Raw genomic sequence first — 141,709 nt, forward strand, 5'->3', positions numbered from 1 at the left:
TTATGGTGAGTGAAGCTAGAGTATAGACCTGTATTTTGCACATTTCAATTCAAGTTTAATTTAGCTAGTAAAAAAATGGCATCATTTATAAAAAAGTGGTCTAAGTTACCCCATTTTACGGTATATGGGTTTTTAAGCCCCAAGCGTCGCCAGGTAATTTTAAGATGCGTTGCCGGGTAATTTTTAATGAAAAGCCTTTACGCTGAGTAATGAAAAACTATTTACAAGCCACAATCTTATTTAAAAATTTGCATGCATGTGTTATCCCAAATAACTAATTTTACCCTAAAAACAGTCCGATTGTACAGCAAGTGTCAACTGAACATGTGACAATGCAGTCTGACTGTTCTAATGTGACCGCAACTACATAATCGGAGAGAGTCAGTTGCGTTGGAAGCAAAAGCACGTGTTTGAATTGCGTTCCGTCAAATAACCGGTTAATTTTGCAACTTAATTTTGTACACCACTTGAAGTTAAAGTTATAAAATCATTGTGTATTCCACCATAAATTCATTTTATTTTCATTAGAAAAACCCAACTGGCTTTCTCCCACAAAGGTTTGCCAGTCCTTTTTTTTCTTTTTTTTTTCTTTTATTTTCTTCCTTTCTTCTACTTTTGTTATTATTTATCTATTTGTTATTTCTTTTTCCTCTCTTTTCATTGTTGTTATACTTAATTGCATTTAAAAGAACTGCATCTAGAGGCCTAGATGCTTCCTGCTATGGCAGATGAAGCAAGGCTGGCCTCTTCATCCATTAACTTGAGCAGTTCCTGTGATGCCGGACATCAGTCTGCATGCCTCAGGGATTCTTTTACAAATATTCCTTCTGACATTGATCTTGCCAGCAATGATAAAGTGACAGTTGCAGGCTGCAAAAAGCGAGCACGTGAAGGTGATATCATAGGGACAGCCAATGATGGTGAGGATGTTGAAGCACTTAACTTGGCTAAAAAAATTGCCTCCGAGTACCCCAAAGAAAGTGGCATGATAGAGACAACAGATCAGATTAATATGTTTATTGACAGTGAGCAATCTTTTGATGAGACAGCAGATCATACAAGCGTGGAATTTGGGGCAAGACGTCATAAACGCGTCACTCCAGCAATGAATGCCACGCTCATGAGCCAGGGAAGAGGCTGCACTATTCTTATTAAACCAATTGGCCCTAACTCAGCTACTTTTCTACAAAACCCTGTGAACCTTGCTCAAGGTATTAGAGGTTCAGCTTTTGGAAAATTTACAAATATTAAGGTGCGCACCAACCCTAGAAGAAACCTAGCAGCTATTGAGTTTGATGCAATTTCCCCAGCTGACATGAACCATCTATTGCAAGTTTCCAAAATAGGAAANTGTGATAATGCAGTCTGACCGCTCTAATGTGACCGCAACTACGTAATCGTAAGCTTGATGTTTACATTTTTTTGGTGGGAACTCATTGCAACTGATTTCCATACAAGCTTCACTGCGACCTGATCCATCCAACATATCGGAAGCCTTCCTTTTTTTTAAATAGTTGGCCGAAGACTGACAAATATATTAAATGCAAGAATTTCAATCTAAATGTGTTGGCAAGATCTTCTGAAGGCGTAAATTTTGCTACTGAAGCGTTGCCAAAGATCTTGCAATATTCATCCACTCTCTGCACAGTGACAGTGGGAGGAAAGTAGGTACCGGTATCTACTCTCTTAGTGAACCGTAACTGGATTTTTGAGCTATGGTTTTATGGATTTGCTATCCATGATTCCATTTCTTTGAGGTTTGAGCCTAAAATTCCATATTTTGGCAAGTGGCAATGAAAAGCCATTTACAAGCTGTGAACTGATTTGCCAATGCCTGTGCACAAAATTAAATAAATTATTTACCCTGTTCCAAAATTTCACTTTTCACACTTTCTTCAGGGATTTTTTAGTGGCAGGGTATGTATGATTTGTTAACTTGCTTTATGCTACATCCCGTTAGATAGGATAATTTATAACTTTATGCCACTATTTTAGTTTTGCAATATTTCAATTAGTTTAGTTGCTACAACAGTTCTATGAAAAGACAGAAATGTCAGAGCTTCAGAGGAGTGAGGACTGGCCTCACTGCCTCTGGCACCTCAGTGTCCTGATTTAACCTGCCTAAATAAATGGCCTACAGTACTTATACATATAGGACTCAAAGACAAACTTTAGGGAAAGTCTGAAAAACTCTGCTTTGCCACTATGTTTGGAACAGGGTTGGAATTTTGGAAAAGTCATATTTTTTCTGAAATAGTGCTTAATATGGCAAATTGGACCATAGCAGTTAGCAGTACTTTTTCAAGATATCTCTTTTCTCAGGGATTTTTCAGAGGTAGGGTATCTGCAGTATATTCCGACATCATGGGTAATTCTGACACTTCTCAACTTTTTTCCTTTTTATTAAGCTTAGTCTTAGTTCCACGCATTCATTGTTGGTTGAAATAGTGACGTCATACTCTTGCGCACCATACTATTGCCAAAACACTAGGTCTGGACCGTCTGGCGGGAAAATGTTGAGATCCAATTTCATCCAATGAGAGACAGTGCGCGTCACCCAGTGAGAACATCGAAAAATGTGTCAAAGTTGATAGTTGACCTTGCTCTACGTCTACCAAATAGTAATAAACTGTTTGTGTAGATAGAATATTATGGTTTGCGACTTTTAAATAAGTCTGTGAATATATTAGGAATCCTTGAAGTACCTATACTTGTATTTGCTGATTTTAAGTTGTAAATCAATTAATAGATGATTAAGTTAAGAGATGGTTTTATATATAGACATATAAAAACTAATTCTGACACAGCTTGGAATTAGACACACACAGCTCCTTCCAAGCTGTATGCAAAAATTAAAATTTTCTTAATTATAAGCTTAATAGCTCTTAATTAAAAGCCTAAATAAGTAGTGTTCAATATTCAATGGTGTTCTAATTCCAAGCTGTGTTGTATTCCAATACAGCTCACACAGCAATCAGAATTTAAACACAAGAGTGTCGGAATTACAAATTAGTAGAGTTTGAAGCGCAGCCGGAATTAGTCTCACAAAATGCCGAATTTAGTCACACAGTGTTGCATTGTGTCTGAATATATGGATTTGGTAGGTTAGCATTCTAAAGGCTTTTAAATAAATATGGCAACATTTTGTGACATTTCATTGTTGCTGGCGTGTAGTGCGGTGTTTGGAGAGTGACGTAAAGCAAACAGAACTCGAGTTGCACGTACGGTGATTTTTTTATAGCCATTCATTTTTTGCTACGTCCTTAAAGTGTTGGAATATACCACGTTTACCCTAGTAAATATATGATTTCTTAACTCCCTTTATGCTATATAGATAAGAAAAATGTTGAATTTTTTGATACTTATTTTAGCTTTGCAATAATTAAATTAATGTTGCTAGTTGCTACTATAACATTTTTACGCTGTTGTCACTGGTAGAGCCTAGAGGACTGTCTCAGTTTACCCGCCCGTCCGTTATTACCCCATTTGATGTTACTTTACAATTTATATAAGTATCAATAATTTTTTTAAATATTATAATGTAACAAAATCCTAACCTGTTCTAGAGCAATATATGTGTGCTGCAGCGTGCATCCTGTGAATGAATATTCCCCTTCATTGCCACTTACCATCTGAGGAACAATGTTGGACATTGACAGCCAGTTTGCCATGTTTGTATGCTAATTAGGAAAGTTACCATGCGGACTGGTGGTGTAAAGCGTGGTGTGCGCATCATTGTGGTCGTAGTTGTGCTAAGCATTGCATGGATTCAGCTGGCATTACCTTCTCTGCCTCATGATCCTCCTGCTACTGCTGATCATGAATCATTAGAGCCTGACCCCAGTCTCAAGGGATTTCTGCACATGCCTCTGCATGTGCTCATGCAAAAGGTTTGTTGAGTGCCATCTTCTATTGGTCTTTGTTTTGATTTCATATAACTTGTGATTAAATGGCATCCAGTAAGAGTCAATATATATCTAGATTCCCCATTGCACATGGATATATTTGAAATTATAATTGTTCATACACTTAAATAATTTCTCATTACAAACTCAAATATTTTCAACACATTTTTTTAGCTGTCATCTGTGCCTGAAGTGTCAACCACTATATCGCTGCCTGCAGACAAGATATGGGAGATCTGGGAGCATATCACAGAATTTGCTGGGTCTGAAAGCATTCAAAATGTAGAGGTTTTTGGTCCTGTTCAGCCCAACACTGTTGTCATTGTCATTCAGGTGAGTGGTGATGCACTTCTCTGGGGCCAGATTATCAAAACTTTAACTTTTTATACTTGGGCACAAAAGATATGTGTTTTGCTTAAGTACACCTTAATATCCAAGTAGCTATTATCAAACTTGGTTGCACATCAGCCAATCAGAAGCTCGCTTACATCCATTGTTTGTATCATGTGTCATATAACGCCACACTTCTGTTTCCAGTTAGTTTAGTTAACATTTTTAGCTTTTTTAAAGAATCCTAGATGCCTTTACTCTAAAAAAATCAATGACAAATGCCATTTCAAGATTGAAAAACAGGTATTATTGATTAATATATACCTATTATATATCCATTTATATCTACTATCAATTATAGATTAATATTTATAATCTATTCATTGTTTAGCTCCACTAATTACTCATTTTCTATTGACATGTACAGAGAAAAAATTTATGAGATGCATTACTAATATAATTCCTCAGATGTAGGAAAAATATTTTTCTAAATAAAAATTAGAAGATTTACATTGAAATGATACCAGAGTCTATACATTAGTAAAATACTACAGTCTAGACACTAGTAACTAAATGATTACCAATTGCTTGGCCCATTCGAAATTTGTATGTAACTACCTTTATGACACCTCTAAGCAGGTGTAGTTACATACAACTTCTTGTACATAGCTTCCCGCGCAAATGTTTCTATAATAACACCACTAGAGTTACGTCTTCACAGCAGTACCGTACCTAGTTACGCAGCATGTAAGTCACTACATATGTGTACTTGGTGATGTTTTGATTATCTGGCCCCAGGTCTTCAATTTGCAAAGGTGCTAGTTTCATATTTTACTTTTGACAAGCATTTTTTTTTGTTTTTGAAGATCACATTTGTTTATGGTTCTGTAATTAAATAGTGGTGTTTGATAAGCATAATGGGAAATTAGGACAAGTTTTTGAAGCATTAACTAATGCAATAAAAAAGTTGTCATCAATGTTCCCAACATTAGATTGCTTTAATGCTCTCTGACTGAAGGATATGCAGAAGTGTATCTTACTAACTTGATTTCATTGCTATTAATTCAATTGACATCATTCATGTTCAGCTTCAAATGTTTTTATCTACAGGTGCACAATCGCCTGAACTACTTGCGTCATCTGATTGTGTCCTTAGCAGAGGTGCGGGGTATTGACTCGGTGCTCCTCATTTTCTCACATGACTTCTATGATGAAGCCATCAATCAGCTGATAATGAACATTGACTTCTGTATGGTGAGTTTTGTGTGATGACTCATGTGATCATCCATCATTATTGACCTCATTTGTGGTGAATCTTGTAATAATTATGGTATTGAGATCTCGGAAATATTTTTTTGCTTTGTAACAACTGTTTCCTCAAGATGTTATTTCTGCACCACTATGTCCTGGAGAAATAGGTAGATACCTACACTTTGTGGCCCACGTATGTACCACTTCAAGGTCAATGTGTTAAATAACCAATATATTTGCTCATGAACCAAGGTCCTGTTGTCACTTGAACTTTAATTGCGTCACTTTAGCTTAAAATTTTAACTTTCAATTAATGAAATTTCTATATTTTATTTTTTTTCTGTAAGGTATTGCAAGTGTTCTACCCTCACACACTGCAGCTCCATCCTACCAGCTTCCCTGGGCACTCACCAGGCGACTGCCCTCGTGACACCGACCGCAAGATGTAAAGCTTCCTCTTAAGTTTATTGTGATAAATTTAATTACACACATCAACAAAACCTAGCATGCAATATAATTCAGGGTAGAATGGAAAATTTCTGACAGTCAAATGAGGTTGAAAATAATACTAGTCAGGTATATATCAGATCAATACAATGAATCAGAGTATATGCTGCAATTTCATTAGATGGCCACTAAAATTAACCTATTTTCATTGCTTTTTAATTCATTGTTGATTTGCAATTTGAGCGATTGTTACGTCATGAGTTCATTATTGAAGATTTAAATGCCAAATCTCATTCGGGCTCTCTGCACAATACTATGTTGCAAGAAGATAGAAATTTTGTCTTGCTAACAAGTTTTGTTATTTTGCAGCTTTGAATGAAATGCTTGTGCCCAGAACTTTCTCACTCGTTAGTTAAATAAATATAGAAACTAACTGTGAGAAATTATCAACTTGTACTGTTTTTGGATTACTTCAATAATGAACATCATGCAGGAGTAATTTGTCTCTGCAGCTTCTTCTTAGTCAAGCCCAGGAAGAAATACCTTGTAAATTTATTTTGTGATATAAATTCTTGGTCTTCACCCATGGTTTGACTTGAATTATTACTCTCAATTGCATTTTATCACAACTGCGTTTAGATATTATAAAACTGAAACTTCTTGAATGACACAATGTGGTGTGTTTCCAAATAATTTTCTTACTATGCACTTTTCAGAGCAAAAGAGTTGCAGTGTCGGGGCAACCCAGACCTGTACGGCCACTACCGAGAGCCACGCTACACGCAAACCAAGAACCACTGGTGGTGGAAAGCTAATAAGTCAGTCTATAATCTAGCTCAGACGTTCCTTTGTTTGCCTTTAATAAGTCAGTCTAAAATCTAGCTCAGACGATTCTTTGTTTGCCTTTTTAGCGCATTTTCTCATTTATGGAAAAAATGCCATATTGTGCTCATCATGTCCGTCCGTCTGTCTGTCCGTCTGTCTGTCCGTCTGTGACTTAGTTTTTGTCAACGAGAAAATGCGCGCTCTGTCACTCACTGCAGTGAGTACTGAGTTATATTTTTTTAATAGCTATTGTCACTTAACGTTTTACATGAATATGGTCATATCTCATCCATTTTTTAGCAGTTAATCCAGTGGTGCTTTAATCCATGTATTATTGCAGAGTATTTGATGCGGTTTTGACGCCACTCAACCACTCCGGCTTGGTGCTGTTCTTAGAAGAAGATCATTACGTGAGCGAGGACCTGCTGCACATGCTGACGCTGCTCTCGGCCGCCCTGCCTCACGCTTGTCCTCACTGCAGTCTCCTCACGCTGGGCAATTACCTGAAGAACTACAACTGGCCTGGCGATGCTAAGAAGGTGAGCTCACTTATGCTCACCCCGGTCGACCTACATACATTTTTATTCATGCCCTACCTTGGATATTTATGCATGTTTTTTGGTTTTAATTTATATGCCGGCTGCTAACAGCCTACACTAGGAAATTTGCTTGAAAAGTTGAACAAGTATTGCATGTGTTTGGCTGCCTTGTGTTACTTATCAATACATGTCGGTAAACATATGAATCAAGGCTCGATTGAGTTTTCAGAAGTTAATGCTGATGCTTCTGGAACGCACATGTTTGTTTATGAGGTGTAATAATATCTAAATCATAAGTTGCATCTGTTTAAATCATCAAGTTTTTGTGCATTTTCTTGTGAGCTCAGGTGGAAGTTTCGCCCTGGCTGTCGTCTAAGCACAACATGGGGTTTGCATTCAACCGCACCACCTGGCAGAAAATAAAGGTAAGACTCAATTTTTGTCCCTTTCGTCTCTTTTCTGGCTTTTCAATTGCTTGAAAGTTTACGGACATTAGGATTACTCATTATTTGTGTCTTAGTGAAGTGACATCGCAACATGCTAATCTCTCTTTAACTAAATCTTGAAGTCCTGGGATGCCTGGTCAAATTATTGGAAAACTTAGTGGGTATTTCTGCCTTTTTATCATGACTTAAGTCTACCGTTATGCCTGAGCTTCGGTTACTGTTTTCTATCGTGGCTTTTACTTGCTGATCTGGACCTGTGCCCAACCCGTGCTGCTGCCTTATTCTGTTGCTTTCCTGTCTTTACAACTCCTCATAGTCCTCCACCCCTCATCCTGTAATTGATTGCATACCCATTACTATTTCCCTCCTCACCTCCCTTATCCCGTGCTGCCTCTCCTTTCTATTGCTTCCCTTTCCAATCATCCACATCTTCTAATAAACTTCACCTTCCATCCTGAATTGAATTGCATATCCTCTACCATTACTCCTGCACCTTGCCCACCCCGCGCTGGCATCTCCTTATATTGCTTTCCTCACCATTCTTTCACTCTTCTAATATACCTCCTATCCATCCTTAATGTCATAGCATCTGCTCAACCAAATACCCCACATCTTGCCCACCCAGTGCTGGCATCTGCTTATATTGCTTTTCTTACCATTCTTTCACTCTTCTAATATACCTCCTATCCATCCTTAATGTCATAGCATCTGCTCAACCAATTCCCCCACATCTTGCCCACCCCGTGCTGGCATCTGCTTATATTGCTTTTCTTACCAGTCATTCGCGTTATTAATATACCTCCACCTTGCGTCCTGTACTTCATCACATATCTAATACACCTGCACCTTCCCTGTCCCGCGGCTCGCAAATCCTTGTTTCCCCTTCAACGCTGCACGTGTCGTCGCTGTCGTGTTGGTGCCTCGTACACAGGCGTGCGGCGTGGGCTTCTGCACGCACGACGACTACAACTGGGACTGGTCGCTACAGCACGTGAGCAACACGTGTCTCCAGCAACGTCTGCACACCATGGTACTCAGGGCCCCCAGGGTCTTCCATATAGGAGAATGGTGAGGCCATCCTCGCCTGGCCCCCACGTTCCGACTCCTTTATGTTATTTACACTTCATCTTGGTCCCGACTTTAATTGGAGGCATTTTTTTCATTTCGCAGCGTTTTATTGCATATTTTTCCTAATGTCTTCTGAGCCACCATTAAATTTCCTTTTCATCAGCTGAGGGACTCTGCTCTGCTTCTTAATTTTGTTATCCTTAAAGTCACGCCGGGTTTTACGGCTGGTTAACCTGAATTTTATTTGTATTGTGCAATAGCGTCTTTGTGTGTTCTGGCTGACTGCTTATTTTTATATTTTTATTATTTTGCACTACTTAATTCTCCCAAATGTTTATTTTCCTTGTCCAACTATGATGATTGTACTCATTTCCCACGGGAATCGTCTTTATTTGATTTAATTTATTTTTAACTGTATGATTATTAACTTCCATGATGCTTTTGATCCTTCATTGAGATTTACTCTATATTTAGTAAGATTTTCTGTTTTCTTACATGTTATTTCGATAACAAATTACGCATGGACAATCCTTTTATTGGTTTTTAATTACAACGTGATTCATTAGTTTAAATTTACAGGTATGTTTCGCATGTAGCATCACACACGAGTGTATGATCATAGTCAGTGAAAGAGCAGGCTGTCTCTCGCATATTTGGGGGGTGAGATTTGTTTCGTTATTTCGATCATCATCTCCGTTGTTTCTCCATCACATTTTAAATCGATTTACAATGTTGTAATGGTTTACTGAATATGTTGGTTCACTAAATTGCAGTGGCGTGCATCATAAGAAGAAGGACTGCAGCAGCAAGCTGGTGCTGAACAAAGTGTACCGCACTCTGCAGAGCGGACGACGAGCTTTGTTCCCTCTTAAGCTCATCATCATGCAGGCGCCACCTAAAAAGGTCCCGTATTACTAATATTTGTTTCAAATATTCATGTTTCTGCAAAACTTGCAATAGAGTAAACGTTAATAAATTCCTTCTCGCACACAAGCTCGATTACAATAACAATATGCTTGTGCAGCAATTGATTGATGTTTCAACAAGTTACCATAGTTATAGTATTAAAAAGACAGAAATGTACGAATCTAGGGCACTGTTTTCATTATCACGAAGAAAATAAGAACAATCATGGAATCTTTAATGTTGAAACTATGCATCAATCAGCAAAAATTCTAAGAGAATTTGTTTTTATTCTCCTAAATGCGCCTCAGAAACAATTTCAATCATCAATGCAAAAGTTAAAAAGCAACGGGCAAGAGTTGTTTCTACATGATTAAACTATAATTAATTCACGATCAAGGCAATGAAGTGACATTAATGCTTGAAATTAATAAAGTTGTAACTCGATCATATAACGTGGTGATGTATTACATTTGTAGATAAAAAAGCACAAAGGGAACGGCGGGTGGGGCGACCACCGAGACCAGGAGCTGTGCAAGGCGTTCCTGACGTCGACGGGGCTGTTCAGCCCTCTGGTGCAGGAACCTAGTCCTCCTGAGCGGCCCGCGCCCCGTAACCGCACCCTGGGAGCTCCTATCCACCGCACCAATAGCACCTCTCAGCGACCTCCAAAAGACAACGTCTTCCCTGATATTCTCCCCAGGACCGGAAAATCATCGCGAGACAAGAACCCACACTTGAGCGAAGGTGGCGGCTTTAAGGAGAAACCTGCAATTTACCAACACGGGAAAGCTGCTCGGTCATCATCTCGGGATAAGCCTTACTTAGCTGAGGTATAAATATCATTGCCGGTATTTTAGACGTCATTAAAATTTCGTGCTTCAGGTCACGATAATCTTAACTTCTGGTTGGAATGTTGAATGTGTCTGAGTACCTATAGTAGTTATAGTGTTTTTTGCAGACGTATAAGACCCGAGTTTTGATTCTATCTCTAATTCGAAACCAAAAGTGACCACTTGTTTATATATACTCGTAGATACTATGTGTTGATAAGATTACCAATTTCAGCGAGGATTTGTTGCACGAGTGTCGAGCGTGATGCGGCAGCCGCAGGTCATCACCGTGTCGTATGACGGCTCTACCGACGACGGCTCTGACGTTGCAGCTGCTGTGCCTCACTACCTCGACCCACGACATCCCCTGAACCCGAGTCACCACAGGCACGACCCCCTAGATCCCGCATCCCTGTCGCTTCAGAGTCTGAGCCACGAGGCCTCAGCGCCTGGAATGCCTTTGGTGCAGCAAGTTCACAGCATCGCACTAAACCTGCACCATCCTGCGATCGGGTCTGAATCTGAGCTTCTGCGTCGTGGTCACCCGATCGCTGCCAAAGAGGTCGACGACAGCGATCAAGTCATCACGTACGAGGAAGGCCGAGATCTTCGTATGCACAGGCGCAGCATATCTTGATAGTCTATTTTGCCATATTTTCCTCTCACTGTTTTGCCATGCTTCTTTGGAAATAGATTTGCCGAATAACACGCTTCACATATGCATGGACAAAACTCATTTTCATTTTCTATTATTATTAGTCGTTTTTATCCGTTCTCATTCTTTCTCCTGTCTTTTTATTCTTCACTTGATATTAAACTTATGTGTGACGTGCCCTCGAAGTTCGCTTGAACCAGGCGCCACGATAACTGCTTCGTTGAATAATAATAATGAGAATTTTTGATATTTCCTGAATATGTAGTAAATTCATTACTCGAGATTTAATTTTATTTCTTTTGTTCTCGTGTTTTATGTCTTTCATTCGAAATCTTAGATCTAAAAGACACTTAAAATTTTTAATTCCTCTTGATGGTTGCGCCGCAAATTATATCCAGATCCTTGCACTAAAGTTCTGGTAATTTCGCCAGATCGATTTTTCTCTTCATATCTCGCTGCAGGAATATTATTTTCTGCATAAAAACTAGGTTGAAGCTTGCTATAGTCGCAGCTGCATTTTATTTTTTTACTCAGTGACTTGTACATCTGATCTTGTTGCTTACGTGATGAAGGACCGTCTCATTTCATGTTTATTCTAATTTCTTTGTACAATAATTAATTGCGTCATTTCTCATTAATTTAGGTAATTTGACTTTTTCTAGTCCTGCGCATGTTTTTTACATGGGTTTTGCATCCACTCTAACCAGTTTTTGATTGAATATTTTGGTGTCGTTATATTAGTTTGTATTTTTACACGTGTGTACCTGTTAACTTTTAATCGTCTCTGACTCTCTGTACATCTGTAGCCATTAATGTGGGCAGCTGTGTGTAAAAAGCACCATTACAATTCCTTCAAAGCGTGATGGAGCGTACCTCTTATTAAAATGTAAGTGTGTTTCTCCCTATTATGAATTAAAGTGTTTAACCATTGATCAGACGGATACTCGAGCCGTTGTAAATGCTAGGTAATGCCTCGTAAGTAGAGTTACTTTCTGTAAATAGAGGACAAATTGCGTTTCTTTACCGTGGCATGGTTTGTTTTTTCAAATCTTTTGTCTCTTTCGGCTATGAAAAATGAGTCTGCTATCCACGTATGTATTTTTTCCTCTATATTTAACGTCTTATTCAAGATACATGGTTAGGTTCTAGTTCGAATTTCATGTATAAGCAGTATTAGACACTGAACTCAGATTATAATTTTAGTTCAATATAGTTCTAAGTTGTTATCAGTATTACTAAAGCAACGCAGGCTTTCTTGTGCGCACTTCAGTTACAGATATCCATGTTCGTCTAGCCCAATACGAACAACGGGCAAGAATGATGCTGAAACATTCGCTGTGGTACGAGTTTACTCGGCTGCGGTAATACCTCGTTAATCATGTGTATATTTGTCAAAGTTTGCGAGTGTGTGTTTGAAGCCTGGCTCCATAAATATTCAAGGGCTGTTCAACGTGTGGCCACGATACTCGTGGCTATTGCTTGGACTTAAAATTTTATCCTTAGTGGTAGAAAAAATGATTGGGAGAAATTATAGGATTAAATTTCAAATTTGATTTTGCAGTTTGCAGAGTCGAACGGGAGTAATATATTCTACGTTAAATATGTGTTTGAAGAGGTCTTTATATCATAAGAATACATAAGCTTTATTATTAATTAGATTATGGGTTACGGAAAGGACGGGACTTGAATAACAGGATTAAGAAATTATCAACCCGGGGTAAAGGTTAGCTTAACTGCTAAGAACTTTTTAAACGTAAGAACTTTTCTAATGAATTATGTAGCAAGTACACCATAAGAAATATATCTTAAACGTGGTGCTTTACTTGTTATCCTGCCAACGGTGCTTCTGTCATTTACACTAAGACCCAATGAAGTGATGATCCAATGTTTTTCTGGGCGCGAATTTTTCATGTTGAGTGACAAAGTCACTAAAAAAATGACTCGACATTTCTGGACAACCCTTGCTGTCAGGTGATGAACTGCCCACAATTTTCTTATGAAGTGTTTGCCCAAATATATTGCTTGCGATTCATAAAATAAGACCTTCATGAATTGGCAAACTGTGTAAAATTCGTTCACACAATGAAAATGTCTCCTCTGGTTAAGGACCAAAATTCAGACCAATATCGACCCCTAGTTCCCGTGGTTAAATTCGGGAGGTCATTATGTTAATTGGGGTCGGAAGAGGACCGTTTAGAGAAAATGATTGGCAGGGTGAATGAATGAATGAAAATGGCAGGGTGGCCCAGTGGTGTGGCAGGGTGGCCCAGTGGTTACAGTTCCGAGTACCAAGATTGACGCACTAGAGAGGCGCGGGTTCCATCCCAATCCCAGCTCTGTGCGCCAGTTTCTGGTCAGAATCGGCAAGGAGGGCGGGTGGTTAAGCACAGCAGAATTGTAGCAGTGAGTTGCGAGTTCGAGACCTCAAAATGCTGTGAATGTTCTGCGATGTTAAGAATCGGCGACAAGCCTACGGCCTAATAAACGCTGAAACCGCTATTATTATTATGAGAAAAATCGATTACATGTTATTTTGAATTTGACACGTGGGCACTGAGAGTCTTTGTATCAAATTTTAAATTTGGTAAATTTTAATCTTTAGTATGAGATTGGAATCAATTGCGTAGAATACAGTCATTACAGGGCACGCACTGGAGACATTTTTTTTACCTATTTTACATTTTTTGCACAGAGCGGGATATATCTTTAACCTTTCAGCCTCTCAGCATGCTCCTCTAGCAAAAGATTCATCACATAAACGTAGTAGAGCAGCGAAATGCCATACAGAATACCTGCTCTTCATAAATTTATTTGTTCATAAATTACAATAAATATCAACAGAAACTACGTAGCTAACTTTTGTAAGCACGATTTTTGAAATCAGGATTTTATACGAATTTCCCGCCGATGAGAGTCAGAAGAGTCAAGTTTGAGATACTTTTAAAATAACCCGTGTGAAACAGCTGTTTGTAAAATCCCGCAACGTCACGATTGGACAGACACAATTCGTTATATGAATGGTGTTTATTCACAAAAAAATTTTCGAGTTCTAAAGATAACCGCAGTGTTTTAATAGGAAAATAAATCGAAAAAAAACTGATGCTTTCATACGAGTCAAATCGAACTTTTTGACAGCTGTGCTGGCATCCGTGATCCGTCATTCTGATTCTGCCTGCCGACACAGCGACTGACACTCATGACTTCAGTATCAATGAGGCATGAGTGGAGTAGGGTTGTGTAAGATAGGAGTCTAGAGCTCAGAAATGTGGTCCCGTGAATATATTTAAGATGTCATATACGGAATTATACGTCAAGGTAACCTTTTAATAGTTGGAACGTATATTATGATCCTGTTTTTTGTCTTAAGTCTAAGCTTCTGTAAGGCTGTAAGAAAATTAGACTCGTTTCAGAAAAAAGTCAGCATGAAAAATCTGACTGAAGCAATCGGTGAAATGCTGATGATTCGCCTGGACTCTGAATTACCCTAAACTCCTATGCACATAATGTTTGCTGCTTAGCAGTGGCACTGCTATTTCTTTGTTGATAATTAGGTCAAAATTATTTCACCTGAAATTCTCTATAACCGTTTGACGATGTGACATGTTCAATCAACTTCAAGCAGAAGCAGGCTCTCAAATCTCAACTGACAACTGTCAACTTGAACTGACTGACTGACTCAAACTGTCTGTCTCAACCAAACTTAGAGATAGAAATAGCAGTAAAGTTGATTACTTGAGAAGTTTAGTTGATTACTTCTAATTGTAAATTCGCCATTACCTTAAAAAAAGGCTTTTATTATTATAATAAAAATTTTTTTGATGTCAATTGTCAATAGGCTACAATAACATTAGGCTAATTTGATTAAACTGTATGCTAAATTGTAATATGCTTGGATTGCAGATTGAAGATACTAACCTTGAACATGTTAGGTTCTAAAAAACTTTTTAGGCATTGAAAACTAAACATTACAATGATATGATATGACCAATATTAGAAATGTTTTCTATAATTTTGATAGGTAGTAATTTCAAATTTCCCTTTACCTATAACCTATGTACTATTATTGTGTGGAAAAGGTCTACTCTATTGTTAATACCAGTTAAGCCACTAACTTTTTCTCAGCATTTATGTTGCTGCCCTTGCAAAAAATTATCTATCTTGTTAAAAAACTTGGCTTTTTAGCTATTATGTAGCAATCTAGAAAACAAATGGCAATTACTCAATTAGGAACAGTATTTTTTGGTTTCATTATTGTGATTGTTCATTAATGCCTGGATAAAAGTGTTTAATGAACTAATCACTATCACTACCCTTAGTTGGTTAACTTGGTTTATATGGGTTAAACTTTCATTAATGTCATATTTTGGCTTTTTGGATGGGCTAGGCACCACACCTACACACCTGTGACCTGGTCACTTCCTAACAAACTTATCTAAGGTTGTCTCAAGTACATTTTTAACATGCTGAAAGTGCCGAGTTTCTAATGTGCCCAATTTGCCTCAATTTTATGTATATAGACCCAGGTTTGCACTACGAACAAGAGTCATTCAGCAGAGCAAATTTTTATAAGATCTGACAGTTTGTAAGGTGCATACAGTACATTTTTGGTGACTATGGTATATAAGGCCAAGCTAGTATTGGGCAGAATCCCTGATTCTGATTGTTTTTATTTGATTTGTATACCTACCTATATGAGACTTAAAAGAATAGACTGATTTGATTCTAATAGTTCTAATGGTCAAAAGTCTTTCAGGATCCAGCAGTCAATTTATGAAAACTTGTGAGAAATTCTTAAACTAAATAAACTTGTGAGAAAACTAAATTGTTTCTGAGTAGACTGATAATGAATTTATTTTAATCAATTAATACGTTCTATCTAACCCCTAGGAAATCCTTGGACTTTTATTTTATATTTGTTCACTCTCATAACAAATTTATAATCTGAATTATTCTTCCATAAGTATTTCCAGCCCCTCCATTTATCTTGCCTTTAATTCATGTGTTATGATGATGAACTTTCTTCTCAGCCAATTCTTGTGCTGATGTGATTCAGGAAAGGCCCAATTGTTTTTATGATCGACACTAAATTGTCTGACGGGAAAACTTTGTAAGAAGGCGGTTTGAGGCTCTTGTGTAGAGCTATTTGTAATATCGTCCTAAGGATGAACTCACACGAATGCCGATTTCTGAAACTCGTTTACAGCGTCGTGCGTTATTGCTAATTCCAATTATATTGAGCTGACAGCGTTTCAGATTTACTTTGTTCTCAATGCATAGCAACGCATCGTACTCTGCCAGGTGTTCCTGCATGCAGTGGATGTACCACTTTGGCATGGGGCCTGCATGGGACTGTAGTTGTAATGTAGGCTGCATGCGTTATCGCCGTTGTTTGGTATGAGTCAGGGTAACGTGACTAGCGTTATGTTGCCAGCTGCAGCGTGAGTCATGACGTCTGGTCTGTTGATACCAACACGCTTATGAATAACACAACTCTAACATCGTCGTATTATATCATACTGATATTTTATTACGACGAAAGGTTTGCTCCTGCGCGTATCGACACAAATAATAATTTATAAATTGGCAGTTCAAGGAGATAGTATTGTAAATTATATTCCAACCGGGATTGGGTTGAAATTTAATTAATGAAATTTAATTAGCTTCATGTTATAATTTTGTGCCAGTGGCGTTGCCTCTTGAACATGTTCCGAGATGGCAGCAAGTTTTGCCACATAATTGCATGTCAACTGAGTGTTGACTTTTGCGTGCCACTTGCAACAAATAATATCTCGCGTGATTGGGCGCCAGACGCTGCTCGTCTGCCCGACCTCGGCGCTCTGAACTACTTTCTTTTGTTGGGCAACTCGGTTGCTGCTCACCTTTTTCGGCGAAAATCTTGCACATCTCAACCGTGCTGTTAATGCCGTTTGTTACCATTCTTGGTCTTTAAATGGTAATGCACGCCAAGTGTAAAAGAAGCCTAGATTTTTAGGGCCAATTTGTTAAAAGAAGAAGCGTGAGTTTGCCAAAACCTCTGAAGCTGCAGACGTGTTGTTCCGGAGCACGATGCGTGCACGGGTGACTCGGTCTGGTGGAATGACCGCCGTTACTCGAGCAATGCAGCTCCGTTGTTGCGCAATTCTGCGTGCTTGGACTGGAGATTTTTCTCACTTGCATGGTCATTTGCTGTGCGAATAGATTTACATCATGAAGTGGCACTGGTTCTTTAAAAATTTTCGTGCCGTTGGTCGCTGTGCGGGTTTGTGTCGAACTAATATACTTGAATGAATGTGATTTATCCGAAAACAATTGTTTGTTGAACACTGTTACCAATGCAGAATTTGTTCATAAGTCACAATCTTTGCACTAAAAGGATGACTGCATTGTTCGGCGTGAGGCTCGCTCATCAACACACGCTATTTAATCTAATTTTAACGGAATCGCCATTGATGACACTATATGCACGGTATCAACGCCGTGTATAATCGTTGATTATTGCCGCGTTAGGTGTCCCCAATACGATAATGACGGCAACGTGATTGTGCATATCTGTGTTTGGGGGTCATTCCGTGACCGGTATTACAGTACGACTTCCAGTTTTGTGAGCGTTAAGTCGACGTATTGATGCTCGTCTCAGTCAATGGCTCAGTGGTTATCCAATTCGCTATGACCGACTTGGGTCACGGCAATAAATTATTTAAGCCTGCCTCTGATAAAAATCTTTCAATTTATCCTAATTCCTTGTCGAAAATTCCGTTAGATATATCATCCAGCTCTTGCAATTTCTAAAATAAGTTATGCCCGACATTTTTACAATTGAATATTCAATACATAACCTAACTTTGACAGATATATTTCTATGCTTTAACTTGTCTCCGCATATCAATGCCAGGCAAGTGTCGCTACCTGTGAAATTTATCTGCTATTTTGATAATAACATATTATTGATGATATATTAAAGGCCCGCATTGTTGATGCCACACCAGGGCTCATCTGCAAGTACCTCAGTTTGATGGCTTTGTATTCCAGCAACGGAAGAAGCTTTCTCTTCTTTCGCTGCTGCTGAGCGCCATGTCTTGGTAGAGCCTGTAATTAAGAGGGCAGAAACTTATTCTTTGTCTCGAGGCTGTAAGAGAAGTCTATTCATTGGTGTTTCTTTTACGAGGTTTTGGCTCTATAGAATCCGTTCAAATTCAAAAAATTCGCTCGATTACTGCGCTGGTATTTTTATATAGATTTTTGGATGAAATAGAAAATGAGAGTAATGTTATCTGTCCACGCAAGAGAAAGTTTTTGTCAATATTCTTTAATGCAGCCTATTTTTGTTATGCTTACTACGGATTGCCCAAGTTCGTTTTATGTTTCCCAATATTACTTCTTTTACTGTTTGAAATTGCTGGCAGTACGATGTCCTGTGAATTAAGAATATTTTACCAATCTAAATCGTGTCTTCAACACGCGTGTTCACCCGCGAGCCCTAGTTCCTGCGCACCTCTGCTATGGCAACAGTTTCCGGTGGAGCTAAAAACCTCTCTATTCGTCACTGCGGGCGGCGCTTTATACCAGCGATCGAACATATACAGCTGTTGGAGGTGCTTCATGCGGTGCCGCCACCATCATGTCCGTTATGTGTATGACTCGCGGCCGGTATAATAGCTACGCTCCAACACGTGTAGTTGTCTTCCGCACGCTGAGAATACGATATTTTGTACTGATAGTAATATCCTTTAAATCTATACGGACTAGGTTATCGATGATACGTCTTTCTGTTAGGACAAAGTGGGTCAAAATGACCTCATGAGCCCAAAAAGTGCATCACTATTTTGTCAAACCATCATTCATTTCAATGAGCGTTGGGAGAGTCGGACCGGCTTCATGAGGCGTTCTAAGACTTTTTTGGTGTTTTGAATCTGTACTGTTGAATGTTTTGAATTGCAACGCATGAAGCCGTAAAGAGCGGTCAGGTGAAACCCTTAATTAAAAGCTTATTTTTGTCACAGAATATTGATTGATACAAATTGATGCATTGATATAAATTACTGTTCCTAGTCTCGTTATGGTGTAATTGAAAACTTTTTGAAGTGTTATTTAAAAATTTATTGCCCGTTGTTTGCGCAAATAGAGATGAATGTTTCAATTCGAAATTATATTTGTGGCAGCACATGATGTATTTTTTATTTCAAATCAGACTATAAACCTCGCATTCGATACCTAAATAGTTCCCATGGAAATATTGTATCATTAATACAAAATTTCTAAGTAACAATTAAAAGCCCATGTTTTTATATTTCAGTAGAAAATACGCCATTTTTCACAAGAAGAAATTATTCACAGAATAGGCATATGCGTGTTAGTCTAAGCGCTGATAGAGCAACTGATAAAGCTCTCCTGCATCTCTTGTCTTCTTATTTATTGACGACCATCCACGTGGCTCTTGTATCATGCACAATATCTGAACTCATGTAGCTACCATTTTTATTGGGGCCTCTATTCCAATAAAATTATATTTCACTTATTTTTAGCACATTCGTTGTGTTCGTTTACAATCAAGCTATGGTAATTCTTTAAATAGGTTATATTGCATTAGTGTTCGCTGCGTGCGGCATTCTAATTTCCTCACCACAGCTGAGTCCTGCCTCTATCAAGTGTTGCTATGTTAAATGTCTATTGTTTGGGCCTCCCGAGGTTAGATTTATTACCTATTTATACTTCATTCATAGTAGCTGCTGGCCAACAATTCTGATGGCGTCGTGCATGCATCTTAATTTGTGATAGTTTCCTCTGAATACAAACCTCGCATCTCCATACACATGGCTAAGGCATAGTGCTTAGTGTATGCTGTTGTTTTATTATTTCTGATTCGGAAATTCATGGTTTGTTAAATTTAATTCGCGTGTTTCATTCAGTTGATTTGTCATTGGTAAACTTTATGGGGGGTTCATTTCAAATGTTTTTAGAATAATTGGTAGTTGATTGGAGCAGTGGGCAACTAGCAAATTTGATTTTAAAGCAATCATTTGATGTACTGAAGAACATGAAAATGTGCGAGTTAAGCTTCACTATGATTTAATGCATTCAGTATGACTGCGGTAGTATGAACAGGTGCGTTCATACGCTGTGTCCAGCTGCAGCCTCACCGATGACGTCGTGGGTGTCAACTGAGGTCAGGAACTCGCTTGTGTCTGCAGTGAAGGGAAACTCAGGCAGTCAGAGCTTGGAAACGCCTCTGCTGAACTGTGATATCCATCCGCTCAGAGAAATTAGTGGGACAGTGTCCTAATGTTGCTAAGACTAAGTCGGTTCCATGACAGCCTCATGCAGATGTCATCTAGGTCATGTCCTAATGGTCATGTGCAGTCATGAATATGTCCTAGTATTGCTAGGTTATCGTCATATTATCATCTTAGTATCAGATCATGTGCAGTCATGTCTTAGGTCATGTGCAGATTCCGATGTCCTAATAGCGATGCACTTTTTGCTAATTTTCGGGTCATCAAGACTCGGTTTAACCCGGCAGAAGGGCGTATCAGTGCTACGTGCAAAAAGTGAGTCACCATTTGGAAAACATGACCCATTAATTTTTCTTCACAAATGGATGTTGAGTAGCATTGAAGGCGTTCATTTCCGTTCAATACTAGTTTTAGTCGTTACCTCTGATTATTTAGTGACTAAATAAATTCCCGAACAAAATGAGAAGCGATTCAGGCGTAATTTTACGTTTATGAGATCAATTGATTCGCTAACAGTGACTTTGAATTATTCATTCGTTTCTATCTTTAAGTTCCCAATCCTCGGCGATTGGCGTTTGATCGGCTACTCTCATAATCACGTTCTATCTATCTTAACCAGTACCTCTAATCTAAGAGGAGACATTTCATCTATCAGCGCAATATGACGCCGCTATTGACAACAGTTTTTACAGCTGAATCGCAAGCGGGTTTCGCATTAGTCCAGTCATACCAATACGCTTTCATCATTTCTTGCATAATTTGGCTGACCCTCTCGCGTGGTATTTCTGGTTATTTTTTGTTCTTGATGAGCTTATCGATGTTTCAATTTTTGCTGTTGATGAAAAATTTGCTCAACTTAGTTTTGATTTCCGGGAATGACATGATTATGGTTCCAAGTTCCATTTGAGGTCTAGTTTCATTAGAAAATGAGAATATATAATGTGTTATTATTTCAATAATCTTGTACGCAATATATCCACGACTTGTGTAATGGTACTCCTCGCTGCAATATACGTCAGTCCTGGGCATGGCAGTTCGAGTTGAGCGAGTGGTTTAGCTGCCTCAGACTAGCGTGGCTGGTGAAGCATGACAGTCGTTGGTCATCATTTGAGCACGCAGTTATATTTACGAAGGTTTCTGTTACCTCCGCACCTTCCACATGCGGATAGACGTGAATTACGCACTAGACGTGAATGATATTTTGAAGGCTATTCTCTACTCGTTCCAAAATTGAAATGCGAAAGTAATATGTGATCATTGTGACGTGTATTCAGAGCTGGGCAGCGCTACTTTGAAATGTAGCGGCGCTACCGCTACCGCTACATGCTCTAAATGTAGCGGGCGCTACCGCTACACCCACTTGATTGTAGCGGGCGCTACCGCTACAGCTACAGTAAAATGTAGCGCCGCTACATTAGCCGCTACAATACTAAGGCTAGTACAATATACTTGTACTAGCCTTAGTAGGTGAGCCGACTGACATAGACACTGTCACTGATGGCTCCTCGTCCTCTGACAATTGCAATTCTGCATCTTCATGTTCTAATACTACTTCATCATCTTTATCCCTGGACGCACAACGACCGGCCTTAGTAATATATTTATTCATTTTAAGTACATACGAAAATACTAATTATTTGGCATACATAGATAGTCTAGAAACCGTTTTCAAATCCAGTGGTAAAACCTGGCAGTTGCCACCCCCTAAGTTCCTAACACACCGGGAAACGCACACGAACGGCGACACAAAAACACCTTACAAGCGCTGTCAGCCAAGTGAAGTTAGGTGGCTGATGTCCGTGATGTGGTCGTGGACATGTGGTGGCAGCTGGCACGGAACAAGAACAAGTGGTAACTGGTAACAACTTAACAAGTAACAACTAACATGTTGACACTAGCAACAGCCTGAGATTGACAACATTGCACCGAAATCTTTCGTACAGTTTTATTCTGTAATTTATATTATGTATGTATCATACTGGTTTTTAAATAATATTTAATACTATTAAGTAAAATCTAAAGGCTTTATCTATAAATGTAGCGGTAGCGTTGTAGCGGCAAAGCCTCGTACCGCTACTTAAATATGTAGCGGGCGCTACCGCTACATTGCCTTAGATGTAGCGCCGCTACCGCTATCGCTGCTGAAAATGTAGCGGCCGCTACATGTAGCGCGCTACTGCTCACCTCTGCGTGTATTTAATATATTGAAAAATATAAATACCTAACGAATTTAATTGAATGGACTTGTTCAGGTCTTAGTTCGCATCAATGAAACAAGGCGCCGACGCCTATATATTTCATATTTATTTATTTACATTTTAGAAATATTTTTATTCGACGAGTGACCACGAGTGCCAATAAAGTAAACACATCGCACTCAGTTGACATTCACTAATGTTAATCATTCATCTTCACGCATGATAATCTATTCATATTCTTAATCAATGGTTGGGCTGCCAATGAAATTCAAATAAATGTATAGATTATTACACTGTACTGCTGTATTCCCTGACACTTTCTCTTGCCGAGCGTGCGGTTTTCTCTCCAGCGCTGCGGAGTGCCCGCGCCACCTCATCGAAAGTGACAGTGCTGCTAGACGGCGCATGCGCCGCGATAGCATCAGCAGCATGGGCATGCATTACAGCTCCTCTCTGTCTGCATGCCGCGCAACTCACTTCGAATACTTTCTTTCTCTTGCTTGAATCGTGCGCTTAAATGAAGGACTGAGCAGTGTCTTAATTACAGGATGGTTAGGTTCTTGTGTGGTGCTCGGAAGTCCGCTCCTATGAGAACTGCGGATTAAAAAACGATCTGTTTTGCGCATTGCGAGTTCTCGCCAAGCAGCTCACTTAAGCGTGGAACTGGAATATTGTTTGTATTCTTGTCTTTATTTCTCGCTGGCAAAATACCGTTTGTTATTAATATTATTAATAATATTATGTTTTTAAGGCTAGTCTAGCTAATACAAGTTTATCTCTTTAGTGTTCATGTCTTGCACTCACCGCAGAGTGCAATAGATGGATGCGCGTGCTTGTGGTGGTCGACGAGGGATTACGCGTTTGCTTTGGACTCATTTGCTTTTTTTTTATGTTATTTATTTATACTGGTTATGAATTAATCTCAATAGCTTTTCGATATCCTTTTGCGTGTAAAAAAATTTCTGCGTTCAACTAAATTTCAAGCGACATGCCCATGAAAGAGATCCTATTAAAAAGGGTATCTAATCAATTGGATTCGTCGTTAGCGGCGAACACGTCTTTTATGTGAGAAAATCCGGTAATATTTCTATAACACGCAATATAATACGGCTTGCCCGAGTTTAATTGAATAACTATTTGATGTACCTAATATATACTGTATATAAGCACTTTATAATGTATGCACTTTGTGTGTTGTTAATTTCTGACTTGAAATTAACTCTTTGCATATTGTCGAAGGGCAGTGCGCACTTTAGATCAAATTCGAAATTTCTCCTGCCCCTCTATTATTGATTATTTATTTATTTTAGCTCCAACAACACGAGATTTCGTTTATTAACGACTCCTCAAATTTGTCCCTAAATTAATGCAGTTTTTCACTTGATGCACTCAATTCAACTATGGAATTGATGAGTCCATTAATTGAAGCGTGCGTACATGTGTGTGTTCAGGGCGCGTCGGTATGGCTGCCCGACGACGACGCGGTGTGGGTGTGTGGCGTCCTAGAGGCAGACTGTCCGCCCCTGCCGGCCACCATCTCCATCGCCGTCCACACTCAGGTCTGTTCCTTAGAGATTCTTGTATATTTATTTTTAATCGTTATTTATCACCGCCCCTGCCGGCCACCATCTCCATCGCCGTCCACACGCAGGTCTGTTCCATAGGGATTCTTGTATATTTATTTTTATTTGTTATTTATTCATTTTTTTAATATTTGGTAGGTACCGAAGCATTAACTTCTGTCCAACGTTACCAAAATTTATTTAACTTGTTCGCAAGAGAAGTCGAAGTATTTAGTAGTACCGAAGCTTGAACTGACTATGTTACCAATACCTATCCATACAACAGCTTTGATATAATTTTGTCCAGAAATCTTCATTAATTTTCAAATGAACCTCAAATTTACGGGCATATAACACTTGTTTGAGGTACATACGTGTCAAGATTTAACTTTGCACCTTTGAATGATATTTTTAGCTGTAACTCGAGGACCTTACATAACATGAGTAATTACAGCCGCAATAAGTCGCTTAACCATGCTACAGTCTGCGCAGTAACAATAAGTAATAAGAGCAGCAATCAGACGCCCAGCAATGCAGCAGTATCTGCATCAACGCTAATTAATAACATGCATTTAATTAACCTGTCCGCATTGCATAATAACTCTTCCCTGAACACAGAGTCGTACTGTGGTGGTGACGACAGAAGACGACTTGCCACCTCTCCGCAATCCCGATATCTTGGAGGGTCAAAACGACCTAACTTCCCTCAGCTACCTGCACGAACCTGCCGTGCTTCACAACCTGCAAGTCCGTTTCGCCAACAAGTCTACCATTTATACCTACTGCGGTGAGTACTTCATTTCAGTCTAAATAATATACCAAGTGCATTGAGTGGTTAAATGCTGAGCTATATAACCTGCGTTGTCATGCTTCACTGTAGTTCTTCTCTTTACATTTTAGTCTAAATAATATACCAAGTGCGTTTAGTGGTTAAATGCCGAGCTATATAACCTGCGTTGTCATACTTCACTGTAGTTCTTCTCTTTACATTTCAGTCTAAATAATATACGAAGTCCGTTGAGTGGTTAAATGCCGTGCTACATAACGTGCGTTGTCATACTTCACCGTAGTTCTTCTCTTTACATTTCCATTGTCTTTCTTCTGTGCCGCAACATGAATCTTAATGATGGTTACTGTGCGTGCAGGCATCGTGCTGGTGGCCATCAACCCATACCAGGACTGTCCCATCTACGGCCCTGACTACATCCACGCCTACCGCGGCCAGAACATGGGCGAGCTCGACCCTCACATCTTCGCCGTCGCCGAGGAGGCCTATACTAAAATGGAGCGGTGCGCCTCCTCTGTTGTTGAGATACATGACATAACATAACAAAGTGATCTCGGCGCTGAAGTGTAGGCCTGATGGGGCCTGTCGCCGATTCTTTTCCTTTCGTGCCTTGTTCACAGAAGATCTAAAATCGTGTCATTTGACCGGATCTTTTTAGATTGACCGGATCTTTTTAGATTGACCGGATACTGTCGTATTGCTGCTCTTATTGTTGATTGATCATGCACAGACTGTTGCTTAATCGTTTTTTAACGGACTTAGTATTTTAGAAACTCTGGATTATAGGTACTTATAAACATTTAAAACTCTCTCCCCATTAGGATTAATGTTAGATTGAATTTCACAAAATTTTTACCTATCACTTTGTTGCACAATACGCTTAATGCTATCTTTCAGTACTACTCTCCACATGCGTTGACTTTGGCTGAGTATCTAAATTGTTTTCACTTGTTGCACACGTAACTTGATGTTATATTTCATTACAACATTTCACATTAATGCATTATGCATTACTACATTCCACATTAGGGGTCTCTTGTAAAAGTGAGACCGGGGAACCACAACAACAACATTCCACATTACTACATTTCACATTACTAAGTTTCACATTACTACATTCCACATTACTTCATTTCACATTACTACATTCCACATTACTACATTTCACATAACGCATTACTACATTAAGCATTACTGCATTAGGCATTTTTACATTGCACATTTGGCATGCGTTGTCTCTATCTGAGTAGGCATTTGTTGTGGCGTGCAGGGAGAACAGGAACCAGAGCATCATCGTGTCGGGCGAGTCCGGTGCGGGCAAGACGGTGTCCGCCAAATACGCCATGCGATATTTTGCCAGCGTCGGGGGCTCTTCCGACGAGACTCAAGTCGAGAAAAAAATCCTTGCTTCTAATCCTATCATGGAGGTAACAATTGACTGTGTGGTTCCTTAATTGGAGATTATATTCTGGATATGCTTAATGCATATAACGTAAAACTTTTACTCTTGTTGTACCCTGTACTGGCTTGAATTTAATGTTTTTGATCAGAGCTTCTCGAGTTTCCATTACGTTTGCGCTATCTTACCATAAAGGCAACACTACCTATCATTAGAATTATTAAATGAAAGATTAATGAATAATAATTTTAATAAGGTTTCTTAATGAATGATGAATTGAATAATGAATATTAACGAATGAGTGAATAATACCATTATTTGAATTAATAGTAAAATATACCATAATTTTGCAGGCAATAGGTAACGCCAAGACGACCCGTAACGACAACAGCTCGCGTTTCGGCAAGTACATCGAGCTGCACTTCAGCAGCGCGTACAGCATTGTTGGTGCTAGTATGAGGACCTACCTGCTGGAGAAGTCGCGTGTGGTCTTCCAGGTGAGTCTTAATTAAGGTATGAATACTTGTCTAATCTTGCGAACGGCAACCAGCCATGTTCGTGTGCCAGAAGGAAAGCATTTACAGTTTTTATATATATATTCGTTTTAATGACTCAAGGTTGAAGCGAATGAATTGAATATCTCTGCAAATTTGTGCTCTTTATTTATGTAATAGAAAGATATTAATTGCGAATATTCGTTTTGCTCCGTTGATATTCTCGTCTTTCATTCTGTGATGTTATTCATGATTGTTGATCCTTGGTTTTTTATCTCAGTAGTCAAAACTTCACTCATGACATCGTCGTTATTGCATAGAAATCTTTAAGAGTCAGTCGTTCATTTGCCTATAGTTGTATTGATCTAATGGTTGTTGTTCTGTCCAGGCTCCCGGCGAGAGGAACTACCACATCTTCTACCAGATGTGTTCATCTGCGAATGACCCCAGATTGGCTGGGCTCAAGTTGGGTTAGTTTATCATAAGTTTCAATTGAGTTCAATTCCTTGCCAAGATTTCGTGGCTCAGCCGCTCTACTCCTCATGGTTGTTAACTCAGCAAATGGCTGTTATTATTTCAAATAGATAGAACTGACAGCTTAACAGTCGCCAGAATATGTGTACAGGATATGTGTACATAGTATTCTTGTTGATTAATTTCAGATAAATCTTCAACTTATGTAGCGTTTTTTTTAAGTGTCTTGTGTAGATTACCAATTACTAAATAACCAGGTATTCTCTCTGATAGTAACAACTTGATATTCTAATTATACTCAATAACTATCGCAGTGATACTGCATGCAACATATTTTTTCGGGCAAGCATCTCTCTTGGATGCACCACGACTAGCAGACTGGGGTCGTACTATTAAAAACTCGTTTAATTACCCGCAACGGTTGATTTCTTGTCTATGTTTGCTTGGTTTGGCTTGAGATGTCATCAGAGATTGCCTTACTCTTACTAAGGTACAAACTCGAAGCTATTTTTGATAGTACTGCCCCTGAACTCAACTGTTGCAATATAGATCGTCTCCTCTCAACAGGTGTCAGTTTCATCTCATCTTCATGTGGGACTCTTCAAGGCTCTTGGTTAGACCCGATTGTTTCTTGTCTTAATAATAACTAAATTTCAATCCCATGATTAACCGTCGTGTTTGAGGCAGCCTTTTTAGGCTATTCCGCAGTTGCCTGCCTTAGCACTAACTTTTTCGAATTTTTTTAAATGTTCGTGGCTTACCAAGTTCTGCCTGTGTTGAAAGCTCAGCATGGACATCTTGTTCATCGCTGTGACTTTCGAAGCATGCAAATAATTTTTAAAATGTTACCTACTGGACTAATCTTCCCTATTGGATGATAAAATTTAATTTTCTGGGATTATACCGAAAAATACCTCGGTCTTGGAATTTATCTCATTAGTATGTACCAGTTTCGGTGAATTCCCTTGATGAACAAGCGCACTTCACAACTAGTATTTCCAGCCTGGAACTCTCTCTTAAAAGTTAAATTCGCTCCAATAATAACATTTAGGTAAATCAGTTAATACAATAGTCATACATCATCCTCAGTCCCTTCATTAACACGTCAATTTGCCATCACCTAACCCTGTAAGTGGCTTGGGCGTTTGCCCTGCACTAACTAACAACTAACCAAGTTCGCCGTGATGCCTCTAGGAGACCCTGGCCTCTTCGTGTATCTCCGTCATGGCGACGTCGGCTCCTGCGTGCGCCAGGCTCGCCCTCGTCTAGGTCTGCCTGCCTGTTTTGTGTGTGGCATATTTCTGTGTGTGGCTTTGTTTTGTGTGTGGCTTTGTTCTGTGTTCGGCTTTGTTCTGTGTGCGGCTTTTTCTGCTGTCTATGAAGTTCTGTGTGGCTAAGTTCTGCCTGCCAGTTCTGCATGTGGCTTCATCGCGCGATGCCGAGCGAGATTAGTTTGCTTCAGCTCATTATTTTCGTGCATGGGTTTCGTTCACTTGTAACTTTGAGCACGTTTCTATTGTGTAGATTGCTACTTATGTTGTTGTATGTCATTTTTTCTGTGTTGTGCTTAGTGTTCTTTAAAAAGTTATCCTGTCTTCATCTTTGTATGATACCGTTGCATATCTCGTTGTATTGTGTACTGCTTCTGTGTAAAGCTTGCTTGTATATTTTCTATATCGTTGCTGTAACTCCGTTATTTGTTGGCTTACTAAGTGGTTCATTTCTCTGCTTGCTACGTTATTCTGTCTTTTACTCATCATGTATTTACAACGTTGTTCTGTATTGCCACATTTTCGTAGCTGTAAAATACTCAAGTGGCGATTTCCCATAAAATCTCTGTGGTGCACTCAAAGTGTAAAAAAAGGGTGTCTTCAAAATTTACGTGCACTGTTTTTATTTGGTCTGTCACAATGTATTTTATTCAATTTACCCTGACACTACAATGCAATATCTGACCCTGTGTTATGTCGCCAGCTTCTCAAGACTCGTTCAGCTACCTGAACCAGGGCGACAGCGCCAACATCACAGGCGTGGACGACGCCGCGGACTTCCAGGAGACGTGTAAGGCGCTCGCGCTGCTGGGGCTGCAAGACGAGGCGCTGCGACCAGTCTTTACTGTGCTCGCTGCCATCCTGCATCTCGGCAACGTGGAACTCGTCAAGACATCGGCTGACTCCTGCGCCGTGCCTGTGAGTCGTAGAGCTCTTCATGAATAAATGATACGGTCTGTTCGAAAGAAAACGGTGAGAAACAGTCAGATCGGTGTTTTAGTGGCCGGTTGTCTGGGGAATTAAAACTTTACCTTTTTTGAAAAGCTAACATATGAAACAGGAAACATCCTGGTCGAATTTCACGAGACGACGGCTGCTTAAACGCCGGTCCAACCGTTTTTTCCACAAATTTTTCGAATAAAGTCTACGGCGCTGTTTTTGGTTTACCGGCTTATTATTGTTCTACAATATTTACATTTATCTCTGGTTTTGTAATGAGAGAAAGTTTATTATCCTGTTTAGAAGTCGGGAAGGAATAATCTGCGCTGGTTTTGGCCTTAACTCATCATATCACTGAGACAAAGATTTAATTGTAGAAATTCCCCTTGGATCTTAACTCTTGAGGAATATTTGCCCCATTCATAACACCATGCTCATTGTGTCGTATCTGACATTAAATGCTTGATCAATAATGAATGTGTTGCGTGGTTTTCCGCCATTTAAATAAGAATTATGTGTACATTAGTATCACCGTTACCCGGCACAGGTAGACGACATGGCGCTGCCCGTGGTGTGCTCCCTGCTGAAGGTGTCGGAGGAGGAGCTCAGGAAGTGGTTGTGTCACCGCAAGATTGTCTCTGGCGGGGAGGTCTTCATAAAACCCATCACTGCTGAGCAGGTCAGGCATCTCTTTGCTAAATGTTCTAGGTAATATCCTTCCATACTGTCTAGTAATTATGATTGCACTTCACTTAAATTATGATTGCACTTCACTTGCCTTGCGCAATTTGTACTTGTAAATGTTGCCAAACAAGGTCCACGTCCGACTATTGCATACTGATTTCCTAGAGTTAAGTTACTTGCTGTATTTTCTGTTGCATTCCATTTGAACGGGGCGTCATTTGGGAAAAGTTAGCATTCATCTATTTGAATTTGGACTACTAAGCTTTTATTGTTCTATTCAAATAAATGTGATGTTTCTGCAGGCAACGTTTTACCGCGACGCATTGGCGAAGCATATCTACGCGCAGGTGTTTGCTTGGATCGTCAAGCAGATCAACAAATGTTTCAGTTCCTCCCACACACCATTCAGGTTAGTTCAATGTCCAGTGTCTCCTAATTAATCATTTTTTTTTGAAAGATCAAGACTAGATGATAAATGAATTTTGTTAAAGAATATCTCAAATACCTACGTCGAGAGGCTTTTTTAGACATGAATATTATATTAATATTGTAATATTAGTTTCGAAAATTAGGCCAGTTCATGCCTATCGCCGCCTGTAGACATTGCAGAATTTTCACAACTGCGGGTCTCGATCTCGCAACTTACTCCGCCACAAGGTTATCTAAATTCTAAACCATTCGGCCAGGTGTGGAAATGGTGTGGAAATTCTAATTCTTTGGTTTCGTTCCGCACGCTTCTCTTTGTCAAATCCTTCAAAGAATATGTTGTCGTCAAGTGATAGAAGAAGTAAACGTTTCTGGGAATGTACGGTTTATAACATATAACGCGTCGTTCAGGATGCATCTTAAGAGATCAATAATTAGTTTTATCTATGCTTCTTTAACAGATTCATCGGAGTGCTTGACATCTATGGATTCGAGACCTTCGAGATAAACAGCTTTGAACAATTCTGCATCAACTACGCTAATGAGAAACTTCAACAGCAATTCAACCAGGTCTGTATTTTAATATTTTCACGCCCGATTATTAATTGTAAGCTTGCATGGTGTGATCATTTCACGTTTTTCAAAATTAATTCCTTAGTTTTCTCCGCCCCGAACATTACTACCAAGAAATTTGTCGATATAACATGAAATATAAAGGAAATAAAAAAGCGTTAATAGAAAGTCAATAAATCCACTGTTTTGCAACATGCTTTACGTTGTGCAGCACGTGTTCAAGTTGGAGCAGGAGGAGTACGTCAAGGAGCAGATAGAGTGGGAGTTCATCAACTTCTATGACAATCAACCCTGCATAAACCTCATCGAGTCTAAGCTGGGCATACTAGACCTGCTCGATGAGGAGTGTCGGGTCAGTCAATTATTAATTTATTATCTTTAATTATTATGTTATCTATTATGTTTAGTTAATTATAATTGATTTACAGTCTTATATGAATTATTTCTTCTCCATTTTGTTAGGATTTATAATATTGGTTTTTGTATACATGAATATTTTTTATGATGGTGATACCTTTTATAATCCTCTAGATGAAACTTAATCATTTACCGGACTAATTGTTCAACTACATGGTAATGTTGCTTAACTCTATGGTTGCTTTGCTCAGATGCCACGAGGATCAGACCAGTCGTGGGTTGAGAAGCTCTACGACAAATGTAAAGCAGCGGAGCACTTCAGCAAACCCCGGCTGTCGCGCACTGCGTTCATTATCCACCACTTCGCCGACGAGGTCATCTACGAGAGCTGCGGCTTCCTCGAGAAGAACAGAGACCACGTGTCCGAGGACCATATCGCCACCATTAAGTCCAGCAGAGTGAGTACAGTGATGTCTGAATAAGGGAAACTCTTACGAATTCCTTCTAGAAAACTGTGTCCATTAAGAGGATGCATCAAGGCGCTCAGCCACGGTAGTCGCCTAAGGCGTTTCTTAGCTAGGTATATATTCGACAGACAACTCCCTGATAAATGCGATATCATTAGAATGATATTCCTTTAAAAGGTGCGTTATGTCGAAAATTAGATACTGTAGATAATGTACGGTGCAACTGTGCAGGGGAAACGAGTCTAAATAAATTCAAAGAATGTTTGGCCATATATAATCTGTTAGCTACGATGCACTTCATTGCTTTCAATTACCCAACAATCACTGCAAAAATAATATGAAATATTAATGTAAATAAATACGCTTGAATGCCGCCAACGACCATGTAATGTATGTTGCGCAGATCACATTCGTAAGTCAACTGTTCAACGAGGCGACGGCTAAACCTGCGGGCGGTGCTAAGCTTAAGATCGTCCCCGGCAAGCCAAGCGCGACTACGAGCAGCAAGACCGCCAAGCAGTCCGTTGGCTCTCAGTTTCGCAACTCGTTAGCGCTGCTCATGGAGACGCTCAACTCGACGACCCCTCACTACGTGCGCTGCATTAAACCCAACGACGACAAGGAGGCGTTCACCTTCGACCCTAAGCGGGCCATACAACAGCTGCGGGCCTGTGGAGTCCTCGAGACCGTCAGGATCAGTGCTGCTGGATATCCCTCCAGGTCATCTGAAATTTGCTGATCTCACATATTCCTTCTAGTTAACGATTCTCACTCGGAAAACACATTTTTTTCCAGTCGTAAATCCTATTTTTCAAGTCGGTAATTGACAGAATTTCATTTCAAAATTAGTTTATGCGTTATTTTCAATTAAAAAAAAAACGCTTTCAGTTCGTTATTTCATGTAATTGTGTGTATATTCTTGCATGAGATTATTAAAATTCAACTAAGCAAGTCGCCGGCATCACATCTTAGAGTACATGGAATGACTAACGCTCGCCGCCGCTCTTGCAGGTGGACGTACCAGGAGTTCTTCACGCGGTACAGAGTCTTGTGCCATAGTCGCCACATTCAGCGCTCAGACATGCGCGCTACATGTCATAAAATTGTCGAAACTATTATCAGCGTAAGATATTGTTTGAAACTATCAGCGTAGGTATTGCAAGATATTGTTACCTGTACAGTGCAAGTCGTACACGTGTTACTTCTGTTCTTGACCTTTAATTGGTCCTTCAGTTTCTTCTATGAACAGTGATATTAGGCATATAAGTTACTCTTGCTATTCCTTATCGTTTTTGAAAATAAATCAATAGCTGTTACTTGAACTTCAAATCTCCATGATTTCCTATTCTCATTTATTTTCTTATGCAGGACGACGACAAGTTTAAGTTTGGACGCAGCAAGATCTTCTTCAGAGCCGGTCAGGTGGCGTACATGGAGAAGCAGCGCTCCGACAAGCTGCGTGCTTGCTACATCATCATCCAGAAGAACGTCAAAGGCTACTTACATCGCAAGAAATACCTCACCCTCAGGCGTGCTGCCCTCACCATCCAGCGCTACTCCAGAGGCCTCGCCGCTCGCAGGTGACGAAATAATTCTAGAATTTCGTTTTGAAAATATGTGTCAAATGCTACCGTAGATATCTTGTTGCCTCTCCGTTAATTTATTTTGAACATCAAGCTAGCAAAAGTTTCTGGATATTGTTCATACTGAGCCTGCAAATATGTTCGAAAGACTATCATCGAGATACTCATTTACTCATTAAAAATGGTGATATCACATAGCTGACTGATGAATTTCCAAAGTATGAGCTAATATTAGTTCAATTCGCCTCGTCAGACTGGCTGAGCGAATGCGGCGCACGGCAGCCGCGGTTGTGCTGCAGAAGAACGTGCGCGGGTGGCTGGCGCGTATCAAATATACGAGGCTGCGCTGGGTCGTCACCAGGATACAGGCGCGAGCTCGCGGCCTCTGGGCGCGACAGCGCTACCAGCGAGCCAGGAGGGAGCGCGCGGTATGTGCTAGACTAAAAGCTGTATTGTTGATTTGTATTACTTTAAAGTGCGTCACATTTCTAGTTTTAGATGAGAAGTAGGTATTCTTTTTGTTAGTATTAGACAGCGCTACCAGCGAACCAGGAGGTAGCGCGCGGTCAGTGCTAGACTAAAAGCTATATTGTTGATTTGTATTACTTTAAAGTGCGTCAGATTCATAATTATACATGAGAAGTATTCTTTTTATTATTATTACAATCGTCTAGAAATGAATATTAAATGATTTTGAGCTTTGTCAATTGACCTTGTTGGTTACAATGGTTGCCGAAGTCTTGTAAAAAATAAAAACTTTACTTCCAGGAGTACAGCGTTGAAGTTAAGGAGCACAGCGTTCGCTGTATTTTTTAAGAATTCAATTGAGTGCAAAAATAATTTGGTGATATGGGATTTTAATTTATTTCCTCTTGAAAGCTGAATTGAAGGAATTTTTGTGTTGCAGGCGGTGGTGCTGCAGAAGCACATCCGGCGCTGGGTGCAGGAGCGTCAGTACCAGCGCATCGTGCGCGGCTTGATCACCACACAAGGCCTCGTGCGCTGCTTCCTCGCCCGTCGTCAACTCAAGCGTCTCAAGGTCCAGGCCAAGAGTGTCGAGCACCAGAAGCAGCTCAACAAGGGTCTCGAGAACAAGATCATCAGCCTTCAACAAAAGCTCTCCGAAATACAGCGTGAAAATCAGAACATTCGTAAAGCTTCAGAAGATGCTGCTAACTTGAAGGTGCAGTTGCTTGCTCTCAAGAGCGTTGAAAATGAGCTCAAAGGCTCCAAGAACACCATTGCTTCACTTGAGGAACGCGTTAAGAACCTCGAAGAGCAACTCGCCCTAGAGCGTGGTGAGAAGATGGACTTGTTGAATGAGAAGGAACGCGCCGAAAAAGCAAACAAAGAACTCGTTGAGAAACTGAACGCTGAAAATGCCCTGCTTTCTCAGCAATTGTCCGCGGCGCTGATCGAGAAGAAAGAGGAAGCAAACGAGGAGAAACTCAAGCAGAAGCAAGCCGCTGAGAAGGAGAGGATGTTGCTAGAGCACGATCAGGAGAAGGGCGCTTACCAGAAATTGCTCGTTGAAAAACTCTCTCTTGAAGCCAAGACTGAGGCTCTCGAGGCTGAGCTTGCTCGCCTGAAGGGCCACGCAACACACAAGCGCGCAGCCAGCAGCCTAAGCAACGTGAGCGGCTACAGCGATGCCACCACCGACGTCGTCTTGGACGTGTGTGACGTGAATTCCGTCGCCATGGAGGATGACGTTGGCTACGGCTCCGTCCGCAGCCGCGGCAGTGATCAGTCCGAGTCCGGTGCCCGCGGGCCTCTAGATGGTATTGAATGGGGCAGCCCGGCGCAACAAGCTGCTGCTGTGGGCAGAGAGGCTCTCGTCAACGGCACCCTTTCTCCTGACAGGGTGAGTCAGCCGCATGCTCCAGTAGTTAACATGTAATTGCAGTGATTGACCTCTTAGCAAATCCTTTTGTTAATGCGGGTTCTATTGGACGAATGTTTTTCTCAACATCTTCCAGAATTTAATTCACGGTTCATTGCATAGGTTTCATTATGCACCAATCTTCAATACCATTCATATGCAAATATTAATACTCTGGTTGAACATTCTGTGTGCCAGAATTTTTATATCATAAGGAGGCACTCGTGTACATTTTCAAGTTCTTAGTCACGGAAACTGTTGATTAATTTCTCGATGGGGGTATTTCGGGTATTTATTGCACCTAACACCGTTGAACCTAAGCAAACCTTTAAATTTTAATCATCCTTGACACCTCCTTTTTTACTTAACATTAAATACGTTTTCTTACTTGGGGGTATTTCGGTGACTTTTCCAAAGATCTCCTGCTTCAGTTAACCTGCATTTCCCACATCTGTAACTTTCCTCTGGGCTATCGCCAGCGTGTGGACGCAAGCGTGTCTGGTCTGGGGCCCCGAGCGGCTAGACCCAACATACAGGAAGCGAGCGTAGCACTTCTGCTGCAGACCAGACTCAGGGAGGCTCGCCAGATCAATCAATCTCTAGCGGCTAGAGTTGAGTCTCTGGAAGCCATACCGTTCGACGCCTCTTGTGGAATAGACTCGAGCCAGCATGCGCAGAACATGATCAGGGTAAACGCAAGGTTTCTTTTTGCATACTACCTCGTGTTAGTTACCTACCGTCTGTAATATTTTTCCAGGATGAATGCGTGGCCAATTTTACCTTATTAGTAGAAGTTGTCTTCCGCTTGCTGGTATGACATCGCACAAAGCTTTAGTTTTCTCAGCTTCCATTACTCTGTATTGTAACCGAAAGACCGGCATGTTTTGCATTGCTCTTCACTTTGCTCCGATGTAAATCTACCGAGTTCACTTACTTATCACGGCCCCATGAAACTTTCCGCTTTGAAATTTTAGAAAAATATTTAATTAATTTTTTATTTTCCTACAGAAGATTTTGTCTTATTTCAGGGTTCATTATGTTGAATTAAAAATATTTATGAACGTGTTGACTTAAATTTTTTTTTACTTTCTACAATTCTGGCCTAACATTCTTGATATTCCGGTTCTTTGTCTATTCTACGACTTGATAAACGCTTTTTCGTTTTTCTCTAACTGTTGTAAATATAAGTTACCATCCATTTATCCGCTTGAAGAAACCTCAGCTTAGAGACTAAAATTCCTGCCTACAGATTCTTGGTCCGCTACGTATCACTTTTGTTTTTCATTGCTGAAATTGAAAGTGAACGTAATTTTTAACCAATGTGCAAATTTATTGTTACTACCTCTGCCATCGTTGCAAATCCGCTAATGTTAGGAATCATTCTTCTGCTATGTTGCGATAGTTGTAGAAGTTATAGAATTTATCAGCACTCTATTTTCAGCAAATATTTCTAGCATTCCAGCAAATATTCATATTCCATTTGATTCAGTTATATCTTTTCGGGATGTGTACCATTTTTCAGACATACCCGTTGTGTTGAGGTTATTTCCACTTTTGTTCAGGCTTAGATGAGAACAATACTGAAACATGACCTATCGCACCTCTTGTATTCTGAATTAAAAGATATATTCTACGGGCCCTGATTTTGATGAGCACAATACTTGAACATTAAACATGACCTATCGTACGTCTTGTATTTTGAATTAAAAAAAAAAGATATTCTTCGGACCCTGATGTATTGTGTTGTGGTGCTGGCACAGCTGCAGGAGCTGGAGATGCAGGTGGCCAAGCTGCTGAAGGACAACCAGAGCCTCAGGACAGCCGTCGCACAGGCCGCGCCTGCAGGCAGCGCCGTTCACGAGTGCATAAGTGAGTACTGGAGCATGCGACGCGGCCCAGATAAAAATCTTTATTATATTATCATGATTATGAATCATCTTGGTAGCAGTTCTCAAGCTATGTAGAAATAATTGTCATTTGAGCATGCTACGCGACGCTGATCTAAATCTCTATAGGATTGTCATGATTATGAATCATCTTAGTAGCAGTTATCAAGCTATGTAGTAGTAATTGTCATTTTATTCAGGACAGATCAAGCATAATTACAATTGAGTGCTCATGCAGCTATTCTCCTTCAAGTTTTTTTTTTGTACCGATGTCTTGTCACACAGGAGATTTCTATCTCGTGCCGATTTTTTTAGTAGGTTTTGGAAATTTTAATTTTGTAACTTGCCTCGAAGACTCAGATTTAGTTTATATTGCTGCTCTGATACGCCTCGTTTACGTGACTGCGAATCATTTGCGAGTAATTTGAAGCTGCATAACTAACCTACTTATGCACTCGTCAAATGAGGCGCTATTGATCCCAGCCTTATTTATATGGAGGAGACTAAGTTTCACTACGTAGCAGCCGTCGCTGTATGAGGTCATGCACACGCAGGCTTGATCGCATCTGCTCGACTTACCGTGCGTGTCAACAAAATCTCTGCATCATTTATCTGTGGAATTAATTGTGCTCTCATTGTTATTTGCATTCTTTATAACTACGTGGAGTTTTACGTTACTCTTTTTGAATATGAGAACGCTAGTTTTTTTAACGCTGAGAATGAGTTTGCTAAATATACAATATGGAAAACAATCAAACTGTTGAACCTAATTTGTGCAGTATTTACTGCTTTATTATTAAAACACAGTTGACTTTTAATATCCTCTTTCCATTAACTCACCTTTTGTTCTGAAGAGAATGTCATGTTCGTCACGTGCGCGTGTTGCAAGACGTCAGTTATCGCCTTGATAATACGTCAATGATGCTGAAACAGCGTTCAGTGTCGTAAAACGTGTCCTGACGGATGTGAGGCATAGCAATTCTGATGTCTTGCCATGCCATTGGCCTCACTTCAAGTTGCTTATTGTTTGTGACTATTTAAATTGGCCAAACATTTTGGCTTTCCAAGTCAAAATGTTCCAAAAAGATATCTTACGAACAGTTCAATGTGATGGTATTCAACGATCCTTATATTCGATGTATAAACATTTTTTGCATTGTTACATCCGGATTTTCATCTCCCGGGATTGAACTATATAAAAGTGATGGTTTTGTTCATTGCTAACGCTTGTGTACCGCACTATTGCTGCTGGCTTCAGAGCTTAAAAGCAATTTCTCTGCTACCTCGGTACGGCGCCTTCCAAGCCACACTGTGAAGCTCGTGTAATCAGAATTTGTAACGTCAGAATAGACGAAGCGATGGTGTTACTCAAGCTCGGCTGGCCGATGCAACTTAAAAATTGCGCTCCGATTTTGTGTAGTAGTCTCTTCTGGGTCATACATATAACCAGATATAAATAAAGGGGAAAAACGATCCATGAGAATCATCTCGATAGTTGGAGAATTGTAGACGACTTTTTAAATTTATCAATTATCTTGACATTTTCGATATTTATTTCGGATAAGGATTTGTTTGCGCTCGATTAATTCAGGGATTTGGAGACTCGAACGTGCTTTTTATAGACCTAAGCTTTCCCGTGGCGACAAAAATGATAGTAATGCAGCTCGGAGTCCGTGTAAGCGCGAAAATCCGTCTCTTTAGTGGCGGATGCCGCAAACGCTTGCGGGTCGGCGCTTTCCAACAGCCTCCGCCCACCTCAGTTCTGCTTCATCTCGCGAATGTTCTCTCTCTCTCTCTCTCTCCGTCCACTTTTCTTCGCTACTGCGTCATGTTGATTCAGCGATGTGGTCAACCGAAATTTAAAATATTTCAGTAATTCGGTATACGATCAGACTTCTTTTCTTATAACCAGAATTCCTAACATGGACACTGATATTACGTACCTACTCAAACTCGCCTTCGATCGAATCAGGTGCCTGGATTAAAATCTAAAAAAAATTGAAACATCATATTTGTTCACGCCGAAATTTTGTCCCTTTGTAGCCGACGAACGTCCGCATGTAATCTGCCGTGAGTTTTTTCGCTAAAAAACACATTGATTAACCATTGATTTCGCTGTGCAACACAAGCGTTACACGTGTATTGCTACATTCTTAGGCAGAATGTGCAGTGCGAACTGGCGTTGAATACGTTCACATTTTTGGCGTCCGTTAGTGCCGCACTGTTGCTACACGACGCATACTTTGCGGTTGCTGGAGCTGCTAGCAGATGACCACCAGCACGGCGGCACTCCGCGAGTTCGTAACACGTGAGCACCGTCAGTTGCGCCGCGGCTGTGGCGCTAGTTGGTCACGTGGTTGTCGCGCACAACTTGTCGGTGCATCGCTTTCAGTTAGAAGTGCGGTCCGGACGATTGCTCTGTACATCGTTGAATTTTTTATCTTCGTCTCATTACAACGACAAGAGTGTGTATTATTATCAGTGGAATAATCTTTGAAAGAGACTTGACAATAGAACTGTTTCGAAATTTTTCATATTATCATATGAAAATGCTGTCCGTGACAAAGGATGTAGGTAGCAACGAAAATGTGCACATGACCAGTGAAAATTTACAAATGACGTGCGTTTTCATCTCCAATTTATTAAATCAACACAATTTAATATTCGGGAGCCCTTTATCGTTGGCCTTGGATTATATGTACTTTCTATTTTCATTCATTCAGTTTAATTTAACCTGGCTAAACCATGCTGTTTTACTTCTACGTGCGTTGGGCAGTCCGTGAATTCATCGGAGAGAGCTCACGATTACTAGCATTAAAGCGATTATCATATCGATGACAAGCATGAATTTTCCAATTCTGCAGCTGCTCTTCTTCTAAACAGTTTTAGTTTGTGTCAAGTGTGGGAGCGTGGTACGGTATGTAATAAAAGCTGTGGTCATGTGGATATGCTCCACTTGCCATGATGATGCGTGTGCCTGCTTTTCTATTGTGCTTCTCAATTACTTCACACTCTTACTGGTAACATTCTTAAGCGTTCTACCTTTGATTAGTAACATTCTTAAGCGTTCTACCTTTGATAATAATCAGTACTTGGCCGTATTATCATAAACCTTACAAATCTTATTAATGCTATTTTATGTTTTGATTGGACAGTTCCGCAAGGAAAGTGTTTCAGTATGTTGCATATTTGATCTGTGGCTGCGGTTGTAAACGTTGAAATCCATTGGAATCCAACAGTTCTCGTTACACTCTTTGAAGTGCGAGTTAATCTGTAAGGGTCACATTCTTCCATTGGCTAGTTGTCGAATTCCGGAATAATAGCTTGAGTTGATGCAAGGCTGAGTTTGTCCGCATTATTACGTGTGGTGAGTGGCGCGCTAACTGCATGCGGAGGACAGAAGTAGAGCTCCGGGTGACCGCAGCCCATACAGAGAAAGCAGCTGCATGCCTGCCTGTCACGGACGCTTCTCCAGCGTGCTGTCAATGCTGCTCTACGACACACCTAAATATGGAATATCAGCGTGAAGTTTAAAGTCTAAGTGAATTTTTTTATCTAGATTATATATCAGAATGCGTTATTGTGGGTTATTTTTAAAAGACAGAATCGTCGTTCAAAATGCCACTGTTAACTCGTTGCGACATGAAAATCTGAAAGTATCATTAAATCATAGCATTAAAGTTAGAGGACTACGTGAAAAGTTTGATCGAGAAAATGTTTCTAAGTGCTTGATTGTGGGTGATTTCTAAAAGATGACATCGTCTCGTTCCTATATGAGAACGGTTTCAGTGCTACCATACATACTCTTGTATGCTCCGAGACTCGCTTTTTAAATGTTTAAATACAATGATAATAACTAATTTTTTAATCAGTCAACTCCAAGTTTCCTTGATTTCAATCTCACATTTTTTATCTGAACAACAAATAAATAGGATAATCATGAGGTACTAATTCACTTACAAGTTTTTACTGAAATTAATGTTTAGGCCGAACTGATTTTTTGTGCATTTAAATATGCAGCTATTTTTGTATGAGCTGTTGGTACACTTTGACGAAGATGCATGGAAGACACGCGTGACTGCGTGTTGCTCTTATTTAGTTTTTTTTTTCTTGCGGCGTCGGCCGGATGCTAGAAAATGAATCGACAGGAGCGTTTGATGAAGCCATATGTTCGCGCACGCATCTGAAAGCTCTGCCTAGTAAACAACCGTTGAAGCTCCCTCTTCGTATAGTGTTTGTTCAATCACTGCACGATACTCCCGATTATTTAACACATGCTGCGTTCCCTGCCAATTTTAATTGCATAACTACCAAATGTTTGAAACCCCAGAAACTCGTTTATTTAAATATTGCCAGGTTTCTAAATTTTGGCATAGTTGAAATTTAGTTGCAAAATAATTCGTAAAGTTAGACAATTTTGTTTCGTGGTATCGGTAAGACGTCGTGGTGTAGACGTTTTCAATATCGTTCTTTGGCATAATATTTCATCTATTACGCGTCGTCAAATAGGTTGAAATTAAACTATTAATATTACTTACGAAGATATTGCAGATTTTTTATTAAATTTAATGCTTTAAATGTTCAAAAAAATACTTTTTTTTTGTTTTAGAGTGTGAATGTCCGTCAATTCTGGACTTTACGAAACCTTGTTGTGCTTCAGTTCTTCGAAGGCAATTGGTTAATGTAGCCAAATGGTGTATTGTGCTGTGCCTAAAAGAGTATATGGTCAGTGATATTGACCTGAATGTGAGCAGTTAAGTTTCTCCTATGGACAGGAGAGGACTTCTAGAAACCTAACCATGGACCCTGACAGAGATTTGTACGAGAAGATTCTTCGTGAGAGGAAAGAAGTGTGTGGCTTGGACCCGAATAAATCCAATTTTGGAGTACGATATGAAAAATTCTTCTCTAATTGCTCGGAGGATTCGTCGCGTGACAGCAAGGACTCGAGTTTATTCATTGAAGACTTGAGACCGTCATCAGCAACATTTATGTATGGGTCACGGTCTCCTAGTGCCTCGTTTAGTGAGAGTCGCATCAAATTTAAACAGCCAGTTTGTGAAATACTGCCAAAATGTCACAATAGTACTCGTTTCTCTGCTCATTTCATTCGACCTGTCAATGGGAACGCTAAATTCGAAGTATTGCCAGACGTCATAGTGCCATCTATTGATTGCACATCTCCTGGTCGGTCACTTATGAGTTACAGAACGCCTCTCGTCGATTATATATCAACGGACACTGACAAACTCGTAGCCATCCGAAGCGATGAATCTTGCACGTCTGAATTTATTGACTCGTCTGTTGATCTTAATAGATTTAATAGTTTAAATGTCCAGGAAAAATGGCGAACTAGTGACTCCATTTGTTGCTTTCAAGATGCTCCTTCCTCTGATTGTTTGCAGTCGTATCGTGGAAACTATTACGTTTTCATGAACAATACGTATGCTAATTTCTTACATGCTATAGACGCGAGCGATGATGCTTCTCTTCATTTTCTTGATGCCATTCATAGAGACGTTGCACAAGATTTGAGCCTCATGAGTGGCGGAATCTTGACCGCTGAACTTTTTTCATCCCTTGCTCCCAAAACTGTTGCTCCTACAGCTTCTACAAAAAGCACCAGCCCGAGTTTATTTAGTTCATCTGATGCCAGAACCGTAAGCAATTCAACAATTTTTACTTCTAGCCCGGAGTCGGTTAATGTATGTTCCGTGAACCGGAATGCCGACGCAGCATCTAGCTCTCAGTTGAGGTCCTGCGACGAATCTTGTACTTCTACTCCATGCGAATCAACCATTTCCACCCCAACACTAGCTGCTCAGTCACTCGACATCAACAACTGCGTAGATATCGATGCCGTAGACGAGAATTTACTGCATTTTTCTGAGTCGTTGCCTGCATCTTCCCTTCGGTCTTGCAGCCTTTCTTTCTCCTCTTCTTCAAACGAGTCGAACAATTGTGAAAAAGAAATGATTTCTACCTTGAATTCTGAGGTAGCAGATGTAGTCATTTCCAACGAACGAAACCTGTCCCAAATTGGCCATAGAGAATCGATTTTTAGCCATGCGCCTCGTTCATGTTTCGGATGTACGTCGAATCTTTTTAAATCGTCTGATGTGAAAAGGGAAGTTATTTTTATTCCAAAGATTAATGAAACTAAAGCTCCATTTATTCCAATGGACGGCAGCTCCACATCGTCCATTATTCCGACTGGACTGCTCCTGCGCCGTGATGTTCACGAGTCCTTTTCTAACTCCTGCCGCCAAACATCACTAGATGATTGTCCTAAACAATCCCCGGTGGAAAGTATGAGACTTGGCAAACATTGTTCAAGTTATGCCGCGAACCAATCTGAAACTTCCATTGAGTTTGATCAGTTGCGAGATGAATCATCTTCCTCACAGTACTCGGCCGACGTGCCCTCTCATCCGACCACAGACGAAGAAAACGAGCCATTGGTCTTCTCAAGATTCGAGGGAAATCGTATTACCTGTTCTGAAGATGTGCCCTCCGACGTTAACAAGAAGAGCTTCAAAAATATTTTTCCCGATTCACAGAAACGCCAGAGTCCTAAACCCTGTAATGAGCATTTATTTTCAAACACTCGTGAACCGCATGTGTTGTCTGACTCGCATGCATCATATGGAACAAATAGAAGCGAGGATCCTCAGAATCCTCGAGGGAAAGGATCTTCAACCAAAAAAATGCCATATTGTTGTACGGTAGCCACCATGCAGCTCATTTTGCAACTGCAATCCACTTTGCGAGGTACATCTTGTGATAATAATTCTACATTATTTTGCAGAAGGTTCCATAACACATTTACCGAGTATATAATTCGGTTTTATCTTTCAGCGTTAAAAACTGAGTCTGCGATATTCTCGAGAATTCATGGTATTGTTTGCCATAGCATTAAAGTAATCGTCAATACACGAAGAGTATAATTGTGTTCTATTTCTTGTGTTTACCTGGGTCTTCTCTCATCCGCTCACTGAGCCAATAAAGTGGCCGCAGCGATCGCACGTCCGCTTGTTTTCCTCATATCACCCTTGAGTGAATTTAGCTACACCCATCTAATTGTCACGATTAGATACAGCTACGAAGCTGCTTCTACAGTTATGCGATTACTCATTGCGCGTCAAAATTGTTATTTTTCTACGAATTTGTAATTTTCTTATTGTTTTAAAACCCATAGCTACTCTGCAAAAGATAATTACATGAAGTGCGTTGCGGTTGCTGTACGATTCGTTCAGAGCACGGTCCTTCCATCAGTGCCTTGCAAGGGTCTTATCATTGCCAAAATGATTGATATTCCGCTAGCACGTATTTCGATCTTCAAATAGGTGGAAGGATAGTATTTTTAACGATAGAAATTTACATGTTTTTGTCCGAATACGGCATTTCTTTAAGAAAAATTTGCAGTACGCTATGCATTTTTTGGGTTAAAGTATAAGCCATTTATTGCACTTATGAATCTAGATTTTACAATGCTGTTATTGCTACTAACTGCTTGTTTGTTTTGCGCCACAGAACAGTTCACGGTGCTGCAGGATGAGCTGGAGAGACGACGGGAGGAATGCATGCACCTGCGCACGGTGCTGGCCACCAGGGCGACTGAGCTGCGCACGCTGTCTTCGCAGTCGTACGAGGCGAACCCCGACCTCCTTAACGAGGATGGCGAGCTCGCCGTCGCCTACCAGACTCAGAAACGCGTCAACAAGTCAGTCGTGGTACTCGTGGTATCAGCAAGTCAGTCGTAGTATTGTGGTATCAGCAAGTCAGTCGTAGTATTCGTGGTTTCAGCTAGTCAGTCGTAGTATTCGTGGTATCAGCAAGTCAGTCGTGGTATTCGTGGTATCAACAAGTCAGTCGGAGTGTAAGTCGTGTTAACAAGTCATTTATGGGTTCATTCGTGTTAACAAGTCAATCGTACTATCGGAAGTGTTGAAGTAGTGCTCCTTCTGTTTTCAAGCATAGAGGGGTTAGTTCGTTTTGTTATCTCTTGCGGTAGCATGAGTTAACAAAACCAATCAGTTTTGATGAACAAAGAAGTTAGCAGAAACCGATCAATTAACAAGTTTGAACCAACCTCCGCTTAATGTATATCAGAGAGTATAATTTCTTCCTCATAATTTGTTTTCCACTCCATCATAGAGACGGAATTCTGAAGAATTTATTGTGTTGGTGCAGGCAGCTGACCGAGGAGCTGACAGTGGAGCGGCAGCGCGGTAAGGAGAGCGACGCGCGGCTCAGGGCTGAGGTCGAGCGGCTCAAGAAGGAGAACGCGAGACAACAAAAAGTTATCACCTCCGCTATGTTGATGCCAGGTCAGCATCAGGCTCTTATCTGTCCTAAACGCTGCTGTTTTATTTCAGTAAGATGAATTAGATATTTTTTATTGTGCTCTGGATTGTTTATCACCTCCGCCATGTTGATGCCAGGTCAGCATCAGGCTCTTTCTCTTATCTACCCTCAAAGATTTTTTTATTTTTTCAGGATGAAATATTTTCCTCTTTTTGTCTCATTTATGGCTCATATTTCTAGCGCTTTTTCCAATTTATTAATTCCAATTTATAAAAATCGCCATTTTTCTCGGTCTGAAAGCGGATCATCTCGTGGATCAAATTTTATTCTCTGATGAAGCTTTAAGGTTAATTATTCAAATTTGCCTGACGAGTTTGCATCAGATGCACGACTTGATTTTCTCGTGTCCTCAGCAGACGGCGAAGGCGGCGTGAACGGCGCACCGCGCGTCGCTTCAGGCGTCAGCGACATGCTCCTCGAGAGCGAAGTGATGCGCCTTATTGATGAGAACGTGGTGAGTGATGCGCCTTATTGATGAGAACGTGGTGAGTGATGCGCCTACATGTGTGTAAACATAAACAAGTGATTATTTTCAATATGGTAATATAATTTTAGGAACTGTTACTGTGTTGATAGCTTTGTAAACATGATTTAGCATATTACCAAATAATTCTTTGAAGGTTCGTTCATTAAGTAAATAACATGAAATTTTCAATCTAAACTCTATTGAATGTTAGTTACTCTGGCAACGTGAAATTTGCGTTACAAATACCGTAATGAACGTTCGCAGCCATTCGTGTTAGTATATGCTGAAAGAGCTTGCATTCAAAATTGGAGGCGATTTGGTCTTTCAAAGTCACCGCTGTAGAGCACAACAATTAATATTCTCGTATTTTATGGCGGCGTCAGGAGCTGCAATCTCAAGTGGACAGTTTGACGGCAGAACTTAAGCAGTCCAAAAACTACCTCAAAACCTATGCCAGAAAACTCAAAGAAGTTACGGGTGAGTCATAACAATAATAATAATAATAATATATAATATAACGTCATGCATCTTCCTAGCCTTTAATTTGTAAGATCAGGTGAGGATCACATCTTCTCAGTGTTTAACTTACGAGATTGGTGATCTGTCTTGTTTTTCCCAGTGCTATGAGATCGCGTGCTCTCACTTCTTTCCTGTTTTTAAATTTTGAGATCACGCAATAGTTCATTCCTTCTTCCTATCTCATAAATTGAAAACTTACTAGTGTTGACTCATTGCGATCGGGTGTTATTTAGCCATATTAGCCTTTGAATAATTTTATCGGGTCCCCTCGATTTCCCAGTGAGTAGCAGTGTTTAATTCATGGGATCGCGCGATCTTTGATCTTTCTCATGATCAGTGCATGAGATCGGGTGTTGTCCTGACCACTTGTTTCATTTGTCTTACATCTATTATACCGGCACTGTCTGAACCTGTCTCTTCTTTAAATAATTCATTGTAGTTCGAACTCTCGATCATAGGTATTCGAATTTACTTCACCAAATATATCGTACATTATTCCCCGATTCTTTGTTAGCATTGTCTCGAAGAATAGAATATTTTGCCTATTAACTTTCTGGTTCCCTATTCTATTGTTACCTCAGTGTAATCTATCATACAAGGTAGTTACTTATTTACTACACGTAGCACCCGGTTGCCCCAGCCACGCGCCTATCGCTTTTACGTGGGAAACGCTGAACAAGAGCCGCCTGCATAAACAGTTATCTCTCTTATCAGCGACGAGAGTCGCTCGATGATAACGCATCGACGTACCTACTCCCCCCGACTACGGTCGTCAAAAATTCACTGTTCAGTGACGTTTCTATTGTGGTTTGTACATGCCTTCTTCGCTTCCCGCTCGACTACCACAATATCATCTCTGTCAACCCTCTTCCCTATGGTCCGAGAGAGATTTGTTATTTCATTGGTTTTTTGTACTAAATGAATCCCTGACAGATATTCAGAGTGCTTGCAATCTGTTAAAATGCGTCTTTCCGTCGCCAGCGCGGATAACTAAACCATATTTCTAAACCATAATATCTTCCATATTTTTCTTTTGAGTTCTATGTTACGTACTCAGTATAAATAATTTAAATTGGGGTGTGTTAGTGAAATGAGTTCCTATTACGTTTACAGCGCATTTTTGTGTTCTAACTCGGGTGTGTGACTGCAGAACTGTTAATTACCTCAGAAATGAGCATCGAGTGCCGTGAACTACTTCTTTTCTGCAGCTTTTAAAATAAAAACCTGACTAAAATATTCAAGTAGGTATGGTTCATGCAGTCAATACGCTTTTGATATCATGCTGCTGGAAGGATACTTTTTACTTGATAATCTTATAATGGCTGAAGATCAAAGTGGAACAGTGTCATTTCCGCCACATTTGCGAGAACTTTTCGCTCGTTTATTCTTCATCATCCGCTCATTTGGTGATGTGTTACTCTATCATAGTTACTGCTTCATTTTATGATGCACTGTTGTTCCTAATGACCTCAATGGACAGTCCATGTTAATTTTATTATAGGTTGTGCCTTCCTCTTATGTTCTATAATCAATGCCGATGTCTACATTTCATTTCCTTATCGCGTGCTCCCAGATACACTTCATTAACTCATTTCTTTTGATATGCTACCTGAAGCACCTGCCTTCGTGCAGACCAAAATAAAAACTTACTGTAATTTTTTATTAACTTCGTTGATGACCACTCGAAACCTGCTGAAGAACTTGCAACACGCAAACAATTAGGGTTGTTGGGAGTGCCATTTGGTATAATTATAATCGTCGTAGTCTCCATAGCTTTTCTTCCAAATTAGTTATTACCATGTTGAAATTTTACAATTATAGTTTAGAATAGAAGATTGCCACATGGCTCTAATTATCGTTTCCTGAACTTGATTCTGTAGCCTATCATGGAACACTTCTGAAGTCCTGACCACTTGTTTCATTTGTCTTACATCTATTATACCGGCACTGTCTGAACCTGTCTCTTCTTTGAATAATTCATTGTAGTTCGAACTCTCGATCATAGGTATTCGAATTTACTTCACCAAATATATCGTACATTATTCCCCGATTCTTTATTAGCATTGTCTCTAAGAATAGAATATTTTGCCTATTAACTTTCTGGTTCCCTATTCTATTGTTACCTCAGTGTAATCTATCATACAAGGTAGTTACTTATTTACTACACGTAGCACCCGGTTGCCCCAGCCACGCGCCTATCGCTTTTACGTGGGAAACGCTGAACAAGAGCCGCCTGCATAAACAGTTATCTCTCTTATCAGCGACGAGAGTCGCTCGATGATAACGCATCGACGTACCTACTCCCCCCGACTACGGTCGTCAAAAATTCACTGTTCAGTGACGTTTCTATTGTGGCTTGTACATGCCTTCTTCGCTTCCCGCTCGACTACCACAATATTAACTCTGTCAACCCTCTTCCCTATGGTCCGAGAGAGATTTGTTATTTCATTGGTTTTTTGTACTAAATGAATCCCTGACAGATATTCAGAGTGCTTGCAATCTGTTAAAATGCGTCTTTCCGTCGCCAGCGCGGATAACTAAACCATATTTCTAAACCATAATATCTTCCATATTTTTCTTTTGAGTTCTATGTTACGTACTCAGTATAAATAATTTAAATTGGGGTGTGTTAGTGAAATGAGTTCCTATTACGTTTACAGCGCATTTTTGTGTTCTAACTCGGGTGTGTGACTGCAGAACTGTTAATTACCTCAGAAATGAGCATCGAGTGCCGTGAACTACTTCTTTTCTGCAGCTTTTAAAATAAAAACCTGACTAAAATATTCAAGTAGGTATGGTTCATGCAGTCAATACGCTTTTGATATCATGCTGCTGGAAGGATACTTTTTACTTGATAATCTTATAATGGCTGAAGATCAAAGTGGAACAGTGTCATTTCCGCCACATTTGCGAGAACTTTTCGCTCGTTTATTCTTAATCATCCGCTCATTTGGTGATGTGTTACTCTATCATAGTTACTGCTTCATTTTATGATGCACTGTTGTTCCTAATGACCTCAATGGACAGTCCATGTTAATTTTATTATAGGTTGTGCCTGCCTCTTATGTTCTACTATCGATGCCTATGTCTACATTTCATTTCATTATCGCGTGCTCCCAGATACACTTCATTAACTCATTTCTCTTGATGCGCTACCCGAAGCACCTGCCTTCTGCAAACCAAAATAAAAACTTACTGTAATTTTTTATTAACTTCGTTGATGACCACTCGAAACCTGCAGAAGAACTTGCAACACGCGAACAATTAGGGTTGTTGGGAGTGCCATTTGGTATAATTATAATCGTCGTAGTCTCCATAGCTTTTCTTCCAAATTAGTTATTACCATGTTGAAATTTTACAATTATAGTTTAGAATAGAAGATTGCCACATGGCTCTAATTATCGTTTCCTGAACTTGATTCTGTAGCCTATCATGGAACACTTCTGACGCGTGTCTGTGTTCGTCAGAAGTCCTATGGGATTTTGTGCTCCTAGGGGGGATTGTTCCTGAGCGCCTCGTCGCTGAGCTCGCGGTGTCTGACTGCAGGTCTTAGATGTGGAGTTTAGTTATTATGTAGGTAGGATTCCTTACATTAAGTTATTATGTAGGTAGGATTCCTTACATGGAGTTATTATGTAGGTAGGATTCCTTACATTTCCCTTCTCTGTCTCTCTCGTACGGGCGGCCGAACTCCCGTGTAAGCGACCTCTTGTTCGAGTGTCTTAGTTTCTGTTGCTTTTTACCTGTCCCTCCGTGTCACTTCGTCTCTTTGAGATGCTAACGCCGATTCTTTCTTGATAGCTTCAGCGGGCTGGACAATTAAAAACGTTCCGCCCCTTGTGGGTGATGAACGATTTTTTATGTTAACAAATTTCAATACTTGAAATTTTCCACCTCGTTGGTGATATTCCTCTTGACTTTCGGTGCGAGATAGCTAAATAGCTGAAGCGCTGGTAAACATGTGGCAACTAAACTAACCAACTAACTTGATTCTGTAGTTCCATTTTGATGCTAGTGACCACTGTGTTTCAGCTTGTGTCTCGCACAAATTAATAAGGGGGCAGAGATGCATGTTACCTCCTGTCAGCTCCTAGTCTAGGTTTTTTAGATTTATGATCACTTCACTTAAGTGTATTTTTTAAATTACCCAAAAATGTTATTTTTTAATTGAGTGCTGCAGCCAGCAGCAGATATTATTTTGTAGAACTTTTAGTTCAGTGACGACAGTCTTAATTTAGAACTTGCCGGCATCTAACCGAAAAGACTCGGCGACGTTCACTGATCGTGTGTGAGCTACCCGACAATTAACTGCATTACCTGATCATGTTCTATGGTTCAAAGTGTATCGCCATTTTGGCGCTACACTTGCCTATGACTATCGAATTTCGCTGGTCCGTTGTGAGGTTTTCGTTTTATATTCATCGGCAATCGCGTTAATTGTTTAGTCGTGCCCCGCTCTAAAAATACCCGCAGCCAAGCTTGCCAAGAGAAAAATTTACGATCAAATCTTTTGAAATGATTTGGTTTTAATTCTACTAAATAAGCTATTTTTAATATGAGCTAAGCTTTCCCTACGCTTTATCGTTTGCAATTAAAGTTTTTTTTTGTCCCTATCTGTTTTCTGTGTGAGTTCACGCAAGAATGAATATGGCTCGCAGTATACGAGCCCATCACGGGTCTTTGTGTCATAAGACCTGTGGGCTGCCGTGAGCACAAACTCAGCGTCCGGACTCAGGACGAAGTCAAGCTTCGCTCGTTGTCATTGTCATTTGTTTTGTTAGTCTCCGAGACTCCGACTCTCCGTCAGTGTTGATTGTGCGGTCATGATGTGAGGAGTGTGCTGTTCTCCAACGCGGCCAGATTTGACGCAACGGCCAATGCGCTTGGTTTTTATGGTGAAGAGTTAAGGCTTCTCAGACGCATTTGAGAGACAATTCTCACTGGTCCTTTATTGATTTTAAGACAATTAGAGGATTAACTGGAAATAATGCACCGGAAAGTTATCGAGAAATATTTGCCTCCATCCATTTGAATCCATTGCCTCATGGATTCAAAGTAATAATTCCAATTGATTGCAGACTGTTTGTTGTGGTTTAGTTTTTCGATGATCATGAAAGTGCACACATTCGTTGGAAAAAAGAAAAAACTTCTGCAAAGCTCACCCAAGAACAACCAACCGTTCACGATTTCCTAGACGTCTCAAGTTCAGTATTTGAATTTTATTGCATTCAGGCTCAGGCCAGCCACCTGACATCCATATAAATCATGTTGAATAGAATAATCCTAAACTCGATCGTCCTGAATGTGTTATGGACCTGGATCACGCGGTGACCTGGCAGATGCCATTAAAATTTAATGGAGATGGAATCCCTTCTCGGTAATAGGCTTGATTCGCGTGTATGAGACAATCAACGGAGCATTTGTTGCACGCCATCTTAAACATCGAGCTTCCATTAATCTAGGCAGAGCGTCCTACACTGAGTCGGCAAACATAACCATAACCAATTAAGTGGACTAGAACAACGACGTCATTAATGCTATTAGACTTTGTTGTTCTGCTGCTAGAACAGTAACAAGAGTTTAATTGATACAATTTCAAGCGATTTCAAGACTCGATAGGGGGAAAAATAAAATCAAAAGGCATATTATATTTTTAATGTTAAGGAAGAATCGTTAAATTTGTTTGCGAATTCAAGTGGAAGATCACATAGAGGAAGTGAAGCTCGCAGTATGCCTCCGTCGGTGAGCAAGTTGTTGTGGGGTAACATCTTCTCTCACGGCCACGCCAGCTCATCCTCCGCCAACACCGCAACGAGAGGAAACGATGCTCCGCCAGCCTCTACCGATAGTTCCTTGCCCCCACTATGCCTTCAGCCCTGCCTACATCACGTACCGGCCTGCGTGATACGTGACTCTTCGACATTTCTGCTTGACCGTCCTGTCTGCCGGAGCTGTCACGGACTCGTTTTAGCTACTTCTTTTCAAAACAATGCATCCTCTGATGAATCTTCATTGGGAACACCGGACCTCAGCAACAGCAACGTCAGGAAGGATTCATGTGACTCACAGGATTGCAATGCCGCTATAAATACTGAGATCCTTAAAGATAGTGAAATCCAAATGAAGGAACACAAGAATAATAATGCTGCTGGATTTACTGGTCGCTTTAAGTATCTATTTGATGGGTTTAAAAGCAAAGAAACCGGAAACCGTTCCGTGTTCACAGAAATTAGTTCAATCAGACAACCACGCGACAGTGACTTCTCAATAAACCGCAATCACGGAGGAAAACGCGATTGTTCTCCGTGTCGCTCGTTTGTGTTCGCAGCTGTGAGTGCTGCGCAGGGAGCCTCATGCTCCCTGTATGATGAGTACAGCATTGCCGCTGAAGGCAACACCCTGCGTAAAAAATGCGCTGTGTGCTCGTTTATTTTGTGCGCGGCCGTGGCTCGCGCTGCTGCTCAACATTGCTGCCATGCTGCTGCAGGTGCTCGCCCTGGTGACACTCATGCAGGTAATGAATGATTGCGAACTGTACACGCTTCTCATTCTTTAGAATTGTGCAGGTTTCTCGCATTTGCGAATTGTGCAGGTCTCTCACTTTTGCGAATTGTGCAGGTTTATCTCCCTTTTGGTATAGGATGGCAGAATTGGTTCGTTTGAAAAAGTTTAATTGAAGACAAGACCAGTATTAGTTATATTGATAGCGATTAATGGTCTCACTGTTCGAACAGCGAATCCTATTGAAGGAGCAATGAATGGTCTCGTGTGGTCAGTGTTGTGAGGAATTGACGATAGTTTTCGTAATATGTGAAGGCAGTGTAAGCTTAATGGGCATAAGAAATCTACGACTCATGCTGATTTTGTCTTATCTTGCTCTCTTTATTTATTCATTTTCGAGATGGAAAATTGTGATTCTTGTTTTGAAGGATCGTTTAGTTTTAGTTCCATTTGTTATTTTGATAATACATAACTCTGGAGCTATGCGATGGATGGTGACAGTTGTGTATGTAAAGCAACTATTTATCAACTCGTGATTTTGTACGTTTGTAAATAAGACCCTTTCACCGTGCGAAGCTTGCATTGTTTGCCGGCCAGCGCAATTTACTTATTATTTGACTTAAGATTTCACCAGAGCATGACCAAAATTTCTCGCCTCAATTTTAACGTGAATGATCATCAGTGATAGTTCTCAATCTCATTTCAAATTGTGATATTCCTGTCCGAAATTGGAAAAACCACACGTGATTATCTAAAGGGACTTATAACAATAACAAAACTTTGCTTCCATGTGCATTTCATAAAATTGTATGAAACTATATTGTTCATAAATGAAAAAATTTGAATTTTTTTTTTAATTGTTAGCCCAAATGTAACGCAAAAAGGTATATCGTTTGAATCAATACTTCAGAAGCCCTGTGGCTCGGGTTCAGGTGTGATGTTGCGGTGGCGCGTCAATCCTGTCTCAGTGCTGCTTGCTGTTCGCGGCGCCGGAAGTCGCTTGTTTAGCGAGCTCGTGTTGCGTGCGACCTCCGTGCCCTTCTTGAGCGGTCTCATCCACGGCCTTGTTTCCTGCAAAGAATGAAAGACCTCACGCTCATACGAAGTCTTCTAAGCTTGATATGTAGAATAAATGTGCTCATATGCATATATCTACTTTCTTTCACACATAAAACCATCTGAATGGCCCTTGGTCTCAACATCTTTTTTTGTGTGATGAAATAAACCTCTTTTTATTCTCTATTTACTTTTTCTGCATTAAGCCATTGATGTGCACTTATTGATTTCACGTTTGAGGGAATCTAGAGAAAATTACAAGCACCACTCGTCGTTTTTATTTGCTTTCCGTAATGATGCATCGCTGTGACGAGGGTTCTTGAGATGTAGAAATGATCCACGTGCGTCGTTTATCACAATAATTTTAACGCCATGAATATTCATCCATTGCGTGCTGAAGGCATAATTCAGGGACCAGTGTTTGTCAGTTATTTATTTGGTATTAACTGAACAACCATCGTTAACGTTCTATTTTGCAGAAAATAAATTATCCTTCTCTATGGTTTTGCTTCACGAGGAAGAGGTCCTGCCTAAGTTATTGTGTATGCGTTTTTCTCACAGAATTGGTAAAAGTTTTGTTCGATAGGTAGCTATATCTAAATTTTGCCCAAAATGGATATGCTCCCACTTGGATTTTATTCAGTCCAAGAAATTTTACGTGCCTCCGAGACGGAAAATTATAGACGAAACAGTTTGGAAGCTGTAAGTCGTTCTCGAGCTTCGTCAAACACTCGTCAGAGATCACATTCCATCAACCCTGATCTTACTTCGGATGTAGACACATATACAGTAACTACTACTCTGACACCTCCACCCATCGAAGACGCTGAAGAAAGTCCGCTGACTCCTACACCTTCTCCGAGCCCTTTCGCATCATCTTCCGTGCTGAAGAAAAGCCCTATATTTATTATAAGTGTTCTGCCCCAGACAACCTTACCAGCTCACGCGTTCCAACAACATCTGACCCCCCTATCTCCCCACCACTACCCTGCTGCGCCTCCACACTGGCCCATTCTCTCTCCCCCTCTTGGGCAATTTGCTCGTAATCTTTACCTCAAGAAATATACGCGCTCTAACTATAGTCATTTCAACACATATCTTCCTGTTGTATATAGTCAGGGAGTCAGTAGCATGAAGCTGCTCCGGCAAAAGTCCGGGGTACATCCGTGCATCGACAAACTGTGGCGTGACCTCAACCACGAGGACAACAACCGCAGGATGCGTGCGCAGAGTCTTGACTCGAGTGACGGCTCAGAGATTTTGACTCCTGACAATTTGGCTGGAAGCTTCTATGCCATTCCCTCGTCTTTGCTGGACGAAGGTACTGATACAAATTCAATTTCATCTGATTCTTCTGGTGAAACTATCGTCGGTTTGGAGCCGCATTGCATTGATCAGCAAAAAATTGTATATAGAAAAAATCGCCTTCACACTGACAATGATGATTCTAAATTGTGCGAGCTGCAGTATCATCTTGCTTATGAGCTCAGAGTGTCCACGTCTATATTGTACGGCCTGTCAGCTGAAGTGGTGTACGGCAGTATTATTTGTATTGGTTATTTTGGTGAGTGCTTATGTGATGAACCTCCACCACTTGTATCTTTTGATAACCTAAAGGCACCTGTCCCGATAAAGAAAAAAATTACCGTTGATACTCTCGAAGAAGAGAGCAAAGATGAAAAAACTGAGAGTAATCCTGATGTGGAAAAGAGCGTCTTACATTGTAATCAGAAAGATAGTGTGGAGTCATCTTCATTGGATGAAACAATCGATCACTTTACGTTGAAGGGGCAAAAATATGTCCCGGCTGAACCTCTACCATTTGATTTTGAAGTAGAAGAGCTGACAGCCGCCCGACTAGGGAATTTGCATCTTCAGCAACAAACTCAAGACATCTCGGCTTCTTTCCCCGAGAATGTAGATGTTCCCTCGTTGCCCAAGGCACAGTCATGTGACCAAATCAAGGACGAAACGCTAGCTAAACCGAAAGGTCTGAATTTTTTGCGATTCGTGTGTGGTTTATTTTATGATCTTTGTCCGAGCTTGGAAACGTTTTGTAACGACTTCGCTTCTGTGATGTACTCTACCGGCCTGACTGATGTATACAACATATAAATACAATTTCTCAGAAACAATTTTGTTTCTGATTGTTGCTTTTTGTAGATTGCGGTGCGATGCAACTGTGTGGGTGCAATGCTCGTTTGGATTTTAGATTTTGCTGGAGCAGGGTTTATTTTCCTTTACCTCTTTGCATTCTTAACCTCCAAGCTCTGTCTCGATTAATTTTTATATGTTTATGTTTATAGAGAGTGTTTGTAAGCTTCTGAATTTTTGGTGGAATTTCTAGGCGCAGTAATGAATGCATTGTAGCTTTGATCAGATTCAATATTCTAATTTTCTTGTTCGTTCGATTTGATACTGATAATGCAATAGCATGCAAATTTTCTTTCCTAAGATAATATTTTTGCTTCCGCGTTCGCTTTCGCCAGCGCTTCTCTTACGTGTTCTAATAATTATTTGTCCTATTTTATCTTGTGTAATTTCACCTCTCATTATGATTCCGAGAGATGGTTCGTATTCGTTCTGTTCTTTTTTACGTCTGACTCGCTTATTTCTATTCCCGTTGCAAAATATTCCAGATTTTGTGCCGTAGGTTCGCTTTCAACGCAAAAATTACTCTCACTCTTGTTACTTTTCACTGTGCTTACAGATTCAGTGTAAGCTTGTTTCAATAATATCCACAAAAATGAGGATATTATTACTGTTTTGTTGCTCATTGCAGGGGTGGAGAGTAGCGTGGAGCAGCTCGAAGCTCCGTCCGAGGGAGCGGACACGAGCAGCAGCAACAGCTCCTACCAACCTGCCATACGCAAGAAGGAGCGCGAATACATGGGCATGATGGAGTACGACAAGGCTGATGAAGCTTCCATTATCAAGATGCTTATATACGGTGAGCCTAAGACAATGCTTCTGTTTGAGAATAAATCAAATATTTTGATGGTTGAAATATTTGTGTAAATGTGAATTATTTAGAAGCCCAGTGAAAGATAAGGCCAAGCTTCCTCTATACGGTGTGTTTACATCTTCTACCTCATTAATACGGTGGAGCTGATGACTAATGGGAGTGATCTTATTAGCTACCTATAATGTAGTGAAGTAGTTCACCCGCCTGACTGGGTCGATTACTACTACAGAAGTTTGTGAAACGCGAAATGATTGCCTAAATAAATTATAAAGCATATGGCCCCTGTTACTAACTTGTTGATATGCTGATGAGTTTGTAAATATGAAAGTAATATTAACTGCGTAGCTACATGGACAAATTATTTCTAAAAATTGTGAGTTTGGCATATTTATAAGTGTTCGTGGCGTGGTCCCGAACACTTGAGGTAATTGCTGAGCTTTTGGCAGACCTGAAGCCGCGAGTGGCCGTGACGCTGCTGCCTGGACTACCTGCGTACATCCTCTTCATGTGCATCCGCCACACCGACCACATCGACGACGACGAGAAGGTAGACTCCTTCGAAAATATCCGAAAGTCGCTTCCTATTAGCTTGCTTTCATTTTATTTGTTCAACAGCGTAATCTCGGGCCAGTCGCTCCAAGTAACTTTGCTTCAATTTGATTACTGCTACCGCTTATTCTCGGGCCAGACGCTTCAAGTAACCACGCTTTAATTTCATTATTTATACAGCGTACTTAGAGAAATTATTGACAACTTAGAGAAATTATTGATGTTGCTAATTATGACTGCAGTTGAAGTCACTGTTTATTTTGTCCTTGATACCTGATGAATAAATTTAGAAATATGTTATTGATGTTATTATTAATAAGTTCACTGACGTATCTCTTGATGCTGCTAATGATGACGACAGGTGAAGTCACTGCTAAACCACACGAGGCTCGGCATCAAGCGCGTCATCAAGAAGAGGTGCCAGGACCTTGACTCGACGGTGCTGTGGCTGAGCAACACGCTCCGCCTGCTGCACAACCTCAAGCAGTACTCCGGCGACCAGGCGTTCCAGCAGGAGAATACGCCCAAGCAGAACGAACAGTCACTTAAAAACTTCGACCTTTCCGAGTACAGACAGGTAACTCTTTCTTTTACCTATAAAAAACTAACTCTCCAAGTACGGACAGGTAACTCATTATTCTACTTATTAAAAAGGTAACCTTTGCCTTTTCGATTTCAGAAAGGTAACTCATTATTCTACCATTGAAAAACATCGACCTTTCCTAGTACTGACTGGTAACTCATTATTCTACCTATTAAAAACATCGAACTTTCCGAGCACTGACAGTTGAATCATTAATCTTGATATTATGAACATCGAACTTCCCGAGGGCAGAAAGGCAAATCATTATTTTTCGTATCGGGTAACAATGGCTAAGTAACTGCAGCGTTTGTAAAAAGATCTCTAGCGTACAGAAAGATCAATAATTAGTCTGCTATTGTAGCTATTTCAAATATGTTTAACGTACGAATTTATTGTTTTTTAATATAATAAAAATGCATAAATAAAAATATAATCATATCAAAATTTCATGCGATTCTCATTTGGTGCAAAAAATTCATAGTGTTGGAAACTTACATAGCTAGTTTTCTCAGGAATTCATAAAATTAGAAGTATCACATTGTCGCACGTGTCTCACGAACTTCATTCGTCTTGCTTATCATGGCTTTTGTTGCAGACACTCTCTGACTTGGCGGTGTGGATTTATAACGGCGTCATCAAGCTCATGGAGGAGAGCATCCAGCCGTTGGTGGTGCCCAGTATCCTGGAAAACGAGGTCATGTCTGGCATATGTGTAGGCAAACCTGGCCCTGCTAAAGGTAATTATGAGCCTTGACTGTAAGGTGATGCGTGTCTCAGTGTCTCACATTTCTAACGTGACTGTTACCTAAAGTAGTAATACAGTAGTGTCTGATAACTGCCACTATTCGATCATGGAATTAAGTGCATGCTTGGCTGCGGCCTTTATAGCAACTTTGTATTTTATATATAGTTCTTTTTGGTACTATTTGTTACTAATTTCTTTTTTATAACCCATAATTTAAGGAAAAATTTATTGTACTTAGTCCGCTTTATTAGTCTGTAACAAAATTGTGTTTTGGTGAATGGTGTTTTCCGTTGGACTGGTAACCATAGATGAACGTCGTGCGTGCAAAACGTCAAATGCATAAATGCCTTGAATGATGGCGCTATATTGAAATATTTTATCCTAGAATACGGTATAGTTAAGAATAGGATAGTAATTTAAATATATTATTAGTATTAATTGTAAACTTTATGGTACAAGTCAATTTCTAAAGCCGAGCGATGATCTTTTTATCTTGAGGAGGTGCCAAGAACGGTGGCGTTGAAGAGTCCTCCCAGGAGCCGCAGAAGGCACTGGATCTGCTACTGAGTCAGCTGACGCTCTTCTACAGAACGCTGGCCACATTTGGCACTGATCCTGAACTGATCCTGCAGGTCTTCAGGCAGGTTAGTATCCCTCATACTTTCATGTGTAGTTATTACGTAAAAATATTTTCTGCCACATGCCTTGATTCAAAATGTACCTAGGTGAGAACTCCTAGGCTCACTAATTTACTTATGATGAGGTTTTTATTCCGTCTTTTTCTTTATTTTTCAACACATTTGGTAAATTTTCTGAATTCATAGTTATATTTTACTCTTTTTGTACGTTATACTACATGTTTCTTACATTTGCAGATATTTTACTTTATCTGCGCTGGTTCACTGAACAATCTACTGCTGCGGAAGGACATGTGCCACTGGTCTAAGGGCGTGCAGATCCGCTACAACCTCAGCCATCTGGAGCAGTGGACCAGAGACATGCAGCTGCCCGAGCTCGGTCAGGCCTGTTCTCTACTTCGCAATTAAACCAGAAACAAATTTTAACAGCTGAAACAATGTCTCTGTTTGTGTAGATCGTGAAAATCTTGAACCTCTATACACCGGATGAGTTCGAAGAGCGTATACCGGCCTCATTCATTCAGAAGATACAACAGCGACTGCTGAAGCGGCCTGCTGCTGATCAGGAACAGGTAATACATTTCATTAGTTTTTCTGTATTGATGTCACTCATTTGCTTGAATCGCTAATTCACTAGAAATTTGAAAGCTAAAAAAAAATGCTACGATAATTTATCAAGTTTTGTAGAAGACGTTTTCAATGAAGACATGTCAAATTTCCGTGGAATTTTCTTTGCTTTTAAACCACTTATTAGTCATCCTGTTGCACAGGAGCCTTCAATTTTAGTATTTGATAGTTTAAAATGTGATCAGGTATATTGTTTAATGTAATTTTACATATATTGTTTATTTTTATCAGACGTATTGTTGATAGTTTCGATACTATTAAATTCGAATCGAAACTGGAATCCGTTTATTTGCACAATCAACCCGTTTTCCTGAAAAGTTAAGTTCAACACGCGAGGATAATAAATACTTACTAGTTGTGAACATGTACATGTAGCTGACGTTTGATTTATTAAAGTTCTGTGTACTTATATATAGGAATCAAGTAATTGCTAGCTTCACGCCTGTTCTGTTTCAGGCGACGCTCATCATGAACACGAAGTTCATGTTCCCCGTACGCTTCCCCTTCAATCCGTCCAGTATTCGTCTCGAGGACATCGAACTTCCTGAAGTTCTCAACTTGACGATGCTTAGAAAAGTTTAAAGTGTCCTAAATTTTATATATTGCGCACGATTCGTTGAAATTGGCATGTAGGAAGATCCAAGAGTTATCTAACTTTATGCCTGGTATTAGAATCATATAAGACACTGTGTTAGTGTCTAAAATGATAATACAAGAGCTTAATAGCATATATTTTTTTGTGTGTCGTTTTCTGTGCGCTGCAGCTTGTAAGGTAGCATCAGGTTCCTGATCTGCTGCTGTTGGGAAGTGATGAGGCAGTGTCGGTGCTAGTCCAGAGTATTCCAATGATAGCTTAAATGGTAATTTATAGAGTTCTCCCATGCTGACTACGTTTTCTGTTGTACAGTTCATGACCAGCTTATAAACTTTATACGTTGTGTTTACAACTATCTTTTTGTACTTTAGCGTTTGCAGTGTTGAGTCCTACACTTCCTGCTTTAATGGCCGTGCTAGAGTTAACACATCCGTATTTCATTGACGAAAATAATGCATCTAGTGACGTATTAGCAACCTCGCAGGGAAATAGACTGACGCAATCCAGGCGTGAATTTTGTAAAAATTACAATTTGTTTCTCTTGTTATTTCGTTTAATCGTGACAGTGTAATTGACAAATGATGTTTTTTATTTATTAAGTGTTTATATAATAAAAGTACCTGTTTACTAAGATTTTATGATAGGCCAATTACTCTCCGTTTCCAAAACCTTTTACCTGAACACCTGTTATGCTGCCTTTCACATATTTATATATGAAATTTTGCCTGGTGTTAACAGCATGTTTTCTGTTAGGGTGTCCGTCGTTTGTGTCCGACATTGAATTGACTGCGTATTCAGCATATTTTCTGACTAGATATTGTTCTATTTCCGGCCTCTCTTGTTGCTATTCTTCGTCCTGAAGTTCAATATTATTAATTAATTATTCAATTAAGTAATTTAAATTTTTAAATTATGTAATGAACGGATATGTATGTGATAAATTAGGTTTGGGATTTCAGTCAAGAGAGCAATTACTACACGATATCGTAGATTATGGAAGTGCTTCTATATTACCTATGTAGAACATGTGTGATAATTGATGCTATTGAGTGGCCTTATAATCACTGGAAGTTTAGGAATGTGCTAAGATTTTCAACATATCACCTACGAAAGTTGAGATCACCTTGAGACCACCATCACCTACCCCTTTGAGAGTAGGAAAGGCTTGAAATTATCATATTGAAATGTCAGAAGCAAAGGAAACTTTACCGGCGAGTATTTGTTAAATACTTGGCGCAGGATTTTTTTTTGTGGATCAACCTAATTTTGTTGAATGCAATTTTTCTCGATTATTGCAGTGGTCGCACCGATGTTCATTTCCGATTAACATAACCGCATGTGCTCGATTGTCTATTATCGCTGTTATAACGACTAAAAGTTTCTACACAATGAGGAATATTTTTCAAACTCGGAGCAAATATTTTATTTTTCATTATATTGCCGTTTACAGGATGAAGAAAACTATCTACAGTATTGAGAATATACCTAGATTAATTCAACTTGACAGCTTTTCTATCATTTGAATAGATTTCTCAATACTATTTTTCATAGATGGTTCGCAATTTTCAACAATCAATCAATCTTGCTGCAAAAACTTATAGCGGAACATCTAACCCAGCTTTATCCATGTGACAAATTCTTCATGTATATCTATATCATGTGATATCGTGTCATAAACTATTTCTTCGTCTCGTGTAGCTTTTAGCATTTCTTACCGAAGCCTCACAAATAATTCGGGTATTGTCCAATATTAACTTTAGAATTAGCATGTGTTCATTGTCAGTTCGATACAACTTTTTTATTATCTTATATTTTTCTCATTAATTACTTTTTCCACGCTCGCTGCTAAAATTTCGTAACCAATAACGTATTCCAACTCGCCAGAAAATTCCTGCTTAGTGGCCACCTTCAATGGCTTTCATTAAGTTAGACGTAACCGCGTGACAAGACGCCGTGTACAGCTTCTTTACGAGTAATTAATATTTGAATACTTACTTCATGACATTTTTTAGGTAGCTACGGGATTCTGCCTTCTTCACTTCAGCGTCTATTGAGTTGGAAGCAAAGATTTACGCTGGTGAATCGTTGTTGAGCTAATGTGTAGCGAGCAGGGTATTGTTTTCAAAGTTTGTCGAATTTTTACATTAACACATTGTTATCAAAGATTCATTGTCAGCTGAAGTTCATTATGTAACGATAAAGTTAATTTTTGTTGAGAATTCACTTGGGGTCTACATTGTAGGTTATTTTTGTAATAATTGACATGACCGTAAAATTTTCTTTGTTGAACGTGTGAGTGAAGTAAAAAGTATTTATTTGGAGAGAAACCTCGCATTCTCACTTTCCCTATTTCATTTTTGACTGCAAAGCCGTTGCAGGGTATTTGTGATAATTTACAGCAACTTTAGTTTCATTTGAATGGTTGTGTTCAAAGGCAGAATGTTGTATGATAATCCTTTTTCCTGAGATTTTCCCGCGTTAATAGCAGTCTATTTGCATCGTGATGTCGCTAGGGTTCCAAGTTGCTTTCAACGAACTTATTGATTCGCCACAATTAAAAATAGGTATACATTATGCTGTTAAATGAATCGTCTGCTTTGACGATAATAAACTAAAGTGTTTACATATTTGCTGCTGGAACATTCTAATGAAATTTTATAAAATCTTGTTTCAAAGCTCGACTCTATCGGCAAGCCGATGATGATAGTGTACTGAACGAAAATCGTTGCATTAGTTCTAACGCGCGTGGACCTAAAGGCGGCAAGCTCAGAAGCACGTGTTGCTCGCGGCTTGCTTTTCCAAGTCAGCATGCTATTCAGCGGATTTTAATTTTCTCATCTACATATCGTATCTCAATGGCAAAAAAGAAAATTCTTAACACGACTGGAAATTAGAGTTATATGAACGAATTGCCAGGAAATTAACGCTAGCCTATATGAACGCCACAGTTGAATAAAACATTTTTCGAAACATAGCTTCGCACTCAAAATGAATTCTACAATGAAAGTGAAAGAATTTTGACCTATTTCAACATAAGGCCCATAAAAATGAAAGTGAGGGCAAAACTCGCAAAAGAATGGAGATTATGCCAACTTGCCAAGCAATATCATAAATGTCACTTGTCAGTGTAGACAAGTAATCAAGTAGTATGGGAAAATCAATAAGGGACACATTTTCAAAAAATAATAAGTTTTATTGACTGATGAAGTACTTTACTTTTTTGCAGCAGTTTTCTTGACAGCGGGAGCGGGTTTCTTTGCCTTCTTTACAACGGGTTTCTTGGCAGGCGATTTGGCGGTCTTCTTTGCAGCTTTCATTGGAGACTTCTTTGGGGCCTTCTTTGCCGGACTCTTGGCTGCCTTCTTCTCAGTGGACTTAGTGGCCTTCTTGGCGGGAGACTTGGCAGGCTTCTTGGCAGCAGCCTTCTTGGGTGTGGCTTTCTTTGGCGACTTAGCTGCCTTTTCTTTCTTTTCCTTCTTGGGTTTTGCAGACTCAGCGAGTTTGAAGGAGCCGTTAGCTCCACTACCCTTGACCTGAGTTAGCTGTCCGGAGCTTACTCCACGCTTCAAAGCAGAACGAACATAAGTTCCAATTGACTTCTCTTCAACCTTATAGTTGGCGGCGATGTACTTCTTGATGGCGCGAGCAGAAGAGCCTTTGCGTTCCTTGAGAGCAGCCACGGCTGCAGTAACCATTTCGCTGTACTTAGGATGCTCAGCGGGCTTGGCAGCTTTTGGTGATTTCTTCGCTGCCTTCTTCTTTTCAGGAGCAGCAGCGGGGGTAGGTGTATTGGAAGCAGTGTCAGCCATATTGATCACGTTGGGTTTGCGGAGCAACAGCACACAACCACACACGAGCACAGCAAAAGAACGAATAGAGTCGGCAACGGTCAGATTCCAAGCCGATGGGGTGCACCCCCACTTTTCACCCCCGCTCTAAACTCATTTGCCAGATTTCGCCGAACTGTTAATGGAAATTCACGAATTTTCTTCCAGTTTTGATGCAATAAATAATGAAAGAAAAATCATTATTGTCAATATGCATGATTCTACCCTGGCGACATAACGATAAAGCTGAAAAAAAGACTACATGGACAGAAACTAAGTTTAAAGTACACGACGAGAAGTGATCCGAGTCCATATTTTTAGCTGGCTAAATCGATAAAAAATGTTACAAGTTATACATAATGGTGGCAGAGACGTTACTTACTCATACTGCAATGAAAGGAATGCGTTGGCAAAGCGGGAGAGGCCCCGCCTCAACAAAAGGCGGGAAACTGCAGCGAGAATTGGCGGGAAAACAGGAACGTCTGCGTTCGAATTTCTACTTCTGACACTAATCGTATACAACCTGCGAGCAAGAATGTACTAATTGCATACATAATCGTGGACATTTACAAAGAATGACTGACAAACGTGAAGTGAAATAAAAAATATATTAAAAATTAGAAGCACAAATTAATCACATTCATTAATAGCATTTAATCATACGTGGGAATAACGATCTGCTGGTATATAGACACATAGAACAAGAGCTTTGGTACAACACACAATCATGATTTTTACTACCTCAGTATCATGAAGGCGGGAAAACGACCATTGGGCGCAGATTATGATAACAAGTGGTCGAAATATTATTTTTGTGCGACACGTGCGCAGATTATGATAACAAGTGGTCGAAATATTATTTTTGTGCGACACGTGGTATTTTTCGTGACAGACACCAGAGACTAGTTTGAAATATCACACCTAAGATCGAGACTAAATGATAGGAAGTATTCGTACTCGTGAACCTGTAATAGTCGTCAACTTTTTTGACTACATGTTTCGACTGAAGACAAAGAAACTTAGAAAATGCTTAAATTGAACAAAAAACGGAGATAGCTGTAGTGATATTTAATAGTAAGTTAATAGGCCCTGCAATGTACATATAAAAAAATTATTTTAGAGGAAGAAAATACTACTGTATAAAGTTAATTCAATGCTAATGTGATCGATGGCAAAGTTTCTTTGAGAACTGTATTGTCTGTTAACTTTTCAAAGCATATTTTACATCAGGTAAGAAGCTTTGAGGCGTTATGCATAGGAGCGAATGTACATGTACGAATATCGAATAATTGAAGGTACTGGGGCTAGCATTTAGGAACAGACCGAGACCAAAACAGAAGGCGTGGAGACGATGGTAGAGAAAGAAGGAAGGGACGAGCAGGTAGCTGGGAAAATTTGCCGAACAAAGGAAGCGATAAAATTCCAAACGGAGGATAGGAGAATCAACCACCAGAGAACAGAACTAAAGTTTACATGAAAGTGAAGGATGTTCAGTTCGACTCTTCATTCGTGGTTTTAACGGATGGTAGCGAAACACGTACATTATTTAAAAAGCTAATCAAACAATTTCTTTCAAACAGAATCGTCAATTGACCTATTCCGTCTAAAATTAATAAATTGAAATGCAGGTCTCAATAACATGATATGGATGGACAGGTTTCAAGCTCTTAATTATTGTTATTAATGTGAATATGGCGATGAGTGAACGACCAATACTGGAAATTCGCGAAATGAATGTATTCGCTTGAATGTAACAGCCTACATGAGACAATCATATTCGTCGTCGGGATCAATAACTTCAGTAACCTGCGAAGCTTTTACTACCGAGTCCTCAACTTCCTTTGCCTTGTTTCGGGAGGAATGGCAAGGCGTACTTTGATCATATGTTTCATCTTTAATATTTTCATTACAACTCAATACGACAACATCAACCTTATCCTTCATCTGATCGTGATCGTTTTCTGCAATATCTTGTACCCCCGAGCTCTTCAGTTGAGTCCAGGTGCATGCAGCGCCATCACGTGAGTTATCACTATTTTTGGAGCATGCAGCGACATCGCGTGAGTTGTCGTCACTATTTTTGGAGCATGCAGCGCCATCACGTGAGTTGTCGTCACTATTTTTGGAGCATGCGGCGCCATCGCGTGAGTTGTCGTCACTATTTTTGGAGCATGCAGCGCCATCGCGTGAATTGTCACTATTTTGAGCGCATGCAGCGCCATCGCGCGAGTTGTCACTATTTTTTGCGTTTGCAGGTCCAGGCGGCTTGGATGGAATAGAAGGTTTGTTAACGACCGAGGTAGCGGCAATTGAAGCGGCGTTCAGCGAGTGTCGAGAAGCAGTTTCATGGTTAGACCTAGCGTTGTGAATGGCAGTTTCGACGCGGTTTGCAGTTTCCCGTAAAGCGTCAGGCAAGTCAGGAAAGTCAGGCAACTCCAGGGAAGGAAGGTGCGAAGAAAGCCTCTTGTACATGCTCGGGCTTTGTTTCCGTCTGAACAGAGTAAAATAACACCAGACTAGAGATCATCTCACGAGCTACACATGAGCGAACAATTTTTTTAATGAAGAAAACTTTTATTTGTTGCGTACTGTGGTCAAAAAACAAGCCATACAAGCTAATAAATTGTGCACGAAAAAGCACCTGTTATATCACACTTCAAAAATAATATCTCAAACGTATAAAATCAAAAGAGAAACCCCGAGGAAAGAGGAGATTCAAATCACACACGTATGCCAGAAACGATGTTACAGAAAAAATCAAAGGCGACGGTTATCAGCTCACGTTGAATTCTTAATTGTGAAGAAAATAAAAATATAAAATAATCTTGAGTGGTATTTTGATATACTGTCGAAGTTTTTAATAAAAAAAGCAGAGAAAAGACGATCGCAATAATTTTATAAAAAAAACGAAATAGAAACACCGATAAGAAAATAGAAGCAACAGGAGAACACAATAAGAGGCTGAGTACTCACGCTTCCACTGAACTGCAAGGACGTGGACTCTAAACTCGAACTCAATTACAACTGAAATAAAAAGAGGATAATTTCTAACAGACACAAAAAATAACTGCAGTCAGATATAGTCCAACGTGACTGGACAAACGGATGGATTATACTCCAGGAGAAGACACACGATTGAAGCTTCAGAAAAATTATGCATGGCACTCTCATGGAAGATCTCACACTCATGCAAACATTGATGATTAACTTCTGAAAGCGACACTTAAATTTTTAAGATTTAACCCATATAATTAATAACTGGGTAGTATTTCTGGATGATTCTAGGCGTACAGTTCGTACTCAAACTCATGATTACGAGTTTTAGTGAAATTCAGTTTAAATTGGATCAATGTAATTGTGCTCTGTAAGTAGGGATTTTTAGGCTTTAATGAGAGATTAAACTAAACAAATGTAATGAAGAATTGGCTTATCAAAAGAAAAAATGAAAGTGTAAAAATATCAACTAGAAAGTAAATAATATCTTCGTCGCTTTATTTTCAATTTCAACTCGCGGAGCAGAAAAGATCAGAAAAAGACCTCATTAATTAAGGGAGAAATACCACTCCAATTTTCATCATAATTCCGGCACATATATATATATTTTTCTTGTTTTAATTCAACTTGCTGGGAACCAAATTTAAAATTTCTTAGGATAAAAAGTTCCCAATCATTGATGATATTTTTTATGAAGGTCGGGTGTTGCATAAGAAGAACAAAAAAAGATGAATACTTCAAGTATGAAGTATATAAGTGAAGTCCATACTGAAATCGTGGCAAGATACTACTGAAGTCGTGGCAAGATACATAACGCAAACAAAGATATTTAACTGTTGAGTGGCCTCAACATTCTATGAAACCCTGCCGTGTTTACTACCTATCGTGTGAAAAAAAAAATGAACTTAAATTTTCTGCTATTCAAGAAGCTTTCCTCAGCCATACAATGACACGTGCACACTGACTATCCTTAATTCTGCTATTGAAGCAACACTGAATTCTTTAACAATACGATAAGAGATATATGCACATACTGACCGTTATGTATTCTGAGACATATGCACCGGCGAGATTGATTAATAAGAAATCAGAAGCACGTGTTGATCATCCTCCGATAATGATACTTACAAAGCAAGAGTCTACATTCGAGTATACAACAACAGATGTTCATAGTAACCGTTCTTCATTCTGTTGCACGAAGTTGCAACCGAAGGCAACTTTGGAAACAGAGAGAAACTTTGTTGCACGATGGCACGAGTTATATTAGAATACAACGATAGGTTGCATACTGACCTCCTCCATACTGGTGCACAGGAAGGCACGAGTTTTATTAGAATACAACGATAGGTTGCATACTGACCGTTCTCTATTCTGGTGCCCACGAAGGCACGAGTTTTATTAGAATACAACGATAGGTTGCATACTGACCGCCCTCCATTCTGGTGCCCACGAAGGCACGAGTTTTATTAGAATACAACGATAGGTTGCATACTGACCGCCCTCCATTCGGGTGCCCACGAAGGCACGAGTATTATTAAATTACAACGATAGGTTGCATGCTGACCTCCATTCTGATGCCCACTAAGGTACGAGTTCTATTAAAATAAAACACGACAATATACTGACCGTCTTTTTTGCTCGTATTTTAGAAGCTGGCGATGGAAGACGGCTTCTTTGAGCAGCTCCTGCATAGACGTCAGGATGGGCTTGGCCTCTTGCATGCCTTGCACGGCACTGAAAAATGTACAATATTAGCCATATGACGAAAAATATTTCAACATTCAACGGAAATGAAATAACCTGGAACTGGAGACGAAAAAAATTAATAAAAAAGACAAAGAGAAATTAATAAAAGACTACAAAGCCATTGAGATCACATATCTGAAACAATGATATATTGCAAATTTGGACAGGTAGAGCAAGATAATATAGAATCTTGTCCAAAATAGTGCGATATTACTGATAACTTTTATTGATCATGATTGCGTCTAAAATTCTAGGAAAATCACATGAGCACGATACTAGAACAAAACAGTTCATAAAATAATAGAATTGAGTATTCTTCTATGCAAACATCAATGAACTTCATTAAACTCTTTCCATAGGCGTTAACCTATAAAGAATGAAGATTAGTCTACCAGCAATCGAATAATGTAATAGCAGCTAAATAAACAATGTGATGGTACAGAATTAAGGTGAAGCGGTATAGAATTAAAGTGAAGTGGTATAGAATTAAGATGAAGTGGTACAGAATTAAGGTGAAGCGGTATAGAATTAAGATGAAGTGGTACAGAATTAAGGTGAAGCGGTATAGAATTAGGGTAAAGTGTTATAGAATTGAGGTGAAGTGGTATGGAATTAAGGTAGAGTAGTATGGAATTAAAGTGAAGTGGTATAGAATTAAGGTGAAGTGGTACAGAATTAAGGTGAAGCTGTATAGAATTAGGGTTTAGTGGTATAGAATTGAGGTGAAGCGGTATAGAATTAGGGTTAAGTGGTATAGAATTGAGGTGAAGCAGTATAGAATTAGGGTAAAGTGGTATAGAGTTGAGGTGAAGCGGTATAGAATTAGGGTGAATTAGTAAGAAATTAAGGTGAAGTGGTTTAAAATTATAGTGAAGTGGTATGAAATTACAGTGAAGTGTTATATAATTAAGTTGAAGTGGCAAAGAATTAAGTTAAATTTTAAAAGGAAGTGTATGTACAGACTACGCGCCATGAACTAACCTGAGCGCATACTCGACATCATAGCAGGTGCCCTGTAGCTGCGAGTGCAGCTGCGTGACGTGGTGGCGCCGTGCGACGGTAGGGGGCGCTGCTCGTCGCACATGTTCTTGTAGGCGGTACAGCGCCAGCGACGGCTCGTTCGCTGAGATGTGCAGGTTTTCGCTGATACGCTCTACCCCTAATACAGGAAGCGACATTAGAGCCGGAATTAAATATTTATCATGAATAATTGTCGTCAGAAACAGGAGGTGATAGCAAAACTGTTAGGAATGTTGAAGGATTTCTGAAAACTATGATCCAAGAAGAACTTGAGCTTTTCGAATGGACATAGAAAAACGAAATAAATCTTATTTCGAATTTGATATCATGATTCATGAGTAGGTTGACAAACAGAAAATTCAAACTTGCCTGGAACATCATAAAGGAAAAGCTACTAAAAACAATTTCAATGTGAAAAGCAAAGTAAATGATATCTCTTTCTCAAGAAAAGGTTACATGACAGCAGGACGAAGACAGAGAGTTTTTCGACTTGATTTTAACATAGCTGGAAAATTATAGTAGCATTATTACATATTTCGAGCAGTCCCGAATACAATAATGATGATTCACAAGACATTAAAGTTTATTGACTACCACAAATTAAACTTATAGTTAGACATTAAGACAGCATTTACTCGCCTTTTTTCACTTTCACGTCCAATTCCGGATCCACGGGCGGTTTTAGTGGCTGTGTTGATCCCATTCTGGCTCCGCTCTATTTTAACAGCCAGCAGGGAAGACTTTTTAACAAGAATTTTCAGCCAACAGGAAGGTTTAGAAGACAAATCAGAAAGTAGAGAATCGTGAGATATGCTACACTGTATAGTAACAAAATTCAATTTTCTGCAATAAAGAACTCAATTTACTAGTGCCATTTTTTTCAAGATATGTCAGTGAGAATACTGAATACAGCAGGCGAAAGATCGTAATCATAGCATTCGTTTTCGTTTCAGATTTGCGGGAGCCTCTGAAGACCAGTCCAATGTGGCCCCATGACAGAGTTTTGAGTTGTAGTTGCCCAAGTGATCTTTCAAGTGGCGCTTCACAGTTGTTTTCAATCAGAGCACTACCTAGCCTCTCTAGCCTAGCCTACAAAAGTTGGGCTGCGTAGAGCACCTTCGGTTGCATTCTAGATTACACTCGCAAAGGTGCGAGGGGAGTAAATAAGTATTAACAGATTATTATTATTAGTTCCACAGAATGTTAGTACATTAACAATGTATACTTAATAATACTAATACTACCAATACTAAGCAAACAACATGAAATACATTGCTCAAGGAAGCTATATTGATTTCAGTTTGTTGGCACAGAGAAGGTAGGTGGAAACAGCCTCTACAATTGCACTCTGAGTTTCTGGGGAGAAGGGGCCTCCCCCCAGCAAATTTTTGAGCGAGAGATTTACATTGAGTGCAGCAAGTGAGCAAGCCAGGTTGTTCCGGGCAACCCCATGAAGCGGACAGTGAATAAGCAGATGTTCTATTGTTTCAGCGTCAGTCCCGCATGAACAACCAGGACTGTCCAACAAGTTAAAGCGCGCAAGGTGCGAATTGACTCCCGCATGCCCCCAGGCGCAACCAGCTGGCAAGGGCAGTTTCAACATTTCGATTCCCGTTGGCTGCCCATGGCCAAAAACCAACTCTGTCCCTCACTTTAGTGAGGAAGAGACCCTTCCCCGTTTCATGAACATTTCTAATCCACATTTCCTGCCAGAATTCTAAAACATTAAGTCGAAGAGACCTTACCATTTCTTCCACGTAAATTGGAGTAACGGTACGGTACCGGAGCAAGTGTAATCATAGCATGAGAATTAATTTGGGCATTAACTGATCTGTGTACGGAAAAAAATACTTTTCGGACAATAGGGTTCGGGGGAGCGTCCATCTTCCCCAAGTGAGATAATACCTCACTCCCTGCGGCAGGTGAAATCAAATTCCAGTGACAGCGAATTCGTTGTACAAAAATGTGCGTTTTTGGCGCAGATGTGCAACAAATCTACTGTGGACGAACATAATGAATCATCTACTATGTACTCGTACCAATTGAATGATAATTTTATAATGGAGATACCTAAGCAAGGTAAGTGCAGGAATACCTGATGTGCATTCGTCCATCGAGAACTCCAGGGCTAACCAGTCAACGCAGCGTAATTACTTAAAATGAGCATACTCTGGAATACTAGATAGGAAGCAGCATTTTAAGGCGTAACAAATTAGTGTGTGTGTCTGAACACTGGACGGAAATCGGTAATTAGGTATAATATAAAATGTTCCTAACGCTGAAGGTAAATCGAAAGGTTCTGTGATCCGTAATGAAAATGAAGCGCATATAACGCTTCATGCTAGACGTCTCGCTGTTACAGACAAGTGACGCTCAGTTACACTGGCAGCAAATCACGAGCAGAAACCTACGTGGTGCACTTACGATGGGACGCAGTCAAATTGAAAATATCAGTTCAAGTGATTCTACACCTACAGAATCGAGAAATTAATTTGACGTCTATCTGGCGAACAGCTTACACTTACAGTATTACATGTCGTTCAGCATAACTGCGATAGGCAATCTATCCCCTATATCGTGCAAGATAATGACTGCTATTATAATTATTAATGAATACACAATGTTTAAAAACTCAAGAAGATATAGCTCATAGCGTTCCAAAAATGAAATAAAATGAGAGCAATGAATGAGAATTTTAATAAAGTTTTTAATTTACAACATGACGGCCAAAAACTTGAGTTGTCAGCAAAGGAAATCTGTTGCATTTCGAAAAAAAAAAACTCAGCAGAGAACAACATAGTTTCCCAGACGTCACAAATCAGGACAGGAAGCATATTTATGGCGATATGATAGCTTGTTTCAGCGCCACGAGCTTGGCAGGCAGACTCCGTTGTGATGCTTCCATCAACTCGAGAAGCTCAAGAAAGTCTGCAAAATAATATACGTTTAAATATTACTTTTTAAAGACAACACTTCTAAAGAATAGTGTCTCTAATGTTACATATGAACCATAAATTTCTAATTTCATTTTCAAATATTAAAAAATTAATTTTAAAATTTTTTTTAACATATAAAATTCTTTTCGAAATTATTTATTCTGTCAATTGATTCATGCATTGCCTCCGACTTCACACAAGTATGTAAAATTTCAGATCAATTGGACAGGTAAAAGTGTGACAAATATCAATTATAAGATTTGTAGCTGACAAAATTATTTTTTCAATTTTTTAATATTGAAAAAATTTTTTTTACTTATTAAAATTACTATTCATTTTGTTAATTGATTCATGCATTGTCTCCAACTTTACACAAGTGTGCAAAATTTCAGATCGATAGGATAAGTAGAAGTGTGTTAAATTTTGATTATAAGATTTGTGGCACACAAACAAACAAGAAGTGAAGTTAAAGAGAAGTGTTGCAAAAAGGGGGCGCAATTTAATTAGACATACATATGTAAAACTGAACCAATATCCACGAAAAATTCGTACAATTTTCCGCTGTTACGCACTTGAAACTTACTTTTAGCTTATAAAAATTTCATATTAGAATTTAACGAAACACATTAAAAGGATCATGTTCTAATGCTTTGCCAAGTCACGCATAAGCTGAATGAAAATTATATGCAAGTAGATAAGCACTGCTAACCATTTTTGCGAGTTTCCTCCAAGAATAGCACTTGTAAGTCGAAGCCTCTCGACTCCGTGAGGGCGATTACGAACGTATCGACGTACGAAGCATCAGACGATTCTTGCACGGCCTTGCGCAATCGCAGCAATTGCTGCACTAAACTGCCTATGCATTCAGTCTCCAGCTCAAACTTCCGTAATAGGGACGCCTTCATACTCTGCTAGGGAAATGACATACAAACTATTTTAATTAAGATATGGCGTAAAAACTAGCGAACTAAGTAATGCTACAAAAGAAAGGCAATGAACATATGACTAAAATTTCAATTAAAATTGTAATCGAAACTTGGCGAGCTCAAACTCTAGATCATAAAAATGTATTGACATTGTGATGTCCCAAATTATAACTCAACTTTGAACAAAAAACTTATGGTAATACTTTGATACAATCCAACTAACCTGAAGCCACTGAAGAGCTAAGTCAGGGGACGCAGAAACAAGTCTAGCCCAAACAGTCATGAACTGGTGCGACGTGCGAGGCACCGATGGTAGAGGAAGTTTGGATTCCTCGGATTTCTGTAACGAGTCCGACGTTGCAACGAATATTTGAGGCGATGCTGATTCCTGTGTAAACTTACTGAATGATTCAGCTAATGGCTCAGACTCCACACATTTTAGCTGGGAAGACTTCGTCATTGGTTCGCATTGCGCGTCGTGCTCAGACTTACATATTCGTGAACATGAATCAGGTTCAATAAATTGTTTCTCACTGAAATTTACTGCTTTCGCTTCAGTTGTCGGAGATGTTGGTATATTAGCAATAGGCGAATTAGGGTGAGTTTCTACACGGATCACTTCGGAAGTGGAAATATTTTCATTGCTGGAGGTAGCCGCGGGATCGACCCTCTGATGACTGGTTAATGCAGCAGTATCTTGAGCTCGAGTTGAGGGAGAAATCTGCACACAGATAAATCAAACATTACGTAAAGAAAATTATAAGTATTTTGACTTCAAGGATGATTTACAAATAGGAATCATGTAAACAAATTATGATTTCCTTGGATATGAAAATTAAACGCTTTTACGAAAAATCACAATGGAAAATAGATTTGCAGGTTTTCCAATAAGCTTATTTCTTTGTCAATATAGAAGATAATTCAAGTTACGTCAATAAATGACAAATATGGGGATGACAATAAATTATAACAATAAATTTCCATCAATATTATCATTGATAATCATGTGAACTGAACTTACCATTGCTCGAGTGAACGGCGGAACTTGAGATTCTTTGTTCAATTCAATGATGTCTACTTTTGTTAGCGGCTTCTAGAAAAGAAAATCGCACGTTCGTATAACACATATTATTTTAATAAATAATCAATACGCATAAAGTATAGGTAGTTTTCAGATTACATGCAGGAATGGAAGAACTGTTAGAGCTCACAGCACTGAAGTTCGTGACAACAATGTAAACAAAGAAAACGGGATGCTAAATATAAAAGACTTCAGAAAGGAAATAAATTGTGACCAGCAGGCGAGCAATGATTTTCACCCTAGTTTACACAAGGTACTCGCAACTTGCTATGTGCACCACCTGAGATCGGTTTGCAGCAAGGATTTCAAAACTTGACTTATTTTCATGAGAACTTGGCGGCTTGGATGTCTGCTTGACTGAGGCCAGTTTCTGTTCAATTTGGCTCACATGAAACTTGGCGTCCTTATTAAATGGCTCAACTGTCAGCACCTGCACAGAAATATTAATTACTCTCCGGATTAGGACGCTGAGTAGAAATTATTACAAAAACTAATTTCTTATTGCTAATGTTATTTGGTAGGTATTTACCTAAAAATTACACAAGTCTATTTTCATAATCTATTCAATACGTACTCACAAAGATGAAATTGACTAATTTTGATTTTATTTGCTTTTCTAATCTAAATTAGAGTTTGTTACGTTGAAAATAATTAACTGGAACCAGGTAACTTCTGAACTTAAAACACAGACTTAATTTGGAACATATGCTGATTGTCCAATACATATATGGTGCAGATTTCATATCTCTGAAAAAATTGACTTATTCTACTCACAGAAATCAAATCCATTTTGTCTCGTTTCCTAATATTAAACATCATCTCTAGATTAAAATACAAATTTTCATTCATATATTAAATCTTCAGATTGAAGAATGTAATAAATATATGAGAATTATATCACCTTATTGTAGTCTTCCAATGCTAGTTGGAGTTTATCTTGGAGCAGTCTGGCCACACCACGCCTTAGGTAAGCCTTTAGGTAGTCTGGACACAATGAGATGCATACGTTGCAGTCGCGCTCAGCTGCTCTGCCACTATTAAAAGAAAACTGCTACAGTGCAAGAAACAATAGGAATACATGCTGAATTAGTAAACAAACAATTAATCTTGATCAACAGAATTTATTCACCAATTTTTATGCTGAGCATGAAAAAGCATGATCCAATATATCAAGTTCCATTCTAGATCACCTTAGAAGTGTATCATCTGAAGGATATATTAAATTCCAGACTCACTCCTCAAGCTTTATATAAGCCATGGCTCTATTGGCATAGAGGATGTGGTTACTGGAATCCAGACTGAGGCCGGTAGAGTAAACCTTGATGGCGTCAGCATATTTGCCAGCAGAAAAAAGTTCATTACCCTGGTAAAGAAAAAAAAGGAGTTTATATAAATTATAGGTTTCTGCCACTTTAGGTGCTTTGGGAAAAGTTTTTAAACTTCATTTGGTATTTGAAACACAATCTTCAACAGTGCAGATGAAAATACAATATAAAAAACTATTTTTAGGTTGACAATGAATGTCCTATAAATGTATCAGATTTGAATTTGATTGAGCAATTTGGAGCTCCCAGATCTGAACCACTTCATAAAATAATCAACTAGGGAAGATATAGGTACATAATATAGAACAATTACTGGTACATATAGCTATTTACCTAGTCATTTCAATATACATCAATCTAAGTTAATCAGAGGAATAATAAATTTTGCATAATCAGCAGAAGCTGGAGGTTCAGTTGAATATATTTGCCTTGTTTGCATCAGTTTAACCAACCAAGAAATAAATAGTCATTTATGCCCATGTCAATTTTAATCTGTCTTAGTTGAATGAAAGGGAATTTACCTCATCCTTAAGTTTTAATGCTTTAATCTTGGCTTCATCAGTAGAAGCTGGAGGTTCCGTTGAAGATATCTGCCTTGTTTGCTTAAGGTTGCTTGAAGGTGTAGAGTCTGAGGACAATGACTTTATATTTTGATTAGGAGTAAATTTGTCCACTTCTTCTGCTGCAGCATCCTGGGAAATTTAAAGTGGTTAGCAACAAAGGGAAATAAATTGAAGTAAATTGTTAAAAATATTGAGAATTAATATTTCTGCAATATATTAGTTACAACATCTAAAGAAACATCATTCAAGTTGTATGAGCTTGCAATTAGCCAAGCATTAGGCTTTTCATGATGCATAGTAATCACAAGTAATGAACAAGCTTGCAACCATACACCTATCGTTTTTACGATTAAGTAACTAATTCACATGATCAAGCAATGAATGACACTCTAATCTGAAATAAATTAAATCCCAAATGATGGATAACTCACAGCATCATACTTGTCCCAAGCTGCATAATCATATGCATTGATCTTTGACTTGCCACCAATGACAGATTTCATTGGATCTTTCTTTTCCACCTCCTCTCTTTTACCTTCTGACATAAGCAGCTCTCGAGCTTTAGAGCGAATAGGAAATTCCTGTCAGGGATAAACGATTATTGATTTGTGAGCTTCTTAATAAAATAATTTCTCTTTTTAAATTCGTTCAGAAATTATTGCATGACCATACAGTTTATATAATTCTTATCACTAGTTCTATTCATCAGTTAAGAATCAGAATTCATGTATGAATCATTGAAAAAAGTTATAAGCTTCAAATTTTCATTCATCGTGTATATTATTGTTTGAAATGCTGTTTAAAGAAACCAGTTGCATTTTAGGTCTATCTGGCAGTTTATCAGCTTCAATGAGCAACTCAATTCTTATGCACATAAATCCTTTGCCTAGAAAGAGCATATCATCTTTAACATTTGCAATTTAATAGCATTTAAATACTCTATTTCATTGTAACTTTTATTATTATTATAAATTCAACATACCTCAGAGAGGTCATGGTTCCTCTGTTGTGCACATATTTCCATCAACTTTTTGTCTTCTTCTTTAATATTTTTCTCCCACCTGTTCAAGCTTATTATGTAATCTTCAATGGCACGAGCTCCATCTCTAAATTCCTTCAATTTACTGGCATCCATTTTAATTATAATTTTCCCTAGACAGTCAAATGGTAACAGTTAGTTGAGATAGATTTGTTTCAAGTTTGAAACAAATACGTAATGTTTGAAGAGAAGTAATTTTATCAAAATCTTGGTCAAATTGATCTAAACTGCTGTTTCCAATTCAAGGCCAAAATTTAAAAATTAAGCAGGAGTTGCCATGGAAGTAAGCAGTAAACTCCTCCAGTTTCTATAGCAGTAAGAACTTTGAATAATTGATATAGTATAAATAGAAAATGACATACGTATTTTTGCCCAGAAATAGAATGATTTATGGAAATCACCCAAGAAAGGACCTTTATGCTCACAATTTTAAAAGAAGTTTCTCCAATTGCCTATGAGTTTATCCTTGATTTGACAGCTCACGTAAAGAAAAGGTGCAATACATTTTTTTAATATTTAATTTGAAACCATTATGTTAAACCTAACCTGCAAGGACTCTCGATTGTCTCCCCTGCTACAGTGACTTGGTGAGCACCAGTTTACCGAGGCATCCTGGTAGCCCGGATGTTAGGCAGACCAAGAACCTGGTATCCTGGATGTTAGGCAATACAGCAAAAGTACAGTAAAATTGAACATACTTTGAACGGCAAGTGTTAATAGTATTTCCTTCTCTGTGAGTGACGCGAACAATTAACAATCTTGGGACCTTCACTGTCTTGCCTGACATAACGTTCATGCCAATTTCTGAGGCCGATTTCTGACAGCCTAGGGTAAACGTGTTATATTCCCACACATTAAGGATGCATCGAGAAATTAAAAAATATAAAAAAATAACCGTATGCGTTACTCGAGTTCTGTTTGCTTTACGTGACTGCACTACGCGCCAGCAACGATGAAACGCCACAAAGTGTTGCCATATTTATTTAAAAGCCTTTAGAATACAAACCTACCAAATCCCTATATTCCGACGCTGTGTGTGACTAAATTCAGCACGTTGTGAGACGAATTAGGGCCGTGCTTCAAACTCTACTAATACGTAATTCCAACAACCTTGTGTTCGAATTCCGATCGTTGTGTGAGCTGTATTCGAATACAACATGGCTTTGAATTAGAACACTATTGAATATTGAACACTACTTAATTAGGCTTTTAATTAACAGCTATTAAGCTTTTAATTAAGAAAATTTCAATTTTTGCACGCAGCTTGGAACAAGCTGCATGTGTCGGAAGCAAGCAAGTTGTGTCAGAATTAGTTTTTGAAACAAGCAAGTTGTGTCGGAATTAGTTTTTATGTGTCTAAATCCATTTCTCAACTTAATCATCTATTAATTTATTTACAACTTGAAATCAGCAAATACAAGTACGGTATACTTAAAGGATTCCTAATATATTCACAGACATATTTAAAAGTCTCAAACCATAATATTCTTTCTACACAAACAGTTTATCACCATTTGGTAGAGCAAGGTCAACTATCAACTTTGACACATTTTTCGATGATCTCACTGGGTGGCATGCACTGTTTCTCTTTGGATCTCAACATTTTCCGCCAGACAGTCCAAACCTAGTGTTTTGGCAATAGTTTGGTGCGCAAAGGTATGACGTCACTATTTCAGCCATCAACGAATGCGTGGAACTAAGACAAAGTTTAATATAAAGGAAAAACTAGAGATGTGTCGGCAGAGTGGAAATCTAAGATTGGAGGTTCACTTAAAAAAAAGCATTCAAAAAACTTTCCAGGCAAGTGGCAACTAGAAACAGGTTTGCAGGTCGTCAGAAATCGGCCTCGGCATGAACGTTACCTCAGGCAACACAGAGAAAATCCCAATATTGTTAATTGTGCGCGCCACTCACGGATAAGCAAGAGGAATCTACTGAAAGAAGAGTACAACACGTTGTGCTCGGTAGAAGTTACAAGGTCGCTACTGACACCAGTAGAGACTCATCACTCACAGTCACCGATGAGCAAGGGAGATCTTGGGAAGGCTGCATAAGCTTTGCGCCCCGCATGAACGTTTCCGAGGTCACCAGTAGAGACGCGTCACTCTCCGGTGAGCAAAGGATATCTTGAGGAGGACTCACAACGTTGCAGCCGGAAAAGATGTACTCTTGATTCTGAAAAAAGTTCCATTAGATCTTGCCGATATACTCGAATGCAAAAGTCGCTTATATACGAGTTGATTAAGAGCACCTGATGTATTAGTTGTTCAGAGTTTGACCAGTTGATTCAGAGCACACCAAATTATTTTCTTTTATGGTTATAATTAATTTACTCCTTAATTGTTTTCATTATTTCTGAAAATCATACCTGAAACTGATTTGGAAGATATGCTAGCATCCAACTCCCAACCAGCTCAAATGAATGCAGATTTGATTGCATGCAATCCTGTCTCTTATACACATCTAGATGTGTATAAGAGACAGCTGTAGTAGTATGTGNAGTTCATATTTAATTTCCTCAAGAACTCAAGATTTAAACCAAATTGTTAAGTATGATAATGCTGGTATCCATGATACTTTACTGGTAACTGGTCTACTTATAGGTCTCAAAAATGAACTTGAGGGAGAGTCTAAAAAACTCTCTGCTTTGTCACTATGATGGTTAGTACCAGACTCCTGCCAAAATGTCCAGCATAACCAGCATAGTGGCAAACCAGAGCTTTTTTAGAATCAGTTCATGTTTAATTTCCTCATTTACTCAAGATTTGAACCAATTTCTTAAGTATGATAATGCTGGTATCCACTATCCAGTATACTTTACTGGTCTACTTGTAGGACTCAAAAATGAACTTGAGGGAGAGTCTAAAAAACTCTCTGCTTTGCCACTATGATAACCGGCATCAATGAGTCAACCTAAATACAACAAATATGATTATTGTTACGTTAGACATTGGAGATTTCATAGTTTAGTTGTAAACTTGCGGTCATGTCTCATGATGTCTGACACTCTGACTCACACCCTTACTGCATTATCATATATTCATTTGCCTCTAAGTCTAAAGTACAGGCAAATCTTTTTTTTGTTGTTGTTTCTCTGGTAAAATTGTAAATTTGGGGTAACAATCACTGTAACATATGCACAGCCTGCACAGGCTGACAGGCATTAGCAAATCAGTTTGTGCTTTGTGGCTCATAAATCATTCAATGGCTCTTCATGTTCATGACTCGATGACTGCTATATGGAATTCATGGCTCTAAGCCTTCAACTATTATAACATGCAACTCTAACTTTTCTATATATATAAACCAATTTTGAATATGATACAGAAGCTTCCTTTAAGTTTTAACTGCAGCTTGCAGGTAAATACAATCATTTCACAGGTAATTTTTAAAACTTGCAGGCAAAAATAGGACGTTTTTTCATTTGTCACTGAAGAAATTGGGAAAAGGCCATTGTAATTTGTAATGAGTAAAATTGGTAATAGTAATTGGAAATTGGTAAAATTAGTAAAATTTTTGTTACAACGGAATCAAATGGATTAGAGGATCCTTTCAGTTCTTCTTCTTTTCAGTGTCCACGCTGGGTCAGGCCGTCAGGGTGGACAACCGCAAGGATGACCATATGTTTAATGTTCGTAGGGACTGAGAGCTTCGTTGTTGCAGCCGGCTTAAATGTGAAGAAGTAGGCTAGCCAGAAGATGACCACTCGTTACACCTGGACTCAGCAGAAAGTTTCAGCATTAAGTGTCAATGATTATTGATTCTTGAAGGTTCTATTAGCTGGACTTCCAGTTTTGTTTACAGGTAGATCCAGGATGGTGCTCATGCACTTAATTTGCACTACAGGGACTGAGGGAAGTCCTGAGAGCTTCTGCAGTAGCTAGTTAGCCTGTCTATGTCAGAAGTTCTTCTTCTTCTTCTTCTTTTCAAGGTGTCCACGTTGGGTGGACTGAAAGCCACAGGACAGCCACAAGGATGACCGTTGGGCCTGAGAGCATGGTGGCAGGGAATTATTGTGAGTACTTATGCGTTTGCAAGAGCATCGCCCGGTCCGGCTCAGCGGGGGGGGGGANAGAGGTCATGGTTCCTCTGTTGTGCACATATTTCCATCAACTTTTTGTCTTCTTCTTTAATATTTTTCTCCCACCTGTTCAAGCTTATTATGTAATCTTCAATGGCACGAGCTCCATCTCTAAATTCCTTCAATTTACTGGCATCCATTTTAATTATAATTTTCCCTAGACAGTCAAATGGTAACAGTTAGTTGAGATAGATTTGTTTCAAGTTTGAAACAAATAATGTTTGATGAGAAGTAATTTTATCAAAATCTTGGTCAAATTGATCTAAACTGCTGCTTCCAATTCAAGGCCAAACTTTAAAAATTAAGCAGGAGTTGCCATGGAAGTAAGCAGTAAACTCCTCCAGTTTCTATAGCAGTAAGAACTTTGAATAATTGATATAGTATAAATAGAAAATGACATACGTATTTTTGCCCAGAAATAGAATGATTTATGAAAATAATCCAAGAAAGGATCTTTATGCTCACAATTTTAAAATATTTTACGGTTCTACCCAATATTATAAATTGAAAAAAATGCACAACAAATGAACAACAACTGATGAACTTAGCAAAGTCAATGATGATCTAAATAGAATATTAGGGTTCATTATACAAAACCTGTGGGCTGTGCTTTATCTAGTAGGGAAAAGTCCCACTTTATTCTGAAATATTCTAGTATCATATAATATCATAGCAGCTCTAATATATATTTTCAGTAGGTATAAAATCTTGCAGCTCTAATGTTGTGTATTTTTTATAGAAGAAATAGTGGTTAACAAACATGTCATTTCATAAAATTTGGAACTTCCACAATCCGCAGTACTTAGTAGCTACTAGTTAGTAACAGGCACTTTGCAAGCCGCGGCTGAATTTTTGGAGCCATGCTTTTATGGGTTTGCCAGCCCCCAGCCGTGATGCTATTTCTTCGAGCCGAGCTGTGAAATTTCATTTTTTCATTTTTTTCATTTTTCATTTCATTTTTTTGAGCTGTGAATTCCATATCTTGGCCATGGAAAACCATTTACCAGGAGCAAATTTATTTACAAAGTCCATGCACGTGTTACCCCAAGTCTCTAATTTTACCCTAAAACAGTCAAACGGCAACAATAACATTTGTCTTGACTGTAAGCTGAACACGCGTTAATGCAGTCTGATGTGACTGCACCTATGTATGATCTTCAATGAAACATTTAGATTGTTTTGTTTACATTAGGATGATTACAATCTGCAGGATATTTTGGCGGGAATGTTAAAGTAATGCAGATTGTGGAAGTGGAAAATTTTATGAAATGACAGGTTTGCGAAGTGCAAACAGTAATTTTTTCAATCCAACAAAAATTAGAAAAAATTAACAAAAAAATCATTAGAGCTGCAGTGTGGATTTCCAGAGGAGTAATATATTAACTGATAAACATAGCAAATTGGAAAGCATGACCTAAAAATGTGGAAAGGCCAGCATACTTCAACTTTCAGTCCATCAACATCACTGACAAGTCTCTGCAAGCTGCCACAGCTGCTTCATCGGAAAAAAACAGAGCTTACATCATCACAGTAACAAGGATCCAATCAAGGCTTGAATGCATCCAACATCACAGTCACATGAATCCAATCATCACTAGAACATGTGCAACGTCACAGCCACTGGAATCCAATCAGCGTTAGAAAGCTAGAATGGACCGCCCCTAATGCAAGCCGGAAGTTAGACCAGTTGACGAATGTTTACCACTGAGTGAGGGTGTGTAGGCCGGCCGTTCCTCCTTCTTGGGTACTGCGTTCATAGACTCCATATGACGTTGGTCATTTATAATGACCTTTGAATTGCACCATGCGGTGAAGGTGTGTTATACGATCGGTCCATAAAGAAGTGTTGATCAGTTCAAAATGACATAAGAACAGGTTCTTTTGAATAACCTATGGATTGGCACCATGCCTGAGAGCTTATGTTATGTTGGACTTCTTGGTAAGGAAAGCTGGCCTCTTTGTCCTTGTTTGTACAAGGTCAATAGAGGTGATGGATGAGCTTGACAGCATGTAAGAGAGAATTTACACATGACATGGTTAAGTTACATGCATACAGAACACAGATGACTGTATGCAGTTGCTCAGAAAAGTTGCACATGACATGATCATTGCTCCTCGTCCTCAGAACTGAGCACTAGATTCAACAGTTAAGTTAGATAGATTTATCATTTATATACATAGAATGACATAGATTATGCACGTACACAAACATATACAATATACATAGATACACTTGTACATATGTAAGATATTTTGGCGCCTATCTAAAGTTCACTGAGCCTCCCTGAATTTCAAATGAAAACAGTCAAAAATTGAAAGATTTTTCTTTGCACATCATCATTAAAGTTCCCTCCCCCCAAAAGTTCACACAGGGAGAATTGTACATTTATACATCTTAAATTAGTTTCCAAGTCTAGTCTCGGCTGCGCATGTCGCTGACAATGCAGCAGATAGTGCTCAATTGTGTCCACTGTGTTGCAGATAGTACATTGGTCAGAATCGCTCATGTTGATGTCAGAAGTTCGTCATCTGCAATCCTATCGGAATAAGATTCTACGTTAAAACAGTTTTCGGCAGCGCGGAAAAATTCAATAAATACTACAAATTTGCAAACGATTCAAGTGAAACTGAAGACACTAAACTATCGAAATAATGCACTTGTTCATAGTGTGATGCAAAAGAATAATCCGTGCTGTTTTGTTTATGTGACGGAAGTTACTATACGAATATAACGAATATACAATTTTTCGGTTTATTTTAGTGAAGGTAAATATCATTTCTAAAAGTTTAATACACTAAAAATCTAACTGTGGGCATCAAATCATAAATCACATTCCTAATATATTGTGTTCTCTAATAATGGTACTCTGCATGTGTTAGAGACGTTTTCTGTGAAAGGAAAAGACATCTATTTGAGAGGATTTTCCACAAACAATGAAAATTTCTTAACTTATGCATATCCAATCTGTTTCAAACAATTTTTAAGTCCGTTTTAGATTTTAGAGAATAAATTCGGTGAGACGCAATATGAGGTGTCGGACCAATTAACACGTCTCGGACAAATTTACGGTCGGACCCGTGGCCGGTCTCCCGATTCAATGACCAAAGAATATCTCCCAAACTAATGGACGTAGCTCGATGAAACTTGGTACACGTACTCATTGGAATCTAACGGTGATGTTTAGCTCGTGACAAGTTTTTCTGTTTCTCCTTCCTTCGTGAGTTATAGCCGAAATTTTCAATGACCAAGGGCTGCGGGTCCGGCCGTAAATTTGTACGAGACGTTTAACGGCATGACGCCAATTAACGGCATGACGCGCGGCCGGTCTCACGCCAATCTCAAAATTCAATGACCAAGGAATATCTCCCAAACTAATGAATGTAGCTCGATGAAACTTGGTACACGTATTCATGAGGACCTATCGGTGATGTTTAGCTGGTGAAAAAATTCCCTTTCACCTTCATTCCAAGTTATAGACAGAGCTGGGCAGCGCTACTTTGAAATGTAGCGGCCGCTACCGCAACCGCTACATGTTCTAAATGTAGAGGGCACCGCTACCGCTCTATGCTCTAAATGTAGAGGGCACCACTACCGCTGCAATTGCTTAAATGTAGCACCGCTACCGCTACTGAAAATGTAGCGGCCGCTACATGAAGCGCGCTACTGCCCACCTCTGGTAACAACTAACATGTTGACACTAGTAACAGGCTGAGGTAGACAATATTACACCATAATATATCGTACAGTTTTATTCTGTAATTTAATTCTGTTTCTTTAATAATATTTAATACTATTAAGTAAAATTTAAAGGCTTTATCTATAAATATAGCGATAGCGCTGTAGCGGCAAAACCTCGTATCGCTACCTAAATATGTAGCAGGTGCCACCGCTACCCCTACAATTGCTTAAATGTAGCGCCGCTACCGCTATCGCTACATGTAGCGCGCTACTGCCCACCTCTGGTTATAGAGCAATTCGGGCCGAAATTTGCAGTGACCAAGATATTTCTTCAAAATTACTGAACAAATTTAAACGAAACTTTGAATATACAAACCTAACCTCCCAGCGGTGATGTTTAGATCGTAATAATTTTTCGGTTATACTTTCGTTTTCGAGTATTTTGCTGTTTCAACTTCATTCGCGAGTTATACAGCAATACGGGCCTAAATTATCAGTAAGCAAGAAATTTCTTCTAAACTGAACATAACCACTTAACACATTTGCACGAAGCTTTGAATATACATTCCTAACCTCCCAACGGTGGTGTTAAGCTCGTGACAATTTTTTAATTTATTTTATTTTGTCTTCGTTCCCGATTTATACGAATATAGGGAGAAACTACCGGAATTTCCGAGGCTGATTTTTAAATTTAACTTGGCAATGAGCCTTATACGTATAGCCGTATAACTCGCAACCGAAGGTAAAATCGAAAAAAATTGTCAAAAGCTAAACATCACCGATGGGAGGTTAGGAATGTATATTCAATTTTTCGTTCAAATCTGTTCAGTAGTGTAAAAGAAATTTTCTAGTCACTGCAAATTTTGGCCCGAATTACTCTATAAATCACGAATGAAAGTGAAATGGAAAATTTTTTCACGAGCTAAACATCGCCGATAGGTCCTAATGAATACGTGTACCAAATTTCACAGAGCTGCGTTCATTAGTTTGGGAAATATTCATTGGTCATTGAATTTAGAGATTGGCCGTGAGACCGGCCGTAAATTTGTCTGCGACGTCACAATAGGTTCAAAATTCTGCAATTTGAGGAAACCGAAATTACTTATAGGTTTCCTATAACTTACAGTGCAGTTCTCGGATAATAGTACAAAGCACGGCTTAATACTTGGAAGCTATGATGCTCTCTGCACAAAGTGAATACTGAAATTATAATTATAAGATATGAGAAAAATCGATTTGGAAATCGATCTAGAAAATTCCGATTATTCATCGCACAAACATGAAATAACTATTAGCAATAACTTTCACCAAATATTATAGAACGGAACATCCAGCAAAACATACAATTAAACTAGTAATTGAGTCTGAGTCTTATATATTAATAATATTGAGTAAGATATCTTTCATGGTGCATAAGCCTGCTCTACATTAGACGCAGAATTCTGACTGATCCAAATCAAGGGTTTAAAAATTATGACTCGCTGAATACTGGGTAAGTGAAAGCTTACGAGCGCTTCAATGAAGAGAATCATGCAGTCCAAGTAAAATATCAATTTAAAGTTTCACTGTATTCCATTAATTCAATTTTTTAGAGAACAGGGAACTATTACCATCTGTTGGGGCTGAGTGCTCATGCAAGTTAGTAAGTAATTTGAGACACACTTGGGCACTGGACTCTCATTTGCTAGACTCCTCGTGCACATGCTATCAAGCCATAAACCGGCAGTTGAGTACCTTGCGGGGCGCACAAAGCTGCCCGTGCTATCGAACTTACGTCGGGAATGAGAATAGGGAATCATTTCTTTGGTATATGTCGTTTCAAAAATCGTCAGTATTTCTGACAATCAAGGTGTCTGCCATGTCTTATAGGTACTAAAATGTGAATTTGGTTCGTGGCTCTGTGATGAAGTGGATCTGGTTATATCGGCATAACCACTTAGCATAAAAGCTGGAAAAAATTATAGTTAACGGCAGTCAGTGCGGTTTCATGCACATGTAAACCATAGAAAGCATATCCATGAAGAGTCGAATTGAATTTAGCAAATCTAAAAGAATTAGAGTCAATAATATTCGACGCAGATTCCCTACACAGCAAATAATGGGAAGCGATTATTATTCTTCAACTGATTTGGAATCAACCGAAGACAACATTTGCCTGAGTCGACTTCGCTGCAAGTTCGCTGAGTTAGGAGACGCGAACGAAAAAAGCCTGACGCCGAAACAATTAGAACTACCGTAACCACGGGCTATATTGCTGCAGGAGCATGACAGTTTCAAGCTGCTCCAAACTTTGAGGTCTTGTTAGTGCTTTTGCAATTTTCTCTGCAAGTTCATAGCACCGGTAGTTGCTTGACGGTATTCAAGTCAGGGTATTCTGGTAAAATCAATGACTGGTGAAATTGCACTCGTGAATAAGAGAGTGCGAGTTGGTTATGAATCGAGGATGAAGATCGAAATGAAGATTGGAATTTTGTGGACGTTACAGTTTAAAACTTATTCTATGACGTGAAAAAGCACAAGGAACTATATGATGAAGAAGCACTGCAGGCATACTGCATTCGGACAGCGGAAATTTTGTTCATCGTAAATAAAATTTCTCTAGTTTTAAGAGACAACTACCGTATATACCTGGAACGTTATTGAACATGCGAGGACAATTTAAAAGGAGATCGAATTCAGAAAAAAGTGTAATTGGATGAAAAGAACGAGTTGTAGTAAATTAAAAATAGTGAAACGAATACCCAAAACAAATTCGTGTCGAGCAAAGTTGTAAATGGATTCCGGATTAAATTGGGTTTGCGAGCAGACCAAATGCAGGAGGTGGAAAGATTGACGAACAAGAGCGCGGTAGGTTTAGAGAGGAGAGATACTAAAAGTGCCGTATAAAATCACATAAGAAAGTGCTGTATGTATGAAAAATTTTGATGCTAACGCGATACTGAAGACTCCCTAGTTCACCGTATATGTCTGTCTCCATTGTAAAAATCGTTTCATGGTTGGACGAGAATTGCTTTGAATTTATTTGAATTAAATAATTTGGATTGGTAACGCTCTGAGAAGCGGTACTAGAAGAGGTGCGAAAATATTCCATAATTCGTTTAGAATTCAATTCTCTAAAAAAAACTTTCTTCTGATTAAAAGTTCGAAGCGCGTCGTTCGTTCACGCAGGATTCAAATTTCGAGTCCCGATACGTCGACTTTTCTTCTCAGCACATTACCTTCGACCCTGTACGTCATGTGACTTTTAATTCAGGAAGGGACCTCGGCATCATTGACGTCTACAATCGAATAGCGCGTGCAAGACACTGTCAAATATTCAGCTGACAAATAAACCCAACAATGTCGGCAAGCTCAGCGGCTTGTGTTGTGAGTCTCTGTCACTCAAAAAATTAAGATTCCATCGTATTGCTTTGACTCAAAGACCTCCAACATAAGCAATGTTTGTCACCTCCGAAGGAGCGCTTTCATCCCTCAGAAGTTGTGTTGTGACGTCCAAGGAAAGATACTCCCTGCAAGCACCAAGTGCAAGCGATGCAAGCGAATAACAGACTGATAATCGAAATATATGCAAATAACTGACAAAATCAAAACCAAAGTGAGACCAAATGTAGAAGAATGTTTATGATTTAAATAACATAACATAACATATTGATCTCGGCGCCGAAGTGTAGGCCTGATGTGGCCTGTCGCCGATTCTTCTACTTTTCGTGCCTTGTTCACAGAAGATCTAATATCGTTTCATTTGACCGGATCTTTTCATGAATGACGAATGATTAGTAAGTGAGGCCTTCACTTAAACGGTTTGTCGTTTTTCAGATACAAACACAGCTTACCAACTTCTTACTATGTAGTATTTAAAATCATTTTTTAGAACTGTGTTTGTTTGTCTATTAAATACTGCCATATGTTTAATTTTTTGCATCATTTGAATCAAATTCATGACGTTCTCTCCATTGGAAAATTAAATTTATAATGGAAGAATCATAAATTTCTTACTAACGACCAACGAGCATTTTCCAGAGCCGTCCATGTCATGCAAGACCAGCAGTTCACTAACATCGAGTACAGGTTACCCACGTAAAGATAAATCTTACCAGGCGCTCGTTCACGGTTTGTTGCGCCCAGGGAGCGGCTAAGGGGCCATGCATTTCTCTGATTGCTCGGTGGCAGCTCCGCTTTTCATACCCAGAGCACTCAATTCCTCTAAATTCAATAGTTCAATAGAGCGAGAACGCTACAAGTCTCAGGGGTGAGTTAGCAAGGCAGTATAAAATACCTACAGCTCCTAAAAACTCTTTCGCTGGCACAGCGTGCAGGTGTGGGAAGCTTTTTTAAAACTTGCTGAAAATAGAAATAATATTATATCTGTGTAATGGAAAGCTTGACTCAACGTGTGAAGGTTTTTAAAAAAATTCTGGGGCTTGAGTGATAAATGATAAAAGTTTGTGAGTGAAGGATTGTTACATTGCAATGCAAAACGTTCGGTCGCAGCTGCTAAGTTGTTTTTATATTGTGTGAAGAATAGTTGTTTAATAAATCAGCTATCATGTATAGCCGGCTTATAATTAATATATTGAACAGAGCTGCACCGAAATGCATTGTTCTCTCGCTGCCGAGTTATGCCGAGGCCTTATTGTATGCGAGTAATGTAATGTTGGTATCGAGTTACGAGGATGCAGAATGGCCATGCGTCCAGGCTGAAATAAGAAGCTCGCTAATAATGCAAGTGCTGCAATAATAATGGGTGCTCCCTATGTCATTGTTTTCCTTCACCAATAATTGGACTCGCATTATTTGGCCGCGGCGCTTTATGGCTCCTCATTGTAAGTGGCCTACAAATTTGTGGGTAATTATTCTCAAGCTTTTCTGACGGTGATGGCCATACATCTCGCCCGGACTATCTACTGAGACTCTGCAATCTCTCGCGCGTCACAACGGAACACGTCTTCCTTTTATTACAGGTTTCATGGGTTGAGAAACACAGCACGCGGTGTTTAGAGTATAACGGTACCGCAGTTATACGGCTCTAAGTGGATTGTTGGAGGAATTTCTCACGAAAATTTCAATTGCTGTAAACCTGGCTAGTGATTTTAATTACTTGATAAAAAACATTTGTATGATGACAAATAATAACTTATTGAGCTAGAAATTTTATCAAGTAAACTATGATACAGGGTATCGCACGCCAAAATAAACGGACCATTTTCTCATTTTATTTCGTGCCGTTTAAAAAGATAGCTACTTGAAGTCGCTTGGTTAATATTTTCTCCTGATTTACTTAAATTATTTTCATTTTTCATGAATTTATTAGATTTGAAACTCGAATGCTCAAGCTGCATGTAGTACCCGAGTTGCGGGGTAGCCACTAGCTGCAGGTTCGAAACCCGCAGCTAGCTGCAAAATTCTGGTCGCAGCTAGCCGCAAAATTCTGGAAATCGGCAAGATAGTCGATTAGATGAGAACGGCAAAATTGGTGCAGTGACTTGCGGGTTCCAGACCGGCAGCCAGCAGTGAAAATTCTGTAATATCTAGAAACGGTGATATTGCGAACGTGCCTATATGTAATATTCAACGCTTACATGCACCACCATACTACTGTACTAAAAACTCGTCCGCAACAAATAAATAGAACATAATATATTCATTCAAAATTAAACTCATTTGCAAACACTTTAGTATAAATTTGATTTCCACTTAAATTTTTTGAAGGAAGTCTATTTTAGCAGCATTTAAGTATTTTTGACAATATATCCCTGTGAGGGAAATGTGGAATTACAAACGAATTCGTTTGAATGGGAATGCTTAATGGATTTCTATGCTGCTAGATTCACTTAGCAAAACGATTCTCGGTTGCATAAAATTTTATGTTCTGCTTCAAATTAAGAGAATAAGAACAAAAATCAATATATTTATATGGCAGGTATTGATAAACAACGGGTTAGCCAACCTTTGGTTGAGTAACGATAAAGGAAGAACAAAAATTCAAGTAACATTTAAGCTCTTGCTTGCTATAGCGTTTTCAGCAGAGCTTTCGCAGATTTTGAAGCCTGTACATCTTCATAAAATATTAAATTTCCTAAATCAACGTAGGCGTAAATAAGAATTTTTTAAAAATGCCCCGTTTGTGGGTACGTTTTGTTCTGAATTTCAAGCAAACCTGTTCAGAATTTGAGAAATTTTAATTGGCCATGCTAATTCGTTATATTCTAGATTTCAAATAGAATATAACTGATAATTAAAGGAATTTTGATTAGTTCAGTTGCGCATGTGTTGTGTTTTGCGTTTGAGTCAGCTAGTGACTTCGCAGGTGAGTTCTAGGGTGAATTCAGAGAAATTTAGATTCAGTGTTCATCTGCGTATCGCCATCGCTCGTATGGCCGCCTTTGTGGGCACCAGATCACTTATAGGGTCACTGCTGAGCGGAGAGGTCGCGACATGCAGAGGCCCTAAGTCTAATTTCCTGAACCTAAACGCTTCCGGAGCACTGAGGAGCGCGGTTCACACATACAAGCTTGCCCTCTTGATCTCTCGCAACAAAATTAAGGTAAGCTTCTGGTCCGTCCTTGACGTACACATTAAGTTTATTTTGTGTCAATTGACTATATCAGCTGGTGAGTGTGATGAATTTACCTATATGATGTAGGTGCTATCAAATCCAACTCATTTATTTAAAAATGATTCCATTTCACTAACTAAATACTTTTTTTATATTTCTAATTTTCTTCTTCATCTACTACTACTCTTTATTGCTCATCGTATGGTTTTGTGTTTTATAGGGTATTTGTCATTCGTGAAATACAATAGCGTAACTGGAAGCGTATGAACTAAATTAATAATGTGACGGGAAATATAATTTTCATGCTCGCAGTAAATATGACAGAGATACGAGAACTTTGATGGTTAAAAGTAGTTCGTTCATCATCAGATCTTATAACAGGCGTTGCCCATGACTTGATAGAGACTTTGAACTTTTTTCTGAACTCGATCCGAACTTTCTGAAATTTTGACGAGCTTTGTAAAACTCTCGCCGAAATTTACATGAGTTTTATTCGAACTTTATCGACCTTTACTCGACTTTTGTGCGAATGTCCAAATTTTGTACCTACTGTGACCAAGCTTTGTCCGCGCTTTATCTTAACTTGGAATAAACTTTGTCCGATTTTTATTCGACCTTCGTCTGACCTTTGTTTGAACTTTTCGAGATAAATTGAAGCCACAACGCCGGGCTAGATAATCACTGCAACTTGAAAACCCATGGTCACAAATCCAGTCGTCCGGAATCCATTTAATAATTTTGCATATCAAGTAATTAAAGTTAGGGACGTCACAACCCACGTTCGGCAATGAACTCCCTTTAAATTTCCGGTTTGAGATAAAACGGATATATAATTTTTTTTATCTTAAATATATTTGTCAAAAATTGTGCGAGCGTGAGTTCGTTTTCGTGTTTGAATCTTGGAGCCGAAAATTTTGGTTTTGTAATTATTAAATAAATAAATAATTTGGATAGACGACAAATAGTCTTCTCTGTATTATGAAGAGAAATATAAATTAGGTTTCCTATCTTCTAAAATCTAAATGAAATTTGAGTTTGAAGAAGTCTTCATTTTACTAAAATACATAAATCACATTATTATAGTCGAGAATAGTAATTAAGAAAATGCCGGAATTGGGATTATAAAATTACAGGAATAATGAAATCCGGGCAACATTGGGCTAATCTGCTAATTTAAAGTTTATAAATATAATATCTTCTTGAATTGCACAATGTCGCATGATTACGGGTTGCCTGTCGGAGATCACCACTGCACTGTTTCGAATGGACCATCATGATCTCTTCTCTCAAGAACGAAGCCTCAAACACTTCCGGACGTTATTAGTCGCAATTAGTATCACGTTATTAGTCGCAAGCCGCCTGATAGATCAAATCCATTGAAATAGATCAATCAGCCCGTAAAAAACAGCGTGCCATAGTATGCCCCAGCATCGTCTGCCAATGCGCGAAAAAAATTCTGTATCATGCGGACAGAGCGCGCCGGAGCCTTGCAGTGAATATAGTGCCTGTCACCGACCCGTCCGTATTCGTCCTTTGCATCGAATCAGCCCACGGTCGAACGGCCACTCGACGTCGAACGATGGATTTCAGAACAAAACTATGCTATCTTAAACCTAATCGTAGATGATGTGAGCAAAATGTTACGTAATTTAATGGTCCCAGAAGCTATATTCGATCTGCGATCTGTGGTGCACGGTAGGTTTCATGCAATTCCTCTGACGAGCTATGCTGATTGGTCGTAGTCCGTTGTTCGCTGGCTGCAATTGGAGCAAAAGTCAGGGTATGAAGTGATGTTTCGATGCAACGTTCAGTGATGGACGATCTTTACATTCTGGGCTATTCACTTCATAATATGGTGGTGTTAAGCTTATAATATTTAAAACAAGATAATGTCATGGACTGGTTATGGACGGATGACTAAATCCGTGGCTGATTGATGGCCTTACGGTAATGTGCTGACTGCTGGGGTCCCATTTAGGGTTGGTTGGAGCACAAAATTGGTTGTGTAGGCTGCGCTCCCGAATAGCTCCACTGGGTTCACGGAGTCAGGCAATGAGCAAACATACTGTATATTGACATAAAAATAATTGATTATAGGTACTCGATGATGAACACAAGCCTCTGGAACGTTGTGAGCTTGTCAACTGAATGACTTCTGATTACTGTTTCGCAAATATATTTATGTTTATAAATTTTATAAGTTGTCTCTAACTTAATTAGTTCAATATAAACGTCGCAGTAATCTATAATAATGCAGTTAAGAAATAACTTGTTATAAGTTATCATGTAATCAAGTTAAATTTTTTTCTTTTACAGAATTACATTTTGTAAAATTCTTTTCACTTTTCTATCTGGAATTGTTAGCAACGTGTGCCAAAAATGCTGCAAAATATTGATGAATAACTATTTGAATATTGATATCGCTTTTTATTTGACACTCTTTCAATTTTTAGAAATTAAAGAAATCTGTTGAATAGACAATTTTCTCACAAAATCCAGCTTTTACTATTTACTTCCCTAATTTGATGGAATATTATTTGAAGTATTAATCAAAACTTACGCATAACTTGACCACTTTTGAGCAAACATGAAAACATGCATTTCAATTAACTATAACCTATTGCCGGGTACAAATTACAATGACCATTTAGGCGCTCAACAATTGCATCTTCGTAAGACGTCGTTAGTGAATGTTTAAACTTTAAGGGATAGTTCAAATGTTATTCTCTCTGAACTCTAACAAGTTTTTTGCAGGTAGCTGAAGGAAGAAAAATTTTATTTCGCTGCACGAAAATTCCGCTCTGTATTTTTCCAGTTTAATCAAAAACTTCTGGCCCTGAGTGCTCCTATTGACTCGGATAAACGGACGCAATATTCCTCTTAAAAAAATGAGCCCTGGTGAATTATAACTTTGCTCTGTGAATAAATTATTAAGGTAAGGTTTCTCAAGAGTCTGCATTTGGTCGCAATTCCCTGAAGCTAAATTCAGAACATAAAGTTTGGCCTCCAGGAGAATACTTTTGTGAAGGGAATTTTGAGTAACATGTTTGCATTGCATGTAGCTTTGCACCTCAATAGAATATATTTTAAACATTCAATCCCACTAATACTTAATTTATGACAATTAATAATAATAATTGTTTAGTTGGAAAGATTTGAGTTGTAATAAATTTCAATTTATGCTGAGTTCATAAAAAATTATAGATGCTTAACTCGACGTTGCTCGAGAAAGATAATCCAAGAAATTTTAAAATGCGGTTTTCTCTAATCAAGTTGATAATTTTAGAACAAATGTAATGCATGCCAAAGAAATAATCGTTCAGCTCCCATTTAGTTCAAAACTCCCATTTTACTCCTATTTCGAATTCAGTTTGGACTTAAAATTTAATTTCCAAATAAAAATCGTCCTCACCAAATCAATTCTTACATTTAAATATCTTTAATTAGAGATCAATATATTTACTTTGAATGGCCTCACATTCTCTTCATGCTGAACCTAACTACTGTTTAAACCACGTACAAACCTTATGAGAACAATGAAAACATAACCAAATTTATTATTTATAGTCGCAATAGTCCAAAAAGCATGTCCCAAATGCTTTCAAAAATTTATTTTGCTTTGCTTAGTACTCACAAACCAGGTTCACGTGACAACCGAAAACGCATCAACCAACCACCCGATAAAGGTTTGATTGGATGCAGGAAAGTGCCTTCCTTTTCAATAAGCTGTTAAAGAGATAATTTGCTATGCTTCAACTCATCGAGTTGTTATATAAGGCAAAAAATTAGTGATGAAAAATTCTACATTAATCCATCATTCGGTAACAAATGGATTATGAATAAGGTGAAAAAATATAACTCCGTGCTCACTGCAGTGAGTGATAGAGAGCGCATTTTCTCGTCGACGAAAACTTGAGGTCACGGACGGACGGATAGACGGACAGACAGACATGGCGAGCACAATAGTGCATTTTTTCCACAAATTAGAAAATGCGCTAAAAAGGCATAAAACAGCATCTGCTAAATTCACAAAACCAACGTCGCCATCCATGTCTTCAGCGCACTTCCTAACGCTGTCCCCACGGGCAGAAGCAGCAAGTATCTGGGAAGATTTTTTTTGCTTCACTGCGTTCGAGATTTTGGAATTTCACAACAACTGGAGCAGGAGTTTAATGCAAGCGACGTTTGTCGGGAGTTGAAAAATGTATCCTGATAGCGGGGAGAAGTGAGCTAATGCACGCGTTGTGCTCCGCATGACGGCCGGAGAGTGGAGGGTTAGAGCGTCATTGAAGCTCAAGAGTTCTTGACGCATCTCTGACGCGCTCAACACAAAATAATGGCAAATAATACTTTTCGAAATTGCATGCTTTCAATCATGCTTGATTTAATTTTTGGCATATACTTTTGCATATGTATTAAGTTTATACTTTTTAAGTTGTATCATAATGTAAGTTGACTGAAAAATGTTTGCGTTAAAGAGAACTTGTATTGAGCGCCAAAAAAAACGCGATTTTATGAACCGTTCAAAATGGACAGAAATTTTTAGTCTACTTTCGATTCAAGAGAGCAGAGTAATTTTCACAGATGAGGTTAAAAAAACTTCATGGTCAAGCATATAGTTTTTTTATAATAACGGACATTTTAGGAATAAGATTTTTGTTTTGTGTTCAGCAAATTTAGGATTAGATATCTGGAAATAAGTTTATCATTACGAAATTACTAAATAGGAAATGAATCCTAGTCATGTTTAAACAGAAGTTAGGCGTAGAAAACGGAAAAGGGAAGTGAAAAAACTGTCAACCAAATACATACGAATGTTTGTGGGCACAAGACTCGGATAAAGGAGACTTGCAAGTAGAAGAAGGAGAAATGACATAGACTGAACTGGCAGTTCAGACAACGCACGAAAGAGACTTGCAACCAAGAAAAAAAATATCCTTGACAAGAGTAGAATGCTGATCTAACAATGACTCTCAAACATCAGCAGCAAAGCTGATCTCCTTCTTAGAGAGCTGATTGAAAATAAAAATAAAAATTAACAAAAAACTAGCGATTATTAATGCAAAATTTACTCTCTCCACTGAAATTTTAGTCGGCCGGCGGGGTTAAAATGATTATCCTCAATGCAAAAGTGAAAGACCGCCTTACAATAAAATTTAAAAATTAGCTTCAGTTTTTAATTTTTTAATTGCGTCCACGTGCACCTCATTACGTGATGCTCGTAGTCAGTTACCACCAATTACGACCTATAAATTGTTCGTAACTTGAGGCTTACTTCCGAAATTCATAACAAAAATCTCCGAAACTTTGGTGACTGAGGGTCGTGTAAGGGGAGGAGTAAGGGCTTTGGGTTGCACCGACACTGAAGCACAGTTGACACCAGTTATACAAACATTTTTGCGCTCACTGCACATTATGCTAAGATTATCACTGATATTCTATGTTCTGGGAGCTCCTGGAGAAATTTAGAACTTGAATAACTGACGTCTGGAATGCCCACGATGCCGGAGAAATGATTTTACCTCTGTGAAATGTCATCGAAAGTCCTCACTGTCAGCCGCTGCTAAGCCTGACCCTAGCTGGTTTGGCAACCTTGCTATAATACTGGAAATTTAAAATATAATCAGCCTATAAATGTTTAGATTTTAGTGTGAACAAATAATGATTGCGTTCATCCAAAATATGCTGTTTAATTTCATAGACACGGTTTTGATGTGACGCGATACTTCATGATTGTTTTATCAGGAAGTTTGCTAATTTTTTCTTTGCAAACAAGATGAGTTATACCATAAAGTCTTTTTTTTTGCTCAATATATTCTAGCTTTTACATGCAACTAGAATGTAAATTTAATATTGCTGACATTGATGGACAGCGGAAAAAAAGTTTTAAATTCCAGATGAGGAGAGAAGTAACGCAATATATTTCTCGGGCATCCTCATCTACTAAATTTTTTACAACTTGCTCTGCCACTGTAATATTTTTTTCAATTCTAAATGAACAGAATGGCCACGCATTTTATTTTAAGCGCCTCCTTGTCTTATAAGTTATCCACGTACACTGGCGCCTTAATTTTTGTTGGGGGCTTTAAAAAAGGTTTACGTAAATAATTCACAGCCTTCATTAGAATCTTTTCTACAGTCGCGCCAACAAGAGAGTTAATCAGTGTTTTTATGCCTGACAATTGATTTAGAAAGTTAACTGAAAAATTGGCTTCACAAGAAATAAGGCCAAGGGAAACAAATTGCAAATCGTTCCGAACTTTTGCAATCGCTGCCAGCCCGTGACTGAAGTTCGACATGTTTCCTCAAGTGCTAAAACTTGCCGTGGGCCTGGAGCTTCCATAATAAACTCAAATGAAGGATGAACAAGCATCTGAAGTGGCTGTCCTCTGAGAAACTGACAGTTTGAAATAGAATTCAATTAGCAAAACAATACATGTATTGGTAAATGAGAGACGAATACTATTAATGGAGCTGAGAACGAAAATGCACTGAGTACATTTTTCTCTTTATATGCATCTTAGCTAAACAATTTTCTGCATTATATCGAAGAAAATTGTATAAAAAAACATTGATTACCTTTTTTATTGGATTTAACGGCCATTAAGAATTGAAGAACTTTTCTGTCACATAAAACTCCTGACAATAATTTAATTAAAAAATTTATTTAGTTTAAAGCGAATTGCAGTAAAGTTCTTATGCATGTTTCTGCGATGGGAATATACTTTTTAAAACTGGGCCAATCGTACAAGTCATAAGTTATAGCCAGTCATCCTCTTGATTAAATCTGAGGGAGGGAGAACATCTCGAGATCGTCATGCTAATTAAGTAGTGTCGACGCTCTCTCTCCTCTCCTTGAGAAATTATTTGCGGTAATTAGCATAGATTATAGAGCTAGATTAAAGTAAATAAACTGTTGTTCTTGCATTATGGAACTGTTCATTCTGCGTGGTGATGACAATACCGCTCATGTAGAAATCTGTGGGCACCAAATTTATTTGTTATACAATTTGGATCAAGACAAAGAAGGTATTGTTCAATCTATTAATTCGATGTTAAAAATGTGTTTGCATATGTTGGACATAAATTCGTATGACACATATTGCTGTTCAATATTCGCCACGGAAACAAACACTTCATTGGAGAATTTATGACTACTGTGACTTTATTGGAAAATCTGAAATCTCTGCGAGCTTGATTAAATCTGATGTGGTTTTCATATAAACTGACTTTGATTATTGCTTTATTCATTTTTGATGCTCGCTTCTCATCAGAATATTGGTAACTTTGTGTACGCGTTAGCTGAAAACAACGCCTTTATACGCCCTCCGGGAAATATGCCAACAAAATAAATCCATAGCGAGTGACATAGAAAATATAAGTTCGGAGCTCGGAATTATTATCATATGCTGGACCTAATATCATTCTTATTCAACTATTAACCAAGCGAGTCCTAACGTCGATCACGCGTTTAGCGAGTGATTCCCTGTATGAGTATGTCCATGCCTCGGTAATTTGACGAAACTTTACTAAAAATTACTTAAGTAATTACGAACAAGACACGCGACATGAGGCCAGGTATTATGTGCTCATGAGGTGTTATGTTTCCTGACGTCCACTTTGTGAATCATTTGATTATGTCAAGTCTGGCGAAACGACGGCTTTTCGATTCACATCAGTGTTTAGTGTTGATTTTTCGGTTAACCTAAAAATATTTGCAAAATTATTCAAAATCGGAATGGGAAAAATTTGTACGTACGATATAAAGATTGATTGATTGATCGATTCTATATTTTAACAAATTTTTGGAATGCAATTTATTCAGACTTAGCGGAATCATGTCTGGTTTTCAGACTGTTGATTCATCCAGCAAGATGACAAACAATATCAGAATGAGTTTTGAACAAAAGGAAAGAACGGGAAATTCATGGGCACACACGAAAAAATGTTGATCTGATATCAGGACGCAAGCGATAGATATACGAGAAAGGCTCAGCACCTGCCTCCGTGACTGTGTAAATATTGCTATTGGCTGCGTAAATATTGCTATTGGCTGCGTAAATATTGCTATTGGCTGCGTAAATATTGCTATTGACTGCGTAAATATTGCTATGGGCTGCGCAAATATTGCTATTGTGAATATATTTATTGCTAATCAATGCATCGAGACCTCATATTGGGCTGCGGCTTGTTACTTTATAATGAGGCTCTGCCACAACATCGCTGCCAGGCTTGATTGCTGCACTAATTATTATTATCGTGTGTTTAAGGGCTGGCTCGCATCCACGCTACATATCGCAGAGAACTTGTGAACCCTAACAAGCAGAGCGCTTATGTGCCACAGAGTTCTTGGGTGCTGGCGCTCGAACTTATGTAATTAAATCTGATTATGTTTACAATTCTCGTTGTGTATAGCATATGGTAGTTATGGTATTTAATCGTTCAACATATTATTACTTTCTTTATATATAAATTTTAATTTCTTTTCGAGTTTTGGCTCTTGTGTATTCTTTTGTGAGTAAAGAAACAATACAGCCTATATCAACAATTTGATGAATTTCATTTACATTTATGCGCCTACTTAAACGGAGCCACACTACCGACAGCTCATGAGCACTCGAATTTTTGTTAAAGGATATTAGTGAACCGAGTTCCGGAAAATTGCTGAAGCTTTTAGCTGACATCTTGTTTGCTCATGTCGCTCTGCTCACAGCTTCCCTGGAAGGCGCTGGAAATCCACTGAGGGCAAAGTGCATTAAAACTCCGTAAGAAATAAAACTTGCTTCGTGTAAGTTTTTTCTGGGAGAAATGCCGTGTAACTCGAGGCTCCTGCTCTTCTCGAGTGAGTGACGGGCGACTGTGTGACGACGAGCGTTCGGCAGGTCTCGACACTCGCCACTCGTCCTTCCGCGCCACTTGGCCCTCACTTGTCCCTCTCTTGCCACTCGTCTCTCTCTCGCCACTCAACCCTCTCTCGGCACTCGTCCCTCTCTCGTCACTCGTCCTTCTCTCGGCACTCGTCCCTCTCTCGCCACTCGTCCCTCTCTCGCCACTCGTCTCTCTCTCGTCACTCGTCCTTCTCTCCCCGCTTTGTTCCATATATAGTAGAAATATTATAACACGTTTAAAATAAGATTAACTTTATTGATATCATCATACCGACATTATCCCGGTATCCCTATTTTCCCCTTTTTGTATGCGGACTTACCGCGTAAACGGATACAACCTGGAGCTGTTTTGGCAAGTCCAGTGAACTTTAAGACAACCAAGCAGGCAGGTTCACGATGATGCCATTGGTAATTCTGTGGAGCTGCAGGCTTTGCGTGCCCTAACGTCCCAACTTTAGATTGCATTGCCATTTAAATTAGAAAAGCTTCGTAAAAGTTTGTCAGGATGGACCAGATCTTCAATTTCGTCAAGTATTGCCTCACTCTCTACCCCAAATCGAACTGCATCTCAATACGTTTTCTTTGAAGCGTTCGTCTCAAAGACGGTCTTTGCGCGTCGAGGAATACGTTGTTCAGGGTGTCATTTCATTCATTCTGCAGGAGGTAGGATTGCTTAGGAAGCATGTTTGCTTCACCTGGATATATTTCACATTTCTTCAGTCAATTTCTAGAAAATATCACCAACCAACCAACAACAACATGCATTAGAAAAAAATGATTTCAGGTCGTAATACTTAATTTGTACTTATAATTCTAAGCTCTGGAGACTATTTGTAATGTCAGACTTTTATGATGGGTGGCCCCCTGTAAAATTTAGTCAATTATAGAATTATTTCGGAATTTGAGCTTTTCGTGTCGGCAAAATATAGTTGGAGAACATGACCATGTTTCAGTAAGCAACATTTAAAGGACCCTGACTCGCTGTCCTCGTCTGCCTAGAGAGACTGGCCATTTGTTGCAAAATGAGCGGCTAATTCGATAAAAATCGGGAACGAGAGCGAATTTCTGAAAGTAACCAGCAGTGAGAGAAAATTCTGTAAGTCAAATAGTTCGTTTTTTTTTCTAAAAATCGAAGGCAGTTGATTTTTGTTCTATTAATGGAACGTAGAACCCAGGAACTGTCGAGCGATGCCATTACTTGCGATGTTCGTTGAGTTTTACAGGCTTCATGTAAAATAAAATCATCTCACTTAACTTTAGCTCATGTAATTCGTCTTAAATGATATTCGGGCTAGACTAATTTCTTAAAATCGTCTAATATAAAATAAACATCGCATTCAAGTTATTAAAGGAAAAGTTCAGGACCACCATTATTTACTTTTCTGAACTCGCACTCTACAAACTACAAAAATTAGATGACCGAAACACGCTTATTCAAGCTCTGACAGACATAGAAAAACGTGTTACTGCTCCACTATTTTAATGAATGTATTCATGAGAATCCCATTTGAATATTTGCAACAAAATATCGCCAGAAATTTAATCGCTGAAAGTGCCCCAGATTTTCATTAGGTAGAGCAAGCTATTGTCTGGCGAACGAAAAACACCACACTCACAATTTCATTTTATCCGTACTTACGTACAGAAGCAGAAATCAGAGCTTGCGGCGATACGTGACAGTTTCACCAATAGCAAAATTTGAAACAGTACAAACGAGTTATAAAATAGTTCATGATCTGATAGGAATAAACTGGTATCTCTATTTAATGAAGGCATTTTTAGATTATAAAAATCTTATCATGGAAAATACAGGAATTATTTATCCCACGTGTAAGAATGTTGGCCGATACATAGGAGTATAATTGATTGAGGAAAATTCGGCTCCATCGAAAGAAGAAACTTTTTTGGACAATATTGTTGAAAACTCTGAAAATCTGTTAATATAATTTTAATATAATAAAGTTCTCAACACGAAAATGAAAATAATGATCAATTAATATCTCCACGCATGCAAAAAAGAACTATTTATACGTGGCAATTTAAAATTTTGTGATAACGCTCAGAGTCAGCCAATTCCTATGCAATGCTCTAGAAATAGGGATACTGTACTGAGTGTTATTAACTTCGTTAGTACTGATTTGGAGTTGTGCTGCTCAGCAAATCGGATCACGTTTTATAAGAGGGAGTTTCGTGTTATACTGCACAGCAAATCGGTTCACGTTTATAAGAGGGAGTTTTGCGTTGTACTGCACAGCAAATCGGTTCACGTTTTATAAGAGAGAGTTTTACGTTATGCTGCTCAGCAAATCGGTTCACGTTTATAATAGAGATTTTTACGTTGTGCTGCACAGCAAATCGGTTCACGTTTATAATAGGAAGTTTTGCGCTGTGCTGTACAGCAAATGGGCTCGCATGCACGCGATTACGCCGCTCTGAACATTCATTCAAGGAATGCGTTTGTAAAATCTCATCGTTTGCTGTCGTTCCCCTACGTCATTAATTGTCTTCAGAGTTTTACCTAGAAACAATTCCTATCCGGAGCAGTGCAATAACAATTTCCGTTGCCCCCAAATGTCAATTGTTATTGTATCTGGTAGGTGATTTTGAGCGCCCCAAGGAGCAATATTTTAACGAAATGCCGCCCGTTGCACCAGCGGCGTCAACAGTGAACATTTTATAGAACTGTTACGAGCAGCTTGGGGTGAGCGAGCTGTCCAAATTGTTTATATTAAACTGAGCCGTACATTTGCCGTGAGACTGAGCTCGAGACTGCGTTCGCAAGCACCTATTTTTCACTCGTTTGCTTTTGCGTAATTTTGTTATAGAATTCTTCAGGCAGGAATGAAAAATATCAACCTAATTAGCTGTTAATAATTTATTTAAAGCCTCAAGTTTCAGGCATGAAAAACCTTATGCGATTTCAATGAAGAAAAAAATTACCGTAATAAAAGATTTAAATTGTTTCTTTTTTTCAATAGCATCAGACCCGCAGCTACGTTTGCTTGGCCGGGACAAATACTGCCACGGAAAAGGTCGACAGAGATGAATGCCACTGAGATCCATACAAGATGAAGACTGATCAGGACCGCGGCCATATTGAATCTCGATCATTGCTCCAGATCACTTCATTCCATCAATGGTAGTTACGGTATCGGCGTCGCATGCGTGTTGTTACATATTGCAGACCATACGAGGAATGACATAGCAACAGAATTGTGAAGTAGGAAAGAGAAGCTTACAGGCGATGCAAAAAAAGTCTAGAAAAAAAAATTTATATGATATTTTTAAAACATGAAGCAGGATAGTGAAATTTTGTGGTTGTGGGTATGTGTTGCTGATAATTTGTTTGATTTTTGTTGTCGAATAGGTTAATATTTAGTGTTGAATTATTTTCCAACGCAATAAAATTTATATACGAGATGTTTTCCGTTGACTCCTCATGTGGTATCTCAGATACCAATGAAGTATAAGACCCTGATGTGTTTTTATGAATGAATGGTCGTAACACTGAAATAGACATTCTCTTGAATCTAATAAGTTGGGTTCACGAACATGAAAATTTTTTAATATTATAATTTAATTATAGGCAGCAAAAGAGTAAATTGATTATTAATTGCTTTATTATGTGAGTATCGAGTTTTTATCCTACGCATATAAGTCATCCCTGATATGGTGCGAGTGTGCAGTTCACGCGCGTCGGTAATACCTCTTTACGCAGTTGCAGCTGATCTTTTGATGTCTCCTGATCCGCCTCAGCGGTCAGAGTCTGAGCAAATGATTTCCTTTGTCCACTCCCCATATAGGAAGCGCCATGCACCTCTCAAAGAGCCAGCGCCTCGCCATAGAAATTCTTATCGGAATTGCGTCTGGGTTCATGCGGATGAGGATCGGTGTGAAACTTGGCGACGTTAGGTTCCAAAGAAGGGCTCAAAGTGGGAGCGAATTGGTCGCTCGGCTCGATATTTTACTAGGGAAGAGTATCCATATTTCTCTGAAACTAGGTTCCTCGAGTACTTCCAGCCTGAAGTGATGAAAATGTAATTTTCGAATGCGGATATCGGCATAAAAAATGGGAACTTTATTTTAACATTTTATTCATAGATGTAATCATATACGTGGAATCGGTGGACGTGTTGAAGTTCGGTATAATTAAATGAGCTAATCTGTCAAACTTCTATGGTTACAAGATTAACCCCAATTGCTTTTAGCCAGCTTACAATAGCGCCGAGAAGCCAGTGAGAACTATCGGCAAAAAAAAAACTCCAAATTAAAATGAAAAATCCTCTATATACTAAATAGAAACACCAGATAATCAATGGTCCTAAATGGTCTTTTTCATGGAGACCCAATTAAATAACTGACAGGTAAGTCGGCAAATGTATTAAAAGAGAAACAGAAGATATTTGAGATGGTCATGCCAACATTGGAGCTACGACGCTCTAGTAAAATGAAAATTTAGGCCACATATAATACAAACTTATCATATTTCGATATACTTTAAAAACGCATTAACTTTCGCGGACCAAACGGGCCATTTTTCAACAAAACGTTTTTACATATGACACACTTGAACGCGCACATCAATGAATAACGAGAAGTTTTTAGCATGTCGTATAAGTGAGTAGAAATGATGATAAATTAAGATTGCTGTGGACTCTTAAATTAAAATGTAAATATTTGCCTGTACTTACAGAACCAACAGATATGATGTAAAGAGCGACACGTCAGCTGAATTTTTTATTCTAATTGCACGCTTATATAGTGAAGCTGCGGGAACGGGAAACATTCAACTTAAAGCCGTTCTTCCATCACTAAAATCGTTGTTATTTTAGGCCACACAAAAGCAGAAGCTCGCTCATCAGGGGCTGCATTCTTTTTTAAGGCCGAGAAACACCGACGATTGAGAGACTTTTTTTTGGCCACACCAAATAAATGACCAGCTTGAGGCGGGAGATTAGCGAGGCAGTCTGGTGAAATGGTCGAGATTATCTCGAAAAACTGGGCCATCAGAGAAAACTTTTCTTCGTCATGGATTGATTATTCAAGTCTTCTGGTGAAAACTTTAAGCAGCTGCTGCATCGTTGATTTATTCGCCTCCTGATCATCTGCCATTATATGAGAAATTACATAAAAAAATAAAACTTGTTAAAGGGACCGTCTCCCTCTTACGTATGAAACCTTTTTCATTTATGAACGGATCGTTTTGAAACTTGGTACACATATGTAAAACAGAAATCTAAGAAATTTTTGTTCCTGTCAATTTTCGAAAAATATGAAAGAAAACGTGAAATTCATAGAAAACTGCGAAAAAAGGGGGTACTTTAAAAATCTATCTCCTCCTACAAATATCGCGCTACAACAGCGAGTTACGTATCATTCGATTTGGAACGATCATATCTAAAATCTATCCGATCATTTTTTTGAACTTCGAATTTGTTCGGAAGAAGGGGGGATTTTCCAAAATTTTCCCAAAAATTTCAAATTTTCCCCACTCCGCCCCCCTTTTTGCAAAATATAATCCAAACTATAACGAAATCGAAAAAATGACCGGATGGTATACAGAGATTTTATTTACGAATCGAATGGTATATGTCTCATCGCTGTAGCTTCAAAACTCTAGGAGGAGATGGATGTAGCTTCAAAAGGATCGATGTAGGAGATGTAGCTTCAAAACTCTAGGAGTTTGCCGCGACAATAAGTGTAATTGTTCAGGAGCGCGCGACAAAGTCCCGCGCGCATAGCAATAGGCTCTCAATGTAGCAAGGTTACAAAACTAAGCGTTACTGCAGCTTGATTCCAGTCAAGGATGGTGGGAAAGACTGCATGCACACCTCCTCATACGACGCCAGGCGGATAACTGAGCTGCAGCTGTAGCAGACACACTATTTAAAGTGCTCGGCATCTAATTTACTCCCATTCTATTTGTTAAAGAACTCCCCCATGGTACCGTTGGATAGGTCAGAATGTCAGCTTTAAGATGAGAATAAAACCGGAAAAGCCAAAATCCAAAATTATAGGGTAGGCGCTCCCTTTAAGAATGGAAGGAAGATGTGGTCTTTCATTTAGGGTAAATGAAGACTGCATGCATCATCTCAGTTTCTTACAACCATTCTCTTTCGATGCTACAATTTAAAGGTGTCAATAAATACGTAGAGTCTATTATAAATTATAAGCATGAATTTCTAATATTTTGTTTAGTAGACGTCTTCGTTAATTTGTGAGATGACACCTGGCGCTATGGTCACCCTCTGGTTTGATGTTTATTAGCTTCTTCGTAAGTTAATTCAATGCAAAGAACGCATAAAACGTCATTGCGTTTCTTTACGTTGTTCGGAACGGTTAAGGGGGAACGATCGCACGTTGATACTTTCACAACGGAAGCAAATATGAGCAGACGGAGATGAGATTCATGGCTGCAATTAAGTTAACCATAAAAAAGTAGATCAGTACTCTCTGCAGTGAGTGATAGAGAGCGCATTTTCTCTTCTGTCCGTGACGTGAAGTCACGGACGGACGGACGGACATGACGAGCACAATAGCGCCTGTTTTTCCATAAATGAGGAAATGCGCCAAAATAAGTGTTATATTGTAATAAACACGTTTATTCAATATCCTTTTTAATTTATCCGGGATTTCTTTTGTGTAAGAAAGTCTGGAAATGTTTTGATCAATCGGCATGTCACTCCAACTATATTCAGGGGAATAGAAGATTAAAAACATGTATATATTCCCTGGAAGACGACGTTTCTCCAGCGCCAGGCAGCAGGTGCTGCTCGCAGCGTCTCAGTGATAGCAAGAGAAACGCGCCTTTTGCCTCCCGGATTGGCACACTGTGATCTGAATTCATAATACTTTTCCATACAAGCTCTTGGAAAGCGGTAATGACTGAATTTAAAATGTTTCTTTTTATTTTTAATTTATTTTTTCTAGCTTTGTATCATCGATAAAATGCACAGTGTCAAGCGTTTGAAAAATCTCTAAATGAATGTTTCCAATTCATTTCTAAAAATGTATATTTCCAAAAAATTTTCTTCCATTCCGACAAGCCACATTCGGAATAAAAAATCAAAAACTTGAACTTTACTTCTAAGATAACTTTTGACCATTCACTTAACAGACGCTGCAGTAAAGACTCTTAAGACCACAGACTTAATTCTTTTGCGAAGACTGGGCGCTTCTTCGCACGTTTTACGGCCTTCCAATTTGCTTAATTAGAAATAAAAATTCCAAGTTGTCGTGTCATTAAGGTCGAGCGTGAGGTGACTGCCATTCATTGACGTGGCAGCTTCTCAATTGAGATGAATGCTATGGATTTATGAACAGGATTTTTCTACTCTGCTTCAAACTTGTTACAGACAAGTGCGCTGACGTAATGCATGGGGAACGGATATGTATAAAAGAATTTCCAATGAAAACGCTGGTAATGAGTACAGAAACTCGCAGATACACAAAGTGTGCTTTTATAATTATTATTAGTGGTTAGATCAATTTTATCTTATCGGATAATTGATCAAATCCATATTGATTTAGAAAAACGTGACGCATGAATGTTAGCTATCTTATACATTTATTCATTTCGGCCAAATTCAAGTTATGTTGATACAAAGACTATGACCTGGATCAGCCTTACACATCATTCCAATGAGGGTTAAACATCGATAGGATTTGTACGGTGTCAATGTAAAGCAGCAGGTATTATTAAACAGCTCCTAAAATGCTCTGGATAAGAGCTGTCTCTTATACACATCTAGATGTGTATAAGAGACAGNCGACCAGACAGTCTCCCTCATCACGACCAGACAGTCGCCCTCATCACGACCAGACAGTCGCCCTCATCACGACCAGGCAGCCATCGATGCCCCGGCATCAGCTGCTGATGAGGGCTCATGAGAAACTCTTCGACAGGCCATGACTCAGCAAATATATTGTGCTCCGTGTAATTTATATCACAAACTTGACTTAATAATCAGTTTTGTTTGGGTCAACTATAACTCAAATACGGAACAAATTTTGAAATTCAGGTATTGGTGTATGTTTTTCTAAGGAATTAAAGTAATGCGTTTATGATACAAAATTGATCATCCTGCCACGGTAATTCAGATCATCAATATAAAAGAATGATGAAGATGAGCTTAGATATTGATAAGAATATAAGGATGAAGCGAGTGAGGGTTGGATGAATAATCAAGATGTTGAGGAATAATGAATGAATTGTGTTATTTAATTCTATTTTAGTCAAAAATTTTCTGACATAACGAATAACTTTTCGCCATTGAATAACCGAAAGCTTATGTAGAAATAATTAATAACGAGTTTAGCGTTTCATCATAGTTGTAAGCAAGCACAGTAATTTACGTACGTCATCCTACGTGTGTGACCGTAACGTGCATACGGCACCGTGGATAAGATGCACCTGCTCGTGACTGCGCGTGCGCTATAACGAATCCTGGAGATAATACTTCAATATAGTTCTATCAGCCAATTCGTAACTCCGTAAGCCCATCGTAAAGCCGTCAGCCAATTCGAAACTCCGTCAGCCAATTCGCAACTCCGTCAGCCAATTGGAAACTCCGTCAGCCAATTCGTAACTTCGTCAGTCAATTCGTAAGCCGTCAGCCAATCGTAAAAGCCGTCACCAAATCGTAAAGCCACCACCCAATAACAAAATTGATCATCCTGCCACGGTAATTCAGATCATCAATATAAAAGAATAATCAAGATGAGCTGAGATATTGATAAGAATATAAGGATGAAGCGAGTGAGGGTTGGATGAATAATCAAGATGTTGAGGAATAATGAATGAATTGTGTTATTTAATTCTATTTTAGTCAAAAATTTTCTGACATAACGAATAACTTTTCGCCATTGAATAACCGAAAGCTTATGTAGAAATAATTAATAACGAGTTTAGCGTTTCATCATAGTTGTAAGCAAGCACAGTAATTTACGTACGTCATCCTACGTGTGTGACCGTAACGTGCATACGGCACCGTGGATAAGATGCACCTGCTCGTGACTGCGCGTGCGCTATAACGAATCCTGGAGATAATACTTCAATATAGTTCTATCAGCCAATTCGTAACTCCGTAAGCCCATCGTAAAGCCGTCAGCCAATTCGAAACTCCGTCAGCCAATTCGCAACTCCGTCAGCCAATTGGAAACTCCGTCAGCCAATTCGTAACTTCGTCAGTCAATTCGTAACTCCGTCAGCCAATTCGTAACTCCGTCAGCCAATTCGTAACTCCGTCAGCCAATTCGTAACTCCGTCAGCCAATTCGTAACTCCGTCAGCCAATTCGTAACTCCGTCAGCCAATTCGTAACTCCGTCAGCCAATTCGTAACTCCGTCAGCCAATTCGTAACTCCGTCAGCCAATTCGTAACTCCGTCAGCCAATCATAAAGCCGTCAGCCAATCGTAAAGCCACCAGCCAATTACTGAGGGCATTTCAAGGTAAAGCAATCAATCATAGACGTTAAATCAGCCGCTACGTGTACTTAGGCCCATACATGTGCTTCAGCGAGTCGTGACAGCACGCGGCCGCTGAACACCGACATGGGAGCCCGGCAGTGAGACTGGGGGAGCGTCTTTGAAGCTTGTGACCACGGAAGCGCCTGCATTAATCAATTAAGTTTCAGCACATGTGCGCTCAAAGATCTTGGCTTGGCCTGACCATCAGATATCTACGCAATCTTCTCAATTTATTGGGTAATTAAAATAAAATTCAAAGAAAACGTGTTGTGCAGACATAAAAGAACACTTGAAAATAACGTCGAAAAATACCAACTAACGCAAATCTATTCTCTTATATTGCAAAATACCTTACTGTTGTTTCTATTGAATATTGACTGAAGAAAATAGTTCGGCAGTAGGACGGCGGTAGTAAAGAGTTGGAAAATAAAATGAATTTCCCACTGGGCAGCACACACAAGTTCGGCGAGCGCCATTGCTTTAAATCAGCTCAAATCTGTAGATGATCGGCCCACAAAGACGGCGCGCTTATTCCTGGCGATATGTGACGATAATAAAAGAGAATTGCTGGGTGCCTCGGCGAGAGAAGTTCTGCTGTAAAACCCTACAGCTTCTGCCATCGTTACCACAAAGCTCGGCCATTAACAGGACCTCTCCTGTGCGCGTAATGGACTCTACCACACACCCAGATAACGGATTAAGTCAAGCCGTATGGTAACGACCGAAATGCAACTCGCTTTAAGGAAAAACGGGCTTTGTACAGCAACGTAAATATCTCCTTAACGGCTACTTGTGCATTAAAGGTTCAGAAAACTGCGGGGAACTCAAAATTATGCAGCCGTAGTATTGGGAAGTGCCGGTGTGGTCACGGTTATGTGCAGGGAAAGTAAACATCGTGCGCACGCGGCATATACATGTATGTGTAGTGAAAAACATCGCCGTGAAAATGCCGATTATCTCTTACTTGTACGCCCAAATATTTATTATTCATAAAATACTAAGACATAGATCTGTAGACGAGAACCCGAATAAGACAAATTCCAGAAATCTTCTTGGTTTCCGGCTTCGTGTACTGCAGCCCCCGCTACGAGACTTCGTGTTACGAGACTTCATGTTAATTATTGCGAGACTTCGTCTTAATTATTACTAGACTTCATGTTAATTATTGCGAGACTTCGTGTCACGAGACGTCTACGAGACTTTGTGTTAATTGTTACGAGACTTTGTGTTAATTACTACGAGACTTTGTGTTAATTATTACGAGACTTCGTGTTAATTATCACGAGACTTCTTCTTAATTATTACGAGGCTTCGTGTCAATTATTACGAGACTTCGTGTTCTGAGATTTTCTATTAATTATTACAAGAATTTGTGCTAATTATTACGAGACTTCGTGTTACGAGACATTGTGTTAGGTATTACGAGACTTTGTGTTCCCAGACTTTTTATTAATTACTACGAGACTTCGTGCTCCGAGACTTTGTGTTAATTATTACGAGACTTTGTGTTCCCAGACTTTGTATTAATTATTACGAGACTTTGTGTTAATTATTACGAGACTTTGTATTAATTATTACGAGACTTTGTGTTAATTATTACGAGACTTTAAATTATTACGAGACTTCGTGTTAATTATTACGAGACTTCGTGTCCCGCGGCTCCTCACGAGCGTGCACGCCGCCGGCTCCCAAGAAGCTGCGTCGACCGTCGCTCAAGCTGGAGCCTGAAAACAACTCAGGCTGCTAATGAAATGCAAATATCAGCGCACTAACGTACAAAAACTGCCCGATGCTCATCACCTCATCGATGATTGGACAATTTTGGATAATATTTCTGGAGCGTCGCCGCCTTTGCAATCTTCAGGCTTAGTGCTTCGTAAGCAGAGCGCAATTGAACTTGGATAGAATTGGATACATTATAATTATTTTCACAGTGAATTATAATTATTTTCAATGTGGTGAAATTGTTCAGAGATTAAATAAGAAATTTTGAGTTTTGAAGAAGTGATCGTCGTCTTTGACAAACTTCCTCACACTTCCTTTCCAAATTTCATTGTATTTCAGAATCATCATAACAGTCAAGACAAGCTTCATTGCATTAAATATCAGTCTAATCATATTTAAAATGAGAATAATCATATTCATTCTAACTACATTACATTCAAGACGAGCTAAACCACAGGCAATACAGGCTTGTTCAAATTCAATGCAAGCTCTATCGCATGCAATGCAAGTTTCATCTCATTCATGACAAGCTTCATCGTGACATTCAAAACAAGATTCATCACTAAAACTTTTGATATATTGCCAAGCTTTGTAATGAGACTGACACAAAAAAGTTTGGCTAAAAATTTCACGTTATTTATGAAATTACTAAAAGAACTGCCTTGGCATTCAAGATAAAACCAGTAAGGACTCAGAGAAGGCTTTTTCCTTCAATTCCATTAACAATGTCGGTGCCGTTTTCAGCCTCACTGGTAATTTTCCGTCACCAAAAGAGGTCTCATTTTACGAGATCCACGTCCTCAAAGTTCACGGGCAGAAAAAGAAGCATAATTTTTGGTCTCATTTCGTGACCTGCGCGCTATATGTCAGGACCATTAATTTTAAGACTGTGCTTAGACGCAGCGTCGCGGTGTTTGTTACTCCAGTGAACGCTCTACGCGAACGTCAAGTCTGAGCCGCTGTATATCCCGGGCACGAAACGTCGGCCATACGCAACTTAAATATTTATTTTAAGGAAGAATTATGCCCCAGTTGGGCTAGATTCCTCTTGTAATTTTTTTTTTCTAGTGTAATGGGAATTTAAATCGATGAAAATCTGTGTAGGTCTGTTTTAGAGTCTGCAATCTAAAAGTTTTAAATGATCATCAGAATAGAGGTGGAAAAAATCATGATTGTTGCAATGCTGGTTGCTCTAGAGCAACCTATAAGAGACAGAAAAATTCAAAACTTCGACGTCCGCTGATAAAATCCAAGCTACGCTTGATTGTGAACCAAGAATTTTCACTTGCGTTCGGATAAAAAAAGCTACAGTGAGAAGCACCAATCTCGAGTTTTACTTCGGTTGCCCGTTCAAAAGTCAATTCCAGTTTATGCAAGTCATCTTTTTGTTACCTGAATGATCAGTATTTTGATAGATATGAAAAGTTACTAAAAATATACTTGCGGCTGAACAAAATGAATTTCTCGTTGAATTTAGATGGAAAGTAAAAGCAGCACAATATTTCGGAGAAATTTCAGTCTGTTTTTTAACAATAATAAATGAAATTTGAAATTTTTACTTTATTGAACATTTTTTATTAATTTTTTTATGAAATGAAATTTTTATTTGAAGTAAAACACTCTAGTGTTATAATTCAAAGAAGTATAAGAGTTCATGGAAAGTTCAAGAAACTACTTGCAGCTTTAGTGCTACAGCCATAAATGCACTCGAACTCATCAGAATTAATTTCACTGGATATGAAGCCCCAGAAATATAAATGCTTTAAAAGAAAATTGAAGTCGCGAGCGCTGGAAAGCGAAACTTCAAGACGGCATAATTGATGCCTTAGCGCGCGACTTTCCGTCGCTCTTTGAATGATACGTATTTTCGTGATTGAATTACGCCGCCACTGAGTTATTAAATTTATTATATGCAGATAGGACGTTCTCGCAGACATTGAAAGGGAAGCAACGATGATATATTGCCTATGAAAATGATGAAGATATTTATTGATAGAATACCCAAGCTTAGTTTCGGATAGTTTAAAAGTTGCTGCGATCATTAGACGAGTTGGTAATCTTAATGCATGGTATAAATATTTTTTAAATATCCCCACCAAAATTCTGAATCATCGCTAAGTAAATTTGTTCTAAAGAATTATTTCAGTGACATAAATTGTTAAGTCGTGACTGCGATTCTAGCATGCAGTAAAATGCGTCGGGGAGCTGCCTCTACATAAACCACCCGTCCGTAAACCTTCGGTAAATTCGAGATCATTCTTGCTAAGACTTCAGAAACTACTTGCAGCTTTAGTGCTACAGCCATAAATGCACTCGAACTCATCAGAATTAATTTCACTGGATATGAAGCCCCAGAAATATAAATGCTTTAAAAGAAAATTGAAGTCGCGAGCGCTGGAAAGCGAAACTTCAAGACGGCATAATTGATGCCTTAGCGCGCGACTTTCCGTCGCTCTTTGAATGATATTTTCGCGAGTGAATTACGCCGCCACTGAGTTATTAAATTTATTATATGCAGATACGACGTTCTCGCAGACATTGAAAGGGAAGCAACGATGATATATTGCCTATGAAAATGATGAAGATATTTATTGATAGAATACCCAAGCTTAGTTTCGGATAGTTTAAAAGTTGCTGCGATCATTAGACGAGTTTGTAATCTTAATGCATGGTATAAATATTTTTTAAATATCCCCACCAAAATTCTGAATCATCGCTAAGTAAATTTGTTCTAAAGAATTATTTCAGTGACATAAATTGCAAAGTTGTGACTGCGATTCTAGCATGCAGTAAAATGCGTCGGGGAGCTGCCTCTACATAAACCACCCGTCCGTAAACCTTCGGTAAATTCGAGATCATTCTTGCTAAGACTTCATACCTCGTGTGGAATGATAGACTGATTATTCTACAGACTCGCAGTGTGGAATGATAGTCTGACATTCTACAGATTCGCACAGACTTTATTCGTCGCGCGGAATGATAGTGTGGCAATTCTCGGGAGACGTTACGGATCACACTTCAATTTCTGCACGCAAAAGTCGACATATTGCCGGCAATGTGGTTGCCTTGAATGCAGTTCGCAAGATCAGCTGTATTCTGCCGGCACCACTTTTATATCATTTCGACATACTGCCTTGGTTACTGGGGTGATGTTCGAACGAATATAATTTATGGTTGACTTCATGGATCATTCCAGTATATACAAAATAATTGAGATACGAACATGCATATTCTTAAACTTTGTGCAATGTGAACAGCAACGTGAATAAAAGTTTGCATCGAGTAAACTGCAATACGAATTTAGTGTTTTCGAAATATATGAAGTCAATAATTAAATTTCTGCAGTAAACGCAGGCTTTTGCTGGACGCGGAATCCTCTTACAATAAGACGCGATTAAATTTTAAACAATGCAGAAGTTTGGTCGGCTTCAATACGTACGTTCGAGGCAGTCAGGATGAAGGCTGATTTCTTTTAGTATATATAAAAAGAACTACAAGAATTACACAGAAATTTTATAGGAAATATTTAAATTCGTCGACAAATCCTCAGCTTCCTCGGTTTTGTGGTCATTCGTTAATTGTATTCGCATTCTGAAAAAACTTTAGCTCGCAGCAGTCGGACGCGTTTGTCGACAGGAAGTATTAATTGAAATAATTTAAAATGTATTAACAATTCATTTTATTAATAATTTATAACTAAATGTTGTGGACACCAAATTGCAGAACAAGAATTGAATATGACTATATATTACAGCTGCCTAAAATGTATTGAATAAGTGATGCCAAGAAGCAATGAAGTCAGGCTGGCAATTTTACACCCCAAATTTCGACCACGCGTCCCGCTCATGTTGTGAAGAACTTGCTCACTGAATTAAATTATTTATTAATGCATTTTGAACTATACAACTAAGTTTATTCATTAAAAAGTGTAGCACACATTAGATGATTGGTTTTCGTATAGATTTTGCTAAAGACTGAAGCTGAAACTTATGAAATTATGCTTCTCTGTGTTAATTAAATAATGGATCCAAATAGAGAAGGAGAAATGTGTCACTATTACGAATATCTAAAAAACAATGCTACAGTATAATTAGAAAATTTTCATTTGCAGTTGTACCAATAATAATTTCGAATCATTCGTGTCTGCAATGAGCCTGCCATGCATTGCACAACTTTTCAAAAGGGGTCGCACGCTAGAAACTTTTACTCTCAGATAAAGTTCTAATGTTCTTCTATATTTTTCTCTCAGATAAAATTCTTTCTAAATAAAGTTTTAAAAATAAATGTCACAGCTAAAAGCCAATCGCACAAAGTCACGATGAGGCAAAAGGAAGGATGAAGCATCAGGCCTTCTGCCCGATGAGCGATGAGCTCAGCTCTGTAATCCCCTTTATATGAGCTGTATATATAATCCCCTTTAATCCCTCATATATGAGCTGTAAACCTCAAACTCAAGGGGAATAAGATGTCGTCTCGGTGAACCTTCTCTCTTTAGCAAGACAAAAATCAGCGGGTATTGCAGACCCAAGTTTCAATCAAGATTTTACAGGACTTGTTACTGCATCTGTAGTTTTATTACCAACTTACAATTAACTTTTAACGCCCTCCGCATGATCTACATCAGTAACCGTGGCGACAGTGTCAGAAATTACAGGTAATCCACATTAGCAAAACTGCCCGGCTTTGAATTTGAGCAATTTCAAGGAAGCAGTGTAAATATCAATCCCTTCTTCAGTACACCTGGGCACTTGTTGTTGTTAATGATGGGTTTTCACAGCCATTTGAATTGTTAATAGAGAAAAATAATGAAGATAGCCATTAAATTTAATAATTATTTTCCGCTCCTGTGTCTAAAGGTCCTTTAGTTGGACTTCTTTTCGATAGGGCAACGGTGCGGCTATCATTCAAATTAGATTTTCTAATGAACTTTTATGCTCAACGTTCAGAACTTTCACTTAATAATTAGTATACGCCAAACAGCTAAGCCGTCGTATGGCGTCCAATGATACCAGTCATATCGAGGCGCTCACCGCTATTCGAGTCTCTGTGAAATAATCCTGTAAAATAATGAGTTTTCAGGGCGCACAGTTCTACCATGAGCCGCTTTAGGAAAGATTGTTTTGAAATGAGAAGTATTTGTTGGTAAACTCCCGCTCTAAAATAAGCTGCTCGCTTTTTTTTTCTCTCCACCGTAGCACGCTGGCTGAAAAGAGATATTTTGCAGATATTATTCATGAGGCAATATTGCGTTGTGTGGATTTATGCAGGATAGACCCATACAAGTTTTATGTTACGCATAAAAGAAAATAGGTTTTACGGAACTAGAATAGTTAAACATGGAATAAATAATTCGACGCTGGAACTGTAATTGATTTTTAGGTTTGCAATGTAAATTGGACAATTTCGGTGCAAACAAACGCTACGATAATTAAGCTGTTCTTAGTGATTTATTTCCACCATTAAAAAAAACATAACTGATATCAGCTCTTAAGGAAATTATTATTTTTTCGCGTGTGATTTGATTGTGATGATTGCGGAGTGGCAGATGTAAAAAAAGGGTTTAATTCCCATGTCACTATTTTAGCAAGAAATTTGAAGTCTGACTTCAAAACAGCAGATTCACCAACGCAAACTTAAATAAGTAATTAAATAATCATGAGAGTGCATGGCATGTCCTGTAGGCAGAAAAAATATTAATTGATCGATCGAACTAGAGCTCGTTAAAACCAAAGCTTTCGATTAAATAAAGTAGAGAGAAGAATTGAATTGTTCTCATTTCCTATACTTCTGCGGGATGGTGCGCAATCCCAGCTCTTCACAGTCCACTGACCGCCCTCAATTCAGATCAGCTCAGGAGTTTTAATTCAGTATGGAATGGTCTGACGCAACCGCCATCACTGGAACAATGAAAATAAAGTTCATCTCTAATTCCCATCAGCGATGCGGTGGATTAGGAAGTCGAGCGCCAGAGAAAAATCTTGTCTGGGAAATCGAGGATCGCTTGTGCGGTCGAACGAAATTAGGGCAAGTGGTTTTTTGGAAAATCATAGATATTTCCAGGAAATGGAAATGGTTAGTTGGAAACTATTTTATACGGTAACCAGATTTTCCAATATTATTAATCAACATTGTAATAGTTTACAATTAAATTTAAGTTAACGCTTCAAATTGAATTTGTTGATATAATGATAATATGGTTTATCTTCGGAATCCTAAAAAATATAAATTGAGTAAATCTATAACACGAAGCCAATACTTCCTTCGTCTTGCAAGACTATATTGAAGATATCACATGCAGGTGTTAACAAAATAGCTTTATTCGTTGCCCTGAAAGCCTGTGCGTGTACGCTGAATAAGTCCCCTGACATAACTGGAAATGCTGAAGCATGAAACATTTCACGAGCGGTCGTCACATCGTCACAATGGCTGCCTTGTCATCGAATTGATGGAATCCATTACTCTTAAGTACTGTACAGTTCAGTTTGATGAGGTTTTATATGAACCATTTCATTTCCAATTAATCTTTCAAATTAAAACGTAGACCATGCTTGTTTAGATTATTTTCCTTTGTCGTATTCTCACACTAGCTGCCATATTTGCCTAAGCAGGTTAAAAAAATTTACTTATAAAATGTTCTCTAATGGCTTCACTCAAGCTGCGTGACGTTGCAGTTGTGTAGTCATCATGGTCAGTCGACATTTAGTATACTAGCGAATTTAAGTTTTTTCTTGCATCCGTTAAAATGTCATTATAAACTCAAAACTTTAACATTCTTTCGTAAAGCTCCTTCAAAAAAACAAAATTGTACAATAAAAAAAGTTTCTTCGTTTCAATAAATTCCATAATAGGTAGATATTTTTAGAACATTCTATTCTGGTAGATATTTTAGAACATTACGCGTGGATACTGCAACGAGAAATCACGACTGATACCTGAGCCCTGGCCTGACCCTGCCTCATGCAGATGGCTCGCCGGCATCCATCAAAATGAGTTATGACGGCTTCACTGCGCCGCTGCTGGACCACTCACAAGCCTGTGATAATTAGTGACAACACTAACAAAATTTAAGAGTCGCCCCAGCTTCTGGTAATCCAAATCAGAAGCTGCCGCGACTGTAAATTTTCACTGGGTAACAAAATTTAGAGTCGCCCCAGCTTCTGGTAATCCAAATCAGGTGCTGCCCGTCTGAAAAATTTTCACTGGAAAGACGCACACTAGGAAACGACGTACAGAAATTGCTTCAGACATTCCTAGTTTCTGTGATGATGCCCATTTTAATTTCACCTTCAGTTGAGAACAAAGAACTCGCAAATTCATTCCTTTAATTGGTATAATTTTGCAACTTTTTATTCACATTGTTAGTAATTTAGATTACAAAATTTCTTTCCTTGCAATGTTTTGGGGTCACACGATTGTGGTACTGAAGGAAATATCTAGTGGTGTGAATTTAACGTTACTCCTAGACGCAGGCTGGTGCTGTAATCGGTGTTACGGTGTACACCATTAATCCTGGAATTCCCTTTTACCAGGAGATAAAGGAAGACCTCGAGCCTTCAATCTGGTCCAATGGTTCCAGGCGATCGCTTTGGTCACCCGCCGTAATTCTTTCCTGACGAACTCATCCTTTGATCGCCTTCAGTTAGTAGTTCAGAGCTGGACAAGAAGGACTTGCAATTTTTTTCTAGTGCCTAATTTTTTCGGTGAGTATCATGGCAGCTCGGCAGCCAATTAATCGTTGCCGCTCCTCCAAAACTCTACCGCTCCTAAGGCTCGAATTCATTCGTCAAAAGCAAGCTGTTGAGTTTTTCAGTTCTGAGACAGGCATTCGTTTGAGGCGAACTAGACTCAGTGGAACTCATTTCCAAGCTACCAAAAGAACCTTCAAGCCAACTGTTCTGATGAATGGCCTGCTTTTGGGAGAATTATTGCCAGATCTGTGAAACAAATAGAGCGGACTACCTCACCGTAATTTCCAAAAAGCTTGCCTATCAGTCAAAAATGATTTTTATGCGTCGTATCTCGACAATTAAACCAAACCAACATTCACCAGAACGCATTTTTGCCGAGCAATATCAAGGCTTTGAGAGCAATATTCCTCTGCGAATAAAACAAAAAATAATGCTGACGATATTGGCTAACGGTACAGACGCTCTTCCTTTATAATGTATTGATATTTCCTGCAGCTCATTACTTTCTTCTTGAACCTAAAATATGAGAAACATGCGTTGATAGCGGTAAAGCGTAACCTTCCTGCCATCCTCAGTATGATTTTTCTTGTGCGTTTGTAAATATTAAATTGGCATTTTCCTCAAACCTCATCGTAAGGTGATAGCTGAAGTGTCGAAATTTCCATGAGCTAAATTTTACAAAGATTGCTGTAAAATTTCAGAGATTTTTCAATGCAGATTAAATTACTCATATTACTCACATTTTTAGCTATTGGATAGGTATGAATTTGTAATATATTACCTAATATTTTAGCATCGTTGCAAAATTTTTCTAAACAATGGCAAGAAAAGAAGAATGTCACCTTTTTTTTATTTTTACGCGTAGAGCTTGGAAAATGTCAACTGTTTGCATGAGCACGTTACTCTGTGTCAGGAAGTTTCCTGACTGTTTTAGACGTACAAATTTTGAAGCCCTTTTACGGAGAGCAGAGCTCTGCTGTGCACAAATTAGTTTAGGGAGCTCCCCTCGGAGAAATGCTGTACCGAGGGGAAAACCTTGGAGTTTCTGGCGGCAACACTATCAGGTCCTAATGTCTTCTGGCAAGAGGATAATTGCCCATCAGCGATCCATTGTGTCCGGACATGGGATGGATTGGTCCCGTGGCTTCGTTGACTCTGATCTTTGCTTTGGTTAACATTGGTCGCTCTGCAGTGTAGGTATATATGACCTCTGTTTGGTCTCAATGTATAAGATTTTTTTCATTTTGTTGCAACACAGAATATATTTGGTGCATTGGTTGGTCATCGATCTCATATAATACTTGATAGCTTCTTTAATTTGCTTGTTTTAATTAATACTTCACCTCAACGTAGAGTAGAATGAATATTTTTGAGTTTGGAATGTTTTGGAAATGAAACACTGATCCTATTTACAATCCGTCTTCGTACCGCTGAAATGTCACTCATCTAATTCAAAAGTTGCTGATATCAAGCAAACTTTAAACCTTTGCAGCTTGGAATATATGAAATTGACCTGAAAAAAGTTGGTTCGTTGCCATCGAACAAAGCTTTTTGCTAGCATTCTCTTCAGATGTTTTAATTCAGATGAACGGAAGACATGCACTAGCATGTTAAACCAAGAGAATATGCATGTGCGTACAATAATTTTAGCGTATTTAAGATTTCAAGAAATTACCTACTCTGGAATCCTCTTTCCTCGCTTATCCTTTGAGTAGCTTAAACGAATAATTTGATTGGTGATAGAATTTTAAACTAGGATGATAACATTTCCAGGGCAGTTTCAAATTTTCTTTATCCGATCCGACAACATGTTGTGCTCGTGTTGGCAAAGGGAGTTGAGAATGCAGGAATGGGCTTATGATCAGCCCTGGCCAAATATGACGCCTGATATTGCCAGCCACAACAATGTAGGTGGCTGTCTCTTATCTTCAATATCAGCGCGAGAAGAAATTTTATGCTGTAATATCATCTCCAGAGATGGGCTTGAAGGTGCACCCCCCCCTCTCCGAAAATAGAAGGGAATGTCAGACTCACTGAAGGTAGAAAGTTTTCCTTTAGGAAAGTGAATCAACTGTTGAATACGGAATGATTTTTCTCCAATCGAACAATTTAAAGAATTTAAGCAATAAAATATTTAACTTTGCCATGCGCTGAAAAACCTCTGGGAAGTTGGTTTCTCCTTAAGAGAGGAGAAATTTTAAGAGAGGAGAAATTTAAATTAAATAAATTAAGAGAGGAGAAATTTAAATTTTCGACAAAAATTGAAGAATTGAATTGAATTGAATTTAACCCCCCATAAAAAGAAATCCGGTGGTCGCTTCTCCAATTTAATGTCATTTTAATATATCATGAATGACTGTAGAGCAAGTTAGGGGACCTTGGAACGTTTAGAAAACTATATAAAGGATGGGATTTTCGGTACAAAGATCGATATGTATTTTTATTTAGAAGTTTGTACTACAATAACCCAATTTATAAAAAACGACTGAATCCATGGCACCAGAAATTAGGACAGTCACGGCTGACTTGTAAAATTAACTATATTTTTTACTCTGGTTGCCATCGAAGTATGTTTTCGGCAGTTATTCGTCAATAATTGTTCAAATTCTAAACTACCAAATACACACACCTATACTCCATTTACAGCGCATCTTTTAAATTAGCTCATTATTCGACTCCATGTAAGTTTGCGGCAGGTATCAGTTAATTGAATAATTGACAAAAGACTTAAACCACTTCCCTGAAATGATAACAGCCAATGCGCTGGTGTAAAATTAACATATTTTTCGACTTTGGAGGAGATCCAAGTTTGTTTGTGGCAGTTATTGGTTAATTGCCTAATTATAAAACGACTTAACCCATTTACCTGGAATTATAACAGCCTTCATACAGGTGTAAAATAAACATATTTCTCGAGTTTGTATAAAGATCCTACTTCATTTGCGGTAGTTAATTATTGGTTATAATGCAATCCGATGAAAATTCACATTTCAGTTTCTTCCTGATAGAGTTATCATGAAAAACTGAAATGTAAATATACCTAGAAATTTAGAGATTCAATCAAAACGTTTTCCTTTTACTGATAAGTATGTACGGTAATTTCCAGGCTTGTGTTGCTCGTAAAATTGGAAGCGAAATTATGGAAAATTGAATAACGTAAGTTATCGTAAATAACAATGCGTCTAACGCCAGAGAAATTGTTCACACATGAACTTGTAACGAGTGCATTAAATCTGGCCCCCTAAATATTATGCTTCATTTCTGCGAACTAAAGCATCAAATTTTGTCATTCATTGTTAATTATTTATAATGAAAGGTTGTATATCTCTGTTAGTACCCTCCATCTGCCTAGAAACCAGATTTTCGAGTTCTGTGTTTCAACCTTTATTGAGGGTAGTTAAAACTCTTGGTAAAAAGTTTATATTGCTTTAATCTACATAAATAAATTCAACTAAAATGCCTAGATAAGAAAATCATCTCCAGCTAATTCAAGCTTCCTTTTTAGGCAAATTTATGAGAGATGGTGGGCACAAGTTTTTCTGACGTCCCTTATGGGGCTCGCAGGTGTCGGTGTCGCCACAATGGAGTCAGGACATGACTTCATCAAGTCTCACCAAACACGCACTTTTTGACGCTTGTTTTTATGCGACCGCATCAACAAACAGCCGCTACTAGACCGGCCGCGCCTTATTGAGTTGTAGCTACTACCGTTGTAGCTAGTACCGGCCGCTACTAGACCGGCCTCTTATACACATCTAGATGTGTATAANGCCGCGCCTTATTGAGTTGTAGCTCTGTGGGTGTAGCAAATACAACGCTGAAATTTTCATGATCTACTTTCCTTTTATGAATATCATTCCTAAGATATTCTTTTTATTACTATTACATTATAAATAAATATTATCCTCTCAATGGAGACAGGCCATCGTGTGCGATAAGCTGCACTTTTTGTTTTATTACATGTCCTGCTTTAACATTTTATTGGATGACTCATGGAGCTCCAAAAATTTGCTTAAGTGCGCCGTAAAATTTGCTTGATTTCTGCAGCTGGATTGTCCACCTCTTGAAAGATGCGTTGGATCAGGCAGTAGCTGTAGATCAGCTAATGTCTTTTGCAGTGTATTATTGTAACAGAATATGCCATCAGAGGATCATGTACCGAAGTGCAGAATAATCTTCCGTCGGCGCCTCCTGCAGCAGTAGCTCTTCTAGAAGAGCTTCGCTCTTCTTCTTTCTGAGGCTAATGAGGTCTTAGCTGCACTGACATGGATAGATAATAATAATATAATATATAATATAATATAATATAATATAATATAATATAATATAATAAAAATTTTAATAATAATAATAGATAATAGCTGCGTTATCATGTCGTACTCGTTAATAATAACCGATAGAAACATTACTGGAAAATAGACTGTATTTTATTATCACTGTAAGTGAAAACTATCATATTGAATTAGATATTTGCTGAACTGTTTTACCTTAAACAAGCAATACAGATTTGTAGGATAACGAGATAAATCTCATTGATATTTTACCAAAAACCTGAAAACCCTATTTCACCAAAACTTTAACCCTATAAAACCCTATATGAAGCCTTGCATTAAGCAAGTGAAGTGGTAAGATAAATTGAGATTCTTTTTACTTAAGTCGCGAGAAAATCCTTCGGTATTCTGAAAGTGTTCAGAGTTCGTCCATCATCGACAACAATTCATTCTGGGATTTTTTAATGCACTTGAGGGACAAGGAAGGAAAAGCCAGCCCAATCGCTGCTTCCCGGGGGCAATTTGTTTCCACTGTCACCGAGTGAGTTACAGTACGAGGGGCGAGTGGCCCTTCAGCATAGAAATTTTGCCACCCCTGTGTTTTTTGAGATCAAAACCTGGCACAAGAACTTTCACTCCGAGCAGCCGTTAAAGAAAAGCAAAATAGATGGCGCTTTGAAGAGATAAAACCAACGACAGGTACCCGAAATATTGCTTCTGCCGCGCACGTCTCAGTTGACCACAAGAAACTCGACGTCGACGTGTTTGCGATTCTTAGGGCAACTTTTGGCTTGAGTTTTGCGGCTGATTTGAATATCCGTTCCTGGCAAAACTTAGCACTAAAACATTTGAGCTTCAACGCTGCTGGGACCTTGGAAAGTTAGGGCCCTGTGCTGATGTATGAGCCTTCAAGATGACCCTTGGCCCTTAAGTAGGAAAGGTACCTGTACTTGTAGAGGCTGAAACTATTTGTGAACATTGCTGGAAAAAACTAATTCATGATTTGACAATGACGATGAAGATGTTTCTCAAATCTCCAACATTTAAAAACTTATTGAAATTTGCTACCGATGATTTCAACTAATAAATTTGCAAACGTTGTATGTGAAATTCTAATAAGCATTTTGAAAATTCATGAGATTCTTCCTCTCACGAGTAACTCATACAAATATACGAAAGATTTATGCTATTTGTGCTATTATTGCACAAACTGTGTAGTAAAACTTCATCAAAGGTGCTTGCCGCTTTGAACTCGCGAGGGAATAATTAAATTTCCGATTGCATTGTGTTATTTTTGCTCGCCTCATTAGGAGCGCATTTGCCGTTCAAACAATGGGGAAGGCGGCCGCGGCTTCTCCTATTGATTCTCATTTGCGTTTGTCTTGAAATTTGTCGAGCGGAAAATTTCCAATGGCACTTGAGGCCTCGAGGGCAGACGAACAAGGTAATTAGCCTAGCAAATTGTATTCATTTCTATCGCTTCACTAATTATAGGCACCGCGTGATTGCACTTACCGAGGCCGTTGTTATATGAAAACATTCCTGAAATGTCATTATATTGTTTCTGTACGAACTTAAATATGTCGCATTGTGGAGTTCAAACTTATCGTGGTATTGGCTCATTTGAGGATTAATAGAAACGAATGATTAAGCTCATCCATGCTTCTATGATCACTGCTGAATGCGTTACATTTTACCCAATTACTCGAATCATCATTAGCGATTCATTTGTCCTATTCTGAAGAAGCTTTTAACAAGTTCAGAACTGCACCTGAGATCTAATTAAATGAATGCACTTATTTAATGCACATTACCATGAAACAAACTAATTGGATTAAATTAATTGAAATGGTTACCTTGTATTTCATCTAATTCGACCTCACTGCTACAATTTACAATACTGTTTATGACAAAATAATTATTGTCATATGAACTTAGGTGATACTGCCGGCATGCGGTAAACATTTTAAACTTTGAAATAATCGTACAATAATCATCTAATGAAATGCCCACTCAAGCATCTAATTTATTGAGCAACAGGAAAAAGCGAACGAGCATCGAACTTCCTTTTCTCTGTAGGAACTCTTGGACATCCTGCTTACCGAAGGAACTCTTGGACATCCTGCTTACTGATGGAACTCTTGGAAGCCTTCTTATGAGAGCGCTGTAGGAAGAAGGCAGACTTCCTCAGTAGTGAAGTGTTGTGACTGCTCTCAACTTTATTGTGATGCAGACGAAACTCGAGTGAGGGCGTAAAAAACATTTTAAATGATACGCAGAAAATCAGTTCGCCTTTGAATTGATGTTGCAGAAAAGCTATTTGAGTGGAGTCAAACCAAAAGACACGATAAATTCTCCTCCTAGCAGTCGTGGTACCGTCTAGAATAGAGGCTTCCATCCCATGCCAGTGAGAAACTCTCAACTCACTTGATAAACAGTTCAATGGCATACCATAAAAAATATAACTCAGTACTCACTGCAGTGAGTGACAAAGAGCGCATTTTCTCGTCGACGAAAACTTGAGGTCACGGACGGACGGACAGACGGACGGACGGACATGGCGAGTACAATAGCGCATTTTTTCCATAAATGAGAAAATGCGCTAAAAACAACCAATTTAATTCGTATAACGTATAGATTGAGCGCTTCCTTTATTTTTTAGACTAATTTCGACATCAATTTTTTTAGACTAATTTCGATATTAATTTTGTTGACAAAACGAGAAATTTTATTTGTTTGGGTTACCACACAATCGCAGTAATACATTTGTTCAATAGAGTTACGACACTAACTAAATATAACTTGCAGGCATCAGTGATAAGACTTAATTGGTAGCGAAAGCCGCACAAATATACATCCTATTTTTCAAGAATGGTTTCAAATGTGGGAAAATATAAATTGATGAATGAAATAATATCATTTTATTCTTATTCCACCATTTATCAAAATTCTTTCAACAAAAGTTAACGGTTACCTGGCACAATAAGAGTGAAGGTGAAGAAACGCAATTCGCATGCAAGCTCATAACATAAATCAACTATAATTTTTGACGAGAATGTAACTGTTCACAATTTTTGATAACATTATTGAGCCGCGGGGCCAGTTTCTTGGTCGTGATTCGCATGACTGCTTTGCATTACAGTCAGACAACAGTCGGTGTGTTCTTAGACATGTTGATTTTCATATAAGAAAGCCCATGCTCACGGATGTGCATGGACTTGAATGAAAACAAAAGCTTGTACAGCCAGACTTTTAGGCATGTGAATGCCGTTGCTGGTAGACATGCAAGAAAATTATAACAGAGAAACTGAATTTCACTTTTTCTTCAGGAGAAAAATTGTTTTATTATGAAAGCCAATAAACAAATTAATGTCTGAATGGAATAGCGACGCGTCGTAAATGTACGTACGCGCAGTTATACTTTAAACTTGCAAATATTAAATTGTCATTTAGTGAAGAAAAATTATCGCAAGTTTATGGTTGAGTTTTCTCACTCGGTTCATGTTGCTAAAGAAATCTTGATTGTAAAATTTACTACTTTTCTCGACCAGCTTTGACGTGCACACGAGATGAAATTTCGAATAGTTTTGTGATTCTCCTGCATTCTTTCATTGCCCAATTTATTCTGAAATATGAATATAAATGATGCGCAAATAAAACATTACTGAGAACTAAAATTTCTCACGTTTTAATGATCGTGAAAGATATTTTACATATGGCTTAGTAATCCATTATTTGCAGAGCCATTGATAAAATATTAGCTCACTGACATTAATGCAGAGGAAAGTTTGTCTGCAGATATTTGCTGCAATCCCTCCAGCTTCACGACTGCTCGTACCAGTAGCAATTAAGTCGAACGATAAACTCATTTTAAATGAAGCGGATGCCGCGCACTAATGAGGGGAGATGAAGATCTCTGCGTACGAAACACTCATTAAATCTCAGGATTAATCATTTAAAAATGAGATAAATTTCCTTGACATTTTTTGTAGCATCATTCAGGCAATTCCAACTGTTAATGCAGAAGGCAATTCCAACTGTCAATGCAGAATGATTTCTAACCTTTACTTGTTAAAATAATGTCCTGTTGTATGAATTAAAATTTTTACACAATTTTACGTAATTTTAGATATGATGAAATGAATTAATTATTTCGCGTGTCGCTACTGTCGTGTTGGAAAAATATAATGAATTATTACTAGTTATTGTGTGTTTTCGATAAATCTTTACCAATAAAAATTCTCGCAATGAGCACCAAAATATTGAGCTCTACAATATTAAATTTTGTATGAACATTGGCCCTTCCTTGAATCTCTCTATTTTGTCACATAAATATATTTTCTCATGACGGAAAGCCGAGCTCGCCTCGCCTCGAGTATGCACCTGCAGCCGGCAGAGGAAGAGCCTCTAAGAAAATTTACCTTCAATATTTCACGGAATTCATTCGCATCACCGCGATTGGTAAGGGGCTAAGCCCGATAAATTTATCAGCAAAGTCAGGGCCTGAAGTTGTGCGGGAATCTCCTTATGGAAGCGCCTCTTGTTTCCAGCAAGTGGTCTTTGGAGGTGTGAGGGAGCTTCGGGAAACTCATTTAATCTAATAAGAATGCGAACTTGTGAACAGACTTTGGGTTTGATCATAATATATTTTTAAAATCGACGTTTCTGGATCATCCGATGACGACAAAATTAAAGCTCGAATGAAAACTTTGGCAAAACATGCTTCTGGGTCAACAGAATTGATCAAAGAACTTTGTTTTCATCGTTTGCAGAGAACGAAGCTAACTGCCCAATATGATCCAAAAATTTTAGAGCAAATATATTGCTGTGTTGACAGACGCTTCGTTAATAAACGGAAGGAAGGAATGCAATTTGCATGGGCCAAAACAAAATATGAGGACTGAGAATTGTTTGTATGATTATATTAAATATATTCAGAGAGCGTCAACTCCATTGATACCAACAGAGGAATTCAATTAAACAAGCGATGATATACAGTTGGCTCGACGGCGTTGACCATCGGCATCATATGAGCCAGACATTCATCAGCGCAGTGCTGATGGCGTCTGACCATCGGCATCATATGAGCCTGACATTCATCAGCGCAGTGCTGATGGCGTCTGACCATCGGCATCATATGAGCCAGACATTCGTCAGCGCCGTGCTGATGGCGTCTGATGTTCTGCTGGTGGCTGGGAAAGGAACCCCGCAGCCCAGGCATGCAATCTCGTGACGCTCGGTATCTTTGGACATCTCGTCGCCGCTGTACAATAAAATAAAATAAATGATTAGACACGCAATAGACTATTTTTGGCGCATCTCATTTATGGAAAAAATGCACTATTTTGCTCGCCATGTCCGTCTGTCGGTCTGTCTGTCCGTCCGTGACTTTACGTTTTCGTCGACGAGAAATGCGTTCTCTGTCACTCACTGCAGTGAGTGACAAAGAGCGCATTTTCATAATAATAATAATAATAATAATAATAATAATAATAATGAGTCATGAATAAACAGAAAATTGGCTATAATTCCTCCCGCACTTTAAGAATAGCAAAAATAAAATTGCATATTCAAAGCGAAACTTCCTAAATAATTTTTTTGTATTATTATTCAAGTCATAGAAATATCCGGAGTGTAAACCTCATGTACGAGTATTTTATTTGAAAGCCTCACTGTATTTTCATGTTTTATAATTGTCGGATAATGTGAATGTTTTCAAGACACAATTCACACAATTCATCATGCATAAATGATCCGCAAAGATTTGATCTTGCCAATCTCAGGGGAAGCTATTTTATTTGGGCCGGAAGCGCTCTCAATTTCTCACTCTAATCCCTTCAAAAAATAAAACAAATCTGGAGGTAATCATTTTTTTCAGTACTGAGATTTTTCAGGTGCCGACTTTTTTTTAAATTGGATGGAACGAAGCTTTGAGGTTTGCCGGATCTTCCATAAAAATAAAAAATATTTAATGTTGTTTGTTCAAAAATATGGCCTAATTAATATCAGAAAACTGTCAACGAATTAATGGTTTTTAATCATGGATCTAGACGCCATAATTCGTTGATTTATGAGCATGCTGCTACAGAATCAAGAGAGACCAATCTAACTTAACAATCTAGGATAACATTCCAACTTTGCTCGCAAACTAAAATACGTCGGATTTACGACTCCATCGCCAAGGTTTACAATACGTCGGATTTACGACTCCATCGCCAAGGTTTACGCCGCCAGAGCCATTCGACCGACGCCCAAATTCTTGCATTTAATGTTTCCTAATTTGCGTGCTGCGGCGTTTGGAAAACAGCGTCCAAGATAAGGTTTGTGGCCGCACTCATGTCGCGTCTTCTGTCAGCCAGAGCACATCACTGGACAACTTCTGATGGACTTACTGATTAGACATGAATGTCGTTATGCTATCCTAGAATGTTAACTATAAACTAGAGCTGGATGACTGGGAAATATTTGGGGAAAGTTCACTATTAGCATTCTGTTATGTATAATTTAAAAAGTTTATTTGTTGCATTCATTTAACTATGACATCATATTGATGAATAAGTTGCAACCAAATTAGAACCGAGGCAAACGGAGTAGCAGAAATTCTGCTGAATAGCGGATAATTATAGGCTAATGTGAGTGGGGAACATTCCCACTCACATTAGCTAGCCTCAAATTACCACTAATCCGCTTTATTTGGTAAGCTATTTTTACATTCAATAGATTCTGAGATCAGTATTTTGAAAAAAATGAGTAGAGGCTTCCTTAGATTTATATACTTCAATTACTTTAACATTGAAAAATGAAAGAAGTTTCCACTATAACGCTTCCAACTTATGCAGATGAGTGAGAAGTGATGAGATCCATATAGGCGTGGCAAGCTTTAATATAAAGTATTTAACATCTGCTCAAATCAGTACATCGTAACATCTGCCCTGTATTGTACCTGAAGATTTAACATTGCGCTGGCCGATGTTTGTTAGGCAACTTCATCGCGGCAGTCAAACGTATGATTGTATTGATTGCTGACATACTGTATATTCGATACTTTCTTAGAATCGGATTAGAATCGGATACTTAGACACTAAAATTAATTAACTCGTATAATCACTGTACAGGGAAACTTGACAGAAATCAATATTATAGAAAAAACGTAATTACGCATGTAAAGTAAATATAAATGCGTGAAATATTTACTACAAAAAAAAAAATCGTGGTAAAAATGAATGGAAGTTTCATTCCTTGAAATGTGTTTTCGCTGCTTAAAATTAGTTCCGACTTTCAACGCAATAAGAATTTTCTAGAATGCAGATTGTTTTCTTACTATTTGAAACAAGCCCCCTATACTCTCCAAAACGTATAAAATTTATCGTGAACCCATCATTCTTCTCTAGGCGTGACTTGGTAAAATGTTTGCCGCTAGGTTGAGGCTTCGACGAGCTTCATCCATATGGGGTTCACGTACGGGCTTGATGAGGACCTGATCGCCACAACATTTGTTCCACTCGGCCGATACGAGAATAAAATCACTTCATTTAACTTGATTATAAATTCAGGACAAATTTATGTTTTTCCCCTCTCGATTATGTCGTAATGTATTCTGAATTAATTATATTATTCGCATGGATCAATTTCAAATAAAAGAAGAATTCAATAGCAAAAAAGTGCCAATCGAATTCAAAATATTTTTACTGAAAACCATCCGGTGTTTATACCTTTGTACCTAATCTAATTATATTTAAATTATAAGGAGAAGTTGTAAAGGAAGACTTTAAGGAAGACGAAAAGAAGACTTTCTTTCAGACGAAAGTTTTTCTTCTCACAACTTCTCAAATACGCTCGATTTATTCATAGAAAATTAAATTATGAAAAAATATTATCTTCCGAAATGTTTTCTATATTTTTCTGTTGAATTTTTAAACAGTGCCTTGTATTCTGTGGTAGCTCCTATTGTACATCTGAGGATCTTTCTTGTTCGATAAGCTGCAGTTCTCATGTGCTTCATGGTAGAAACCAGCTTTGTTTCTCAACTTATATAATTACAATATAGATAATTATTTTCTAAATTTTCATATGTATTAATTCAAATGCCCGCACGAAATGTTTAAAAAAAATATCAGCTACTGCGCACAAAAAATCACTGGGATTCTTTGCATCTCAATTTAGAATGGAACTGAGACATCAAAGACTGCCATATCATACCGAAAATAAAGTGCACGTTCCAGAATTTTTGTTGTCGCACAAATGAGGCCTGGTTTAAACCGGAAGACTATAGAAGATTTCATGGAAGTCGTTAAGATTGAAACAGAGCGTTTACCGAGGCGATAAGTGGCTCGCAAAAAGATGCTAGTTAAAAGCGAGAGATTTATTGTGTTTCAACGCATCAAGTTTTAATTAGATGGACGAAAAATTATCTTGTGTTGTTAATTATTTCGAATTTAAATGGCTTTTTAAATCTGGCTGCTATAAATAAAAATTCTCGGTATCTTGGGTTAGGCTCCTACGATTAATCATTTTAATTCAAAACTAAGTAGTAATTTGAAGCAAGTTCATTTAAAAACTACGAAACGAAGTATTTTGAATTAAATGTGGTTTTGTGGTACTTTTTACCAACCAGGAACTGGATTGCATCCCCGACGTTGCAATTGTAACTCACCGGACCAGACATTTCATGTATTGGTCGGGCAGGCTTAGCGAACAAATGACAAGTCGATAAATCCTTGTAGTTGATACAACCAAGTTTCGCAGAGAACTTCCTGTCTTCTTTTGGTTTGAAAGAAAATTGATTTGGTTTCAGTGCTGAGAAACCGTACTTCTCCCTCATTTTCTCATTCAAGTATAATGTGACGCGAGTATTTTTAAAATGACTCAAATAAAAAATTCCCGACTGACTACAATCCATTTGGCTAGCCGTTCTATTTGACAAACTTAGCAGCATCATTTCGATTTTAAGAAGTCGCTCAGTGTTGAAACTTGTTGACGATGTCGTACATTTTATGAGCATAATATTACAAATGTAATCTTATAATTTTCACCACATGAAAATCATGAGATGACCCCATGTTGTCTCATGAATGTCATGTCATGTAAATAATCTTTTGAATCCCATGATCACTGTGATGTTAGAAATTTATTAAGCTACACTTACCTCCACTATACTTTCGTCACGGCAACACTCACCATTATGGGCTATAGAGTTGCATGACGAAAAGTCATTATTTGGAGCTTGCAGGTTCCAGACGAAAGCGAGACCAATCAAGGACGCTTCATTACAAAACTTACGCGAGCACAACGTGTGTTCTTTGCCCCGCCGGCGTTATTTCTGAATGTTGGAAAGAACTAAATTCGCTCGATTCTGGTATTAAATTTCAGGGAACGTCGAGTATCATGGGTTACATTGAAATAAAATGAATGCGTTCATCAATAAACCTATCCAATGGTCCTTCCAGACTCCTGACGAGGTTATCTAATCAAACGAATAGATTTTCGAAATATTTAAGGTTTATTTACTATATATAGCAGCATGGAAATTCAATTAAGGTCTCAGGGGAAGAAGCATGCTTTATATTTTATGAAGATCGCTTTGTCGGTCCATCGGGGGTCCGTAATTTCAGTTGGTATGTGTGCTTAGTTTTCTGGCATCCACGAATGATGAGATTTCAAGGAAGCTTCCTATTTATTAGCCCACGTAATGCATGGAAGGAGTAACGTGAAACGCATGAGCATACATTTTCTGTGATCGATGTCAAAATGTCAGAAATAAAGTTCATGCCAGATATTAAGAAGCAACAAATTTAACATTTTATAGTTTTAAAATATCATGTTCACACTGTTAAGTGCATTTGGTGGCAGTTATTTAGACTTGCAATATTTTTCCCAACAGTTGGGCATCCATACACACTATAGATTCTGAATCGCAGCCATTGATTCCCCCGACAACTTCATTGAAAGCAAAGCTCTGCGATTTCTTACAATTGAGCGAAGGTTAATCGATCATCAGGGCCGTTATGAGGTGATCTCAGATAGAGACTGGCCTCCTACCGAGAATTTCAATGGGCTTTCCGATTCTTAGAATTGAAATTAAATGCACGAATTGAACGAAAATCTGTGATCAATGGAAGGATAAGGTCATTTGAAGGTTCAAATGGTCTTTGAGATCGCCGTGCGAATGTGTATTATCATCAACTATTTATTATTCGATGCATTTGCATGCTCTCAGTTAACGACCAACATTATTATTCAGAAAGTAAAATATTGAGACCTTGTAAATTATTTTTTGGCGATTAGATGAAGCATTTATTTTCGAGTTTAATTTAAGTAATTGTAATTTAATTGTAATTATTACTTTCAAATTAATATGTAGTAATGGGTGTAGTTGGCTGTAGCTACATAATGAAATTTTGCGATGGCGGTGATTAAAATACGTGTCATGTAAACTTGGTGCTTATTATCCCGACAATCTAAACCCAGTGCCAACGGCAGTGCATTACCAAACATTTTTAAAAAATTGACGCAAATAATTCGGCGCCTTTATTGGCCACTTGCAAACAATCAGAAGCTTTTTTGAAAATTTAATTACTTTTTTTATCATTAAAAACGCTGGAATTCATTCACAACATGGCTGAAGTCGAGTAATATGGGGAGAGACATATAAATTTATTGTCTTGAAATTCTTTCTGTTGCTTTTTTCATCCGGCACCAGAATTCCCCCAAATTTTATGAGATTTCGAAGAATTGGTCTGAAGGTTCCCAGTAAATCATCGGTTATGAGCAGTTTCTAAATGTGTTGCGATCTCGTCTCAGATTTTAAGCCAAAGAGCTGAGTCAGCGCTGCAACGCTCTCCTCTGCACTGCCAAACCCAAGGATGGCACTCGGTTGTCGAGAGGCTCGGCATTTCCATAAAAGATGCAATAAAAAACCCGGCCTGCTTACCCATTAATTTAAGTAACAAACTGCCTTTAGCAAGACAATAATCGGTCAGCATTGAGACCTTGAAATGTCAATTCCTGCATTTTACCGGGAATAGCGATAAAAAAACCACCGTATATACTATATATCCATGAAACTAAATGCCGCATCTTCCATTTACCAACGTTAAAAGTTTAATGTACATTGCGCCAGCATCGATGCCTTGCCTCACTACATTGTGCCAGCAATCCTGGGAGGAAAATAAAGGAATTCATGATCTCCTACGCAGGAGGAAATTTACTGTTTTGTACAAATCAAAATAAATTTGCTAATGCAAGTCTGAATTCCTTACATTAATTTCTTGGAATTAAATGGAAAGTCTTGGATTGATGGCTCTCAGAATATCAGCCTCAAGAATTAGATAAACGAAACTTTACTCAGAAATGTTTACAGGAAATCTCATTGTAAACGTGGAAGCGTTGTAGCCACATTTCAGTGTTGAAATGAAGCTCATTCCTCAGCTTGTTTTACTCGAGTCAGTTGCATTAATTTCGCAACGAAGACAAGGGTAAAGCAATTTGGCTCCTCTCGTAATTTGGGCTATCATTGCAATCCTAAATGAGTATATGGATTACGGTTTATTAAGCTATCGTTAAAACCTTAGATTTGGATAAATATTTCACATAGAAAAATATAATCCAAATTTAAATGGGTTAAAGATGAATTTGAACAAGTAAATCTTAATCAATGTAAGTTCCAGAGACAGGATCATCTCAGGATCAGCGATGATATCGATTAGGTATTTATAGATTCCGACATTTTAGACCGAATCCGCCAATTTCGCGGGACGCCGACATTTTCCTAATTCACTGACACGCGACGTCTGTTCAGGGTCATAAAATTCATCTCGTATCGAGCGCATTTGGTTATAAGTCGATAAAATGCTAGGATGGGAAACTGGAATCCTAGGATACGCTTCCGTAAAATGAGGCTCAAGGTGCTTGTCGTGACGGCAATCAGAACAGCTCACGTCAATAGGGATTGTGTTTTCAGGATTGTTTTGTTTTGTTAGATTAATTCCTCTTAGTATATCAGTCATGACATGCCAAGTGCAGTGACAAAAGTAGTAAATTTAAAAAAGTATGATGTGATCAACATATCTTATTTTGAAAACCTCGATTCGATTTTCTAGTACCAGAATGTTTTATTTCTTACAAAATATTGAAGACATATTAAAATAAAATATTTCTCAGAAATGTATTCTCTGAAACAAAAGTAATTTATTTCAAAGCTGATCTTATGACAACATTTGTCAGTAACACTTCTATCAATTATTTATTATAACTATATTTATCAATTATTATCAGTTAATTTTATTAAAATTTTATTCTAATATTAGGAGCATTTGTTGTGTACAGCTTCGTTAAGATAATGTATACCGTATTTATAACGACACAATTCTAGCCTTGATTGGAGGAAGCCACACGACCAGATACCTCTGAACGATTGTCGCGCCCCCGACGTGCCTGACACTTCAGAACGATTGTCGTGCCCCCGACGTGCCTGATACTTCAGAACGATTGTCGTGCCCCCGACGTGCCTGACACTTCAGAACGATTGTCGTGCCCCCGACGTGCCTGATACTTCAGAACGATTGTCGTGCCCCCGACGTGCCTGATACTTCAGAACGATTGTCGTGCCCTCGACGTGCCTGAAACTTCAGGATGATTGTCGTGTTCCGCCGAGCCCCGGCAATGGCCGGACGATTCATCAGATTTCGTCGCTGTATCAGAGCACTAAAGTTTTGAACGACCTGAAAACAAGGGAAGAAATAGACGAAATATTTCCTGATCTTAGAGTCTCGTACTCGAGATAAGAATAAATAGAAATTTATATATCTTGTGTGAGCATTTCCAGCTTAGAATGCTGTCTCGAAATTGTTATTCATGTATTTACGAAAATCCATATCTTTTTGTAGACTTTAGTATTCGAGATGAGGATGCCAGAAAATTCTCTAAAATCATGTTAGTGCTATAGAGCCATGCTGTTTTATTCGCGTAACTCCCTTTCTTTTAGCATAAATGACCGGGCAAATCAGCCTGCACAGAAGTTTGCGTGACCTAAAACTTATATAAATGAATAAAGTTCTACTATGAACGAACTTAAAGTTGCAAGACTTTTGCACCGGAACACTTTACCTGTTTAATATGGAGACCGAAGCTCATTGTTGAATCCATGATGAATATGCAAGGCGACTTGGCGACTTATTCTTGAGTTGCTGACATCAAGACTACGTAAAAGCTCGCCTCAACAGGAGCATATCAGCGACTCCCGAGAAGCGTCTTCAATGAATCCATTAACGTTTTCGCATGTTTTTACATTCAGATAAACTGTAATTAATTTGAAAATAGATTGCGGAAATTTTAGTGCAATAAAACATTTTCTTTCGGTCGCAGAAGCCGTGCAGGCATCGAATATAACGTCCATGATACTCCAGTCCTCATCGGACAAGCGCCATCGAATTGCATTGGCAGAGCACGAATTTATTTCGACACACGGCGATATTTGAAGAGATTTTAGATTTATTTTGTGAAGCACGTCGCGACTTTACGGCCTCTTCCTGAAATGCCGTGAAATTCGTCTCTGATGAAATAGATATAAATTCACGCGCGGGTGTGACTACTGTGCTTATTCTGCGACGCTCTTCTGAATTACGACTTGTGTTGCAATATGGAAATTTCGGATCGGAATTATACGGCATCGTGCAATGCTGCTATATATATATATGCGCCTCCTGGAATCACGCTAAAATAATACATGTAACGCATAATGTATGTTTGTTTGTTTTCTTAATATGTTTTTACCTTATACATTATGGAGAGAGAGTAATAATTTAATGACCATTTTAGGACGTGTCGCAACAAAACTATTTACAATTGAAACGAGCGCCGCGAGTACTTCAGTTTATAAGATTCTATTGATCTTGTTTAGAAGTTCATCAAAAAATTCTTCTAATAATACAGAAACTAACAAATTGAAACCATAAGAAGAAATCATATATAAGAAGAAACCAATTGAAATCATATAAGAGAATTCTTAGACCAGAAAGAGAGTTTGGCTCTTATTTTGAAAATACTTTAATGCAAAATAGAGCTTACGGTCGATTTGATTGCTTTTATTAAATTACCTTTATTATGTATTAATTACCCGGAATTACCTGTATTCGCACTTTAAGCTCATTTAACTATCGAGAGACGAAATCTTAAACAACCGTTCATAAGTTGATTTAAATGGTTATTTATTCCACGCCCTCAGTTTTACACGTATTTTATTGCTGCTTAAGACTGAAGTTGGCGTATTGTTACAATCCAGATCTTGAAAGCATTCCTGACAATTGCTCGTACAAACAGGTTGCAGTTATGTAACAAGTAACGAGCGGCACGCACAATCAATACGCAAATAAATGCTATAATACAATCAATAAGTGACTATTGAAGCGTTTGTTTGAAAGCCAATGGCCAATATTGGTGCTCGAGCTGTTTCTGATTTGATGAGTTGGCTGCTGCTTCGAAGCCATATTTTTAAGCCTATAATGAAATAACTCAAGCGAGTACACCTACAACAGCAAGATGAGGCGACGGTCGTTCAGTAAAACAAAAATTTAGGCTGGGATATTTAAAGAAAAGTCTATTTTCTTTTTGGCTTAAGTGGCACAAATATGAACCATAGCAGCTAAAAATGCAACCAATCGAATACAAACTTGCAAAGACTTCATAAATAAAAAACCAGTTTTGAATTCCAACGGCAATGAAAATACTAAAGCTCTCATTGAAATTTCTTATCGTCCACCTCATTAAATAATCATTACATTGATAAATTGTGTTTTGGTCTTAACCTTTTCACGCTCAGAATTTGTTTTCATACTTTCAGCTTATAAATACATCAGCAGCAGAGAAACGGAAAACAAGACTTTAAAGTTTCAGCAAACAATCATGTTGGTGGAAACTTCTCATCGTTGCGACTGTTATAAAATACCAGGATCTTGGATTTTGATCGCCACGTGTACAATGCAGAAAATGATAACATCAGATGGAGTAAAATCCCTAAATTACGATAGATTTGTGGATTAGTGGCCGAGCTCGTAATTGTAGTAATAATGCCAAGAGAAATTAATTGCTTGATTCAAATTTTGTGAAATGAAATGGCCCATGATGAAGCTTGAAAAGACTTCTTCATTGTTTTTACAACATCATTTCATGTTATCTGATGAAAATTGTACGAATCTGAAAGTTAAATTCTTAGATTTAACGTTATTTTTTGTTAAAAAATCCTAGATATTGAGATATTTATTTAGTCAATACCGCAGTGGGCGAAGACGATTGCGTGCCAAGATGAGTTCGTCATGCACGAGTTAAGGATATCTCGGAATGTCCCAAGGACGGAATGCGTCAAATGTCTTCCGCGCCGTTAAGCTCACAAGTTAACACATGAGATTGCTGCTTGTCTGTAGCCAGCGGGTGTAACAAGCAGAAAATGAGGCTGTCCAACATGCCAGTCACATAGTTCAAGAGCTCACGACATGAATATTTTCTGCCATCTTCTTCGGTCCTTTCTTTCTGCTCCACAGATCTCAAAAATGGGTTTAGGGAGCGATTTCGAGCTGCTGCCAATACGACTGGTACGGTACTTTTAAGTTTTAACCGAATATTAAGAATAATAGCAATTTTCCACTGATTGAACGCTACTATTTACGAGGGTATTATCAGTATTTTATGCTGCTGAAGAGGCAAATGAATCTATTTTAATGCTGAACCAACCAATGCTGATGAGGCTTGTTGAACCAATTTTATCCTATAGATATGTGTACAAAAGTAGGGACTACCGAGCAGCAAGTGTTCAGACTAAACTTAAGACTTTTCCCCAGACGTTCACCTCCAGCCTAGACAAAACCGCCATCTTCAAAAAACCTTCATACATAGAAAGCAGTCATTCACATGCCATCGAACTGAAAGCTTCGAAGAGGTTCTCGTTCCTTCCGTTAGACAAGACTGGCTCGTATTGGGCTTGCAAATGTAAAACGTCCAAATTTTCGCTTCGCGATCGTTGAGTCGATGTGGTATCGAAATCGCCAGCTCGTGTTTCTGGCTCGTCTCGAATATCTCAGGAATTTATCGAAGCTTCGTCCAAGCAATGCGGACTGGATAACCGAATCCATAGATGACTTAAATTGAATACGCCATTGAATCCAGCTCGTTGTCTTACTTAGGTAGGCTATTCATACGCTAACAAAATTTTTCATTAAATGAACGTCGCTTCAAGTCAAGTGCTAACGATACGAGAGAAACGGAAATTGAAACGTACTATCTTATCTTATAGCTTTGAGGTATTCGGGCTTTGTGCTGAACCTGTATAGTTAGGAACAAGCCAAAGAATTCAGAATGACCTGGAGTTCCATTAGCGACATTTGCAGGTGGAAACTTTTTGCCAGAAGTTCTTCGTGTTTAGCCCACAAATATAGCTGAGTATTTATCGAAACTCGGAGGACTTATGAGCCTGAAATCCAGAGAGAGCAATGAGTGTTGAATGACATTAAACATTGACATCGAACAAATGACATTAAACATTGATATCCAATGGAAAATAAAATAATCACCTAATGACTAAAAGTCCAGAATAAAATGACCAGTCAGTTTTATTGATTAAAATATCTGATATATCCCTTATTTGAATTTTTTTTCCAGCAGGGATTTTTCATCTCCGCCATCGTCCGTCTGAGAAGAATAACATGGAGCTCGGCGAAGCAGCTGCGCTGAGTTATGATAAGCTCTCAAGAAGAAACCCTTGAGGTAATGTCGTCATGTCTTCTTCAATAATAGGGTAAAATCATACAGCATAGAGAAGGACGAGCTATGCTGTATGATTACAGCTGTATGGGCTGCTGATCAGAACCAGAAACACGAGCAC

The 141,709-nt window shown here is 38.7% G+C and overlaps 5 protein-coding genes across 5 annotated transcripts; 2 read left to right on the top strand and 3 right to left on the bottom strand.

Moving 5' to 3' along the window:
• Positions 1-3,576: 3,576 nt before the first annotated feature.
• Positions 3,577-11,902, top strand: LOC108666182 (alpha-1,6-mannosyl-glycoprotein 2-beta-N-acetylglucosaminyltransferase). The gene is made up of 11 exons (XM_018153007.2): positions 3,577-3,890; positions 4,080-4,238; positions 5,346-5,489; positions 5,834-5,931; positions 6,650-6,751; positions 7,099-7,297; positions 7,645-7,722; positions 8,675-8,811; positions 9,585-9,714; positions 10,194-10,547; positions 10,783-11,902. The coding sequence occupies exons 1-11, from the start codon at positions 3,678-3,680 to the stop codon at positions 11,182-11,184; spliced, it is 2,016 nt and encodes a 671-aa protein (XP_018008496.1). The 5' UTR covers positions 3,577-3,677; the 3' UTR covers positions 11,185-11,902.
• A 2,487-nt stretch (positions 11,903-14,389) lies between these two features.
• Positions 14,390-62,438, top strand: LOC108666177 (unconventional myosin-Vb). The gene is given in 32 exon segments (XM_047885047.1): positions 14,390-14,517; positions 24,082-24,189; positions 24,811-24,979; positions 25,338-25,482; positions 26,250-26,406; positions 26,732-26,875; positions 27,261-27,342; positions 29,321-29,535; positions 30,104-30,235; positions 30,543-30,649; positions 31,128-31,236; positions 31,451-31,591; positions 31,848-32,054; positions 32,467-32,783; positions 33,075-33,186; positions 33,432-33,643; positions 33,900-34,074; positions 34,554-35,510; positions 36,008-36,217; positions 37,289-37,397; positions 44,948-45,137; positions 45,608-45,744; positions 46,135-46,235; positions 46,631-46,724; positions 57,106-57,273; positions 57,735-57,835; positions 58,199-58,414; positions 59,016-59,157; positions 59,667-59,809; positions 60,041-60,254; positions 60,257-60,375; positions 60,887-62,438. Coding segments are annotated over 32 exon segments (5,586 nt in total). The 5' UTR covers positions 14,390-14,490; the 3' UTR covers positions 61,013-62,438.
• Positions 62,439-64,195: 1,757 nt separating this feature from the next.
• On the bottom strand, positions 64,196-65,273 carry LOC108666180 (histone H1-delta). The gene has a single exon (XM_018153002.2). The coding sequence runs from the start codon at positions 64,832-64,834 to the stop codon at positions 64,238-64,240; it is 597 nt and encodes a 198-aa protein (XP_018008491.1). The 5' UTR covers positions 64,835-65,273; the 3' UTR covers positions 64,196-64,237.
• A 62-nt stretch (positions 65,274-65,335) lies between these two features.
• On the bottom strand, positions 65,336-71,732 carry LOC108666179. Its single transcript, XM_018153001.2, has 4 exons — positions 71,252-71,732; positions 70,574-70,751; positions 69,473-69,580; positions 65,336-67,343 (listed from the first exon to the last, which is right to left on the bottom strand). Exons 1-4 carry the CDS (start codon positions 71,313-71,315, stop codon positions 66,611-66,613), a joined length of 1,083 nt encoding a protein of 360 aa, XP_018008490.1. The 5' UTR covers positions 71,316-71,732; the 3' UTR covers positions 65,336-66,610.
• A 1,561-nt stretch (positions 71,733-73,293) lies between these two features.
• Positions 73,294-80,545, bottom strand: LOC108666181 (RNA polymerase II-associated protein 3). Its single transcript, XM_018153006.2, has 11 exons — positions 80,496-80,545; positions 78,426-78,595; positions 77,875-78,024; positions 77,402-77,572; positions 76,791-76,918; positions 76,457-76,589; positions 75,836-75,985; positions 75,496-75,567; positions 74,698-75,195; positions 74,258-74,459; positions 73,294-73,540 (listed from the first exon to the last, which is right to left on the bottom strand). The coding sequence occupies exons 2-11, from the start codon at positions 78,576-78,578 to the stop codon at positions 73,449-73,451; spliced, it is 1,749 nt and encodes a 582-aa protein (XP_018008495.1). The 5' UTR covers positions 78,579-78,595; positions 80,496-80,545; the 3' UTR covers positions 73,294-73,448.
• Between the last annotated feature and the right edge of the window lie 61,164 nt (positions 80,546-141,709).

This window comes from Hyalella azteca, unplaced genomic scaffold (genome assembly GCF_000764305.2).
Source record: "Hyalella azteca isolate HAZT.00-mixed unplaced genomic scaffold, Hazt_2.0.2 contig16805, whole genome shotgun sequence".
In the NCBI taxonomy this organism is placed as follows: domain Eukaryota; kingdom Metazoa; phylum Arthropoda; class Malacostraca; order Amphipoda; family Hyalellidae; genus Hyalella; species Hyalella azteca.

Excerpts from the sequence above, each read along its gene's own strand:
- LOC108666182 (XM_018153007.2), top strand. The coding sequence starts at position 3,678 with ATGCTAATTAGGAAAGTTACCATGCGGACTGGTGGTGTAAAGCGTGGT. Across the intron at positions 3,891-4,079 it reads TGCATGTGCTCATGCAAAAG|CTGTCATCTGTGCCTGAAGT; the intron begins GTTTGTTGAGTG and ends ACATTTTTTTAG. Across the intron at positions 5,490-5,833 it reads TGAACATTGACTTCTGTATG|GTATTGCAAGTGTTCTACCC; the intron begins GTGAGTTTTGTG and ends TTTTTCTGTAAG.
- LOC108666180 (XM_018153002.2), bottom strand. The coding sequence starts at position 64,834 with ATGGCTGACACTGCTTCCAATACACCTACCCCCGCTGCTGCTCCTGAA.
- LOC108666179 (XM_018153001.2), bottom strand. The coding sequence starts at position 71,315 with ATGGGATCAACACAGCCACTAAAACCGCCCGTGGATCCGGAATTGGAC. Across the intron at positions 69,581-70,573 it reads GATGTCGAGTATGCGCTCAG|TGCCGTGCAAGGCATGCAAG; the intron begins GTTAGTTCATGG and ends TACATTTTTCAG. Across the intron at positions 67,344-69,472 it reads AAATACGAGCAAAAAAGACG|ACGGAAACAAAGCCCGAGCA; the intron begins GTCAGTATATTG and ends TACTCTGTTCAG.
- LOC108666181 (XM_018153006.2), bottom strand. The coding sequence starts at position 78,578 with ATGGATGCCAGTAAATTGAAGGAATTTAGAGATGGAGCTCGTGCCATT. Across the intron at positions 78,025-78,425 it reads GGAACCATGACCTCTCTGAG|GAATTTCCTATTCGCTCTAA; the intron begins GTATGTTGAATT and ends TATCCCTGACAG. Across the intron at positions 75,986-76,456 it reads CATTGGAAGACTACAATAAG|GTGCTGACAGTTGAGCCATT; the intron begins GTGATATAATTC and ends ATTTCTGTGCAG.